Consider the following 126,186-nt stretch of genomic DNA (forward strand, 5'->3'; position numbering starts at 1 on the left):
TTTTTTTTATAAATTTATTTATTCATTTATTTATTTTTGTCTGTGTTGGGTCTTCGTTTCTGTGCGAGGGCTTTCTCTAGTTGTGTCAAGCGGGGGCCACTCTTCATCGCGGTGCGCGGGCCTCTGACTGTCGCGGCCTCTCTTGCTGCGGAGCACAGGCTCCAGACGCGCAGAGCTCAGTATTTGTAGCTCACGGGCCCAGCTGCTCCGTGGCACGTGGGATCTTCCCAGACCAGGGCTTGAACCCGTGTCCCCTGCCTTGGCAGGCAGACTCTCAACCACTGCGCCACCAGGGAAGCCCTAACTCACCCACTTTTTAAACAAATAATACACAAACTAGCTTGGATAAATTCAGTTGAACTAAGGAAATCATCAGCCTGAAACAAAGAGAATTGAAATGTTCAGTTTAGATGATGGTATTACTAACAGCTACATACAGTCATAAGAGTACCAAATTAGCACGGTATTTCTTTTTTTTTTTTTCTTTAACGTCTTTATTGGATTATAATTGCTTTACAATGGTGTGTTAGTTTCTGCTTTATAACAAAGTGAATCAGTTGTACATATACATATGTTCCCATATCTCTTCCCTCTTGCGTCTGCCTCCCACCCTCCCTCCCTATCCCACCCCTCTAGATGGTCACAAAGCACTGAGCTGCTCTCCCTATGCTATGCGGCTGCTTCCCACTAGCTCTCTACTTTACATTTGGTAGTATATGTAAGTCCATGCCACTCTCTCACTTTGTCCCAGCTTACCTTTCCCCCTCCCCGTGTCCTCAAGTGCATTGTCTACATCTGCGTCTTTATTCCTGTCCTGCCCCTAGGTTCTTCAGAACCACTTTTTATCATTGTATTTCTTAAATAGAAACTTAAATGACTAAAATTATTACATTTTTCTCTTCTGACTGATAATTCAATTAATTATTCCTATTTTGTGACCAAAAATTATGGGATTAGAATTAAGGCAAATGGTAAAATTATCAAAAAGGAAGCAGTAGCCACCTAGACACATGTTATGATTTTTTTAAATTAATAACAATAAGCCAAAATTATAGTTAGCAGCCCCGTCTTAGTAAATTCAAGAAAGAAATTACCCAGGAAGTAACTATATTATCAAACAGTAAATGGTATTAAGTTCTAAAATATTTTGCAGAGCTACTTAAATACAATCAGAGTTATATTTACAAAACATTACAGAGGCCCTTTCAATTTAGGAAATGAATATATTTGTGATAAGCCCTTTGAAGGTAATATTTCATATAATGAATTGATTCCCTTTATTTAAATTATTTGTTTAAATATGTATTTGTGAGAGAAAAAGAATTCACTCAGTGGACTCTGTTGAAAAATTTAATAAAGGAAGAAATTAAGTGGAGGACATACCAGTGATGATTTCACATAGAAATTATCATCTCCATCTGTAGTTTACCTGAAAATTTCAATAAAGTCTTACTGATTCTTTAAAACCACAAAAAAAAAACCCAATAAAACACCAATTTAGCTACTCTTGTGTACCATCACAATGGTAGAGTGTAGGTCAAAAATCTTAAATTTTCTTCTAGAAGATTCAATTTTATCTATGTCTTAGGTAACTCTTAGTCTAGTATATAAGCTGTTTTAGGCAGATCAGGGCATCCTGACCTGCTACAGGGAGTATCTCTCTTCAGGAATCAGCCAGTACTTATAAAGAGGTTCCTATTCAAGAGTATAAATAGTCCATTTGATCTTTTGTTTTTCACAAAGAATTCGCCATGAAAATTTTTATGCCCTTCTTATTACCTTGCAAAAATAATTTAAAATGTTAATTGTTAATTAACAATTTAAAATGTTAATGTCATTCCCTATTTTAGAGCACTACCTCTTTTAAATCTTTCTCCTGTAATTTAAACGTGTGCAATGTGTCTCTACTACAGCAATGGTATGCCTTATTTCATTCATCTATTGCTGGTAAAGTGCTTTCATAGGCAAAATTTCACACTCCAAAATTGCTTATCTTCTCATTGCCCTAGGTAGTTCTGTGGAAGCTTATTTTAAAATATGCTGCCAACCTCAATTAACTGGACCAGAACATTGTAAAACAAAGCATGTTGACCATCATCCAGTTCTACCAGGAAAAAGTCATTAGCCACTGTGGTCACTGACCTACAGTATACCCTGAAGGGTAATCAGGATGAAGACCTGGATGAGGCACTCTATGCTTTGGGAAAACACGATAAACAGGCCCTTAGGTAGGTATATATATTTCAGGAAAATGTTTTATGATCTCGGATTCTTGCATCTTCCCATACTTATAAAATTACGAAGATCATGAACAGAAATATATGTTTCTCATGACTAGAAGTAACCTTCTACTGAGATATAAGCTGGATTGCACTTACTCCTTGACTAAAATCACATGTATACTGGCCTCTCCTCCTGCCTCTTCAGGGCAGTTCCTCAGAGCTGTCTGAAAGGCTGTGTCCTAGGCCCTAATCCTCAGTGACGTCCCCAAATAAAACTGAAATTCACAGCTCTCACATTATGTGTGTGTGTGTGTGTATGTGTGTGTGTATGTGTGTGTGTGTGTGTGTGTGTGTGTGTGTGTGTGTTTTAATTTCAGTTGGCGGTTTTGGCTACCACAAAGGGAACCAGAGCAGACTTCTGTCCTTCACCTGAACTCTACAAGGATCCAAAGCCTTGGTACCAACAAGGACCCCTTGTGTCTATCCACCTCCTTGGCAAGTCCAGACTAATTGGGTGAGTCTTTCCTGATCTCAGATCTCCTGTCTTGGTGGATGATCCTAAGTTTTATGCAGTGGTAGTTAAAAAGGTACCTGACTGGGCTTCCCTGATGGCGCAGTGGTTGAGAGTCCGCCTGCCGATGCAGGGGACGCGGGTTCGTGCCCCGGTCCGGGAAGATCCCACATGCTGCGGAGCGGCTGGGCCCGTGAGCCATGGCCACTGAGCCTGTGCATCCGGAGCCTGTGCCCCGCAATGGGAGAGGCCACAACAGTGAGAGGTCCACGTACCGCAAAAAAAAAATAATAATAATAAAAAATAAAAATGTACCTGACTTCTCAGTTGGAATATACTGAGAAAGTGCTCAGTTGAAAGACCCTGGGAAGGTTTGAATTGGGTGATTAGGTAAGGAGCTGCCTTTCCTTGAATTAACTCCTTTAACAGAGTTTGTCAGAATAAAAGTGAAGATACCATTAGAGAGCCCTTAGCTCCAAAGATAAGGTACACAGCTCCTCCCAGCTGGTGATGCAGGTTATGGCTTTCTCAGGCTACTGAGAAATTTTGCAGGAGTGGTGAAGGCAAGTCCTCATCCTGTGTAGCAGTCCCATAGGGAAACCCACTCATTAATTTAAAAACTAACTCATGGACTAGCTACATGTAAAAGAATGAAATTAGAACACTTCCTAACCCCATACACAAAAATAAACTCAAAATGGATTAGAGACCTAAATGTAAGGCCAGACACTATAAAACTCTTAGAGGAAAACGTAGGTAGAACACTCTATGACATAAATCACAGCGAGATCCTATGGATATAAGTATACATATAGCTGAATCACAAATAACTCAATTTCATGTTATTTGAATGTGTTAGCAAAAGCTAACACAACATTGTAAAGCAATTATACTCCAATAAAGATGTTAGAAAAAATTAAGTAAAAAAATAATATTAAATGAATAAATGAATAAATAAATTAAATGAATAAATAAAAGAAAAACTCACTCATATGGAGCTGCACGTATGAGGATGAACCATCTAGTGCTCTGAGCACCCATGGCAGTTTCAGACTCTGGAGGGAGAAACCGAGACATGTAAAAGCACTGAGAGGACTCTAGAGTGATGCCTAGAGGAGTTGAGCCACATAGTTTTCAATAGTAATTTTATCCTGACAGACCACCTTTCAACTGGGAAATGAAGGCTCTAAATGAGAACAAAAAGGACCACTAGATAACCTCTAACTAACACCCCAACTGGATTTATGTACATAAGGAACTTATACTTGCTCATACTTACTTAATTTGGAGCTAAAGGAAACCCTTCTCTAAAATGGCCAACATGGAACTCTTTTTCATGTTCCAAAACCAGCTTTTGCATGCACAGTTAGAGAAAGCTAGCCTGATAAAGTATCTTTCCAAAATTTTGACCGAAAGGGAACAGAAGTTGTTCTAGGAGGAGCTTGTATTTCTCTCCCTGTGTCTTTGATATATAAATGTTCTACTAGGTCAGGGAACTCTTGTCTATATCATCTCCAATTCCTGAGGCTGGGGGGGAAAAAAGGGAACAGAGGCATATTTAAACTCAAACAAATAAACTTAACTTCCAAGTGTTATAAACTAATGAGTTGTATATTGTAATACCTGATTCATGACTAAGTTTTAAAATGAAGCTATGAGACATTAGTTGTGTCTGTCCATATGTCTGTGTGTACGTGGTAGATAGGACATGTCTTTACCTTTGGATGGTACTGCCAAAATTAATTTGTAAATGAGCCATATTTAACTGGCTTAAAGGAAATTAAGCACTTATGTATATTATAGAAACTGACCCAAATGAATTTCAGGTTCACATGATTTGGGAAATATGCAGTATTAAATTAATATTCAGTATTAAAGTTAGATTAAGCTTGTTGGTTTAATTAATACAGACATGTCTTTACAGTCATCAGCATTAAGTATAATACTATTGTTTAATCTAGATTTAATAAAAGTTAAGTAAGATCTTATTATCTATGTACAAAATTTGTCAGCAAGAAAAATAACTTGGTTTGATGAAATTTTTCATAAGTAAATTAAATGTAAATGAGATAAGAGTTTTTAGGCAAACTCCTCAAGCATAATGATGTTTTATGATATGTCTCCTTAAAAATTGTTTCTCCATATTTTTGGTAACTTGAAACTTTAAAGTTTTGCTAAATTATGGATGTTTCTTGAATATCTAGATCATTCCCAAATAAACTAAGATACTGAAACATTAATTCCTGAACATAGACTTCTTTTACAGAGAAATTAAAGATATTTGAACTATTAATAAGTATGGGGACTTCCCTCGTGGTCCAGTGGCAAAGAATCCTCCTTACAATACAGGGCATATAGGTTCTATCCCTGGTCAGGGAGCTAAGATCCCACATGCTGTGGGGCAACTAAGCCCTCACGCCACAACTACTGAGCTCACGCGTCTCAATAAGAGAGCCCACATACCATAAACTACAGAGCCCATGTGCTCTGGAACCCACACACCACAACTACAGAAGCCCACGTGCCCTGGAGCCTGTGTGCCACAACTAGAGAGAGAAAAACCTGCACGCCACAACTACAGAGAAGCCCGCGCCATAACGAAGATCCCGCATGCTGTAACTAAGACCTGACGCAGCCAAAAATAAATTAAATAAATAAATGTTTTTAAAACTAACATAAAAATAAATAAGTTTGGTGCCATACTGTAATATTTTCTATAAGGAAGCAAATGTTAAAAGAAAAAAAAGAACGCAAATGTTTTTAGAAATTATAAGTAGTATTTCTTAAGTTTGCCATTTTACAGAATACTAATGTAAAACATAGTTCATAATTGCTTCTTAATTTTCACTAGAAATTAAGGTTTTTAACGGTTGAGGATTTGAATTAAAATATGTAATTAAAACTAAAAATTAATAAGAAAAATATCTTTATATGTAAGGAAAAAAGAAGGTATAAGGAAAGTACATGCATTTTACCAAGGGAAAAGAGAATAATTTTGTCCTAAAGAGAGGGAGAAAAGGAAAGCATAGACAAAATTTGAAGGCAAAAAGAAGTTATAGGAGGTTTATGGAAAAGGAACTCTGAGGAAAGAGTTTTGCACATGCTCAGGACTAAGATTTGAACAAGTTTAATTGATAAATAAATTTTAATATTAAAGGTAAGATGGTGCAACATCAGAATTTGGTTTTCTCTCTGTTAAGAGGACAACCTTTTCTTGTAATACTGATCTGCTTTTGATAACAGATTGTAAGGTGTCTTTACCCTTTAAGCAATCTGTTATAACCATCTATATTTGCTTTTTGAAATCTTTTATTGTCACTTTGATTTAGTGAATAAGTATTGTTTCACAATGTCCTATGTTCCTATTTGACCAAGTGTTTTAAAACCTTTTGATGTCTTCAACAAATTTCCCCAAATCAAATTCTAAATGAGGTTATTTTGACCTCTAGCTAACTTTGGGATGCATCAGAGGGCCCCTGAAACATCTCAAAGAGAGATATTAAACTAATTAGTCTTATTTGGTATGTTAAATTACATGGGAAGCATTGTCAAATGAGCAGTGATAAACGTTTTTAGAGTATATTGTATGGGTAAATATCATTATTATTGATGTTCTAGAAATTACATGAAATTTCTAAAATATGAATATGTACTGGTGTAAAGTTATCGGTCATAATTCTAGTTATTATTTTAATAGTGAATGTCACAAAAATAACCCAAATTTCCTTGACAATTGCATTCTACACAGATCTTTAACCATGCCATTTTAAGTGTTGTGATTATGGAGTTATTATCTTACTCTAATGGTTTTGCAAAAAATGCTTCATCTTCAAGGAAGGACTTTTTGACACGTACAGGTTTCTGATAACTTTCAGATCATACCAGTGACCTAGGTAAGAAATTAAATAATTCTGACAGGAAACTTTATGGCTTCATAAAGCTGTTAACGAGAGATCTAGATCAACAAGTACGACTTTTTGTCTGGAACATTACTAGCTGTTAATCTTTGTTTTCCACATATAAGGAAACCTTTCCTGTTAAGCTAACTATGACTTACAGCAATTTGTTAAATTATGCCTTTGTAAGCAGAATTGAAACATTTATGTTTTCTCACTACATAATCCCTCAGAATTTGGAAACTCTTAATGAGTTTTCTTATTTTCATAGGAATATAGCTATTTGCATTAGTTTAATAGGAATATGAATCCTCATAACAAGACATAATTGGAAACATTTATTATATTACCAAGGCTTTGATTGGAATGTCAAATTTGAGAGAGACACATGTAGACTTAGATATAACCAGACAACCTTAAAGAACTAGGGTAACTTTATGGAGCCAATAAAGGCCCTTGGGGAGCAACCCAGTACCTTGCTTATAGGGTTCCCAACAAACTTACCAGGTGAATAAGGAAGGGCACTTTCTGGCAGCTTCAGGAAGCTCAAGATATTTTAGACCTGGAGAAGAGAAGAGTTCACCGAAATTTGTAGGTATTACAGGCAAATCTTATAGCAAGTCCTTGGCATGGCTTTCCTGGTCTTGAGAGGTCTTTTTAGAAATCAATCTGAATTCATCACTGAGCTCTAACAGTTTTCTGGTAGCATCTTTAGGATTTTCTGTGTATAGTATCATGTCATCTGCAAACAGTGACAATTTTACTTCTTCTTTTCCAATTTGGAAAAGTTTGAGAAGGATAAGTGTTAACTCTTGTCTAAATGTTTCATAGAATTTACCTGTGGAGCTATCTGCTCCTGGACTTTTGTTTCTAGGGAGTTGTTTTTTTGTTTTTTTTCCTGATTCAATTGCATTACTAATAATAGGTCTCTTCATATTTTCTTTCTTGCTGGTTCAGTCTTGGGAGGTTGCACATTTCTAAGAATTTGTCCATTTCTTCTAGGTTGGCCATTTTATTCACATACAGTTGTTCATAGTAGTCTCTTATGATCTTTTGTATTTCTGTGATGTTGGTTGTACTTTCTCCTTTTTCATTTCTGATTTTATTGATTTGGGGCCTCTCTCTTTCTTCTTGATCAGTCTGGCTAAAGGTTTATCAATTTTGTTTCTCTTTTAAGAGATCCTTTGACCTTTATCCTTCTTAGTCTCTTATAACAGAAGTAAAACTGTCACTGTTTGCAGATGACATGATACTATACCTAGAAAATCTTAAAGATGCCACCAAAAAAACTACAACTCATCCATGAATTTGATAAATTTGTAGGATACAAAATTAATATAAAGAAATCTGTTTCATTTATATACACTAACAATGAACTATCAGAAGGAGAAATTAAGGAAACAGTCCCATTTACCATCACATCAAAAAGGATAAAATATCTAGGAATAAACCTACCTAAGGTAATAAAAGACATGTACTTGGAAAACAATAAGACACAAATGAAAGAAATTGAAGATAACACAAACAGATGGAAAGATATATTGTGATCATGGATTGGAAAAATTAATATTGCTAAAATGACCATACTATCCAAGGCAATCTATAGATTCAATGCAATCCCTATCAAAATACCAAGGGCATTTTTTACAGAGCTAGAACAAATAATTTTAAAATTTATGTGGAAACACAAAAGACCCCATAGGCAAAACAATCTCAGGAAAGAAGAACAGAGCTGGAGGAATCACACTCCCTGACTTCAGACTACTACAAAGCTACAGTCATCAAAACAGTATGGTACTGGTGCAAAAACAGACACATAGATCGATGGAACAGGATAGAGAGCCCAGAAATAAACCCATGCACTTATGGTCAATTAATCTATGACAAAGGAGGCAAAAATATACACTGGAGAAGATTGTCTCTTCAGTAAGTGGTGCTGGGAAAACTGGACAGCTATATGTAAAAGAATGAAATTAGAACACTTTCTCACACCATATGCAAAAATAAAACAGATTAAATATCTAAATGTAAGACTGGAAACCACAAACTCCTAGAGGAAAACAAAGGCAGAACACTCTTTGACATAAATTGCAGCACTATTTTTTGGATCCATCTCCTAAGGCAAAGGGAAAAAAGCAAAAATAAACAAACAGGACCTAATTAAACTAAAAGCTTTTGCCCAACAAAGGAAACCATCGACAAAACAGAAAGACAACCTACTGAATGGGAGAAAATATTTGCAAATGATATAACCGATAAGGGGTTAATATCCAAAATATATAAACAGTTAATACAACTCAACATAAAAAAAAACCCAATTTAAAAATGGGCAGAAGACCTGAATAGACATTTTTCCAAAGAGGACATTCAGATGGCCTACAGGCACATGAAAAGATCCTCAACATTGTTGAGGATGCATCAATGCAAATTAAAATCACAGTGAGATATCACCTCACATCTGTCAGAATGGCTATCTTCAAAAAGAACATAAATAACAAATGTTGGCAAGGGTGTGGAGAAAAGGAAACCCTCATATACTGTTAATGGGAATGTAAGTTGGTGTAGCCAATACGGAAAATAATATGGAGGCTTCTCAAAAAACTAAAAATAGAACTACCATATGATCTAGGAATTCCACTCCTGGGTAGATATCTGAGAAAAACAAAAACACTAATTTGAAATGATCCATGCACCCCAGTGTTGATAGCAGCATTATTTACAATTGTCAAGATATGGAAACAACCTATGTGTCCATCAGCCGATAAATGGATAAAGAAGTAATATATATGTATACAATGGAATACTACTCAGCCATTTGCAACAACATGGATGGATTTGAAGGGTATTATGCTACGTGAAATAAGTCAGACATAGGAAGACAGTGTATGATATCACTTATATGTGGAATCTAAAAAATAAAATAAACCAGTGAATATAACAAAAAGAAACAAACGCACAGATATAGGAAACGAACTGGGGGTTACCAGTAGGGGGAGGGGCAAGATAGGGGTAGAGGATTAAGACATACAAAGTATTATGTATAAAATAAATAAGCCATAAGGATATATTCTACAGCACAGGAAATATAGCCAATATTTTATAATAACTATAAATGGACATAAGCTTTAAAATTTTTGAATCACTATGTTATACACCTGTATCTTATATAATATTGTTTTTCCGTACCATATTACAGAAAAACCCAAATGAACTTTTTCGCCAACCCAATATATCAGCTGTACTTAAGTTTTTTTTAAAGAGAATTTTGTCAGGAAATTTTTTAAAATGAGGTAACTTTCAGAAATCCCCTCCCAAGGATGGGATATGGTTACTAGAGGAATCAATCATGTAATTAGAGGGCCGTAACTTTGTCCCTACCCTCTCACCTCTGAGGAGGCAGAAGAAATGAGTTTGAATTGATATTTACTGGCAAAGATTTAATCAACCATGCCTCTATAATGAAGCCTCCATAAAAATGCAAAAGAGTGGGTTCACAGATCTTCTGGAATGCTGAGCACATAGAAGGTACTGGGCAGGTGGTTTGCCTGGACAGGCCATGGGGGCTTCATGTGCTGTTGCAGAGAATTGGAACCAGACAGTAAGTTAAAGCAGTAGAATAGATTTTATTCAAAAAACTATTGCATATGTCTTTGTCAATCCCAATCTCCCAATTTATCATACTACTATATATAAAATAGATAACTAATAAGGACCCACTCCATAGCACAGGAAACTCTACTCAATGCTATGTAATGACCTATATGGGAAAAGAATCTAAAAAAGAGTGGACATATGTATACGTATAACTGATTGACTTTGCTGTACAGCAGAAACTAACACAATATTGTAAATCAACTATGCTCCAACAAAAATTAATTTTAAATAAATAAATAAATAACAAAAAGTTAAAAAAAAACCAGAAACTATTTCAGTAGGAAAAGAGAGATTCCAGTATAGAGCTGGAATTAATTCCAAATAATATAACCAGAACAAGTGTAGATTTATAACCAAGGAGCAAGTTTGGGGACAGGCCATTGGTAGATGGAAAATTACTAAGAGGAGACATCAAGTCTGGGGTAGTCTGGCTGAAATGACTTAACAGGACTCTTGCTGAGGGCAAGCCAGGCTGATCAGATATCACCTGGCGGGGTGGCGGGGATGAGAAGTTTAATGGGATATTAAGGGTAGAGAATTCTTGCTAAACTGATTTAGCAGGATTCTTGCTAAAGCTGGATTCTGTAAGGAAGTACAGGGATGGGCCTTGATGGAGAAGCGTTTAGGGGAGCCTGACTAAAGTTTGGCCAGGTAAAGAACCTTTTAAACCCCTCCCCTGTACTTTGCCCTGTGCATCGCTTGCATCAGCATCTTCTTCTGTAGCCTTTGAAATATCTTTTGTAAAAATAGGCAGTGGTAAGTAAAGTGTTTCCCTGAGTTCTGTGGCCAGCCCATTCTAGGAAATAATTGAACCTGAGGAGCGGGTCATGGAAATCTCTGTGTTATAGCCAGTCAGAAGGTCAGAAGCCCGGGTGACAACCTGGCCTCGTGTTTGACATCTGACATGGGGTTAAGGAACAGTCCTGTGGGACTGAAGCCATAATCTATGGGATCTGATGCTAACTCCAGGTAGATAGTGTCAGAATTTGAGTTAAATTGTAAGACACCAGTTGGTGTCTGGAGAATCAGAGCATTGCTTGGTATGGGAGAAAAGTCCACACACATTTGGTGAACAGAAGGGCCAGAAGTGAAGTATTCCGTAGAGGCGGGATACAGGGATGTTTTTTCCCTATGGAGCAGTTGACTTCAGGAACAATGTAATCAGGACTTTTTAGCAACGATAGAAATGCAACTTAAACTAGCTTACTTAAAATAGAAATTTGTCGGCTCAAATAATTTAGAAGGACTTGTATTTCTGTTATCAGGCATGCCTTAATCCAGGTTCAGACAATATTATCAAGTTCTCTTCTCTTGGTTCTGCTTCTCTCTGGATGTTGGCCTTGTCTTCTCCATGTTGCAGAGATAATGGTTAATGGTGATCCCAGATTTATACCTTTCCACATTGTGCATCCATATGAAAGATAAACTTGCCCCACAAATTTTTAATTGGGATGGCTGTACTCCAACTCCAAAGCATGACCAAGGGAATTGCCCAAGTCTCAAGCACACGCCTGCCGCTGTTGGCAGAAAAAATAAAACCAACTACTGAAGGAGGGGAAAGGAAGAAAACCTTGCTATTCAGCCAAAAATGTTGGTATGAAAGGGACCGGAAAGCAAATTATAATCATCATAAAACTCACTGAAACGGCTGTGAATTTAGGAGTGTATGTAATAGACTTGTAATATTAGAAAGGCATAATTGGGCAGGGGTGAGATGCTAAAATTATTACAGGGTCTGGTCTGCTGGGGAGAATTAAGTCAAAACAAAATCAAGTGGACCGAGTATATAATTAGGTAGGCTGCAGGATAACCCTATGATCTGGACTCAAAAGTCAGGAGAGCCTCCAAGGGCCTCAAGCTTTCCTAGAAATTTAAGAAGAGTAATCCCCCCCACCTCCATTTTTTTCACATGTTTACATCTTTATCTAAAAGTCCAAAGGGTTTGTGAGATGTCTGGAGCTTCATGGGTTCTCTAGAGAGCTTCAGTAGAGTTGATGGCATTTGGAAGACCCCTGAAATTCCCTGGATGCTGGCCAACTTAGAAATGTAGACTAGGTAACTTCAATGCATGTTAACTGTGTGCTAGAACAATGTTTCTCAAAGTGTGGACGTCAACCAACAGCAGCAGCAACATCTGGGAACTTAATAGAACTGGAGATTCTTAGGCCCGGCCCCATGACTCCTGCAGCAGAAACTCTGGGGATGAGTCCCAGCATCTGTGTTTTAACAAACTCTCCAAGTAATTCTGATGCAACTGAAGTTTGAGAACCACTGATCCAGAGTAAAATGGAAATGAAGTTCACTAGCCAGACTCTTGAAACACCCTTTATGATGGCTCACATTATTGATCTGTCAGAAGATAATGGAGTTGCTCTTCAGAACAACTCCCAGAAGAGCTTTAGATAACTCTCAACTAAGTTCATGAAGAATTATCATGGCTTTAGTGTAGATTATACTGTTAGCTTGTCCTTTATTCCATAAATAAATAGACTCTATAATTATATGGAAACAAAATGTTTTGGTGGATTTTTTTCTTTTCCATCTATTCTGTATAAATAGGCTGTTGTTATTATCCAAATTAATAGTTGTAATACATTCTGATTTATATAATGCAATGTAAAATTGCCATAATTACATTTCATGAAAAACACAGCTTGTATGGCAATGCTAAAATGATCAACATAATGTGACATCCTGCATAACACAAATATAAGAATGCGCCCAAAAGTTAGATCTTGGAAAGTGTTAATCACGGTTTTAGATAATAGAATGTACACTAAACAATACAATTGTGATTACATAGTATTAACAGTAAATGACTTGAAAGTCACTTACACCTTGTTCTGATACAGAAGTGAAGGAAGAACACAGAGATGTTTAAGATGCAGGTGAGTAAACATTGAACAGCTTCAGTTGGTGGTCTCTCACAGTTAACATTTATAGAACACTTATAGGCGCCAGACATTATGCTAGGAGCTTGGACAAACACTAACTCATTGGAGCCTAAAAACTTTCCTATGCAGTAGGTTACTTTTACTAACTCATTCCACTTCATAGAAGAGGAAACAAGGCTTAGAAAAGTTAAATACAGTTTGCCTAAAGTTAGACAACTGGTAAATGAGAACTCATGGCTCAAACCCAGTGCTTCAGTACTTTGAAGCAGGTGTTCCTGGGTACCAAAATATGACAGTAAAACAACTCAGAAGAAAGGAGTAATCGTCATGACCTTGGATTAGATAATGATTTCTTAAATATGACACCAAAAGCACAACAACCAAAAAAAATAAATAAACTGGACTTTATAGAAATTAAAAATGTGCTTCAAAGAACATCATCAAGAAAGTGAAAAAACAACCCACTGAATGGGAGAAAATATTTTTAAATCATACATTGGATAAGAGACTTGTACCTTCCAAAGAAGATGTATAAATGGCCAAGAAACACATGAAAGATGTCCAATATCATTAGTCATCTGAGAAATCAAGGTCACAATGAAATACCTCCTCATATATACTAGAATGTCTAAAATCAAAAAGACAGAAAACAAGGGTTGGCAAGATGTAGAGAATTGGAACCCTCATATCCTACACTATTGGTGAGAATTTAAGATGGGGTAGTCACTTTGACAAATAGTCTGGCAGTTCCTTAAATGATTAAATGTAGAGTTATCAAATAACCTAGCAATTCCACCCTTAGGTATACACCTAAGAGAAATAAAACATATATCTACACAAAAACTTATACACAAATGTTCGTAACAGCATTATTCACAATAGCCAGAAGGTAGAAACACTCGAATGTCTATCAACGGATGAGTGGATTTAAAACTGTAGTATATCCACAGAATGGAATATTATTCAGATATATATCTTCATAAAAAGGAATCAAGTTCTGATTCCTACTACGACATGGAGGAACCTTGAAAACATTATGCTAAGTGAAAGAAGCCAGTCACACAAAAACACATATCATGTCGTTCCATTTATATGTAATGTTCAGAACAGGCAGATTTATAGAGATAGAAATTCGATCAGTGGTTGCTTAGGGCTGGAGTGCTAGGGGACAGGGTTTGTGTGGTGATGGTTGAAGGGTACAGTATTTCTTCTGAGAGTGAGAAAATGTTCTAAAGTGGATTCTGGTGATGGTTGCACAAGTTTGTGAATACATGTGTTTTTAATTGAATTATGCGCTTTAGATGGGTGAATTGAATGGGTATATCTCAATAAAGCTGTTACTGAAAACAAAAGAGTGAGAGTAGCGAATGATTAGAGTCCTTGGAAGGGTGATGGTTTAGGATAGCTGGTGGAGTAAATATGGTAGGAATTGGCCAACTATTTCTGTCAAGTGGTGAGACACTGATTAAAACCGGGTTGCGACCATGTGCAGGAGTATCAAGCCCGCAAGAACAGAGATCTTCAGCTCAGAGTCTGGAGTGAACAGGCTGAAGGACTTGCACACAGGGGCTGAAGGTCAGGGTGCAGACCTTGGTCACCATATGGTCTTCCTGGGGTTCTTTCTTATCTGACCATTCCTTCATGGTCTTCTTTCTTTCGCCATCCTTTTTCCATTGTCCATCCTTCAAATGTCTGTGTCCTCAGGTGCTCCACAAGCCAACCCTCTACTCTACTTGCTCTACATGCTGTCTCTTGGTGAGTGCACACTCTCTCATGTTTCAACTGCCATGTGTATTCTGCTGAACCCAAAAGACATGTTCACAGCTCAGACCTTGCCTGAGCATCAACCCCAGTTATTCAGCTGCCCACTAGACATTTCTACCTGATTGTCCCACACATGTCCCCAATTCAGCTCCAACATCACTCCTTCTCCATCTGGCTTATCATCCTCTCCTCCCTGTCTTGGAAAATGGAAAGAAAGCCTTTGATAGTCAGTTCAGTTTTGCATATGGTAGACTAGTGCTTTCCTAGGGCCCAATGAAATGAGAAGGTTTATAAATGCAAACAGAACAGGGGAGTGAAAGAGTCTCTTAAAAACTACCCCCTTGATCAAGTCACACCTTTTGTTGACAACTTTCAATTATTCTTTAGAGTGCAAAGATGAAAACCCAAATTCTACATGCTGTTACTCATAATTCAACTTTCTCTTAAATTTAATTAAAAAGAGTGTGTATTGAACATATGAGAACTTGTGATATAGATATAGAGCTTGACCTCAAGTGATTATGGTCTAGCAAAGGAGGCTCACGAGTGAACAAGAAATTTCCAAACAGTGTGATAATGTAAATGAAGATTAAGCAGAAGTTGCTATTCCGGCACGTAGGGCATCTTACCCAGTAATTTGGGGATAGGAAGGCGGAATGTGTTAGAAATGGCTTTCCTGAGGCCAGAAGAGTTCCTGAAACAGATAGGCTGAGCAGAAGTGTAGTGGAGAGAAGAGTATCCCAGGTGTGAACTTGGCCTACCTGTGGATCCATAAGGTTGGGTTCAGAGAGACGAGGACTGGAGAGGGAATCTGGTGAATGCAGACAGAGAGATTTGAGTGAGTAAGGTAGGAGCCACATTAAATGCGAAGTGAAGAAGTGGACACAAAAAAGGGGTAGAACATTTTCCCCATGAACTTGGCTGTCAAGAGGGAGAGAAAGATAAGGCAAGAGGCTGAAGGGGGTGTATGCTAGGGGGAGTGTTTAGAGTTGTTGTGTGTGTGTGTTTCCAAGATAAGAGAGATGTGAGCAAGTTTCAACGGTGAGGGGAAGAAGCCAGAGCCAGGACGAGTTGGAAGGAAATGCTGTGGAGCAAGATGTCTAATGTGGGAAAGACTGAGAAGTTGAACAGGGTGAAGGTGTTAGCCTCATTCTGTGGGATTAGAAGGAAGAAGCAAAGATGGGTGTGGAGGAGAGGTTGGCAGGAATTTGATGGGTTTCATTTTCAAAGTCAATGACAGGGCAAATAGGAGGGTAGATGGTTTGCAGAGTATAAAGAATGTTCGAAATAACCATAATGACTGTAAAAAGATTGAGTGAACAGCAAATGGACTGGTATTTTCCATGAATTTGGGACCAGCTCAACTAGGGGTAAATAAGAAAACTGCAAAGATAGGAGACTGGGATTTGAGCGTGGAACCTGCTATTCTGTGGTTTCAGAAGGAGGTGCATCCCAGGTGATGATAAGATCAGAACCTAGCCATGGGACTGAGTGGCTAATTGGGAAAATGACGTGAAGGTCATTTGAGGCAAGGGAGTCAATGAACTGAGAAGCCAATGAGTTGAATGGAGCATCAAAGTATGCGCTAAATTCCCCTAGTCAATGGCAAGTCTTATGGAGAAGAAGACCATGAAAGGAGGGCTAAAGTCTTCAGGGAATGATGGGGAGGAAGTAGAGCTATAAATGTGATGGTCAAGTGAGGAGGCTGCTACAACTGGATGGTGTGACCCTTAAAGATGCAGAATTTCTTCAAAAAATGGAAGATTGACCTGGAACCTATCTCCCTGCTTCCATTGTCTATCCTTCATATAGCAGTTGGGTTCTTTTTTTTTTTTTTAATGTATTTCTTATCTACATTATTCTATTTAAAACCCTCCCATGGCTTCCCACTTCCCCCTAACGCCAATATTTACACCCTGGCCTTCACTATCTGGCCTGCCTACCTTTCTCTTTGGCTTCATCTCTTACCACTTGACTGCTTGCTCCAGCCACGCTGGATTCTTCCTGTCCCCAGCATGACCAAACTTGTCCCTAACTCCAGGCCTTTGCACTTGCTTTTTCCTATGCCTGGAAAGCTCTTCCCCCAGGGCCTCCCTCATCTCCTTCTGATCTCTGCTTAACTGTCACCTTCCTCATCTCCTCCTGTGCCCTTTCCTATAGGAAGTCCCTATTCTCCACCTCTGCTTCATTTCCTACATTGCATTTATCACCATCTAACTTTACATATGTTTACTTTCTTTTCCCTAGCAACCATGTCCCAAGAATGGAAGCTACCTGGAGGCAGGATTTTTGGCCGCTGCTCACTGCTATATTCTATAGGAGGCATAGGTAAATTATTTTTGCATGAAGGCAGTAGCAGTAGCAGTGGGTTGTGAGAAAGACCTTGACCCTAACCATTTGGAGTTTGTGAGGAACTGCAGGGAAAGGTAGGGAGGGAAGTGCGGCTGCATGTTGAGGAGTTGTTGCCAGGCGATGACATTCCAGTGGGCACTCTGGGAAGTGTTGGTGGAGCAGTGGGCACAGGTCATTGGTAAGAAGCCCAGAGCCGTCTGGGGACACAAAGACAGTAAGTGTGGGTGATTGGAGGAACTTACCTCTCAGAAAGTCTCCAAAGGCAATGGCAGGGATGGGAGGTGTGATGACGTTTGCTGGCTTTAAATTTTCCAAAAAACTTAGAGCCGACATCGTTTGGATTGTACTTCTGGGTTGATGATACTTCTGAAGGAATCCACATGAGAGACAGTAGCAGTCACTGGGGTGTGGGAGGAACACAAGATTTGTTGAAAGGAATTGCCCATCCTGTGGACGAATGTGCTGCTATGTGCTCCCTGGTAGGCAGGGCACGGGTGGATCGTTAGATCCCGGTTACTACCAGGGCACTTTATCAAGAGTTCTCCACAGCAGCAGCCCTGAGGGTGAGAGGCTGGCCCTGAAATAACGTGAGGTCCTCTCAGACTTCGTGTTTACTGTCCTCACCTCATGTGCTCTTCCAGCATTTTCTTGCCTCCGTACCTATGCTCACACTGTTCCCCCGTCTGGCATGCCCTTCCCCTCCCCTAGAACTATTCCGAGTTTAGGCATTCTTTCAGATCCAGCTGTATCCTCGACAGAGGTTTCCTTTACAACCCCAGCTTGGAGGGATGGCTCCTTGCCTTGAACTCCTATCACAGTTATTGACTGTAGTATTCATTTAGCCAGGGCTTCCCTGGTGGTGCAGTGGTTGAGAGTCCACCTGCCGATGCAGGAGACACAGGTTCGTGCCCTGGTCCAGGAGGATCCCACATGCCGTGGAGTGGCTGGGCCCGTGAGCCATGGCCGCTGGGCCTGCACAAAAAAGAATTCATTTAGCCATTAATCACCTACTGCCTTGTTCAATGATTGCATTGAACTCTTACTTTTACCTTCTGGGTTGTATAACCTTTGTGTGTGATGGTGCCTTGCTGTCTCTCTAGCTTCCCTGTAGGCTTCATGAAGGCAGGGGCAGGCTTGGTTGTCTTTGGAGCTTCCACACTACCTGACATAGACCCTTACCCAGAGAAGGTATTCAGATCATATAAATTGATATAGTTTAATTTATTAATCATTAATATTCCATGCCGACACCCAGATATAGTTCTGTTTACCTTCTAATGATTATTTAACATAATGAGAGTACTGTCATATTTGTCTTTACCGTAAACATGCTGTATACTTTCCCTTTTCTATTCACAGATTCTTCTAAGCACTGAAACTGTAGGGTTCCCTGTTGAATAATTCGATCTTAATTTTTCAGCAGAGGCCAGAGAACTTGGTGGATTAAAGGACAGCTTCTGGAATCAGAAGGCTGGGTTTAGATACAAGCTCTGCCACTTCCTAGAAGGGTGAGTCTGAGTAAGTTATGTAACTCTTCCATACTCCTGTTTCTTCATCTGCAAAATGGGGATTATAGTAACATGCTTCTCATTGATTTGTTGTGGGGATTAATTGAATTATACCATGTGACATTCTTTGGGTGCATGATAAAGCCCTCAGTGCTTGCTAGCTGCTATTTCTGGGTGACTAGAAATTTCCAGATCTAAAGTATGAGCTTCTCACAACTCTTTTCACTCTGATCACTGAAGAACAGAGGGCAGACAGTGAGGCTACGGTGGTCTGCTGTCTACATCAGGAGAGCAGGCTGCAGGCTAAACTCTACCACTTAGTTTATGTGCTATTTTAGGCAAGACACTCAACTCTTTGGGGTGCTGTAAAGATCAGAGGGTAAACATCTGTGAAAGTACTTTGTAAACAGCATTCTTGCTTTACCCAAAGCAAGGAACTGTGGTTGAGAACAGAAAACAAATTTCATTGGTTTTGAAAATCTTACCCATAGAAAATTCACTTCAGGAAAAGAGTAACTCTTTGTCTCACTTTGATTGGATTATCTGACCATCTTATGTGGCTTTTTTTTTTTTTTTTTTAAACTCCTAGTGCTGTGGGAAGTCTTCCTGAGCCCAGGATGTGCTTCCTTTTCTCATTTGTAAATCTGGTTGGTCTACTAAACAAACAACCGCAGTCAGACACATTTTGTGGTTTAAAATCTGTTGCTGGGCTTTGACAAAGGAGCTCTGTAGGGATTGGTAATGCGATTAGGATAGTAACTGGCTGGGGGAGTGGGAACAACCAAACCAGACACACACCCCTCCCTACAGGGTTCCTGAAGAAATGTGTCAGGGGCAGGTTAAGAGCAAGGTCTCTGGCGGGAGTGGCCTGGGTTCGAACCCCAGCTTTACCACTTATCTTCTGGGCAGCCTTGCAAATTACTTCACCTCTGAGTGCTGCTGATTCCACATCTATAAAATGAGAATAGCTATAGTACGTACTTTATAGGGTTACCAGGGGATTAAATGAGTTGATACACATAAAGTGCTTATATGCAGCATAGAGAGTGCTAAATAAGTATTTACTATTAATATATGCATAAAGTCAACGCTAGCAAAGCCATGTCCTTAGGTACTAGATAAGCCTTCCCAAATGCCAGTGCACCCCTGGGAAGCTGTGCTGGGACGGATGGAGGACTCATTTTGTCTAGGCTAGAGGTTTAGAAGTAATATAGGCCTAATAGGTCTCTCCTCCTGTTTCCCCTTTTCTATAAGGCTACAGCCAAAGCTAGGAAAGGTGGATTCAGAACACACCAATCAGATAGAAAAAAATACAAAGCGTGAGTCCCAGTGCTGGTTGGGCCTGGGTCTTCCTAGTGTTAGAGGAGTCGTTCCCATAAAATTTGCCCCCTGGTGTATTTTGCCCAGGAAATACAGGAGAGGGATGGGGAGACAAGGGCAGACAGGAGGAGAAGGGAAGGGGGAGGGAGAGGGGAAGGAAAAGGAAAAGGGGAACGAGAGAAGTGGTTTAGAGAGACTAGGCCTCTCTCTGGAGTGGGAGACAAACCCCGGTCCCATCATTCTCTTCCACCTCTTAGAAAGAAATGTGGTAGCCGGAGAAAGATGGCTGGACCTTCTGATTAAGTTTAACTTGCCATCTCAAATTTGAAGTGTCCTCACGAGTTCTGTGAAAGGAAAAGAATCCAAAGAATGAAAGGTCAATGAGAGTCAGATGGACTGGGCCCTCTCTCAAGGAATAGCAGGCAGATCTCTCACTCTCACCTTTCTCATAAAAGAAAGTGTGTTCCAAGAGCCCGAAGGAGGGGACTTCAACTGCATGGTACCAGGTGGGAAAGTCAATTACGTTGTAATCCGATCAGCATTTCTCAAGCTTTGCTGTGCATCAGATGACCTGGTGATCTTGTTAAAATACAAGGGTAGGCCTGAGATTCTGCATTTCTAACAAGCTTCCAGGCGATGCCATTGCTGCTGGCTAAGGACTTCACTTAGAGCAGCAAGAGTCTTCTAGATGAATGGTGACCAGGAGTTGTGTGATGCCCAGGAACTCTTGCTACGTAACTACCCTCTAGATAATGTGGTCCATCTGAGTACACTTGGGCTAGGCCAACCTGCTTCTTGGAAGTGGGGTGACAAGAAATGTCCTAGTCCTTGCTTCTGACCTCAAACTTTGTGTGAGTGAAGCGGGGGCAAGGAGGACAAAGGTGTTTATCTTGGTCAGTCAGTTCTGTAAGGGAGTTTTCTAATCCGTTCACAGCAAGAATTGTTTGAAATAAACCTAATGTGAATATTAGAAACATTTCATGAACTGTTGGCTTATGCCTTAAATTGGGGGATGGGGAACAATGTCATTCATTATCTTCAGATAATGACAGATGATAACTCCAAATGGCATTTTTAAAACGTCTTCCTTATGACTACTCAAATCTTATTAGTCCTTCAATTTAGCTGTCATTAATTACACAACGTCTATATATCAGCGCTTTGTATACATTTTCATTTAGATTTTCCCAAACAGTATAGAGATCATCACCTCCATTTTACAGATGAAGGAATTAAGGCTCAGAGAGGTTAAGTCATTTGTCCAAGGTTACCCAGCTATGAAAACACAGAGGCCAGCTAGGAACCCAGGTGAATCTAATTTCACTTCTTCTCTCTTTCTACTCCCTCCATGCTGTCCCATACTTAGCAAAATGATTATTTTAAAACTTAGAAAAATTATTTATTATTTAAAAACAAATTCAAATCTCACATTTATTTGATATCAACTGACTCCCTTGCCATGGATTTATGACAAAGCTAATGAAACTTAAGTTTCAAAGATTCCTCATTTATAAAAATGCCTTCCTTAGAGATATGGGAACATATGTATATGTATAACTGATTCAATTTGTTATAAAGCAGAAACTAACACACCATTGTAAAGCAATTATACCCCAATAAAGATGTTTAAAAAAATGCCTTCCAAAGGCTTTCTGATTTTTATTCATAATTTTGTATTCTTTGTTTTTAAAAAGAGCTCCCCAAATCTGAAAACTGGGGGCTTCGCAAAATCTGGATCTGCTTCTGTTGCCGTCAGATACGTAAATCCTCTTTTCCAACATTCCCAGTGAGGAGTAGTTTAGCCTGTGCTTGAAAATCTCCAATTAAGAGGAGCTCACCACCCCACAGGGAGTTTGTTTCATTACAGATAGCTCTAATTCTTCAGAAGTTCTTTTTATACTGTGCCAAAATCTACCTCCTGACAGCATGCATTTATTGATTATAGTTCAGCCCTCTGAAGCCACATAAAGTAAACCTAATCCCTCTCCATCTAATGCGTCTGAAAGTATCTGAAGGCTGTTACAGGACCTTTTCCCAAATCATCCTCAGTGCTTACAACTGTTCCTCAGTTCTTCCATCCTGGCCCACCTTCTCCTCCAGTTGTTGATGTCCTTTCTTAAAGAGCATTGCACGTTTGGCTTGACTGACAGAGAGCAAAGCAACCCGCTTGCTCTCTTTCTTTGTTGAGGACGTTGCATTTATCTCTGTGGGAAATGATCGTTGCTATTATATTTGGCTCACTGTTGCAGCTTTTGCCCAGTTGTGTTGTGCTCATATTTTGCTTCCTGCCCCAGATGTCAGCGTCTGGAGAGATGCTTCCTATTCTTCATGTGGTGATGTCATTCACATCACACGATCTGTCAGGGGGTGGGTTTGGCAGGACTTAGCAAGAAGGCTTCCTGGCACATTGCAGACAAGTGCTACAGAAAGATAGCACACCTACAGCTGTCCTTGCATATAATACCGCCATGTCTGTACCCCTTGGCAGGTGTTACCTGCTCCATGATCACACTCTTAATCTAAGTTTTCTCAAGCCACTTATCATGCCTGGGGAGAAATTTTATAGGAAGAGCTCATTGAACAGCATAATTATGATGTTTTTCTTTTTTGTCACATTTGCTATTTATATTCTTTTCTACATGAATTCCTCTCAACCCTTTTGCTTTGTTCTTCTTCTTTTTTTTTTTTTTCCCCTAGTATTCCCTTTGTCCTGTCTAGAAGCTCATCATCTTCTCTGATGATGTAGGGATAGAGAAGCACCCCACGCCCATGCATCTTCCATGCTGAGGGAGCACATCCCCTTTGGAGGGAAGACAGACAGTGTGTTCCCTGCAGGTTTCAGCTTTGCTACTCTCTTTGCCCCACCTCTCCCCAGACTCATCTTCCACATCATCTTATGTCTACCAAAGAGTCCCTCACATCTTCCTTATGCCCTTTCCTTTTGTTGGGCAAACTCCTCATTCAATCTTTTAGGTAGAGAAGTTAGTAAACTTTGGAGTTCAGATTCTTTTGGAGATAAGTTGGAGGCTTTCTTCCCCATTAAATTTTAATTAAATTGCTTTCTGTAAGTTTCATAGCAAATTGCTGTAAGAAATTAAATACAGATTCTGAGACCCAAAAGGGCCACTGATGACCCCAGAAGCTATTATTTGCTCATGAAAAGCACCTTTCACTCCTTAGGTTGTTCACTACATGTTAGAACTAGAAGCCTAGCAAAATGAAGGCTTAATTTTCATGAAAGATAATAAAAACACTGTGAACCAAAGAGGAAATAAATCCAAATTAATTATTAAATACGTACCATGTAGATTACCTCATGTAACCTTCCTAAAATCCTATGAAGATTTTACATAAAGATGAGGAAACTCAGAGAGGTGAAGTAACTTGCCTGGGAGCTAAGTTGGGAACACTTGTTTGCCAGGTTCCAAAGCACACAGTGCTCATCCTACTTGACCTCACTCACTCTAGAATGGCTATCAGCCAAGCTGCATGAACTCCGTTATTGATCATCTTCATCAATTTGCATTTTTATAGCTCCACAAGAATCTGGGTAAGCAGGAAGAGTGGTGGCTTGACCAACAAGAAAGCAACCCTGAACAATTTAAAACATGTGCTGGGTTCCACATCCCTCCCCTCTTCTTTATACCATATCTTTATTTTTTTATTGAAGTATAGTTGATGTATAATATTATATAACTTACAGTTGTACAACATAGAGATTCACAATTTTAAAGTTTATACACCATTTATAGTTATTATAAAATATTTGCTATATTTCCCTTGTACAATATATTCTTTTTTTAACATCTTTATTGGAGTATAATTGCTTTACAATGGTGTGTTAGTTTCTGCTTTATAATAAAGTGAATCAGTTATACATACGTTCCCATATCTCTTGCGTCTCCCTCCCTCCCACCCTCCCTATCCCACCCCTCTAGGTGGTCACAAAGCACCGAGCTGATCTCCCTGTGCTATGAGGCTGCTTCCCACTAGCTATCTATTTTATGTTTGGTAGTGTATATATGTCCATTCCACTCTCTCGCTTTGTCACAGCTTACCGTGCCCCCTCCCCATATCCTCAAGTCCATTCTCTAGTAGGTTCTTCATGACCTTTTTTTTTTTTCCTTAGATTCCATATATATGTGTTAGCATGTGGTATTTGTTTTTCTCTTTCTGACTTACTTCACTCTGTATGACAGACTCTAGGTCCATCCACCTCACTACAAATAACTCCATTTCGACTTACTTCACTCTGTATGACAGTCTCTAGGTCCATCCACATCACTACAAATAACTCAGTTTCGTTCCTTTTTATGGCTGAATAATATTCCATTGTATATATGCGACAATGTAATCTTATAGCTCGTTTTATGCCTAATAGTTTGTACCTTTTAGTTCCCTACCCCTATCTTGCCCCTACCCCTTCCCTCTCCCCACTGGTATAGTTTATTTTATATATCTGTGAGCCTGTTTCTTTTTGTTCCTTTCACTAGTTTGTTTTATCTTTTAGATTCAGCACATAAGTGATATCATACAGTATTTGTCTTTCTCTGTCTGACTTATTTCACTTACCATAATGCCTTCCAAGTCCATCCATATTGCTGCAGGATGGCAAAATTTCACTATGTTTTATGGTGGAGCAGTATTCCACTTCTTCTTTATCCATACATCTGTTGTGGACACTTAGGTTGCTTTTATATCTTGGCAATTGTAAATAATGCTGCTGTGAACATCTTTTTGAATTAATGTTTTTGGTTTTGGTTTTTTTTTTTTTTTTGATATATACCCAGGAGTAGAATTGCTGGGTTATATGGTAGCTCTATTTTTAGTTTTTTTGAGAAACCTCCATACTGTTTTCCACAATGACTGCACCAATTTACAATCACAACAACAGTGTACGAAGGTTTCCTTTTCTCCACATCCTTGCCAACAGTTGTTATTTGTGTTCTTTTTGATGACAGCCATTCTAACAGATGTGAGGTGATATCTCATTGTGGTTTTAATATGCATTTCCCTGATGATTAACCATGTTGAGCATTTTTTCATGTACCTGTTGGCCATCTACATTTCCTCTTTGGAAAAATGTCTATTCAGGTCTTCTGCCCATTTTTTAATCGGTTTGTTGTTTTGATGTTGAGTTGTGTGTGCTGTTTATATATGTTGGATATTAAACCTTTATCAGTCATATAATTAGCAAATATTTTCTCCCATTCAGTAGGTTGTCTTTTCATGTTGTCGATGGTTTCCTTTGCTGTGCAAAAGCTTTTAAGTTTATTTACGTCCTATTTGTTTATTTTTGCTTTTATTTCCTTTACTTTAGGAGATGGATTAAAAAAATAGTGCTGCGATTTATGTCAAAGAGTGTTCTGCCTTTGTTTTCCTCTAGGAGTTTTATAGTGTCTGGTCTTACATTTATGTCTTTAATCCATTTTGAGTTTATATTCGTACATGGTGTTAGAGAATGTTCTACTTTCATTCTTTTACATTAGCTGTCCTGTTTTCCCAGCACCACTTATTGAAGAGACTGTCTTTTCTCCATTGTATATTCTTGCCTCCTTTGTCATAGATTAATTGACCATATGTGCATAGGCTTATTTCTGGCCTCTCTATCCTGTTCTATTGATCTGTGTGTCTGTTTTTGTGCCAGTACCATGCTGTTTTGAGGACTGTAGTTTTGTAGTATAGTCTGAAGTCAGGGAGTGTGATTCCTCCAGCTCTGTTCTTCCTTCTCAAGATTATTTTGGCTATTGATGTCTTTTGTGTTTCCATACAAATTTTAAAATTATTTGTTCTAGTTCTGTGAAAAATGCCCTTGGTATTTTGATAGGGATTGCACTGAATCTATAGATTGCCTTGGGTAGTATGGCTGTTTTAACAATATTAAGTCTTCCAATCCAAGAACTTGGTTTATACCATATCTTTAAACTTTGAATTCACTCTTAGATAAAATGGCCATTTGTTCTCCTGAACCCTGTTCGGCTAAAATACTTAGACTCAGGATTTGGTGTTATCACAAAACAGAGTAGCCTCAATAGATAATTGCTCTGATACTAGAAAGAAGGACTGAAACTAAAATCTAAAAGCTAAAATCTTTGGCATTGAGAGAAATTCTTAGATATCTAGTTTTGAGTTGATTCATTTAGTTATCTTAAGAGTGTTAGTATGAGTGTTTTAAATGTCCAAGGGAGTCTTTTGGACAGTTTGGAACAATAAATTTATAGATTTTTGGAATTTTAATTAACATTGACTTAATTAAACTCACAATTTTTTTTTCTCATGGCTTCATATCCAGTTTTCAAATCTTCTTGGTCAGTTTTTCACTCTAGAAGTATTTGAATAAAATAAGAAAATTACTTTTACCTGATCTTTGATTCATGCTCTATTAATCTCAAAATAAACATATGAAAAAGTTCTAAAAATCTCATATAGGAAATTAATTTAAATTCATTAAATATTTCAAACCATATTCTTAAATTTAATATAATTAAAATTTCTAAACATTTAAAATTCCTGAAATGGCAAATTACAGACCTAATATGCAAGTGACATTTACAAAATAGCTATTAGTTTTTGGAGTTAGGAAGAGCTTTGCTCTCTCTGAGAAATTGGCATTTTTCAACTTTCTAATAATGAGAAGTATAGAGCCAATCGTGTTTCTTTATTTGCTCTTGGGCTAGAAAGCTTGGAGTCAGAATTAAAACTCAGATGAAACATAATCTGTTGACACTGTTGGTGGTCATATTTGTTTTCCCCTTTTCATTTTTAAATTTAAATTTCACTATTTTATTACATATGATTCAGGTCCTTGTGAAAATTGTTATCAATTAAATAAGGAAATAGATCTGAATAATATTATTGCTACCTGCCCTCAGTATATTTGAGAGAATCTACAACCATCATTAAAAATCAATGCCTGCAGCTGCTAGGGAGAATAACTCTTTATAATATGTGGAGTGCTCCCTCAGATATACATGCCTCTACTCTCACTGCTGGTGAATTTGATAGTCTGTGTTTTATTTCAGACCATTCCAAATATCTTCCAAATTTGATAAGAAAAAAATTATTCCAGCAATTGTGCTGTGACAGGGTTATTTTATTTGTATAGATCATGTACTGTAACTCTAAAATTCATTGACTCAATAAATATGTATTGAATGCTTATCATGGTCCAAGCACTCTTCCAGGCATTTAGGATTATGGGTGTAAAGGGACAGGGGAGGGGTGGGGTGTGGAGGAGTAGGGTGTGGGTGGGGAGACAATAAACTAGTCCTATTCTAGTGGAGAAAACAATTCTACCTCTACAGTACAAAAGGTACCTTATTCCTGTATATAACGATATTTTAATGAACTCTGAAAAGCATTCATTTAGGTTGATATTATCCTTTATGAAATAGGGCTCAGGGTATATTATACAGAATACATGGAAAAATACCAAAGAGAATAGTTTGGAAAAAATATTTTAGCCATACAAATGACAAACAAAGGCTTAATATTATCATATACACTGAGCTCCTTGATTGATAAGAGAAAGGCAAACAGTACTATAGGAAATTAGAGGCAAGGGTAGGAGTGAGCAATTTGCTGCAGTAAAAATCACATGCCACTAAGCAAATGCAAAGAGGCTCAAGCTAGCAGTCAGATACATACACTCTTCACCCATCAGATGTGCAATAATTTACAAGGTCAGGAAAAATCAGTGCTGGTGAAATTATAGGGAAATGAGCTCTCATACGTACCAGGGAAATATGTGAAATAAAATTACTTTTTTGTACAGTAATCTTACTGTATGTATTAAAATTTTAAATATGCATGCACTTAGTGTCAGTAATCCCACTGTTTGAAATCTTTCCACTAAAATAAAAATGCTAACATAAAAGAATATATTTGCAAGTAACAGTATAAGTAAGTTTATTGCAAATTATTTATGGTAGGTTGAAAACATTACAAACTTGAGTGACTACTAATAGGGATAATTTTATGAATCAAATATATCCATACCATGGAGTAGTAAATTCTACAAAAGTAGTGATTTTAATTTATATTTTTTGACCTGGAGATATGGCCATTATATGTTACGGTTAAAAAAAGCAACTTTGCATAAATACATCTGTATGTTCAAGTATGTGTGCGTGTGTGTACCAAATTTTACATTAACAAATTAGAAAACACATTATAAATTTGTGTAAGCCAGACAAAAGTGAGAAAGTACTTGCCAATCAGTTTTTAGTAGTAAATTTAATGTTTGGAATAGAGGTAGGTTAAAAGAGAATTTTCAGTTATTTATATACCTCTGGTTTGGCTTGATGCAACTAATGTATGTTAGCAATAATATTAATAATAAAAATCATAGGTAGCATTTGATGAGAGTTTACCACATGCCAGAGACTACCCTAAGAACTTTTATTTTTTCTTTTTTTAAAAAATTCTTATTGCACTATAATTGCTTTACAGTGGTGTGTTAGTTCCTGCTGTATAACAAAGTGAATCAGCTATACATATACATATATCCCAATATCTCCTTCCTCTTGTGTCTCCCTCCCAATCTCCCTATCCCACCACTCTAGCTCATCACAAAGCACCGAGCTGATCTCCCTGTGCTATGTGGCTGCTTCCCACTAGCTATCTGTTTTACATGTAGTGTATATAAGTCCATGCCACTCTCTCACTTTGTCCCAGCATACCCTTCCCCCTCCCTGTATCCTTAAGTCCATTCCCTACGTCTGCATCTTTATTCCTGTCCTCACCCTACGTTCTTCAGAATGATTTTTTTTTTTTTTAGATTCCATATATATGTGTTAGCATACAGTATTTGTTTTTCTCTTTCTGACTTGCTTCACTCTGTATGACAGACTCTAGGTCCATCCACCTCACTACAAATAACTCAATGTCATTTCTTTTTATGACTGAGTAATATTCCATTGTACCTATGTGCCACATCTTCTTTATCCATTCATCTGTCAATGGACACTTAGGTTGGTTCCATGTCCTGGCTACTGTAAATAGAGCTGCAGTGAACATTGTGGTACATGACAATTTTTGAATTATGGTTTTCTTAGGGTATATGCCCAGTAGTGGGATTGCTGGGTCCTATGGTACTTCTATTTTTAGTTTTTTAAGGAACCTCCATACCACTCTCCATAGTGGCTGTATGAGTTTACATTCCCACCAACAGTGCAAGAGGGTTCCCTTTTCTCCACACCCTCTCCAGCATTTATTGTTTCTAGATGTTTTGATATGGCCATTCTAAACAGTGTGAGGTGATACCTCATTGTAGTTTTGATTTGCATTCCTCTAATGATTAGTGATGTTGAGCATCCTTTCATGTGTTTGTCGGCAATCTGTATATCTTCTTTGAAGAAATGTCTATTTAGGTCTTCTGCCCGTTTTTGGATTGGGTTGTTTGTTTTTTTGATATTGAGCTGCATGAGCTGCTTGTAAACTATAGAGATTAATCCTTAGTCAGTTGCTTCATTTGTAAGTATCTTCTCCCATTCTGAGGGTTGTCTTTTCATCTTGCTTATGGTTTCCTTAGCTATGCAAAAGCTTTTAAGTTTCAGTAGGTCCCATGTGCTTATTTTTGTTTTTATTTTCATTTCTCTAGGTGGTGGGTCAAAAAGGATCTTGCTGTGATTTATGTCATAGTGTGTTCTGCCTATGTTTTCCTCTGAGAGATTGATAGTGTCTGGCCTTACATTTAGGTCTTTAATCCACTTTGAGTTTATTTTTGTGTATGGTATTAGGGAGTGTTCTAATTTCATTCTTTTACATGTAGCTGTCCAGTTGTCCCAGCACCACTTATTGAAGTGGCTGTCTTTCTCCATTGTATAATCTTGCCTCCTTTATCAAAATAAGGTGATCATATGTGCATGGGTTTATCTCTGGGCTTTCTATCCTGTTACATTGATCTGTATTTCTGTTTTTGTGCCAGTACCATACTGTCTTGATTACTGAAGCTTTGTAGTATAGTCTGAAGTCAGGGAGAGTGTTTCCTCCAGCTCCGTTTTTCTTTCTAAAGACTGCTTTGGCTATTTGGGGTCTTTTGTGTTTCGATACAAATTGTGACATCTTTTGTTCTAGTTCTGTGAAAAATGCCAGTGGTAGATTGATAGGGATTGCATTAAATGTGTAGATTGCTTTGGGTAGTAGAGTCATTTTCCCAATGTTGATTCTTCCAATCCAAGAGCATGATATATCTCTCCATTTTTATGTATCATCTTTAATTTCTTTCATCAGTTGTCTTATAGTTTTCTGCATACAGATCTTTTGTCTCCTTATGTAGGTTAATTCCTAGGTATATTATTCTTTTTGTTGCAGTGGTAAATGGGAGTGTTTCCTTAATTTCTCTTTCACAGTTTTCATCATTAGTGTATAGGAATGCCAGAGACTTCTGTGCATTAATTTTGTACCCTGCTACGTTACCAAATTCATTGATTAGCTCTAGTAGTTTTCAGGTAACATCTTTAGGATTCTCTATTTATAGTATCATGTCATCTGCAAACAGTGACAGCTTTACTTCTTTTCCGATTTAGATTCCTTTTATTTCTTTTTTTTCTCTGATTGCTGTGGATAAAACTTCCAAAACTATGTTGAATAATAGTGTTGAGAGTGGAAAACTTTGTCTTGTTCCTGATCTTAGAGGAAATGGTTTCAGTGTTTCACCATTGAAAATGATGTTGGCTGTGGGTTTGTCATATTTGGCCTTTATTATGTTGAGGAAAGTTCCCTCTATGCCTACTTTCTGGAGGGCTTTTATCATAAATGGGTGTTAAATTTTGTTGAAAGCTTTTTCTGCATCTATTGAGATGATCATATGGTTTTTCACCTTCAATTTGTTAATATGGTTTATCACATTGATTGATTTGTGTGTATTGAAGAATTCTTGCATTTCTGGGATAATACACTTGATCATGGTGTATGATCCTTTTAACGTGCTGTTCGATTCTGTTTGCTAGTATCTTGTTGAGGATTTTTGCCTCTATATTCATCAGCGATATTGGTCTGTAATTTTCTTTTTTTGTAGTATCTTTGTCTGGTTTTGGTATCAGGGTGATGGTGGCCTCGCGGAATGAGTTTGGGAGTGTTCCTCCCACTGCTATATTTTGGAAGGGTTTGAGAAGGATAGCTCTTCTCAAAATGTTTGATAGAATTCGCCTGTGAAGCCGTCTGGTCCTGGGCTTGTGTTTGTTGGAAGATTTTTAATCACAGTCTCAATTTCAGTGCTTGTGATTGGTCTGTTTATATTTTCTATTTATTCCTGGTTCAGTCTCAGAAGGTTGTGCTCTTCTAAGAATTTGTCCATTTCTTCCAGGTTGTCCATTTTATTGGCATAAAGTTGCTTGTAGTAATCTTCCATGATCCGTTGTATTTCTGCAGTGTCAGTTGTTACTTCTCCTTTTTCATTTCTAATTCTATTGATTTGAGTCTTCTCCCTCTTTTTCTTGATGAGTCTGGCTAATGGTTTATCAATTTTGTTTATCTTCTCAAAGAACCAGCTTTTAGTGTTATTGATCTTTGCTATCGTTTCCATCATTTCTTTTTCATTTATTTCTGATCTGATCTTTATGGTTTCTTTCCTTCTGCTAACTTTGGGGGTTTTTTTGTTTTTCTTTCTCTAATTGCTTTAGGTATAAAGTTAGGTTGTTTATTTGAGATGTTTCTTGTTTCTTGAGGTAGGATTGTATTGCTATAAACTTCCTTCTTAGAGCTGCTTTTGCTGCATCCCATAGGTTTTGGGTCATCGTGTTTTCATTGTCATTTGTTTCTAGGTATTTTTTGATTTCCTCTTTGATTTCTCAGGTGATCTCTTTCTTATTTAGTAGTGTATTGTTTAGCCTCCATGTGTTTGTATTTTTTTACAGATTTTTTCCCCGTAATTGATGTCTAGTCTCAAAACGTTGTGGTCGGAAAAGATACTTGATACGATTTCAATTTTCTTAAATTTACCAAGGCTTGATTTGTGACCCTAGATATGATCTATCCTGGAGAATGTTCCATGAGCACTTGAGAAGATAGTGTATTCTGTTGTTTTTGAGTGGAATGTCCTGTAAATATCAATTAAGTCCATCTTGTTTAATGGACCATTTGAAGCTTGTGTTTCCTTGTTTATTTTTATTTTGGATTATCTGTCTATTGGTGAAAGTGGAGTGTTAAAGTCCCCTACTCTGATTGTATTACTGTTGATTTCCCCATTTTTTTTTTTTTTGCGGTACGTGGGCCTCTCACTTTTGTGGCCTCTCCCGTTGCGGGGCACAGTCTCCGGACATGCAGGCTCAGCGGCCATGGCTCAAGGGCCCAGCTGCTCTGTGGCATGTGGGATCTTCCCGGACTGGGGCATGAACCCGTGTCACCTGCATTGGCAGGCGGACTCTCAACCACTGCGCCACCAGGGAAGCCCCGATTTCCCGTTTTATGGCTCTTAGCATTTGCCTTATGTATTGAGGTGCTCCTATGTTGGGTGCATATATATTTAAAATTGTTATATCTTCTTGCATTGATCCCTTTATCATTATGTAGTGTCCTTCTTTGTCCCTTGTAATATTCTTTATTTTAAAGTCTATTTTGTCTGATATGAGAATTGCTACTCCAGCTTTGTCTTGATTTCCATTTGTATGCAATATCTTTTTCCATCCCCTTACTTTCAGTCTGTATGTGTCCTTAGGTCTGAAGTGGGTCTCTTGTAGACAGCATATATACAGGTCTTGCTTTTGTACCCTTTCAGCCAGTCTATGTCTTTTTGTGGGAGCATTTAATCCATTTATATTTAAGATAATTATCAATATGTATGTTCCTATTACCATTTTCTTAATTGTTTTGGCTTTGTTATTGTAGGTCTTTTCCTTCTCTTGTGTTTCCTGCCTAGAGAAGTTCCTTTAGCATTTGCTGTAAAACTGCTTTGGTGGTGCTGAATTCTCTTAGCTTTTGCTTGTCTGTAAAGTTTTTAATTTCTCCACTAAATCTGAATGAGATCCTTGCTGGGTAGAGTAGTCTTGTTTGTGGGTTTTCCCTTTCATCACTTTAAATATGTCCTGCCAGTCCCTTCTGGCTTGCAGAGTTTCTGCTGAAAGATCAGCTGTTAACCTTTTGGGGATTCCCTTGTACGTTATTTGTTGTTTTTCCCTTGTTGCTTTTAATAGTTTTTCTTTGTATTTAATTTTTGATAGTTTGATTAATATGTGTCTTGATGTGTTTTTCCTTGGATTTATCCTGTATGGGACTCTCTGCACTTCCTGGACTTGAATGACTATTTCCTTTTCCTGTTAGGGAAGTTTTCAACTATAATCTCTTCAAATATTTTCTCAGTTATTCTTTTTCTCTTCTTCTTCTGGAACCCCTATAATTTGAATGTTGGTGCATTTAATGTTGTCCCAGAGTTCTCTAAGACTGTCCTCAATTCTTTTCATTCTTTTTTGTGCTCTGCAGTAGTTATTTCCACTATTTTATCTTCCAGGTCACTTATCCGTTCTTCTGCCTCAGTTATTCTGCTACTGCTTCCTTCTAGAGAATTTTTAATTTCATTTATTGTGTTGTTCATCACTGTTTGTTTGCTCTTTAGTTCTTCTACGTCCTTGTTAAACGTTTCTTGTATTTTCTCCATTCTATTTCCAAGATTTTGGGTCATCTTTACCTGCATTACTCTGAATTCTTTTTCAGGTAGGCTGCCTATTTCCTCTTCAGTTGTTTGGTCTGGTGGGGTTTTCCCTTGCTCCTTCATCTGCTGTGTGCTTCTCTGTCATCTCATTTTGCTTAACTTTCTGTGTTTGGGGTCTCCTTTTTGCAGGCTGCACGTTCGTAATTCCCATTGTTTTTGGTGCCTACCCCTACCCCTAGTGGTTAAGGTTGATTCAGTGGGTTGTGTAGGCTTCCTGGTGGAGGGGACTAGTGCCTGTGTTCTGGTGGATGAGGCTGGGTCTTGTCTTTCTGGTGGGCAGGACCACTTCCGGTGGTGTGTTTTGGTATGTCTACGATCTTATTATGATTTAACGCAGCCTCTCTTCTAATTGGTGAGGTTGTGTTCCTGACTTGCTATTTGGTTGTCATAGGGTGTCCAGCAGTGTAGCTTGCTGGTTGTTGAGTGGAGCTGGGTCTTAGTGTTAAAATGGAGATATCTGAGAGAGTTTTCTCCATTTAATATTACGTGGAGCTGGGAGATCTCTGGTGGACCAGTGTCCTGAACTCGGCTCTCCCACCTCAGAGGCACAGGTCTGACACCCGGCCAGAGCACCAAAACCCTGTTAGCCATACGACTCAGAAGAAAAGGGAGGGAAAAAAGAAAAGAAAAAAGAAAGAAAGGAAGGAAGGAAGGTAGAAAATAAAAATATTAAATAAAAATTTATTAAAAATTTTAAAACTAAAAAAGTAATAAAAAAAAAGGAAAAAGAAAGAAAGAGGAGAGCAACCAGAGCAAAAAACAAATCCACCAATGATAACAAGCACTAAAAACTATGCTTAAAAAAAAACCCAGGGCTTCCCTCATGGCGCAGTGGTTGAGAGTCCGCCTGTCGATGCAGGGGACATGGGGGAAGATCCCACATGCCGCGGAGCGGCTGGGCCCGTGAGCCATGGCCGCTGAGCCTGCGCATCTGGAGCCTGTGCTCCGCAATAGGAGAGGCCACAACGGTGAGAGGCCCACGTACCGCAAAAACAAAACAAAACAAAACCAAAACACCAAAAAAACCCCACAGACAGGACCCTAGGACAAATGGTAAAAGCAAAGCTATACAGACAAAATCACACAAAGAAGCATACACATATGCACTCACAAAAAGAAAAAGGAAAAAAATATATATCTGTATTTAAAAAAAAAAGAGAGAGCGCAACCAAATCAATAAATCTACCAATGATAATAAACTCTAATTGCCAAACTAAGATAAACATAAAACCAGAAACCAGGCAGTCGCATACAGCAAACCCCAAGTCTACAGTTGCTTCCAAAGTCCACCGCCTCAATTTTGGGATGATTTTTCATTGTCTATTCAGGTATTCCATAGATTCAGGCTACATCAAGTTGATGGTGGAGATTTAATCTGCTGCTCCTGAGGCTGCTGGGATAGATTTCCCTTTCTCTTCTTTGTTCGCACAGCTCCTGGGGTTCAGCTTTGGATTTGGCCCCGCCTCTGCATGTAGGTCACCTGAGGGCGTCTGTTCCCGCCCAGGCAGGACGGGGTTAAAGGAGCAGCTGATTAGGGGGCTCTGGCTCACTCAGGCCGGGGGGATGGAGGGGTACGGAATGCGGGGCGAGCCTGCGGTGGCAGAGGCTGGAGTGACGTTACACCAGTGTGAGGCGTGCCATGTGTTCTCCCAGGGAAGTTGTCCCTGGATCACGGGACGCTGGCAGTGATGGGCTGCACAGGCTCCCAGGAGGGGAGGTGTGGAGAGTGACCTGTGGTTGCCCACAGGCTTCTTGGTGGCTGTAGCAGCAGCCTTAGCGTTTCATGCCTGTCTCTGGTGTCCGCACTGATGGCTGCAGCTCGCACCCATCTCTGGAGCTCGTTTAGGCGATGCTGTGAATCCCCTCTCCTCATGCACCCCAAAACAACAGTCTCTTGCCTCTTACACAGGTCCAGACTTTTCCCAGACTCCCTCCCGGTAACTGTGGCACACTAGCCCCCTTCAGGCTGTGTTCACGGAGCCAACCCCAGTCCTCTCCCTGGGATCTGACCTCCGAAGCCCGAGCCTCAGCTCCCAGCCCTCACCTGCCCCGGCAGGTGAGCAGACAAGTGTCTCAGGCTGGTGAGTGCTGGTCGGCAGTGATCCTCTGTGCGGGCATTTCTCTGCTTTGCTCTCTGCACCCCTGTTGCTGCGCTCTCCTCCGTGGCTCCGAAGCTTCCTCCCCCCCATCCCCCGTCTCCACCAGTGAAGCGGCTTCCTAGTGTGTGGAAACCTTTCCTCCTTCACAGCTCCCTCCCACTGGTGCAGGTCCTGTCCCTATCCTTTTGTCTCTGTTTATTGTTTTGTCTTTTGCCCTACCCATGTACATGGGAAGTTTCTTGCCTTTTGGGAAGTCTGAGGTCTTCTGCCAGCGTTCAGTAGGTATTCTGTAGGAGTTGTTCCACATGTAGATGTATTTCTGATCTATTTGTGGGGAGGATGGTGATCTCCACGTCTTATCCCTCTGCCATCTTGAAGGTCTCCCTGCTATCCTAAGAACTTTTAATCTCATTTGATTCTTGACAAAGAATGAGATGGTAATATTATCATCTTTGCCAATTTATAGATGAAGGAATGAGGTTCACAGGGGATAAAGTCACTTTTACAGGGCTGCACTTTTAGTAGCAGACCAAAATTTAAATCTAAGTGTTGGATTCCAGTTCTTATGCTCTTTAAACAAAAATCCAATGTGAGATTTCTTTACTAATAAAAAACATAATAAATTGAGCATATGGAATCAGCATGCTTTGGAAAGGTACAGCTGCAAACACACCAGGCATTTGTGCTCTATATTTAAAGATGTTTAATCACTAATTTACCTATAGTCTTAAGAAAATTAATTTGTCTCAACTTCTACACTGATCAAATATCTTTTGTTCTGTGGCCACAATGAGCCTCATAATATTCCTTTACTTACATAAATTGATTTAAATTTTGAATAGGTGTTTATACTATGTCCCATTAACTGCCAATCGCTATGAATTATTTTCTATGAATTAACAATAAATGTTACTGGGTTAAAATCATAAACTTTATCCATTTATAAATTGTGAATTATCAATAAATCTTCTGAAGTACATAAACAATCCATGAAAGACCTAAGTGCATATGAGGAACAGCAATGCTATCAACTCTTGCTGGAGAAATATAAGCAATCTGACAGTTTATCTTTGCTACTTGACAGTGTCGGTTACAAACATTATTTGTAACTCTTAAAAGGCCTACACATGTACAGTCACCTCTTTTACCTGTTTCAATATAAAATGCCTTATATCTGGGTCCCAATTACAATTAAATTTCTAAAACTTTCTCTGCTTTTTGAAAACAATTATTGTTGGTATTTAAGGAATTTATTTTTTTTAGTATAATTTAGTAAACTACCAGGGTTTTACTATGATAGGAATTATGCATGATCTCCTAGATATACAAATGAAACTACTGTCCTAAATGAAATATGTTCACTGAGCTTGTATCTAATTCCTGGTTGGCTATATTCTCAGTTAATACACTTTGGAACAGAGGTGGATGTTAAACTTTGATCTTTCTCTGTTTTGTGGCTTCTCCAGAACTTCTGTTTTCTGCTTCCTAAAGCCAAAATGAAGTCGTTTCACAATTATTTCAACAAGTAGCTTGCTGATGGAGACACTCAAAATTGGTCCCTTTTTCCATTCAAGTCACCTGTTATGTCTGGGCCTAGTTTCTTCTGTACTATTAAGTATTCTCTGGAACTGCTTCTATTACATTCATTCATAAACATTTAGTAAAGTCTTACTAAGTGTATCCTTAGCATTGTGGGGGATTAAAAGCCCTGGCCTTTTGCCCTCAAAGGGCTAAGGGCTTGCACTGGTGCAGGGGAGCGGGGGGTACGGGGGGGCATTTTGGTTTCGGTATGATTACCTGAGCTTTCAAGACTTGTTGACTGAATGAATGAATGGTCAATTGAAAAATGCCAGGTCCTAGAAAGTGGGGACCAGGAGATAGCTTATATCTGGAAGATACCTGTGAAAAATTCCAGCAGCATTCTTCCAAATGTAGACTGGGAGTTAATTTAGGTATGCAGAGCAATGCACAGGAAATCTACCTAGATTCTAGACTTGTTCTACAGTGTAATTAGAAATAAGAACTTTCTGCTCCACAAAGGTGGGAGGGAGAAAAAAAAATTCCAAAATTTGGGCTGCTCCTACCGTTTTTTTTTTTAAGGGCAGAGAGAGGGAAGAGTAGGAAGACGATTTTTTTTTGAAGATTTGTTTCAGTTAACATAATTCGTTGATATTCAACTAATACATATTGCTATGTCTCTAAAAGCTGTTACCGCTGAACAAATAACTAGTGTCCAAGTCCCCTCCCTACACCCAACATTGTTTCCTCACCCTCTGGAGCTCTCCTCAGCATCTACCAGGGCAATGCTGGGAGCCTCTAGGATACTGTTAAAGCATCGAGGCAGAGTTTGATCTGTCAGTGCTCAATGTTGTTGTTAAATAGTTTGAATAAAAATGCTCATTTCCTGTGTGTGTGTGTGTGTGTGTGTGTACGTATCAGGTAATGATATTAACTATATTTATTCCTGTGGGTTATGATTAAAAAAGTTTGAAAGCCACTGTTCTGTGGCCAATATGTGTGTAGGAAGGAATCCTCTGGGAAGAAACCACCCTTGAAGACTTGAGGCTGAGAATTTTATTGTATATTTACACTTACCTCTACGGCAAATACTGGCTTTCTACTTCCATGGTAATATCAACTTCTTAAATTAATTATGTTAGAAATAAGGTAAATTGGTTTAAAGAAAAACATTAAGTAAATCATAGTATAGATGGTATATAACTTAACTTAGGAAGGTAGGGTAAGAATGACTGTAATTTTGGAACTATCTTATCTAGCGAAACCTTCTATTAAATAGATAAAATGATGGTGCCTGAGAAGTGATTAATTTAGGTCACCTGCCCCAGGTTTCATCAACCAGGATAGACTGACTCTTAACACAGGGACTTGAAGTCTATACCACACCCAGACAACTTTGTCACAAACTATTTCACTATGGGCCCACTCATCCTTCCTAAAAATTATTTATTCTCCCCTAAGAGGGCTACATTACCTCTCCCTTTTCCCTACTAAGATGATTTTTAAGTCCGAATTCTAAGACACCTTAAGGAGTTATTCATTTTACTGTGGGTATCTCACATGTATACTTGAGGCATACATGTTAATAACATGGTTTTTTCTCTTGTTAATATTTGATTTACTGGGGGGAGGGGCATCTCAGCTAAAAACTCAAAAGGGTAGAGGAAAAATGATTTTTCCTCCCTCACACTATGTTTCACGAATTACCAGTATTACCACTTATCTATAGGGTGCAGAATATTTAGGACACTTTTTAGATCCACACTGAATGGATACACATTCTTTTTTTAACCCATGTTCAGAGCCAGTGACATTGCCCCTCTGAGGCAGGTTTTGTAAGATAAGAAAAACTACAAGGAATGCCCCAATTCATAAGACTGCAAAATGTCTTCCTTCATTCATCATAGTGAACTGGGGGGGAAAAAAAAAGGACTGGAGGATAGACAGTATATCTGTAAATGCAAGAAGCTCTTTTGAGCTTTCTATATTGTATATGATGGTGAAAAAGCAGGTTATTACGGATCTTAGGCTCATGTTTTAAGGGGTAGACAATACTATTTAATTCTTTATTCGAATTGCTTTGTCTTGTTGCACTGCTGGCTTTGTCATCAGCCAACGTTGCAATTACCTTAACAAGCAAAGGAAATGCCAGTCAAGTGCAGCACCTGGGACCTCCTCACCCTTGCAACATATAAGGCCTCTGGCATGAGAGAAAAACGCTCAAGGCTGTGTGTGGAGCCCCTGTAAAAAGGGAGCGGATGGCCGTGAGCCTCGGTGTGTAAGGGCGCCTAGTCCCCAAGGCCGGTGTTTACATTAGCAATTCACTTCCACCTTTGGTACGTTTAATCAGACGATTGTTATATTGTATGGCATCATCCTGACTTCAGGACTTCGGAGGAAAGCTGGGTCAGGAGATTGTTCAAGTGCTTTGTGCAGCCAGATGTGAATTCCACCTGCCCAGAAGCTTATGCTGAACTGTGATCAGGGCTGGCCCAAATGAAGCTGCGCTTTTCTTCCACTCGAGAATCTTACGAGACCCATACACTGAGAAGTCCGACAAGCATGCGGGCTATTCGGCAAAACCCAAAGCAACCTTAGAGGGCGGGGTCATTGCTCTGCTCCAACAGCCAGCCAGAGACAAAAAATAAAATGGAAGATCTTTCTCTGAGGGAAAGCAGGCCTCGGATCTGAAACACGGGGCCTGAGGGAGGGAGGTGAGCAAAGAAAGGAAAGGCAAAGGCGCCGCTCCAAGAAGCCGGGTTCATTCAAACCCGGAGGACAGCAAACCCCGCCTCCCCACGCCGCCACCCGCTCAATCGCCGAGCGCTCCGGGTGTGAGCTCGCCCTGCGGGGAGCGGCTTGGAGCAGAGGAGGCGGTGGTAGAGGTGGTTTGGGCAGCTCTGCGCGGCGGATAGGCCCAGGCAAACAACACCCATTCCCCCTCCCCCTCGCTCAGTTCAACTCCCACTCGGCCCGGGCCACGCCCTGCCGCCACCGCCCCCTCGGGCAGCTTTCCGTTCGGCAGCCAGGCCTCGGTCGGGGGCGGGAGGGAAGGCGGTGCCTTGGAGGGGCCGCTGCGGCCATAGCAAACTACAAGGGCCGACAGCCTTTGCGGCATCGCCCCGCCCTCTTTCTCCCACCACTCAGCGCGCGTCACCTAGGCGCTCAACCAATGGGGACCGAACCAGGGAAAAAGGGCGCCCGGGTCCGGATGCACCTCAGGAAAGCCATGCTCCCGGCGCGGGGGCAGCGGGCAGTTCACCGGGTTCGCCGAGTCGGCGGTGGCTCGCGCGCTGCCTCGTCCGCTCCTCTCGCTTCCCTTGAACGAGAGCCCTGCTTTTTTTTTTCGTGGCAATTCCAAGGGATGCTGGAGCCGGCTTTTGAGGGGAGGGCGCTGGGAAATGAGTAGGGGGCGGGATATCCTGAGACAACAAGTTTGGCTGTATGGAGGGCCTACCGGCAGCGCGCCTGAGCTAGAACACCGAGACAGCGAGCTCCGGGCTAGCCAAGGGAAGAAAAGAAAAGCTGCTGAAAGAATAACCCCGAGAAAGGGGGTGGAGAGGAGGCGGCCCCAGCGCCCCGGCCCCCGGCAGGTCGGCGGCCAATCCGCTGGGGGAAGGGGTGGAGAGTCGGCGGCTCCGGCAGAGAGAAGGTTTGTCCTGTTAATGCGGGATGAGCGGTACGTATTCTCCACCCCCCTCGGTCTCCTTCACCGCCTCCCTCCCTCCCTCCCTCCCCAGACCCTGCTCGGTTCTCCCCCCTCCCCCGGGGCCGCTGAGATGCTTTAAGGGGAGGAGGAGAGGGAGGGAGGGAATCAGGGGGAGGGAAGGAGGGTTGTGTTTTGTCTTAATGTCTGAGAGAGAACAACCTTCTGGGTGTTGCTCTGGAGCCGATGGGTCGGGTTTCAAACCACGTTTTGTGATATCCCCCTCCTCCCTTCCCTCCTTCTCCCCCACCCCTTGCCGGTGTGCGTGGATCGCGGGTTTATGGAGATTAATGTTCGGGGGGAGGGGGAGGAGAGGAGAGGGGGAAGGCGAATAATAATAATCCTAATAACCTGTTGTCGTGTATGGGGGTGTTTGTTGCAGATCAGAAGAAGGAGGAGGAGGAGGAGGCGGCGGCGGCGGCGGCAGCGGCGATGGCTACAGAAGGAGGGAAAACCTCTGAGCCAGAGAATAACAATAAAAAACCCAAAACCTCAGGCTCCCAGGTAAAAGCAAACATATAAAAAAAAAAATTCATCACGAAACATAAGGGGAAAGGGGAGTTATGCCCTTTAAATGCCCAGAAGTGAAGAACAGAATAAAAATGTTTTATCCACTCAAAGCATCTTTCTGAGAGTGAGGAAGTTAAATTATAAATTCATAAAGATTTCACATGTTTGGGATATCGCTGTTTAAAATTCCACCAGGAACGAACTCAGACTATAAGAAAAAGGTGTGTATTCTCCCAAGGGCATTTTGAGTTTAGGAAAATAACACTTCAAGAAAGTTTGTTAGAAATGTCCTTTTATTTAAACTTCATAGTGCGGGATCTGCTTCCTTATTCCTATATCTTACTGCTTTTGTTAATATTTATTTTGATTTTTGCCACTTCCTGAGTGAGTTCTGAAATGTAGAGCTGTCAAAATAAATAAATAAATAAATAAACCCCTCCCAGCTACTTGGCCTTCACTAAATCCGCCCACTTTTTTTTTCCCCCCTCTCCTTTACCATCCCATTTTGGGTAGGACTCTCAGCCCTCTCCTCTGGCTTTACTGGCAGCTACCTGCAGCAAAATAGGGACTCCTGGTGAAAATCAAGCAACTGGACAACAACAAATCATTATAGACCCAAGCCAAGGACTGGTGCAACTTCAAAATCAACCACAACAGCTAGAACTGGTAACAACACAACTTGCTGGAAACGCTTGGCAACTTGTTGCCTCCACTCCTCCCGCTTCAAAAGAAAATAACGTTTCTCAACCAGCTTCTAGTTCATCTAGTTCTTCCAGCAGTAATAACGGGAGTGCATCTCCCACAAAAACTAAATCAGGTAATTCCTCCTCCCCTGGTCAGTTTCAAGTCATACAAGTACAAAATCCAAGTGGTAGTGTACAGTACCAAGTGATTCCACAACTTCAAACAGTGGAAGGCCAGCAAATTCAAATCAATCCAACTAGTAGTTCATCTCTACAGGATTTGCAGGGTCAAATTCAGCTCATTTCTGCAGGTAATAATCAAGCTATACTCACAGCTGCTAACAGGACAGCTTCTGGGAATATTCTTGCTCAAAACCTGGCAAATCAGACAGTTCCAGTCCAAATTAGACCTGGTGTCTCAATACCACTGCAATTACAGACCCTTCCTGGTACTCAGGCTCAAGTTGTAACAACTCTACCAATTAACATTGGAGGAGTGACTTTAGCTTTGCCAGTGATAAACAGTGTGGCCACTGGAGGAGGGACTGGACAGGTCGGCCAGTCTGCTCCTACTACTGATGGCGGGACTTCCAATGGGAGTCAGTTAGTTCCCACACCCACCACCACTGCTTCTGCCAGTACTATGCCAGAATCGCCCTCCTCCTCCACTGCCTGCACCACCACTGCATCAGCATCTCTGAGCAGCAGTGACACGTTAGTGAGCTCAGCAGATACGGGCCAGTATGCAAGCACATCAGCCAGTAGTTCTGAACGCACCATCGAAGATTCTCAAACACCTGCTGCTACTGAGTCTGAAGCCCAGAGCTCCAGTCAGCTTCAGTCTAATGGAATACAGAATACACAGGATCAATCAAATTCCCTTCAGCAGGTGCAAATTGTAGGCCAGCCTATCTTGCAACAGATCCAGATCCAACAGCCTCAGCAACAGATAATTCAGGCTATTCCACCACAGTCATTTCAACTCCAGTCCGGGCAGACGATTCAGACCATCCAGCAGCAGCCTTTGCAGAATGTTCAACTTCAAGCAGTAAATCCGACTCAGGTGCTTATCAGGGCTCCAACTTTAACACCTTCAGGGCAAATCAGCTGGCAAACTGTACAGGTTCAGAATATTCAGAGTCTTTCAAATTTGCAAGTTCAGAATGCTGGGTTATCCCAACAATTAACCATCACCCCAGTGTCTTCAAGCGGTGGCACAACTCTTGCTCAGATTGCTCCCGTGGCTGTTGCTGGCGCCCCAATAACTTTGAATACTGCCCAGCTTGCATCAGTGCCTAATCTTCAGACAGTGAGTGTTGCCAACCTGGGTGCTGCGGGCGTTCAAGTGCAAGGAGTTCCAGTTACAATCACCAGTGTTGCAGGTAAGTCAACTGCAATCTTTTCTCTCTGGTTGTTAATAACGGTTATTGTTTTTCTTTGCTAACTCAGATTTGATGTAAACCTCTGAGGTAAACAGATAATCATAAGGAAACTAAAATACCCGGGAGTATTACACTCAGTACCGTGACTCTGTAATCATCAGTGTGACCAATTCACATTCATACTATTCAGCATTAGGTTTTATGTGTTAAATTCGTTGGAGAATTTTATAAAATTATTCTTCTGCGGAGCAAAACGTCCTGATTAGAATCATAATTTTTTGTAATTCAGAGACCAAATTTGTGTACACTTGAACTTTTCTGAAAGAACCCTAGTCAAAATGATGTTTATATCTTCTTTAAGGGAAAGTAGGTTTAAACCTGAAATAATACAGTTATGAGTCTGTTACAGTTTTAATGCTACTGTATGTTACTCCTCATGCTTCCGCATCTTGTTGCCCGTGCTTTTGCGTTTTATTACACGGTGTTGTTTTAAACTAGATATTGATACAGTTGAGAGAGATAATTTTGATAACTTTTATGTCTACTTTTATGTCTACTTTTCTGCTGAAACCAGGATTTGAGTGAATAGTCCTTCACAGAAGATTATATTTAAGTAAAATCTGTGATGGTTATGTTATTTATAGGTGTTTTTAGTGTGAAGTTGGTGGAAGGCAATTAAAAATATAGACAGTAAACTGTCAATAGTTTGAATTTGTTGTAGTAAGGTTGTTTTAAAATCAGTTATAAAGCAGTTATTTGTTAATGCATGTAAATAGATACTTCTGAAGCATTTGGAAAACCAGTCTTATTAAGTATTTTAATCATTTTGGACCAGTCTTTTTTTGTCTAATGCCTTTTGTTTTCTAGTAATTAAATACTTTTCATTTGATTATGAAAACCTAGTTGTGGTTTTGGTGTCTTTGATACTTTAAGACCTCTTTAGTTAAATTATTTCTGTTTTGATAATCTGAAATGAATAAGCATATCATTTTTGAATGACCTTTCTTGAAACAAGTTTCAGATAAATTATGCTAGGGTTCTTGTTTTACAGTTACTACCTAAAGTAGATGTATATATTTAAAATTTGGAAGTTGTCAGAGCTCTCTGATTAAGAAGAACAGAGGTAACATGTTCTATTTAGATACCCGTTGATTATAAACCAGAGGTATCCAACAGAATTTTCTGTGATGATGGAAATGATCTATATTTGTTCTATCCAGTATGTTAGCCACTAGCCACGTGTGGTTATTGAGCACTTAAATTGTGACTAATGCAACAGAGAAATTGAATTTTTAATTTTACTTGATTTTCTTTAATATTAATTTAAATAGCCACACGTGGCTAGTGGCTCCTGTATTGACAGACACAGTAACGTAGTCAAAGAGCGTTTTGAGCGTGGTACATTTTCCCCTAAGACTATTACAGCACAATTATATGTGTGTTTCTGTGGATTATAGTCCTTACCTTGCTTTGTTTCTACTCTTTTTCTAAACATTGATAATAAGTTAAGTATTTCAGAAAAATGTCTGTTTTGGGTGGGTTGAGTGGCGATTTGTATTGTCAAAGCAAAATTTATTTCATTTATATTTCATCTTGCCTTTTAAGCATTAGTTAGTGAATTATGATGAAGAGAATTGAATAATTTATAATTTAGGTTAGAAATAGTCAGTTTTTCTATTCTTTAATTGACATCAATTATGACCCAGAGTTTTTCCTTTGCCTGTTGTGAGGGTAAGCCGGTGTAACTTAGAGTATGATCTTCTGACCGCCTCAGATTCACTTGAATGATATATTATGGTAAATGCAGGATCCATTTTCTGGAACTGTAGTTTTTGGGGGGTGTGGTCAAGGAATCTTTCAAACAAACTGTCCTGGTGATTGTAAATCTCATTTAAGTTTGAGAACCAAGGATCAAGTTGTCCGCAATGAACTATAAGGCAAAATTCGGAAGTGATGGATTTCGAGCCTAGTTCGTAAGTGCCTCAGAGGGTGGATTTCTCTGACATTTATAGTTTTTATTCCACAAATATATATTGACTAGCTATGTGTTGAGCACTCCCAATAGGTGTGTTTAGTCCTGCATTTTCAGGGATAATTTTTTTATTTAAAGAGTTTATATGGTTTGGGGGGCACATGTGTATAAGGAAATTTGAACTTTATGTAGTTGGTTTTTTCCTGAAACCAAAGATTTTAAATTTTGTTGATGTTCTAATACATATGCTCTATCGTTTAAGAAGGTAGCCATGTTACAAAGACCAGAAATGTACCCCGATTTCAGCAACTCTGTGCAGTTAATCTGGGTATGGTTGTTTGCAGATTTTACTTTACTTCCTGGCATAATAGGTGTTTGACAAATGTTTGCTGGATTAAGGTATAAATGGTGATGGAGAAGATAGCAATTTGGAATTGGGAGCAGCACCCTGGAGTGGTTTTAATGAAGCTAAGGAATTAACTCTGTTTTCATTAATTTCTTTTGGTTTTGAGCTTTTAAGACACTGAGAGTGGTACACCAGGTACTTTACCGTCTCTGAAAGGGAGAGAGTGAGCAACAAGTGCCTGTATCCCTTTTATAAATGAGCCCTGGAAGTTGAGATTTTTTACTTTTTGTCCCCATTCACTTTTTAGTACTTTTTGATTATTTCCTGGTTCACCCCCAGGAGAATGGTATTGTTTGAGTTATGGGAAAATTTTTGCTCTGAATATTCATAACAACTATTACCAGGGCTTGAAAAAATTATCAGCTTTGACAGAATGTAATGGCTAGCTCAAGGACAAGGGGCTAAGAGTTCTCCACTGTCCATCCTCATATTACTTCAGGAAGTATAGGAAAGGTTCTGGATAATATGGACAGAAAAAGAAAAAAAAATCATACAAGGTAAATCAAATGAAACCAGTTTTTGAAGCTGGGACGCTTCATACTTGATTTTATGAAATAAGAATGTTAATGACATCCTACGGGGGAACCTCTTTCCTTGAGAATGTATTCAGCGTAATGTGTTTCTGTGGTTTGGTCTCAGCTCGAAATTCTATGTTCCAGGCTGAGCATCTAGCATTTAGTTAGTTAGAATTGTAGTAGGAACTGAATACATGTACTCCTGCTACATATTGTTTGTTTCCTTTTTGGGATTCAGAGTTTGAAATCCTATTTCAAGTTAAGAGCGAAGGTAATAACTAATCATGCTGCTGGCTTAAGAACGTCCTTTGTTTTAACTAAGTGAGGAGAGGGGATGATGTTTTCCTCAAAAAGAACTATCTGTTTTCACGATGTATTCTGGTAGCCAAAGTGCCGTAGTTAAAATGAACTTTAGGAGTTACTTCTCTTTAGTTAAAGGATTTCGAATATGTAGGGACCATTGGTTTCTAAATTTTAACTTGCATTGGCCAGCAGTTTGATTTATTTTTGGCCCTAATCACATATGGTAATAGATCATGTTTTTGCTTGGTGGATGGATATTTCTTTGTCAGTTTTAATGGAAATTAACATTCCTGTGCAAATTCTTACATAAAGGTAGTTCAGACTTGAGGAGATGTTGCTGGTTGTTCAAGAACTTTCTCTCTTACCTTCCTTTACTTCTTTGGGGATTAACAGAACCAGGAATGGGAGAGCCAGTTCTTCATTATTGGTGAAAATGGAGACCAAAGGAAATAGTTGACATTTTTATTTAATTTAAAAACCTAACTTAATCCGGTAGAATCAACCTCTTGCACCAAACTTTTTTCCAGAGCTACTAAAAGTAGAAAATTGACTAGAAGTTCAATACAAATATGGTTTTCCTTTGCCATATGTTGTATTAATTTGGATTTCTCTAGTAGGCATCTTAAAATAACATATACATATATGTTATACACATATGTATATGTACATATATAAACATATACACATCTGTTTTTGTGTATACATATGTCTCCTGTGTTTGGTTATTTCTTTTTTCAGAGAAGTCACATTTACTCCTGTAATTTTCTTCCAGTAAAATCTTCTACTAATCTTTGTTACAGATTGGAATTCATCATAAGGAACTTACATCTTGTGCCCTGTACAAGATTTGGGTTCTGATCTACCAAGTTGGTTTTACCCATTAGAAAATGTATAGCATGACCTTTAAGATTTGTTGATGATGACATAACAATATCATTGCGTAGTTTTAAGTTTTTCTTGGAAGGTAAGGTACTCATTGTAGAGCCACATTAATTTTTTAAAAGGGCATCTTTGTGAGGGATTTCAGGATAAGAGAGTGAAGGAAAACAGTGTTAATCATCTGCTTTTCAAATCTAAATCAAGGAATATATAACAAGTAATACTTAAGAAATATTGGAGCAGGCATAAAAGCAAGTTGAAGAGGAAGAAAGGAAGCTTGATTAAGAAAGAAGATAGGGAAAATTTGCTCTACATAGATCTTGCACAAATAACACAGATTTACAAAATGAGAGAATTTTAGTTTAAAAGGATCTTTGAGATTATTGCTCACTACTTGTAGCCTTTTGTTATTGCTGCTAAAGTCTGTAAAGGAATTTTGTGTTTTTACTGTTATAAGTGAAAGGAGAAATATGGGTCAGAGGTTCTGCAGTGCTACATTAGGTACTTGGGGATGACATAGTACGGATTGACAGTAAAAGAGGGAACCTGGCCTGATACCGGACCATATGCCTATGTATATGTGGGCTGTCCTGTACCCTTCTGATCTAGGTATGAGATAAGATTGTATGTTCCTAATGCTTGTCATTTTATTACCTAGTGAATGAGCAAACTGTGGCAGAGGAAACCTGTTACTTATATAAGTGTGTGTGGTGAGATAAAGACTTACTGAAATTGTAGTTAACTAAGGTAACTTAAAGATAATTGAGCATCCTTCCCCCTCCCTCATCCCTTAGTGGTAGTTCAGAACTAAAGAAACTGAAGCCAGGAAGGTTGAACGACGTGTACTTTGTGGCAAAGTGAGGACTAGAATCCTGGCTTCTGCTCCAGTTGTCTTTCTCATATTTCTGCCTTTGTTATCCAAATCTTTTGCTAGGTTATGAGTAAATGTAGCTGAGGTTTAGGGATCAGAGAGGGGAGAGTATCCAGCTTGAGTTGTCTTCTCCCAGGTAGACTGTGTCTGTTATTCCTGGATATTCAGCATTAATATATTGAATATAATATTGGTGGAAAACACAATTCTATCTGCCTCCTTGTTATTGAATTTAATGGTGAAATCTCAGTGGTATAATTTTGTCCTTTTTGAAAGAGAAAATTCAGAACTTGAAGAGATTAGTAAATTCTGTATGTAGGTAAGCAAGTTCTAGGGCTGTTGAGATACTGCATCTTTTCCCAAACAGTAGCTAGAAATGGATTTTTTAAAATGAGATTTGAGGAAGAAAACAAACATTTATTGTTTTCCTAGCGTGTGTTATGTGCTGAGCCAGGTATTTATGCTATCTCAGTATATCCTACAGTATCCTTGGGATTACTGTGCCTGTTTTACAGATAGCCTCACTGAGCTTTGCTTATATGTGGAATCTAAAAAAGGGTACAAACGAACTTACCTACAAAATAGAAATAGAGTTGCAGATGTAAAAAACAAACTTACGGTTACCAGGGGGTAAAGGGAAGCGGGGCAGAATAAATTGGGAGATTAGGATTGACATATACACACTACTATGTATAAAATAGATAACTAATAAGGACCTACTCTATAGCACAGGGAACTCTACTCAGTATTCTGTAATGGCCTATATGGGAAAAGAATCTAAAAATGAGTGGATATATGTATAACTGATTCACCTTGTTGTACACCTGAAACTAATACAGCATTGTAAATCAACTATATTCTAATAAATTTTTTTTTAAAAAAAGAAAAGAAAATTTGCCCTCCAGTAAGTGGTAGAGCCATGGTTTAAAGTCATCTCTGATTCCAAGGTGTTCACAAGACATACAGTAAAAGGATAAGTCTACAGATACAGGCTATTTTTCACCCTTTTGTATCTGATATATACTTGAATCCCTTAAAGGGTAAGCAGTTTTGAAAATTGAAATGCTGACTATGCAGTTAAGGTTTCTACTAGCCCTGACAATGTGGCATCGACAGACAATTATGATAGAAAGTAGTGAAAGAAACTAGTGTGGCTGCATGGAGACCTCCATGTTACACTCAGATTTCAAAATAGTGTATGTGGAAGATAGGAGTAGGGGCATAGGATGAAAACAAAAAGAAGCATGACATTTTAAGAATAATGTCAGTTAAACAGAAGCTCATAATAAAATCAGGCTTTTAAAATTCTTTCAAACAACTTATAAGGTTTTCAGTCAGAGAAAGAGATGCTCATTGTTTGAGCAAAATGGTGTAATATCAAGAAAAGGCAGAACTCCTCCACTCTGCTGCTGTTAACCAGCGAGGAAAATGCAGTTCCGGCTGAAATGACTAGAGCTGTAACTCACTCCAAGATATTTATTCAAGGTAAGTGAGGAGGTAGGGGACATTTAGTTGCTCTTCGGAAGTCAGGATGATCTAGACGAATGCTATCCTAAAGTCAGAGGAACTTTCCGGTTTCATTTCAGGCAATATCAGTAACTTAAAAATTATGCAGCATGGAAGAATTGAGTATGAATAAGCACCTCACTTTTTGAAAACATCCCACACTACAGACAAACGAGCTTGATAACCATCCAAGCAAAGTCCTTGAATGAATTATGGAGTAGTTGGCCTCTGAGCATTTAAAAGAATTCAGGGATCATTGGGAACCAGTATGGGTTCACTAAGGAACAAGGTTCATAAATTCTTTCTTTAGAGTTTCCAGATGAGTATACAAAATAACGGCAGTACAGTATATCTTGATTTCAGCCTTGATAGTCATGATTTCTTTAAAGGCTCATACCTGGTTGCTCTATTACGTGAAAAATGTTGATTGTCTACCTCAGTAGAGGTAGAGGTCTCTGGTGTTATGGCATAGGGTTCTATCCTTGATACAGTCCTGTTGAACATTTTTTTCAAATTTTATACTGAAGAGTGACCTATTTACTGAATTCAAAGATGAGACAAAGCCAGGAGATGTTGCTAACAATTATGATAGAGCATAGAATTGAGATGCCCAGTGATCTTAGTAGACCAGAATGCTGGGCCAGAATTAGCAACATAAATATAACAGGTAAGATCCTCTATTTAAAGTTGAGGGGTGGGGGGCAGGATTGTTCACCTACAAGATGGAAAACATGGTTTGGCAGCAGGACATGTGAAGATGATTTGGGATTTATTGGCTTAATATGAACTAAGAGTAGAGTAAAGCTCCTGTACTTTATGCTTGTCAGACCATTTCTGCAATACTGCGTACAATACTGGGTGTGGCACATTTTAAATGGGACAGTGACAAACTGGCGAGCATATCGAGAAGGCTTCCCAGGATGAAACGTGTGGAAAACATTTCACACTAGCAGTACTCAGAGAGAGGGGGGTTGTTATTAAAAGAAAATAAGAGAAAGTGTGACCGCTTCTTTGGATATGTGAAGAGCTATTTTTTGTTGTTTTTGTTTTTTAATAAAGTTCTGTTGTGTTTTGGCCCTGGGAAACCAATAAGTATATGTACACACACATGAGCTAATGCTGTGCGGTAATGGAATGGTTTGTTTCATGAAGTAGTGATCTTCCTGTTGTTAGATGCTGGGTGTCCATCTATCAGAGACACTAAAATACAGAATTTCCTGTGTTGTATAGAAGGTTTGATTAGATAATCTGTGAGTCTTCTAATTCTAAAATTTAGGATTCTATGAATATTTGAGTACGTAGTTCTATTCTGGGTACTTCCATCCAGCATATGGTGAGAGTTCCTTGTAAGTCGTGTTAAACTTACATGATTGACTAAGTAGGGATTTGGTGAGGGTGGAGGGGAGGTTTGAGGGTCACATTTACCATTTTTCTTATTACAAAGGCAGTATTATTGAGATAAATTCTATTAAGAAATAAATGCAATACTTTAATTCATAAATTAATAGATTTCTGTTCTTCGTTATTTGTTAGACTTACTGATTGTGCTCTTAGATGCTATTTTTCTATGTCATTTGCACTTCTATTAGGTGACTACCAAAGCATTAGTATTTTAAAAACACACTAAAGTGCCCAACATTGAATTTGTAGTTAGGATATTTTATCTCAGTAGCTCTTTAGCCATAGTCATATTTCTGATAATGACACTTTAGTATGAACAATGTGATTACTTTTTCTTCAGTAGACTTAGAGAGCCATTGGAAAATCCAGTATACTGATGGAGTTCAAACTGTGGGAAGCGCTCAGAGCTTCAAATTTGTTAATTTATCCTGTGGAGTAAACAAATCAAGTAGATCTTTCTTTTTGACTCAGAATATCTAGCACATAGGCGCTTTTAAAAAAATATTTGAGGCCCGAGACCCTTTTGAATAGAAAAAGTAATAATTCCCATATATGAAGTTCTTTTTGCCTTAGGTATGGTAATAAAGTTAGGAGTAGGGACTATCTGGGCTTGATCAGCTGTGTAGTTCAAGTAGTAGGTTTATTACTACTGCAGATGTATGTACTCTGAGAGGCTTCCTAGATCACAGGTATTTTGTGTTCTTTTAGGTGATCATCAGTCAGGTGCAACCAGAAGAGGAGACACAGGAGAGGCCCAGGAAAAAAAGTTTATTATACACACAGGTCCTAGAGAGACAGTCAGTGTGCACTGAGAGGGGAGGTGCACACATGGGAGGTGATGCCAAGGGATCTGGCTCAACCTAGCAGGTGGGGAGCAGAGAGCGCAAGAATCCATGGGCAGGTGCCTTTATTGAAGGATCAGTGTGTGAGGGGATTTCATTGGTTTGTTTAAATGCTGCTTGGTCACAGTCAGGGGAAGGTAGGAAGGGAACCTTGTGGCAGGAGCAACCCTTATCACACTGGTGCACCTGGTTGCCTGGGCTGGGTGCTTACAGCCTGCTTGTGGGGATGTTGAGGCAGCAGGGGAAAATAACGTTTTAAAATATATAATACAACAGGATTAGGAATTAGAACTCTTATATTTTTGTTAGGGTACTGCTCTCCATTAGCTATTCCATCCTGGGCAAACATATTATAATTGGAGCTTCAATCCTTTTTTCATTTGTAAAGTAGTGCTATTAATTCCTTCCCTTTTTGCCTCATAGAGCTGCAAAGATCAGATGAGATGATATGTATAAAAAGGCTTTGGATATTGTAAAGAAAACTATATTTGGAAGTTGGTAACCTGGTAAAAATCTCTACATGGCGACTCTCGCCCACTAGAAGAATGTGAAGTAGTAAAGTGGGAGAATGAGTAGTTTTCGATATGTATATTAGCTTGAGTTAAAGATCAGACGTAAAAGAGAGATCTGTATAAAAGGAATATCAGAAAGCTTTGGTGAAGTGCAGCTAAGGATATGGGGAGGGGTGTATCTACAGGTGGAAACGAAGCAGTGTGTTTCAGTATAGTTAAGACCTAAATGTCTGCTGCGTACTGTCTATGTAAGCTCTGAAAGTACTCGCCTGTCTAAAAAGGATACTTATGTTGGGGAGATAAGACTTACATACATGAATCAATTATATGGCTTGCTGCAATTGCATATGAGAGTTTATACTTAAGTGCTGGGTTTTGAGCTATGGAAAATGACTAGGAGAGCTCAAAGACAAGTGAGATCAGTGGTTTGCAGTAAACAGGGAGGGCTTTCTGAGGTGAAGATTGGTTTGGGAAGTGGGTATTTGAAACTTTGAGGGTAGGGAGGTGAAGAGAGGATGTCTTGAGCCAAGCAGTTGAACTTGGAATGAAAAGGGTAGAGCCCTTGCATGGAAGCTTATAGTTAACACAGGGAGCTGTGTTCTCTCATCTGGGTGCTCCATAGAGGCATAGTGGTCTCACAGATTAGCTCAGGGCATGCCCAGTGGACAGCCTGCCAGCCCTGCTTCAGCCAGAGAAGTTGTGTGTTTATTGGACTGTGTGCTTACATTTTGTTTGAAGAAGAGATTCTGCCAAAATAATAATAAGTTTGAAAAACATGAATAATAAGTTTGCAAATGATATTGTTAGAGCGTTTCTCTATAGATAAAAGTGTGGAGAAGTAAGAAATCAGGAGCCCAGTGGAAAGGATGTTGTTGGAATAATTTAGCCACAAATTCACAGTGGTCTTGAGAAAGGCTATGGCAGTGAAGTTGCTTAATACAAAAGACAGGTTGTTGAACCTCTCTTTAGTACACAGAATGGTGACATGAAATAAGTATTAAGGAATTAGGTAAAAACATCAGGTTTGCTGGTTCCTTTCCTCTGTATCAAGTATGGTAATAGACATTGAGAAACTGAAAATGAAGTGAGACAAATTTGCCTCTCTCACAGAATATATTACCTGTTGGGGAGACATAACCATATCTCTTTGCTTCTAAAACATACTTTTTTTTTTTTAACATCTTGGAAATTGAAATCCACCTTATAAGCAAAGGCATGTCATAGTTTAATTAGCAGAATATTTTTTCTTTCTTATGATCACTTGCATCTTAGACTTAATGGAATACGATGACTATATAATCGATTAAAGTACAACATGGCATTTGGTCTATAAAGGCTGTGAATGAGGTGTTATAGAAGCCCAAAGGAAGGAAAAACTTGTTCTGCTTGTAGAATTCTGGGGATATTTTCATGGAGAGGGTGATAACTGAGCTGGGCCTTAAAAGGATGACTAAAAAGTTTGCAAGGTTGGGATGAGGAGGGCTATTTCAGGTTATGTTGGATTTTACATGTCAGAAATTCAGTTAAGGAGTCTTCTGTAAACAATGCAAAATTCAGGCTTAGATCAAGGAATATTAGTATACATTAAAGTTGAATTGTAAACCTCCTGTAGGCAGGAGCTGTGTCTTACGTGTATGTTTTTTTCTATTTCACACATTGATGAACATTGCTCAATATAAATAATCCTGATGCTGAACTAGGGGAAGGCCCACAGGTGGAGAATGTTGATTGCATAGGAGAATGGGATGGGTAGATCCTTGGGATGGATTCAAGACAAATACTTGAAAAGGAATGAGAGTTTATGATTATAAAAGGAAAAATGAGTAGTAAAATTAAATAACAGAGGAACTTACATCTGATTGCTTCATACGTTTTGAGAGACAGTTGCTGTGAGAATCTTAGCAGTGGGGGAAGTTTTGAGGAGAAATCAAAGGTGTTTAAAGTCTCCAGGTTGTTTCTGTCTCTCAGAAGTTCTCATGTAGGTGCCTCATAATGTGGCCAGTCATAGAGGGTTTAGTACAGTTCTGTAATAATGAGTCAAGTCACCACAGCTTTTTGTTCACAGAAGCGGAGCTGCTTTTGCACAGAAGTATAGGAACCAGATAGTGATCTGTGCTGTGGTAAGTGGGTACCTGTGCCTGGTGTGGGGTTGGGGAGAGGGTGGAAAGTCCTTGTTGTAGTTGAGGGTGTCTAAACCAGGGACTTGAGGGAGAAGAGGGAAGAGGAAGACACTAGATGCATATGATGACGAGTACTAACTGGATTTATGTAAGGTAAATACACTTAAAGTGGTTTGTAAATCCTACGCATTTTCCCATATATTTAAATCTACATACGAACCAATTTGAGACACTGACATTTGACAGATATGTGTCATAAATAGGACAGACTATGATAATATGCTTGTTGAAGGAGTAATTTGATTGTTTCATAAATAATCAAATTGATTTGTTTTTTAGTTTTATAAAGTTAAGGCACATTGTATTTTTATTTCTAGAATTTCTCTCACCTTTTGTCCTCATTGGTAGGATGTCAGTACTTAAATTGATTTTAATGATAGGGCGGGTAATAGTTTTAGTAACCTCTTGATAGACTTTCATCCATTTCATGGACTCCCTGCTGGCTGACTGCATCCATAAATTCAGTCAGCAAATAGGTACCCAGCATCTGTATTGTGAGGCTTGATATGTTCCTTATGAGGTTGAATAACATGGGGCTGAACTCCCACTTCCATAATGTTCTAATAGGGAAAGAAGTCGTTCTGTTTTCTTTCATGAATGAAACAAGAAACAAGTGTGCTTTAACCCTTAATGTTTGTTTTATATTTAAGCTCACATTTACTGCATGTTTACAGTATGCCAGATACTGTATGCAGCACTTGGTATATTAACTCATTTACTCTTTAGAGCACCCTATAAAAGTTAAGTACTGTCAGGTGCAAAATGAGGCCTAGAGTGGTAAATAATTTGCTCAAGGCCACCTAATCCAAACACATTCTGTTTCTAGAACCCTGGCACCATTACCACTTACAGTCTCTCACCGTATACTCCCTATGTACTGCAGTGTGTTTCCTGTGACCAGTTGTGGAAACAATTCATTGTCTCTTATGTGTCAGACTTTGTGCTTAAGCATTATATATATGTTAACTCAGTTAATTTTGGCAGTCCTATGAAGAAGGTAGTGATGGTGACCTTAGTTTTTCGAACAGGAAACCAAGGCTGTCAGAGGTTAGTATCTTGACCAAGGGCATATAGCCACTATGTTAGGCAGCTAGTAAGTGAAAATATTTTGTAAGTCTGGTCTAGGTGAACAGGACTATCTTTACAGCTAAGCAATATGATTTTAAGTTACCTTACTGTAATTGTTGTAGTATGTTCAATAAGTTCTTTAGGTGAGCACTCTGACTCTTTATCGCCCTTTGGGACACAGGGCATATGTACCACAGAGAGAATTAGAATAAAAAAAGGTTTTATTACTTTGTGGTATCCTGTGTTGATAGGGAATTTGAGGCTAATAAGGATATTTCCTTTACTAAATATATGTGTACCATAAACCAATTTTGAATGAATTTTGAAAACCACATTCTAAGAATGTAAGGCACAGAGGAGTCTTATATTTTATTTTCATTAATATTTGTAAACTGTTAATATTAGAATTTAATATGTTAATTTGTCTTAAGCAATATTATTAAATCAGCATATATTGATAATTAATGTCTGTGCTATATTAATTTATACACACTGTTATTTAATTGTATTAATATAAAATGAATAAAATTATCAAGTATACCAAAAAATATATACTTCCTGAGGCCTGCATTTTCATCACTTGCTTCTTGATCAGGATGTGACATGTCAGTATAGATATAAACTTTCTACTATCTGAAGGAAATATCGCCACGAAATGACTTAAAGAAAATCCAAAGATCATAAAAATTATATGTATAGAATTTGTGTTCTTCAGATAATCCTGCATGTCATTTTTATGTAGCATTAACTCATTTGACAGGGATGGTGCTATAACTTTATTCATTTGACAGGGATGGTGCTATAACTTTATTATTGTTGTTTACTGGATAAATAAGAAACAAGATACATCAATATTTGAGTATCTGCCACTATATACCATACAATGTATACCATACATTGTAGAGTAGATATTTCTTCTCTACTCATGGGGCCTATACTTTGTTCTACGTGAGTTTTTTTTTTTTTTTTTTTTTTTTTTTTTTTTTGTGAGTTTTATTTTATATCACTGTTAGGTTATTGCTATTTTTAGTAGATGAGAAAAATCAAGGCCCAGAAAAGTTAAATAATTTGCCCAGTGTTACAGAATTAACACATGGGAATGTTGGGGAAAGAACCCAGATTCCACCTAGACTCAAAATTATTTTTGCTGTTTTATCCTAAGTCCTTGGGGCCAAGGAAGTTGCTTCCATGAAAAGTTTTTAAAGGTTTTTCTTTTTTTTCCCCCTCAATTTTAAAGTAACAAAATACCAAAGAGAGTTAAAGACCAATTTACATTTTCTAAGAGATTGATACACCAGAGTAAATTTATAATATATGAGGACGGAGTAAATTTAGTCTGTATTTTCAAAAGATGTGATTGAGTTCATTTTGTCTATCTGTAAGTTTGTGTGTGTGTACACGTTTACATATATACATTTACTCATTATAAACATATTGAGTAAAAAGTTAAGGGGATTATATTCTACATCTGTGGACCTATTCATCACCATCCTTGTTCTCCTAACCCTACCCTATAATTAAGGATACCAACCCATTTTGGGGTAATCCTAAAAAATTAGCACACCTCCTCACACTATACCCACACCCCAAGTCACAGAGAAAACTGGATTGTTGAAATCAAAGTATTCAGACAGCTCTCCCGTGCTTTTTAAAGGATCCTTTGGCAGCTATCTGAGCTGGCAATGATAACTATGTATAATTTGCAAACTGGAAGATAAACACGTTTCATTCTATGAGCAGTTTGTGATGAGCAGAGGTAACTGACGTATTTAAGAAAAGAGCTCTGTGCTGGTAACATGTCTCTTCCATTAAATAGTTGTGTTACCTTTGGGAATGGAGGTCTTGGTTTTTTTCCTTTTGTTACAATGAAATATTTGTGTTTGTATTTTGTAAAATGAAATATTTGAGGTAATTTTGTTTAGTGTTAAAAATTCTATAATTTTAAGCACAAATGTGTAGAAACCAAATTATGCTTATATTTTATTTCAAGCCCATTTGAGCCAAGAGGAAGACTCAGGAAAAATATCATTTAACAATATTTCTAGTGTTTAAATCGAATCGGTTACTTTTTGGAGTAAAACTGTGAAAGAGATATGTCAGTATTTCAAAAATGTCGGGTTTTGTTTTTGTTTTGGCAAACCTTTGAAGCCACATTTGGTATTGAATCTAATGCTGTTGCCTTTTAAAGAAGGTCATTCATCTAGGTTTGAGTCATTACTAAGGATTTGCAGAATTTTTTTAGAAAATGATTTGCCACCATCCTTTTAAACTAGACGTATGCCCAGCCATCAGCAACAGCGAAGATGAGGACCAGGGCCCTAAACACTTGGGCATTCAGATCGCCGTCTGGGACCTCATCTGACTACTCAGAATGCCCTTGCTGGTGGATATAGGCATTGAAGATCCCTGGTCAGAGACCAGCTGCCCTTTAAGCCAAGGGAGTATGCTTGCCTAGGCCTGAGCTTCTCTAGCCAAGAAGCAGCATCGATAGCCCTGTGAGAACAAACACTGCCGCAGTAGCCAGAGAACTCTCTTATGCAGTATTACCTTCTAACCTTTCCAAAAGCTAGTTCCTGATCTTCAGACCAGAGATTTTACTGTTGTCTTTGCTGCCTTCCTGTTTTCCAACTTTACAGTAACCATCTCAATCCTCCTAACTATTTTATTACCTTAGCACCTCATGACTTAGATTTCTAGTCAGCCTGCCCCATGGATGATAGTGTAAAATCTACAAATTTAGAAGTGGAAGAGTTAGGTGGATCTCTGTATCTCAGTTTCAAAGGAGAAACTGTCTTACTTCTTATTCTAGAAGGTGAAGAATATGACAGCTGATTTGTAGTCCAAAGAGGTCTCATAAGAGCAGTTGTATTTTCATCTGTTTAAACTTTAGAATTTTCTGCTTGGGGTATTAAAGCAGGGAGAACTCCATTTTCAGCTTCACAACTACTGGCAAAGGGGAGTTTAATCTAGATTCCAGCTGCTACCTCGGGAAGAAAGTACTTCTTTAAATGCTGGATTGTGCTGATGTCAAGATGATTCGTAGGGGGACTTCTATGAGGGATTTTTAAAAAATTAAATAATGATAAAACAGGATTTTTTTAAACAAATGAGTTTCAAAAGCAATTTTTAATATAATACTTGCTTGGATTTCATTTGGTAAAGTTAATTTTAATTTATAGAAACACTTTTAAAAGTATGTATTTAATTCCCTATGATTACTGAGAAACAAGATTTGTTTTGGGAATCATGTCTTAAAAAGGTTATGTGAGGTCTAGCACTCAACTGTTATACAGAAGTTTAAAAAAAACATAAAGAAAATTGTGCCTTCAAATATCCGTTAAAAGCACCCCTAGTAAAGGATTTACTTATTTATTTATGTTACTAAGAATCCTACATGCTTTTCAATATGTTAGCCCAGTTGTTATAGTAAAGGCAATCGAGCACTCAGTTCTCATTGGTTAGGAATAGCTATTTGTTTTTGCATAATAATACTGTAGGCTTAACTTAAAACGAAGGAGACATTGTGGTGCTGGTGAAATAGAGATGGACAGGAATCAAGACCTGCCCTCAGCCCCCTGGTCTGCCAGGTACTGTCTATGATGTGGGGATGGCCTTTAGTGTTCTTGAGCCTTAGTCGTAATCACCTGTAAAATGAAGATAACAAAATGCCTACTAAACTGGGTTTTTCTGAGGATTAAATGGAGTAGCATGTGGAAATGTTTTGTGAATAGCAAAGCACTGAATGGATGTAAACTATTATTATTATAAATTTACCCTTACTCTTTTTTTCTAAATTAATATGTGTATGTGTTTAGTATTTTGCAGTCTCATTTTCTATCACATGTTCATTTTGTTGCAACATACAGTGCCATTCTGGTAATGTATTAAACATTCAATAAATATCCAGTAGAAAGAACTGAGACTTCTCTGTTACTTAGCTTAATTGGGTGTGTTAACTATGGGTTTTATTTTCTGTTTTCTGATGCTTTGACATCTGGGGCCTCACTGACCCTGGAGGGACTGCCCTTTCCAGGGTTAACAAGTTCCTAGAGATAGTAAACAACTTCACCTTGAGTGTACTTTTGAAATGCAAACCACTCCAGAGCCCACCCCACAACCACATCCTTTATGGCCGTCATACTTCAGGCCACTATCTACCTGCTCTAATCACAGGACCAGGTACCAGACAACAAAGGACAGACCTCATGCTCCAGAGCCCTTTGAAATTATTCACACTGGCCAATCCTAAGCCTGTTTCCCCTGCCTCTGTTCCTCCTGCCTCGTGCCTTTTCCTTTTTGTGGAAACCACAATAAAGGATCCTGTCCACAATTCCTCTCCGGCCCTCTGCCTCCTGATCCACCCTGGTGCCCCCCAGTGTGGCCCGCTGGGGCATGGTAACTCTTACCCTCCTCTGGGTAACTGAATAACAAGCTGTCTTTTCATTGGCAATCTTCTCAGCTTACTAGACCTCAGATTTTCTGTTAATACATTATATTTTAAAACAGTGGACTGCTGATTTATTTTCTAATTTTTATGTCAAAGAGTCTTATTACAAAGAAATAGTACTTAATATTGCTAAGTTTAAAGTTTTCTTCAGGGGCTTCCCTGGTGGCGCAGTGGTTGGGAGTCTGCCTGCCGATGCAGGGGACGCGGGTTCGTGCCCCGGTCCGGGAAGATCCCACATGCCGTGGAGCGGCTAGGCCCGTGAGCCATGGCCGCTAAGCCTGCGCGTCCGGAGCCTGTGCTCCGCAACGGGAGAGGCCACAGCAGTGAGAGGCCCGCGTACCGCAAAAAAAAAAAAAAAAAAAAAAGTTTTCTTCAGAACTAACTAAAACAGAGATTCAGAATGGTATTGAGATATGTATGTTTGTGTGCAGGTGAATATATACATATGTTCATGTATATAAAAAAATTTTTTTAACCATATTGGAAGATGACAGAAATTCTCATCTGTAAGCTACCTTTACACACCATCTTTGGTTCAGCTCTTTCTGTTTATAGGTGAAAAAACTAAAGTTTGTTTATAAGTGAAAAACCCCAAAGTGGATATGTAGTTTACCCAAATCACATCTTTAGTTATTGGCAAAGTCAGGATAACCCAGGTCCAACTCCCTGAGGCTTAAATAGACATGCAAGTGTCATAAGCATCTTTATTAGGAAGAAAACTGTAGATAAGTTTTTCTTGCTTCTTCTCTTTCTCAAAGGAATAAGATCTTAAACTTAATTTTGTTTTCTCCTGTCCCAAGTGTCAGTATTTTGGTTGCTAAATAATTGTTCCAGTTGTTATAATTTTTTCATTTAGCAAAACTAAAATTTGATATAGTTATTAAATTTTATTTCATAAACTATTTTTAATTCTAGAATCCAGATATTTTATGTGCACAGTTCACCCATTTTGTATCTCAGCTCTTCATTTTTTTAATTTTTGATGTTAGATTTTCAAACTTAGAAACTTGTAGCAGCTTTTATGCTAGACACTTTGTTGTAAACATTTTTCCGTGTTTGTACTTTTATGGTAAATTTGACTGGGCCAAATAATCATTTTGTGAACTGAGATAATATGGGGAGAAGTTGTTGAGAGATCAGTGAATTATAGTGGACAAAAAAATGAGTTAGGAGTTTTCGTGGGTTTTCTCAGTGAGTTTTTAATTTTTTTGGTAGACATAATCTTAAGAGGTACATAATACAAGATGTGGGGTGAAATAGCTTTCTGCTGTGTTCTGTATTGCTGGGTCTTTATATAAATATTGGATCAAGTTTGGCTTTTCCACATTTGAAGAAATAGAAAGGGGAGGTGGCTTTTCTTAAATTTAATTTTTATTTTATATTATAGTTGATATACAATGTTGTGTTAGTTTAAGGTGTACAGCAAAGTGATTAGGATACATATATCCATTCTTTTTCAGATTTTTTTCCCATAAAAGTTATTACAGAATATTGAATAGAGTTCCCAGTACTACACAGTAGGTTCTTGTTGATTATCTATTTTATATATACTGGTGCATATATGTTAATCCCATACTCCTAATTTATCCCTCCCCCAGCCTTTCCCCTTTGGTAATCATAAGTTTGTTTTTGAAGTCTGTGAGTCTCTTTCTGTTTTGTAAATAAGTTCATTTGTATCACTGTTTTAGATTCCACATGTAAGTTATATCTTACGATATTTGTCTTTCTTTGTCTGACTTCACTTAGGATGATAATCTCTAGGTCCATCCATGTTGCTGCAAATGGCTACATTTCGTTCTTTTTTATGGCTGAGTAATATTCCATTGTATATATGTACCACATCTTCTTTATCCATTCCTCTGTTGATGGACATTTTGGTTGCTTCCATGTTTTGGCTATTGTAAATAGTGCTGCAGTGAACATTGGGGTGCATGTATTTTTTCAAATTGTGGTTTTCTCCAGGTATGTGCCCAGGAGTGGGATTGCTGGATCATACTGTAATACTCCGTATTCTCCTTTTACCTTTTTAAGGAACCTCCATACTGTTCTCCATAATGGTTGTACCAATTTACATGCCCACCAACAGTGTAGGAAGGTTCCCTTTTCTCCGCAACCTCTCCAGCATTTATTGTTTGTAGACCTTTTGATGATGGGCATCCTGGCTGATGTGAGGTGATACTTCATTGTAGTCTTAATTTGCATTTTCCTAGTAATTAGCATGTTGAGCATCTCTTCATGTGCTTTTTGGCCATCTGTATGTCTTCTTTGGAAAAATGTCTATTTATATCTTCTGCCCATTTTTAGATTGGGTTGTTTGTTTTTGCTTGTTTTTGGTATTGAGTGGCATGAGCTGTTTGTTTATTTTGGAGATTAATCGCCTGTTGTTCGCTTCTTTGCAAATATTTTCTCCCATTCTGTGAGTTGTCTTTTCATTTTGTTTATGGTTTCCTTTGCTGTGCAAAAGCTTTTAAGTTTAATTAGGTTCCATTTGTTTATTTTTGTTTTTATTTTCATTAGGAGGTGGATCCCAAAAGATAGTGCTGCAGTTTATGTCAGAGAGTGTTCTGCCTTTGTTTTCCATGTAGCTGTCCAGTTTTCCCAGCACCACTTACTGAAGAGACCGTCTTTTCTCTGTTGTATATTCTTGCCTCCTTTGTCGTAGATTAATTGACCATAGGTGCATGGGTTTATTTCTGGGCTTTCTATCCTGTGCCATTGATCTATATTTCTGTTTTTGTGCCAATACCATACTGCCTTGATTACTGTAGCTTTGTAGTATAGTCGGAAGTCAGGACGTACGATTCCTCCAGCTCTGTTTTTCTTTCTCAGGATTGCTTTTGCTATTTGGGGTCTTCTTTGTTTCCATACAAATTCTGAATTTTTTTGTTCTAGTTCTGTGAAAAATGCCACTGGTAATTTGTTAAGGATTGCATTGAATCTGTAGATTGCTTGTGGTAGTGTAGTCACTTTGACAATATTGATTCTTCCAATCCAAGAACATGGTATATCTTTATCTGTTTGTGTCATCTTCGATTTCTTTCATCAGTGTCTTATATTTTTCAGAGTACAGGTCTTTTGCCTCTTTAGGTAGGTTTACTCCTAGGATTTTATTCTTTTTGATGCAGTGGTAGATGGGATTGTTTCCTTAATTTCTCTTTCTAATCTTTCATTGTTATTGTAAAGAAATGCAAGAGATTTCTGTGTATTAATTTTGTATCCTGCAACCTTACCAGATTCATCGATGAGCTCTAGTAGTTTTCTGGTAGCATCTTAAGGATTAGAAAGGACAGTTGGCTTTAAATTGGTCCTCCACACAGATGCTAGTGATAGTTCTCCATTTCCTCAGAAAACTGAATAAAATGTGATATAATTACATTGGAAGGAGAAATTTAGGTTAAACTAAAGAAATATATTCTTAATAATGTAAGTAATTAAATAGGGCATAACTTATTGAGGGAGGATTTAAATCTCTACCCTTGAAAATCTTTTATATATTAACTACCTTTCGGATTGTTCTAGAATTGCATGTCAGCTGCTCACCAGGGATCCTCTAATTTTCTAAATAAGAGAAATTAAGTTTTTTGATCATAAATAAATAAGAGAAACTAAGTTTTTTGATCATAGAATAAATCTGGCTACTTCCTGCCAGATTTCCCATCTGCCAGCTCTTATACCTGGTCTGCTAGAGGCCCAGAGACACTCTTATTACAAAAGCATTCAGCTTTTGTAGTTGAAAATGAACAGCTATAAATGGGAGGTGAGTAATGGTCTGCTCTGCTTTTTCTAACAGTAGCCTGATTATCTTGGCTTCCTCCAGTCTGCAGAGACAGTGCCTTGCATATAGTTGGCGCTTAATAAATATGTGACTCAGGAGGTGCAGCTCTATTGAAAAAAAATTTGTATTTAAAATACTTGATTCCATTTTCCATAGTATGTGGTCATTTTTCAAAACTTGTCAGTTATTTTAAGGACTGATATTCATTTTAACTGTAGTAATAATAAGCATACAGAAACTTTGGATTTCACCTTTTAGAATGCTTTGCCTTTTTTGTTAATTGAATAAGATATGATCATCTTATTAATCCCATGGTAGCATGGAAATCTCTTTTTTTTTTTTTTTTTTTTTTTTTTTGGGGGGACACAGAGACTCTCAACCACTGCACCACCAGGGAAACCCAAAATCTCTATATTTTATATTACTATAAAATCTTCTGATTTTATTTAATGACATATTAGTTCTATATTGAGTTTGTGTATTATAACTGCTAATAAAAGTTACATTAGACAATTTTTTCTTGTGTTTTAGCGTTGTAGTTCCTTTTTGTACTGAAATGTTAGATACTCATTGGACAGCCATAGTTTAGATACTGTAAATCTGGCCAAATTTTACACCTTGTTGTTTTAGGATTTTAAAATCATTTATGGGCTTCCCTGGTGGCGCAGTGGTTGAGAGTCCGCCTGCCGATGCAGGGGACACGGGTTCGTGCCCCAGTCCGGGAAGATCCCACATGCCGCGGAGCGGCTGGGCCCGTGAGCCATGGCCGCTGAGCCTGCGTGTCCGGAGCCTGTTGCTTTGCAACAGGAGAGACCACAACACATACCGCAAAAACAAAAACAAAAAATAAAATAAAATAAAATCATTCGTAATTCTTTGTTTACTAATTAAAACTAAAATTTTTATGTGATACAGGTCTACTGGTGGCCTTTGAACTTAAGTTAGTAAGTTGTTAGGGTTTGTAAGAAATATAACTAAATGTAGTTTTATTTTATTTTCAGGCTATTCTCTAAGTTTATAGAGGATTTACTAGGTTGAGAAATAACACTTGCATGTTCCTTTCCTTTTCAAAATCATCAAGGGTAAGCAGGCAAGAGTCTTCCTTGAAAATGAATAGATCATCATCTGCCCAAGCTGATAAAGCACATTGAATTTTTCCGAGGAACAGCAAAATAGAAATAGAAAATAATAACTAAACTCCCTAATGTGACAAAGGGGATAGGGATATGAATGTGATCCACTGTATTTTTTAAATTAGTTCTTTTACTTTATATGATTCATTTCCCAGCTATTGCTATATATCATGGTTAAATGTATGTATGTAGAAATAATCTTGAGATACCTTAGCTGTGAGTAATTAATGAAATAAAATATTAATACAGGTGTATTGTAATTCATTCATGGTCTTTTGGTGCTTTATTGTGATTAAGAAATTAAAAGGACAAAATAAACTTAGGAGTTCTTAGAACTATTTAAGAGGAAATGTAGAGATCATTTGTTAAGAATTAGGCTTTGATTATAGTTTTACAGTGGAGTTCATTCATTTCCTTGTCTGCACACATCTTTAAATTATTTAAGTTAGTCTCTTCCATCAAATGCACAAACAGTTCTGTCTTCTAAGGTTTATTTCTGAAAATGAGATTTTAAATTAATCTGTGAATTTATGTAAGTGAATAGAACCTTTTCTTTGTCTATGTTCTAACCCCCCCCTCCCAAAATATGCCACATGTTATTTCTGTTCAAGAAAGTCAATATAATTTTAAAAATTCTCCCCCCCCACCCCCAAAGATGTGCTCATATTCATCTTAATTGGAACTGAAAAGAGGTGACTAGAACTGAATTCCCCACAACTGAAGATGGGTCTGGATTGCATGGTAGGGGATGTAGGATGGTTCTTATATGGTTAGAATGATTCCCTCTATGGTTTTAGAGAAAATCTGTGCCTGGTTCATGTACACTTGGAAGTAGCAAGCTAGTCTTTCCTGGTTGCTCAGTTTGCTGTTTAGAGATGAATCTTAAAATAGCCATCTATGGGGTTAGACTGATCTGTGACAGCCTAACAGTGTTGGCTCAGCCTCCCTTGGCCCTGAACTGCACAACTATTTTAAGCTGTGAGCCTAAGAACTGACAGGGCATACTGTACCCTGGTAGCACTGAGGGCCACTTCTGTGTTTCCAGGGCTGGACAGATCAGCTGTAAACTTCTGTGCAATTAAGACTAGCATTCTAATGTTTTAGGAATCCTCATACCAAACTACACAAGCTAGCTTGCCTTGATGTATCAGATTTCATTAAAATAAATACCATTGTGGGGGGAAAGAAAGATAATTAAAACAGAAACCCTATATTTTACCTGTTTATTTTGAGCACTGCTTGTTTGGGTGAACTGCCTATAAAAGAGAAAAATCCCGTCATTTGATGATCATTGTTTAAAGATTTTGCTGTTTTCATATACCAGTACACTATTTCCTGATTCCATGATTGCCTTTGCCAATTCTCTGCTGTCATGTCAGACTGCTTTCACCCCTATTATTTCCTATCATTGAGTTGTTAGTGTCCCTGGTTGCTGATTTGCTCTTTTTCTTATTACTTGTAACCTCTCAACTACATATCTTTTTTGTGATTAGTCCTTAAGTTCCTACTAAGTGTAGGCACAGAGCTAAATTCCTAGGACATAAAGATGGTATAAGACATAGTCCCGGCCTTCAAAAAAGGTTCTGTTCTATGAGGAGACAGAATATCCATTAAAATTAAAGACAGTACATAGAAATAATATAGTAAAAGCAAGCTGAATGATAAAAGGTAGTTATATTGAAATTAAAAGCAGGAAGATGCCACTGAGAGCCAGGATAGAAATGAAAGGCTTTATGATGCCTAGGAGGCTTGAACTGATTCTTGAAGGAAGGGGAAGCCCCCCCAAAAAGCATGAAGTAAGAAGGAACGCATTATTGGCCAAAGAAACAACAGGTACAAAAGAGAGGAAGCTGTAATGTGCTTTACATATTTAAGAAAGAATTGGTAGATCCTTTTAGTTAGAACCAGTCCCCTGTGGATACAGTACTGTGTAATCAAAGTGGAGACTTTGAGGGAAATGGTAGAAGATGCAGTTGGCAAGATTGGTAGAAGTTTGGTTATAGACTGAGAGTGTCAGACCAAAGGCAGGGCACACGTCACTGAAGGAGTGTGTGAATGTGTTAATTTTTGGAGGGATAGAGGAAGGGAAGTTTCATTTATGAAGTGGTATTTTAGTTTTATTATCTGGCAGACATAGGAGAAACAGGAAAGCCAATTTTGGGACCGTAGAGTTAGCTCAGATATCAGTGATGGGAAATCAGAACTTGGGTGTAAAGTGTGACTCAAGAGACTTTAAGAAAACAATTGACAGGATTTGATGCATGACTATAGAGAGGAAAGAATAAGGTAAAGGTAATCCTTAATAGTTTGAGCCCAGGTGGCCATGAGAATGATTGCACTGTTAAAAGAAACGACATTGAGAAAAGCAAAGTGGTGAACCTGAATTTTGATATTTTTGAAGTTTGAGTTAATAGTAAAACATTTCTTTGGAGATGTCCAGTTTGTATTTGGAGATTGTATCTGAGAAGAGGGATCAGAGTTGACGTTCCAGATTTGGAAGTCTTCTACATAGAGCTGGTAGTTGAAATTATGGCAGTATGTGAGATTGATGAGGGAGACAGTTTTGAGTTTGAAGTGCAGTAGAGTGACAACTAGCCTTAGGGTTACACTCAGTCTTCTGGGGACAAAGGAAGGGTTGAGTCTAGAGAAGTGAGAGCAGTCAGGGAGATAGGAGGAGGACAGGGTTGTATGTCGACAACTAAGAGGAATCTCAGAGTGTTAAACATTGAAAAGATGACTTGGAGAGTGAGTGTTGAGAAAAGTTCGTTGAATTTTGTGTTTGAAACTTGATGAGATCTGAGAACTGTGCTGTTCAATATGAAAGCCACAAGCCACATGTGACTATTTAAGGTAAAACTAATTAAAATTAAAAACTTATTTTCTCAGTTGGACTGCATTTCGATAGCTAATAGCCACATGTGGCTAGAGGCTGCCATATTGGAGAGCCCTGATACAGAATTTCTCCATTATTGCAGAAAGTTCTATAGGATAGTACTATGTTGTACAGCTTAGGGAATGTTGCAACAAAACTGTGAAAGCATTTAAATGGATGAATGAGTGGTGAAAATACGACCTAGCAAGTGTAGGATACACTTTGGATAAGTTTGATTAAAACAGGAAGACGACACTATATTGGGGGCTAGTAGAGAAAGGCTTCTTAGGATTGATTACGTTCATTCATTTGGTAAAAATTTATTGCAGTCCTATTAGTTGCTAAGTACTATGCTAGGTATGGAGACCACAATGCTAAAGAAGGCATTAAAGAGTACGTAAGGACTTCCCTGGTGGCGCAGTGGTTGAGAGTCCGCCTGCCGATGCAGGGGACACGGGTTCGTGCCCCGGTCGGGGGAGATCCCACGTGCCGCGGAGCGGCTGGGCCTGTGAGCCATGGCCGCTAAGCCTGCGCGTCCGGAGCCTGTGCTTCGCGACGGCAGAGGCCACAGCGGTGAGAGGCCCGCGTACCGCAAAAAAAAAAAAAATAAATAAATAAAGAGTACGTAAATATGTAAGTGGAGCAGGGATGTGGGCGGTTGGTTAGAAATCAGATTAGCTATGATGTAGTGTGATAATGCTTTAAATAGAAGTAACTGGCTTCTGTGGGGACATAAAAGTGCATAGTTGGCCCCGCCCTCCATATTTGCATGTTCCACATCCGTGGATTCAACCAACTGCAGAACATAGACAAAGGACAGGTAAACACTTCGGTGGTTGGTTGAATCCATGGATGCGGAACCTGTGGATATGGAGGGCTGACTATGGAACTTGAGCAGGTTTTGGTTAAACACAGAGCGTCCTGGAACCAGTCCCCTGAGGATACAGTACTGTGTAATCAAATGAGGGAATTTGTGAGGAAGGATTCTTAAGGAGGTGATACAGGATAGCTCAGATAGGATGGCAAGAAATTAGCCAGGTTGGCAGAGAAAGGATATTCCAGGCAAAAGGTCAGAGTCATGTCATGATGTGATCAGGGAACGACAGATAGTTTCATGTGTTCAGACCAAGAGTTTATATGCTCTAGTTGTGGTGGCAAGGGCCAGGTCATGGAGATTCTTCCCTTGTCATGATGAGAATTGAAAAGGTATCCTGAAAGCTATGAGGAGCCCTCGGGGAACCTTAAGAAGTGGAATATCATGGTCAAATTTTCATTTTAGGTTGCATAATATGGACTTGGATGGGAGGGGGCTAATCTGATTTCAAGGAGATTGGTTCAGTAGGAATACAGAACTAGTGGAGAGGGAAGGACTGGAGAGAGAGAAGAAATATGTTTTCTGAGGCAGTATTAGAAGATGAAATCAATTTGTTTTCTGAGGGGAATTACCACTGGATATGGTAGAAGTTCAAAGAGGCAAGGGACTATTAGCAAAAGATGCCAGATGAAGCCAGAAGAGGTTGCTGAATTGAGAGTGTGTTTGCAGTCAGATAACTAGAGAGCAGGATGAGGATGAGGGTGAAGTTCAGAAGTTTTGGGATTAGCAGTGATTTTAGCCAGAGTTTGTGGTTCTGTGCCTGAACCTTGGAATTAGACAGACCTTGATTCAAGTCTTGGTTTTACCACTTAAATCTCAGTTAAGTGTTTTTCTAGATATTAGTGTCCTCATCTGTAAAATGGCAATAATAGTGTTACTTTAGTGGAATAATATATGTAAAGTCTTTTGCACAGTGCTTAGAGCACAGAAAAGTTTTCACTAGGGCTAGCAACCATTTTTTCTTATTATAATTATTTTTCTTTTATTGAGCTCTTCCTTTCTATTGTCAGTGTTCTTTTTCAGGGACTCATCATCTGGAAGGTAAAATAGCTTCTTCTTAACTGGCTTCTCTGTCTCTAGCTTTGCTGTCACATACTTGACATTCCAGAGTTTTCCTAAAACCCAGATTTGATTGTGTACTCCTTTTCCCTTCGTCAGAGCCTTCATAGGTTTCCAGTTGCAGACTTTTCAAGTTATTAGTGCTTTTTTTTTAATTAAAAAAATTTTTTTTGGCTGTGTTGAGTCTTTGTTGCTGCACGTGGGCTTTCTCTAGTTGTGGTGAGCAGGGGCCACTCTTCGCTGTGGTGCGCGGGCTTCTCACTGCGGTGGCCTCCCCTGTTGAAAAGCACGGGCTCTAGGCTCCCAGACTTCAGCAGTTGTGGCTCGCGGGCTCTGGAGCGCAAGCTCAGCAGTGTGGCGCATGGCATTAGTTGCTCCACGCCATGTGGGATCTTCCCGCACCAGTGCTCAAGCCCGTGTCCACTGCATTGGCAGGAGGATTCTTAACCACTGTGCCACCAGGGAAGCCCTAAAGAAATATTTTGGGTTACGAAGTTAAGATATTTTTACTGATAGGATTATATAGTAAAGAAACTTCGGCGATTCCTAGTGTTTGTTTTCTTACAATCAGCATTCTCACTGCTTGCTTCTTAATTCTGCTTAGATGTCCCTTCTAAGTGTATTCATTCTGTAAAAAAAGATAGTTCTTCCTTTCACTTTCTTGAATTCAGGTATCAGATTAGTGAAGTTTAGGGTTCATTTTTAAAACGTTGCCCAAATCTGCTCTTCATGGTCGACATCTGCTTTTCATGAATAATGGCAACCAATTTAGGACTTAAAATGAGAGTGAAAAAGCTTAATTACCACCTGCCATGCCTCATCAATAGCAGATCCTAAGTGATTGGAGTTGCCTTTCCTTCCTAGTTCAAGGAGGTTCAAAAGAGCAACACCTTCAAGCATGAAAATTGGTTGGCAGGTTTTACTTAGGTATACCTCTGAGATACCTGCTCTTGAAATACAGCCTAGTGTCTTATTAGGTGTTGTTGAATTTCTGACCCATTTTAAGAGATGCACAGCTTGTAAACCAAGCTTGACCTGGTTGTGTGTGGAGTTTTGTTTTTTTCAATAAATGGTAATGAAAAGCAGAATCTTAAATTGATGCATAGGGCTGGTTTAGGCAGCTTTCCTATCTAATCTGTGTAAAGGTCATGTTAGAACACTGACAAAGTCATGTCCATAATGTAATATGGAGGATATAATGATGGGTCTTCTACAGGTCTTATTTGAAAATTATGAATAGAACTTCCACACTCCATTCACTTGATTGTTTGGCAATGTTGTATCTAAAATGTGACCTTGAATCCATTAATTTTCTGTTTAAGACCATTGATAACTCTCTATTGCCTCCAAAGCCCAAATTATATCCCTGGTTCCCAAGGAGATACCATAGCCACCTGGAAAAGAGTGCAGGGCTCTGGATTCAGGCTGAACAAGGTTCACACCCTGACTTTGTAACTTGATAGCAGCTGTACTTGATAGCAGCTGTATAACCTTGGGAAATTTACGTAACCTCTCAGAGCCTTCAGAGAGGGCATTAGGTGATAAAGGATAAAGTAGTTGATTATGTATTCTGGCCATTTAATACATTCAGTAAATGTGGGTGACTATTATATGGCAGCTATTCTCTGGTTGGGGAAGGGAGGGGTGGCCATGATATTTTAACAAGGATCCACCCCTCACACCCCCACCCCAGAAAGTCACTTGTTTAAGAAATTGAATAAGGACCTTCCTGATCTATCCCTCCAGCACTACCTTTAAGCCCCTCAGTTTCCTGGAACTGTAATCTCCAGCAATATGCTGTCTCAGAGTTATGCCTGTAAATATACCCATTCTCATTGCCTTCCTGTTTACCTTTATTCTTTCTACCTGGCAGTGGTTTTATCTCCTCCATGAAACCTTCATTGTTTCTCCTTTCCAGTAAATCATCTTCCTCTGTACTACTTAGGCATCTTATGTATGTTTTTGTTGTAGCACATATTATAATTATTTGTTTAAACTTGTCTTCCCCACACGTTCGAGTTTCAAGTCAGACTCTATTTATCTTTATTTCTCCAGCAGTGTTAAGCATGTAGCAGGTACTCAGGAAATGTTTGTCGAATGAATAAATCTCACTTGTACACTAAGTTCTCATGCAAAGATCTAAGACTTAGAGAAATCTGAACGGCTGTTATTAAGTATTTGTACTTAACCAGTTATGCAATTTCAGATGTATTGGAGTTAACATTGAGTGTTTATTGTACTCCAGACATTGTGCTAAGTGTATTACATGCGTTATCTCAGTTAATTCCTGCCACTCAAAGGAAGAAACTACAGAGATTTAGAACTCAAAGACAGATCTGCCTGACTTCAAAGCTCTGTTTAATCTATAGGTATTGCTAAACTGTCTGTTGTACCTACTCAGGGACTCAGTATAGGTTTACAACTTGTACATGACCCATGATAGGTCATGGAAATCATTTGCTAATATATAGTTCACCTTCACTTAAGAAGTACAGAGAAGCCTCAGTTATTTCTTAATGTTCTCAGGTTATAATTCATCTGTAGAAAAACACAGAGTTGACAGCTCTTCAATAAGTAAAGAAGTATTTTGGAATAAGCATAGTTTCAAACTCAAGGAATTATTCTATTTACTACCACTGTACTATGGAATCTATCCAAGTTATATATCTGTCAAAGTCTGTTCCCAAATGTATATTACTCTCTTTGTAAGGGCTTTAATTCAGAGTCATGTAGTTGCTTTTTTTTTTTTAATGGAGACGCATATAGTTTATCATTTTTCTAGGCATATAAATGTACCATGTTTTAATTTTCCATATATTTTATTTTGGTTGTTTATAATGAATAAATGAGGGCCATGAACATTAGTTGAGTTATGGAAGCTCAGTTTAAGTAGGGCTTCTTAACCTCAGCACTACTGACATTTTAGACCAAGTAATTCTTTGTTTTGAGGGCCTGTCCTGTACACTGTAAGATGTTTAAGAGCATCCCTGGCCTCTATCCACTAAATACCAGTAATACCTTCCAAGTTGTGAAAACCAAAAATGTCTCTAGATATTGCCAAATATCCCCTGGAAGACAAAAATACCTCCAGGTGAGAATCATTAGTTTAAAGAGACTTACAGCCAACAAGAGTAGAATTTTTAGTTAACTTTTTTTTTTTGAACAGCTTTATTGAGGTGTGATTCATATACCATATGATACAGCCATCTAAAGTTTACATTTAGTGGCTTTTAGTGTATTCACAGAATTGTGTATCCATCACCATGATACAATTTTAGGACATTTTCATAACCTCATAAAGAAACCCCAGGGACATTAGCAGTCACTTCCCATTTCTTCTTCCTACTCCCCCTGCCCCCCAGCCCTAGACATACCTGGTTATCTTTTTATGTTTAGGAATACACAGCCTTCTTGTCTGTTTTAAGTTAGATTATAAGGCAACCAAATCCTATTTCAGAGTATAGTTATTGAAAATTATTTGCATCAAAGTAAGGAGGCATATATTCTTTCCTTCAGAGGCCTTTGTATATAGACAGACTCCCAGTTAAATCTGTAGAGGAAATAAATAAACCAAAATAGGCTGATTTAAGAATCATTTTAATGTTTTCACAAGAGTAAGAAGTCCCTCTAGCCCTCCACAGCAAGTTTTATATTATGGAAGTCAACGGTTTTTGTTTTTCCTGTTCAAATCTAGTAGATAACCTTATATCCTAGACTATGTAAAAAACACAATTATGAAACATGTACTTAAAATAGTATTTTGAACCTGTGCTTCACTATTATTAAATAGATCATTTTCAGTGAATTGGTAGTTGGGTTAATTTTTTTACTGATAGATAGTTGGGGTTTCTTTTATTTTTCAAATGTATAGGCCTGTTTTACGTACACAGTAATGTTACCTGTCGTTCAAATCTTGTAAGTCATGTTTTTTTCCATAAGAATAAATAAGGACCAGTTGGATTATATTCTCTTATTTATAAAACAAAAATATTAACTGTCCTACTTCCCTCAAAGGGTTGGTGTGAAATGCTAAGAGGATCAAATCAGTCAAAGGAAATGGACAATAAGGTTGTATCTTCATCTTTTATTATTTCTACTTCTCCCCTCGTGTTCCCGTTGTATTTAAATGTTGTGAAGGCATCAGAGTTTTTTAAATGTCATTTATAGCTGACTTTGCAGGGCTTGACCAAGCCATATTTCCTTTGGTTTTAATATATGTGGTTAAAGCTTATACATCATAGAAAATATTTTAAACAAGACAAAGTGTCCTTAATAGAACTACACAAAAGAAAAGATCTAAGCCATAGTAGATGAATGGCAAAGGATTTGAACACACAATTCAGAAAAGGTATTCAGATGGCCAACACATATTTGAAGAACATGTTCAATTCTATTAGGAATCAGATAAACGCAGATAAAAGCAATAATAAAGTTCCATATTGGGTCTGTTAATTACCAGCAGGTTTTTGCCTTTTAAAATTAATCTTTAATATGCTAGTAATACATGGAAACATTTTCCTTTTTAAAAAACAGTGCAGGCTAACACTCCTGCTGACTGCCCTTCAGTCTCAGGCCCCCTTTAGAAGTAAGCACTGTTAATCTGTTTGTTACATCCCCTTTCAGACTTTCTTCAATTTATGTGTTAGGTGTGAAAATCATTGTAGGAAATATATAGTGTCTGTAGTATATATCATAACGTAAACATCAGTAACTTTGTTTCATTCAGCCATATATTTTAGAGGTTTATTTAGGTTAGTGCATAAAGATTTCTTTCATTCTTTTTATCTATTACGGAATATTCTTTTTTTTTTCCAATATACACTTTAAATTTATTTATTTATTTATTTTTGGCTGCTTTGGGTCTTCGTTGCTGCACGCGGTCTTTCTCTAGTTGCGGTGAGCGGGGTCTACTCTTTGTTATGGTGCATGGGCTTCTCATTGTGGTGGCTTCTCTTGTTGCGGAGCACAGGCTCTAGGCCCTTGGGCTTCAGTAGTTGCAGCATGTGGGCTCTAGAGCTCAGGCTCAGTAGTGGTGGCGCACGGGCTTAGTTGCTCCACAGCGTGTGGGATCTTCCTGGGCCAGGGCTCGAACCAGTGTCCCCTGCACTGGCAGGTGGATTCTTAACCACTGAGTCACCAGGGAAGCCCCAGGATATTCTTATTGTATAATAGTTCTGCAAATATGATTCTTCTGGAAACAATGTTAAGAATGAACTTATAGAGGACAGTGGTAGCGAGGAGACCAGTTAGGAGGCTATTGTTGTAATCAAGCAAGAGAAAATGGTAGGTCGGTAGGAGTACCGTTTTTGTGGGATAACCTGTCTGATTCTTAGACAGATTCCCTGTGAAAAATCTGTGTGGAAATGTTCCCTGGCAGATGACAAGAAGAGTCTGACACTCATGAGAGGTGTTTGAGCATAAGGTACAGATTTGGGAGCTACAGCTTACACATAGTAGTAAAAGTTATGAAAGTGTGTGAATAAACCAAGGAGCAAGTTAGAATGAGAAGTTGGAACTATGTGGGGGTGGCTAGAGAAGTGGGAGGAACAGCAGTGGTGAGTAGTACCAGAGAAGCCCAAGAAGGAGAGCATTTCAAGAAGAGGGTGGGATTAGCAGCTCCAGGTGCTCCAGAGGTGAAATAAGATCAAAGGGAAGAGTATGTTTGGGTTTACCATCAGAGAAATCGTTCGTTCTGTCATCATTTTAGCAGAATGATGGGTTGGACACCTAATTTCAGTAGTTTAAAGAGAGAATGGGAAGGACTTCCCTGGTGGCGCAGTGGTTAAGAATCCACTTGCCAATGCAGGGGACACGGGTTTGATCCCTGATATGGGAAGGATCCCACATGCTGCGGAGCAGCTAAGCCCGTGCGCCACAACTACTGAGCCTGCGCTCTGAGAAGGCTGAGCACCGCAACGAAGAGTAGCTCCTGCTCTCCACAGCTAGAGAAAGCTCATGCGCAGCACGAAGACCCAACGCAGCCGATAGATAGATAGATAGAAAGAAAGAAAGAATGGGAAATGAGGAGTAAAGGCAACCAGTGTAGGTAAATCTTTTAAGAATGTGACGTCAGTTTAGGTTTAAATGCTGATAGGGAAAGCTAACAGAGAGGAAGAGTTTCTGAGATTGTAGGGAGTTAGCTCCAACAGTCAAGTTTTAAGGACAGAGTAGTCAATGGTGTCACATGCAGCAGTGCAGTGCAGTCTTATTTATGTGCATTGAGAAAATGCACATTGAATTTGGCCTTTAGGAGGAAATCTGTGAGCCAGGAGCTGAGTCCCTGTGGTGGAAGTCCTTTGAATGCCAGACTTTGGTCAATGGGGAATGAATGAAAGTTATTGAGCACAGAAGTGATATGATCAAAACAGTATTAAAATGTGTTTTTCTTTTAAATTTTCCTTTATTAAGCTTATGTTATTGAGTGGCTCTGTTGTTTGGGCTCTGTTCCACATCTGGAGATACAGCAGTGAACATAACAGGCAGGATCTCTGTTACCATGGCACTGAACATTCAGAAGTGAGGCGAAGACAGAAAAAAATAAAAGGACAAGATAATTTAAGGCAAGTAAGACAAAACTTGGTGATGATACAGAAATGGACTAAGGGGAACTATGATGATGTGATCAGGAATGGCATTTCTAAAGAGGAGGATTTGAACTGAGATCAGACTGTTACTAACGAGTCAGCTGTGCAGAGATCTGGGTGCAAAGGCATCCTCGCCCGGACTAGAGAGTGTGTGCAAAGGCCCTAAGCAGGGAATGAGCCTGATTTGTTTGAGGACCAGAGGAAAAGGCAAGTGTGTTAGGAGTAGAGCGAGCAAGGGAGAGAGAGACTAATAAAAGATGAGGTCTGAGAGGTGGGTGGAGTTAAACTTGAGCAGGGCCTTAGAGGCCTTAGTAAGGAGTTTGGTGGCTTGTTCTTGATTGGTCACAGAAATGAAAGAAAAGTAGTATTGAGCTGTTGTTGAACTGTCTGGGACATCTAGGTTAAGAAGTCAAGAGAGTTGTCAGGCTTAAATATTTAAATTCAAATATGGTTTGCTTAGTATTATTCCTTGAAATAACTCCTCAAGTTGTTTAGGCATTCAACAAATAAACGTTTGTAGGGAGGCTTGAGAGTCTGTTGAAATGGTATGATCAGCCAGTGATCATGGATCTCTAGCAGTTCTTTGACATAATGAAGGGCATCTTAAATAAATATCATTGCAACCTGAAAGGAATGACCAACTGTTGTATAAACAGTAGCTGGAAAAATTACGGCCAGAAATATCTCATGACTTCAGGGGACATAAAGAATACTTGCCAACCTGAAATACCTGCATCTCCATAGGGACCAAGCTATAAAGACTTTGTATAGTGTTTAGTGCTGGCTTGGATAGAACTCCCATTTCCAAAAATGCTTTTTTCTCCCCAGTAAATAGGGAGTATGTGTATCACTGTGCTTCTAGATGCATAAGTAGTTTGCATAGTTTGCTTAGCCAAGGTCATCCTTAAGGAATCTGGTTTTACTGAGTATGTAGAACTTATGTGTGCCCGAAAGCTGCATTGAGGCATAATAATTATACTTTACATATTGCTTTACAGTTTACAAAGCCTTTACCCATTAGAAAATCAATTTGATCTTCATAAACAACTCTTTAAAGTAGGTGAGGGACAGGAATTTTAGGGAGGTCAGTATTATTAGAGGTGAGGAAAGTGAGGATCTCCAAGTGTACAGTCACTGAATGGGACGTGAACTCACAACTTCTCACTTTACTTTTCATTTCTTTACCTATCACACCTTGTTAATGCAAAGGTGAATGAAAATTTAAACTTTACTAGAAGAACTAAATTATGTGTCTGTACTAAAGCAGTGACAGAACACATTTTTTTTATTATTAATTTTTGGCTGTGTTGGGTCTTCGTTGCTGCGCGCAGGCTCTTCTCTAGTTGCGGCGAGTGTGGGCCACTCTACCTTGCTGTGCGCGGGCTTCTCATTGTGGTGGCTTCTCTTGTTGTGGAACACAGGCTCCAGGCACACAGCCTCAGTCTTTGTGGTTCGTGGGCTCTAGAGCGCAGACTCAGTAGTTGTGGCGCACGGGCTTAGTTGCTCTGCGGCATGTGGGATCTTCCCGGACCAGGGCTCGAACCCATGTCCCCTGCATTGGCAGGCGGATCCTTAACCACTGTGCCACCAGGGAAGCTCCACATATATTTTATTTGTAGTAAAGTTATTGGTACTACCAAAGGTTTCAGATTGCTCTGACTACACAGAGGAGGGTGAGATTGCCTTTGGCTGGCAGAGTCAAAGGTTTAATTTGTTTTGAAAATGTGTGCTATTTTCTCACTTGCTAATTTTTATTGTCTTTTCTTGGTTGCTTCTCATGTTTAAAGTACTACATATGCAGCTTTAAAATAAACCCTTTTATTTTATATGCAGTACTCACATGTTTGTTCTGCAACCGTATTTTATTCTTGTATTGCCATTCAACTCAGTGGAGACTAGTAATAATGATAGCTAACATGTAATGAACAATTCTTTGCTAGGCGCTGGTGGTGGTAAGGCGTTTGTAAAAATTAACGTATTTAATTCTTACATCAACTCTGAGGTGGGAGCATTCCTTCATAAATGGGTGTTTTCTGCCCCTTCACATACTTGCTATTCCCACACCTGAGAAAGTAGAACTATGTTGAGAGAAAGTATAATTATAAGGCATACTCATATGCACTCAGGATCAACTTAAGCCATGTAAATTTTGTCATATTATATATTGCTTATCATATTTTTCCCTAAGCCAACATAGCCAAGTTGGTATGTGTACTGACCTGAGAGGTGAAAACTAAGCTATATAACATGAGTGAATGAAGTAATAGTATCCTAAATGTGTGTTCTGTGATTTTAGTGACAGTATGTAATAATCATGCATGGTTTTGCATTTTAAAAAAACTGCTTAACTCAATGTGTAAAATAAAAGAAAAAGACTCATCAGTAAAGAGATGTTTGCTTAACTTAAAGTGTTTAGGAATGAGAAATGTCCATTATACTTAATCCTTTGTTTAGTTACTTTTTATTCCTGTATTTTCATGGAGTGAATGAGATGTTGCTTACTGTGGAAATGGTCATAATAATGCTTTTTATTTATATAACATCTTTCATCTGAGGATCTCAAAGAATGTCTCATGAATCGTCACAGCACTTCAGTGAGGTAGTAAGGTAGCAAGGATTATTAATCTTCATTTTACAGATGGAGAAATTAAGCCACAAGGGGGTTAAAATTTATGTATAGTCCCACCAACCAGATATAGAGGAAGCCTGAGCTGCTAAGGTTAGAATATTATATTTTAGGAGGATTGGCATAGTATAAAACTTAAATTAACCCCTTTGCTTTTGTACTTTACAGAGATAATCTGTTAGAACAAATATGGTAGCTTTAAAGTGTCCATATGGAAATTTTCTAAATCCTTTTTTTAGGAAGAGAAAACATTGTAATACTCTTTTCCCCTCTCATTTTTAGGTCAGCAGCAAGGACAAGATGGAGTGAAAGTCCAACAAGCTACAATAGCTCCTGTAACCGTAGCAGTTGGAGGAATTGCTAATGCAACTATAGGTGCTGTTAGTCCTGACCAACTCACACAAGTGCATTTGCAGCAAGGCCAGCAGGCTTCTGATCAAGAGGTGCAGCCTGGCAAGAGGCTTCGAAGAGTTGCCTGTTCCTGTCCTAATTGTAGGGAAGGAGAAGGAAGGTAAATGCTGTATTGCCACCCAACTCAGTGGAGACTAGTATAATAGCTAACATGTAATGAACAATTACATGTAATCAAGGCACGTAGGGTATTAGTTAAAATCAAGTCATTGGCTGAGTACTTCGATCATTAGAACATCACTAGCTTTATAGCCCAAGAGTTGAGATACAGTATTGTTATGAAGGGGATTAGATTGAGCTATTCTGGGAATGGGATTTCAGTGGTCCTCTACCATGTACCTTATACTTTCTTTTGTGGTTTTCTTTCTTCATTTATTTATGTAAAATTTTAAAACAACTTTATCGATGTAAAACTTACATACCATGTAATTCACTCATTTAAACTGTACATTTCAGTGGTTTTTAATATATTCACAGAGTTGTACATCCATCACCACAGTCAATTTTAGAACTTTTTTGTTCCCCTGAAAACAAATCCTGTATTATTTAGTTATCACTCCCTCTTCCCTCCCAGCTCTAGGCAACCACTAAACTAACTTCTGTGTATAGATTTGCCTATTCTAGACATTCATATAAATGGAATCACAAAATATGTGGGTTTTGTGACTGGTTTCATTCACTTAGCATGTTTTCAAAGTTGATCCATATTATAGCATGTGTCAGTTCTTCATTCTTTTTAATGAACAAAATATTCCATTGTATGGATATACAATATTTTACTTATCCATTCATCAGTTGTTGGACATTTGGAACTTTTTCCACCTGTTGGCTATTATGCTGCTACAAATATTCTTATACAAGTTTTTGGTTTTGATTTGCATTTCCCTGATGACTAATGATATAAAGTATGTTTTCATGTGCTTACTGTTGGCCATTTGTGTATCTCTTTTTTTTTAAATTAATTAATTTATTTTTGGCTGCGTTGGGTCTTTGTTGCTGTGCATGGGCTTTCTCTAGTTGTGACAAGTGGGGGCTACTCTTCATTGTGGTGCACGGGCTTCTCATTGCGGTGGCTTCTCTTGTTGTGGAGCACAGGGTCTAGGCACGTGGGCTTCAGTAGTTGTGGCATGTGGGCTCAGTAGTTGTAGCTCACGGGCTTAGTTGCTCTGCAGCATGTGGATCTTCCCAGACCAGCGATCGAATCCATGTCCCCTGCATTGGCAGGTGGATTCTTAACCACTGTGCCACCAGGGAAGTCCCTGTGTGTCTTCTTTAGACAATTGTCTATTAAGATCTTATGCCTATTTTAATTAGATTATTTGTCTTTTTATTATTGAATTATAATAGTTCTTCATATATTCTAGATACAGGTCCCTTATCAGATTTATGATTTGAAATATTTCTTCCCGGTCTCTGAGTTGTCTTTTCACTTTCTTGATAGTGTCCTTTGAAGCACAAACGTTTTTAATTGTGAAGTCCAGTCTTGTCTTTGGGTGCTTCTGCTTTTGGTGTCATACCTAAGAATCCATTGCCCAATCTGAGGTCACAAAGATTCCCACTTTTCTTATAAGAGGTTTATAGTTTTTGTTCTTACATTTAGGTCTTTGATCAATTTGGGGGTTAATTTTTGTGAGGTAAGGATTCATCCAATACCATTTGTTGAAAGACTGTCCCTTCCCCATTCTTTGGATGGTTTTGGCACCCTTGTCAAAAATCAGTTGATCATAGACAGATAGGTTTATGTCTAGACTCTTCAATTCTGTTTCATTGATCTGTATGTCTGTTTCTATGCCAATACCACACTGTCCTGATGACTTTGGCTTTGTGGTAACTTCTGACATTGGGGAGTATGAGTCTTCCAACTCACCCAACATGAAAGGGTTTTTGATTGTGTCAGGTGCTTTTCTTCATCTGTTAAGATGGTCATGTAGTTTTGTTTTTTATTCTGTCAATATAGTATATTACATTAATTGATTGTTAAATGTTAAAGTACTTTTGCATTCATGGGATAAATACAACTTGGTCATGCTATGTAATTTTTTTTATATGTTGATGGATTTGGATTTTTACTATTGTGTTGAGGATTTTTGTATCCATGTTCATGAGAGATATTGGTCTCTAGTTTTCTTATAATGCCTTTAGTTTGGGCAAAGGTATTACTGGCCTTGTAGGATGAATTAGGAAGTCTTCTCTCCAGTTTCATTTTTTGAAAGTTTGTGAAGAACTGGTATTAATTTTTAAAATGTTTTGTGAACCTGTGAAGGTCACTCGGCTTTTCCTGTGTGTATTTTTTTGACTATTAATTCAACCCCATTACTTGTTCTGAGTTCTGTCTTGTTTTTGAGTCAGCTTTGGTACTTTGTATCTTTCTAAGAATTTGTTCATCTTATAGTTTTTAAGTAATTGGTATACAATTGTTCTTGGTATTCCTTTATAATCCTTTTTATTTCTGTAAGGTTGGTAGTGATATCCCCTTTTTCATTTCTGATTCTAGTAATTTGAGTCTTCTTTTTTTTTTGTTAGTCTCCCTAATGGCTTGTTGGTTTTGTTGACCTTTAATCAGCCTTTGCTTCCATTGATTTTTCTCTATTGTTTTTGTATTCTCTAATTCATTAGTTCCTGCTCTATTCTTTATTATTGTCTTTCTTCTGCTTGCTTTATTTTAGATTTAATTTGCTCTGTTTTACTGTCTTAAGATGGAAGTTTACATTATTTAAGATCTTTATTTCCTTCCAGTTATATTGAGATATAATTGATGTACAGCACTGTATAAGTTTAAAGTGTACAGCATAATAATATGACTTAATACATCATGAAATGATTATCATAATAAGTTTAGTGAACATCTATCATCTTGTGTAGCTACAAAATTAGAGAAATAGAAAAAATATTTTTCCTTGTGATGAGGACTCTTAGGATTTAGCTCTCAACAATTTTCATATATAACATACAGCAGTGTTACTTATATTTATCATGTTGTAGATTACATTCCTAGTACTAACCTTAGAACTGGAAGTTTGTTATCTTCTGACTGCCTTCATCCATTTCCCCTCCTCTGGTAACCACAAATCTGATCTCTTTTTCTGTGAGTTGTTTGTTTTTGAGGTGTAACTGACCTATAACACTGTTAGTTCCTGTTACACAATATAGTGAATCACTATTTCTATACATTTCACAATGATCACAGTAAGTCTAGTTAGGATATTACCACTGTACAGAATTATTACATAGTTATTGACCCTATTCCCCACGCTGTACATTTCATCCCCTTGACTCATTTATTTTTTAACTGACAGTTTGTACCTCTCAATCTCCCTCACCTATTTTTTTTCCTCCCTCCACGCCCCTCTTCTCTGACAACCACCTGTTTGTTCTCTGTATCTATAACTCTATTTCTGTTTTGTTATGTTTGTTCATTTATTTTGTTGTTTAGATTCCACATATAAGTAAAATCATTCTGTATTTGTCTTTCTCTGTCTGACGTGTTTCACTTAGCATAATATCCTCTAGGTCCATCTGCGTTGTCAAAAATGGCAAGATTTCATTCTTTTTTTGTGGCTGAGTAATTTTCTATTATGTGTGTGTGTGTGTGTGTATATATATATATACACACACACACACACACATACCACATCTTCTTTATCCATTCATGTATTGATGGGCATTTAGGTGGCTTCCATATCTTGACTATTGTGAATAACGATGAAGTGAACATAAGGGTGCATGTATCTTTTCTAATTAGTGTTTTCACTTTCTTTGGATAAATACCCAGGAGTGGAATTCCTGGGTCTTATATTAGTTCTATTTTTAATTTTTTGAGGAGTATCCATACTGTTTGGTGTAGTGGTTGTACCAATTTACATTCCCAGCAACAGTGCATGAGGGCTTCCTTTTCTCCATATCCTTGCCAACGTTTGTTACTTGTTCTTTTTTGGATACTAGCCATTCTGACAGGTTTGAGGTAGGATCTTCTTAAATATAGATATTTACAGCTGTAAGTTTCCCTCTAAGCGTTACTTTATATGTATCCCCTAAGTTTTGGTATGTTGTGTTTTCATTTTCCTTCATCTCAAAGTCTTTTACGATTTCCCTTTTGATTTCTTCTTTGACCCATTGGTTATTTAGGAGTATATTGTTTAATTGCTAGGTATTTGTGAATTTCCCAGTTTCCTCCTATAAATGATTTCTAGTTTTCTTCCACTGTGGTCAGAAAGCTTTGTTATTTCTGTCCTTTTAAATTTACTGAGATTTGTTTCACAGCCTAGTATATGATCTGTCCTGGAGAACATTCCATGCGCTCTTGAGAAGAATGCTGTTGTTGCTGGAGTGTTCTGTGTATGTCTGTTAGATCTTGTTTATTTACAGTGTTACTCAAGTCTTCTGCTTCCTTGTTGATCTTCTACCTAGTTGTTTTGTGGAAAATCACTGAAGATAGTGTATTGAAATCTCCAACTATTATCATTGAATTGTCTATTTCTCCCTTCATTTCTGTCAGTTTTTACTTCTGTTTTGGCACTCTCTTTTTACTCTTGTTTAAATGCATGTATGTTTCCTGATGGATTGACCCATTTATCCTTATCAAATTTCTCTCTTTATTTCCAATAACATCTTTTGTTTTAATGTTTATTTTGCCTGGTATTAGTATAGCCACTCCAGCTTTCTTGTGGTTGTTTGCATGATACCATTTTCCATCTTTTTAATTTTCAATATCTTTGTATTTTTGTGTCTTTAAATGTAAAGTGTGTCAGCTATAGATGGTACATAGTTGGATCTCGTTTTGAATCTAATCTGACAAAACCTACCTTTTTATTAGTTTATATAATCCATTTACATTTGATGTTATTATCAGTATAATGAATTTATGTCTGCCATTTTTACCTTTTGTTTTCTATGTCTCATGTCTTTTTTTGCTCCCTTATCCCTCCCTTACTGCTTTCTTTTGAATTAAATTAATATTTTAATTTGTAATATAGCATTATAATTTCATTAATGATGTTTTCACTGTGATTATTTCTCTAGTGCTTGCTCTAGGCCTTACAATATATTAATTTATCATAATCAGTTTAAGATTTATGGTAACTTAGTTCCAGTGAGTTATAGAAATGTTACTCCTATATAGGTCTATTCCCTTGTGCTTCTTTTTATGGTATTACTGTTAAATACATAAGTGTTACAAACCCCACAATACGTTGTTTTAATTATTACTTTTATAAATTTATGTCTTTTAAATTTGTTCTGTTAACTTTATCATTTCTGGTTCTCTTTATTTATTCCCATGAATTTGAGTTACTATTTGGGGTCATTTCCTTATGGCTTTGCTCCCAGCCACCTCCTTTGTGGTGTTATTGGCAGATATGTTACATATGTTGCATTTCTCTAATGTTACAGTCTTGACAATGCATTTTATACATATTGTTTTATAAAATTGCTTTTTATTTTTTTATTAAACCACATCTTTGGCTGCTTTGGGTCTTTGTTGCTGCACACGGGCTTTTCCTAGTTGCGGCAAGTGGGGGCTACTCTTTGTGGTGGTGCACGGGCTTCTCATTGCAGTGGCTTCTCTTGTTGCAGAGCACGGGCTCTAGGCATGTGGGCTTCAGTAGTTGTGGCACGCAGACTCAGTAGTTGTGGCTCGTGGGCCCTAGAGCGCAAACTCAGTAGTTGTGGCACATGGGCTTAGTTGTTCTGTGGCATGTGGGGTCTTCCCAGACCAGGGATCGAACCCATGTCCCCTGCATTGGCAGGTGGATTCTTAACCACTGTGCCACCAGGGAAGCCCAAAATTGCTTTTTAAATCAGGTGAGAAGAAATATGCACTTACACTGTTCTTTATAATTACGTAATTACCTTTGCTAGTGTGCTTTTGTGTCTTTATATATATTTGAATTACTTGCTGGTTTCACTTGCTTTCAGCTTAAAGAACTTCCTTTAGTATTTCTTGCAAAGCAAGTCTACTAGCAACACATTCTCTTAGTTTTTGTTTATCTGGGAATATCTTTATTTCACCTTCATTTTTGAAAGATAGCTCTGCTGGATATAGGATTCTTGTTTGAGGTTTTTTTGTGAGCGTTTTTTGGTTTTTTTTGTTGGTTTTTGTTTTGTTTTTGAGTACTTGAATGTATTTCTACTGAGAAGTCAGCCTTTAATCCTACTGGGCTTTCCCTATAAGTGATGAGTCATGTTTCTTGCTGTTTTCAAGATTTTGTCCTTGTCTTTGGGTTTCAGGATTTTTAGTGTAAAGTGTCTATTTGTAGATCTCTACATTTATCGTATTTGGAGTTTGTTGAGCTTCCTGAAAGTGTAGGTTAATGTTTTTCATAAGTTTTCAGCTGTTATTTCTTTGAATATTTTTTCTGCTTCATCCCCCACTCCCCTTTTCCCTCTCGTCTCCTCTCTTCCTGGTATTCTCATTCATATGTTGGTGTTCCACATTTCTCTGACATTCTGTTTATTCTTCTTCTGTTTCTTTTTGGGTTGCATAATCTCTATTGAACTGTCTTCAGTTTCACTGTTTCTTCCTTCTCTTGAGTCCCTCTTGTGAATTTTTCATTTCAGTTGTACCTTTTATCTCAAGAGTTTCCAATTCTTTAAAAAATCATTTCTAGCTCTTTATTGATATTCTCTGTTTGATGTGATGTCATTATACCTTGCTTTACTTCTTTAATCATGACATCCTTTAGTTCTTTGAACGTATTCATAATGGCTGCTTTGAAGTCTTGTTAAATTTGTTTGCTCTCACAGGCAGTTTCTCTTGCCTGCTTTTTCTCTAGTGTATAGGTCGTTTTTTCCTTCTTTGTTTCTGGTTTTTGCACGTCTCATAATTTTTTGTTGGAAACTAGAGAAATAATATATTGTAGCAACTCCTAGTACTGCCTTCTGTCCTTCTCCCACCTCTGGCTTGTTACTGTTGTTTGCTTGTTTGTTTAGTGAGGAGCTGGATTATTTTAATGAAAATCCCTGCCCCCACTCCCCTGCCCCTCCCCAGTATGAAGCGTGTTGTTCCTTAGTGACCCTGGGATGACAGTGGTTTTGGTAGGGATTTTTTTGGCTCTTTCCCTGACCACACCCAGCTGTTAAGCTCCACTAATTGCCAGCTGATTGCTCTGTTGTTTTCAGTAATACCCTGAAGCATATATTGCTCCACAGACTGATCCAATCAGAGTTTTAAAAGGCAGAACTTAAGTCTGTGCTTGAGATTTATTCTGATCCTGTAGGACTCCTACCGGCTACCTCTTTCCTCAGTTCTTTCTGGCAACCTATCAGTCTATAGTTTAGCTTATGTCTCCAGTGAATCTATTAGTCTCCTCCCAGTTGCCTTTTGCAACAATCTCCACTGTCTTTAAGATCATCCTTAGGCTCAAACCTCTCCACACTTTGTTGCAAATGAAGTCAATTTCTTGGGAAGAGATTTGGAGCCTTCTGTTTTATGGTATACTCTCCCTCTGGCCAAAATCTCTGTGTCACGGCTCTTGAACTGGGGGTTGGGACAGTGACACATTTCTCCCTATGCATTCTGTGCTCTAGGAGCTGAGTACGTGGGGGCAGGAGGTCAGCAGTAGCCTCAAGTTTTATTGGCTGGTCACTCCAGGCTTGGAACCTCTGATTTATGAACTACAAATGAGCTGGGTCAAGGGTCATCTGGACCCCAGTGTTTTCATCATGCCTTATCCAAGGTCGAGCCTGTGTCTCAGGGGTTGGGATTGGGTGGAAGAAGGTTGTTCCCCATCTGTCAGCCACATTCACCTGAAACTTAGCCTCAGTAACAGGTAACTGCGGGTAGATTGAGAAATGCTGATGTCCTGCCTCTCTTGGGGAGATAACCCAGCAACTAGAAGGGTGGGAGAAGAGAGAACCCTGTTGTTGATTTCACAAGTCTGTAGTGTTTCTGTGTCAGGGGAGGTGGAAGGAGGAGGGAGACACAGAGTGAGTATTGGTTCAAATACAGCAGACTCTCATTCTTCTTACCAAGTTCTATTTGATTTTCATGAATAAATGCTTCTTTATTTGCTGTATACTCATAAGGCCATTTCCAGAGATTGTAAATGTTATTTGCTTTTTTTGTTATCATTTGCACTGGTTTCGCTGGGGAGTAGGTCCAGGGAGCTCTTCGTGCTGCTTTTGCTGGAAGTGAAACTCTGAACCTTACACTGTTAAATGAGGATTACCATTCTTTGGTATTTTAGAGGAGAGTTTTCAAGTGTCTTGAAACGTTTAAAGAGATTTTTTTCCCAGGGGAGGAACGTACTAGGAAATGAACATGTGAATTCCATGGCAGAACATACATTCTCTAAAATTAGTGTGTTTTCATACCACTTTTGAGTTTTACTACACAGTGCTGTTTTTTTCTGATTTTTAACTACAGTTGTGGCATCATGATTTAAAAAACTCATTTAGAAAAGCACCATTTAATTACCTTGATTCCCTTTTACTTTTCCTGAATTATAAGCTTGGTGTTTGGGAGTGTAATTAATGTTTGGTTTTTGTTTTTGTTTTTGTAGAGGCAGTAATGAACCAGGAAAAAAGAAACAACATATCTGTCATATTGAAGGATGCGGAAAAGTTTATGGCAAAACATCTCACCTACGAGCACATCTTCGCTGGCATACTGGAGAAAGACCTTTTATATGCAACTGGATGTTTTGTGGCAAAAGATTTACAAGGAGTGATGAGCTTCAGAGACATAGAAGAACCCATACAGGTTAGTTGATTTACTTTAGGACTTGTACTTATTACTTCTTTTCTCAGTGCTTAGATGAAAATTATAGTGATAGTTAGCTATCAAATTGGGAAATATGGAAATTAGAGAAAATTCATTTTAGTGATTATATGAAAGATGTTTAAGATCAAAATTCTTTACCTCATTTCTGAGATATATTTTATTCTACTTTTCGTAAGCTTTATCAGCATAATTACATGACTTGGAATTTATTCCATTTGCTTATCTTGCATTCTTAGCATGTTGAACTCACATATTACTTTTTGTCAGTATTTAAGTTGATGAGAAGAGAGTTGAATTATCATCTTATTGGTGACCTTGATTAGTTTTTGTTTTTTTACAATCCAGAAAATTGACTGAAGTATCAAGAAAAGTATAACAAACACCTACCTTAACTCTCACTCAGAATTGGTAGCTGTTAACATGCTGTATTATCTGTTATTTTTTAACAAAACAAATCATTATAAAGTTAACATCATCTTTGTCCTCCTGCCTCTCAAAGACAACAGCTACCATGAATTTCAAGTGTAAATTTTTAGTGTAGTTTTAATACTCTTACATATTTTCTTCATGGATATATATGTGAATATTGTTTTGTGTTTTCTATGAAATTTTATGTAACTGATATATTACAGTATCATAATTTTACTTACTATGTTTTGACATCTATCCAAGTTCATATATGTGTATGAATACATGTCTATTTCTCTTAACTGCTATGTAATGTTCTATCACATGACTCTACTACACTGTATTGATCCATTTCCCACACTATTTAGATGAGTTCAAGATTTTTGCTGTCACAAACTTTACTACTTTGAACATACAGTGAACATGTACAAGAAGTAGAATTATTGGATCTTAGAGAATGTGTATGTTTGATTTGCTAGATAACCACTAGAGTCTCTAAAGTGCCTGTTACCATCTCTACTTCACTAGTGTTGATTGAGAGTTTCCACTTGGCTGTATGTTCACTCAGTAGCATCAGGCTTTGAAAGTTCTTGTCAGTCTAAAATGGTTTCTATTTAATTTTTTAAATTAACATTTTTCCTGATTATAGTGAGATAAGCATCTTTTCCTATGTTTATTGGTCATTTATATTTTGTTTTCTGTTGATTCTTTTGATCTTTTTTGTTGTTGTTTTTCTTTTTCTTACTGATTATATATTACAATTTTCCCCAGTATGGCTATCTTTTTATCTTAGTGCTATCTTTTTTCATATGGAAGTTTTATATTTTTATTTAGTAAAATATAAGGATATGTAAATATATTCCTTTGCATTTTGCTTTTTTTTAAAATGAAATTTTCTCCTATCTCAAGGTCATAACGTTTTTAAAAACATTTTCTTCTAATTGGCTTTAAGGTTTTCTTTGTGTAAGTTTATTAGTCTAGAAAAAAATTTTTTTTGATGATGGACTAAAAACGGGATAAAATTTTGTTTTTCTTTCATGTGGAAAGCCATTTCTTGAATAGTCCAATTCTTTCTTCATTGATATGTAATGGAACTTCTCTCATATGTTGATGTCCCCTTTAAGAATGGCTCAATTTCTGAGTCCTTTGTTTTGTCTGTTTGTCACTTCCTACAGTAATACTATACTGTTTTAATTACCAGAAGCTTATATTAAGTCTTCATATCTGGTAGGGCAGTTTTCCTTGTTTTGGTATATAACACTGACCTTCTCTATTTAGAACATGTCTGGTATATATATTTGGGACTCAATGTTTAATTATTGAATACAGTAATAATTTGGGTAGATGTTTTTGAATTAGACATTAAACTTTAACTTGTATCAAGGTACATGTAGGACAAAAGGGGAAGTAGAACTGACTTTTATTGATCAACTACTGAATATCAGATGTTTCAAATATATCAGCTCATTTAATTCTAACAGAAGCACTGTAAGCTAGAAATTGGCTCCATTTTACAGATTAGAAAATAGTCTCAGAGAAGAAATAATGGTTGCTAAATCTATTTAAAGTGATAAATAAAAATTACTTAGTTTGATATGCACACAACTTAGTAACACAGAAGAGTCTTAGTGTAATGGCTCAATCACTGAGTTAACATTATATTAAAAATAAGAATTTTAATTAAAAAAAAGTTTTAAAAACTCTGTATGGTATTACATTTGGGTTTCTAATGCCACCTCACCTTTCATATTGGCAAATATGTTGTGATTAAAAATTAAGCCCACTGTGAGCCATGGCCACTGAGCCTGCGCGTCTGGAGCCTGTGCTTCGCAACGGGAGGGGCCACAACAGTGAGAGGCCCGTGTACCGCAAAAAAAAAAAAAAGCTGCAGCCTCTCTATCACTGGGGCTGCCACCCTGTGGCCATCTCAGTGCCTCAGTCCTCCCTCCTGTACCTCATCGTCCAAGGCCATCCTTCTTTAGGCAACTTTCCTGCCCACACGCTCTGCTCAGGACCTTTCCTGGGGACAGCTTACCGGGATGGGACAGGAAGACAGTATAGTAAACTGTCCAGAGGTAAGCCCTAGAGTAACCACTAAGAAAATAGAAAAAAAATATACAGTTAAAAAAAAAAAATTAAGCCCATAACAATATTGATGTCTGTTTTAGAAAAATACTGTGCTGTTTATGTCAGTATGAGTGGATGCAGTATTTCTGCCCTGGTTTAACAGTGGGGCAGATTAGTGAAGACAAGAAAATTTGGAACCTCTCACATTGTGATTTCATCATTTTGTTTGAGAAGCGATGAGTTTCTAAAGTTCCTTTCTGTTGCACATTCATACTCATACAGATAACACAAGGCAGATTTACTGAAGGATTTATATAAACTACTTCAAAAGATTAATGACTTGGAAGCATAATTTCTTTCTTCTTTTTTTTTTTTTTTTTTTTTTTTTTTTTTTGCGGTATGCGAGCCTCTCACTGCTGTGGCCTCTCCCGTTGCGGAGCACAGGCTCCGGACGTGCAGGCTCAGCGGCCATGGCTCACGGGCCCAGCCGCTCTGTGGCACGTGGGATCCTCCCGGACCTGGGCACGAACCCACGTCCCCTGCATCCGCAGGCGGAATCTCAACCACTGTGCCACCAGGGAAGCCCTCTTTCTTCTTTTTAAATGGTCCACACCATTATTGTCTTCTAATAACCTGAATAATTCAGAATTTAATATACTTGCAGCTTACTTTCAGTGTTTCAAACATCTTGAATACATCATACACGAAATTGTTTATTTAAACATGTTATTTTAAAGTGTTTGGCTTAACATCAGATACCTTTTACTTTTAAAGAAGTAGTACAAGTAACTTTCATTCTAAGTGTTTATTAAAGTTGTTGAAAAGAAAATGAAACAAGTCTTTTGAAATAAATAAGTATTGATTAAGCATTTAATATGTTAAGTTGAAAGCCTTGGCCATTCATGGCAGTAACTGTGTTTTCTTTAATGTCCAACCACTGCACTAAGTAGAAATTCAGTCATCATCCTACTGTGAGTGGACAAATGAGTTATTTTTATTCACTGTTGAAAATAGTGTAGATTTTTTTTTTTTGCTTTCTGTAAAATTAAAATTTTTTTTCAAAAGATACATGGATATGGTATTTAAAAATCAAATCATGTAGAAGAGCTTGGATTGTTAAGCAGACTCTTTGGCCCACCCCGCCTGCTCCCTGGAGAAAATCATGTTTAATCCTTTAACTATTTTTACATTTTTATTCATCCTGTGATGGCTGTGCATACCTGTATAATATGCTTACACTGTTATTTATTGATACAGCAATATTAGATACTGACTATTCTTGCATTAAGAGTTAAGAATTTACCTCACAGATGGCCAGTAGGCACATGAAAAGCTGCTCAGTGTTGCTAATCATCAGGGAAATGCAAGTCAAACCCACCTGTGAGAATGGCGATCATCAAAAAGAATACAAATAAAAAATGTTGGTGAGGATGCGGAGAAAAGGGAACCCTTGTACACTCTTGGTGGAACTGTAAATTGGTGCAGCTGCTCTGGAAGACTACATGGAGGTTTCTCAAAAAACTAGAAATAGAACTACCATATGACCAAGTAATTCCACTCCTGGATATGTGTTCGAAAAAAACCCCAAAACACTAATTTGAAAAGATACACACAGCCTAATGTTCATAGCAGCATGATTTACAGTTGCCTAGATATGGAAACAACCTAAGTGTCGATCAATACATGAAGTGAAATAAGTCAGATAGAGAAAGACAAATGCTGTATGATATCACTTATACGTGGAATCTAAAATATGCAACAAACTAGTGACTATAATTTTTTAAAAGTAGAGTCACAGATACAGAGAACGAACTAGTGGTTACCAGTAAGGAAAGGGAAGGGGGTAGGTACAATTTAGGGGTAGGGGATTAAGAGGTACAAACTATTAGGTATAAAATAAGCTACAGGGATATATTGTACAACATGAGGAATATAGCCAATATTTTATAACTATAAATGAAGTATAACCTTTAAAATTGTGAATCAGTATAGTGTACACCTGTAACTTATTCAGTATTATACATAAACATACTTCAAATTAAAAAAATGAACACTCAGTTGTAAACTGACAGAAATCAGTACTCCCCCCAAAATAATTTACCTGACTTTACACAATCAATGACATTGCATTTTTTCTTTAACTGTGTGCAGGCCAAATGTTGTCTCATGACTCACCACTCTGTGATACCGTATTACCATGTCTGTCCTTCAGTTTCCATCCCTTTCACCTTTTAACTTCTCTCACCTAAACTTTTACTATCTCTTCTCTTTCTCTTGATGTTACAATGCTTACATTTTCTTTAATAACCACTGCCTCCGTGTTTTTATAGCTTAGTTTTTAAAGTTGAAAATTAGTAAATAAATAATAATTACATTATGTAATGGACTGTGATTACCTGTCCTTTCCTGTGCAGTTTTTGTTTTTGTTTTTTTTTCCTGAAGTTTCAAATTGCCTTCTTCCCCTTCGCATTGGTTAACTTTATTACCTCCTTTTGTTATTTTAACTTTTCAAGAAAAGTATCAACTCCATCAGGTTTCTCCTTATTCCTGGAGGACTCCAACTTTCAAACACTGATTCCTGTCTAGGGCTGCTGCACAACTGTAATCCTGAGACTTTTCTTCCCTGCTCTAATGGTTTGGATCCAGTGTTCTCCAGATCTCACATCTTCAGCTTTCTCAGTTCATTCCCTTGGTTTCTGGAAAACATTATGAAATGCTTCCTACAAAAAGGCATACAGAAGTAAATTTGTTTGAACATGCCTTTATTTTACTTTTCCACTTCATTGATAATTTGGCTAATACAGAATTCTAGGTTGAAAATTATATTCACTTAAAACATTAATGGCACTGCTCTGTTGTCTTCTTACATCTGTTTTACTAATAAGAAGTTCATTGTTCTCTTCTCATATTTTTTTGTAGGTGACCTAATTTTACCCCTTCAGCTTTAAGGAACTTATTTATTTTATTTATTTATAACTTTTTTATTTTGAAGTAACTTTATACTTAGGAGTTGCAAAGATAATATAGAGAGTTCTCAAATACCCTTCACCCAGCTTCCTCTATAACTGATGTCTTCCATAGCACAATGTTAAGAAATTAACATTGGTACAATACTATCAGTTAAGGCTTCCCTACAAATATACTTTTTCTATTCCAAGATTCAGTCCAGAGTACCACATTGCATTTATTTGTCATGACTCTTTAGTCTCCTGCAGTCTATGAAATTTCCTCATTTTTTTTCCTGGTCTTTTCATACTTTGACACTTAAAGGTTAAACATCTTGTAGAATATTCCTCAATTTGGATTTGTCTGATATTTTCTCATGATTACATTGAGGTTATGAATTGTTGCTGGGAAGAATATCACAGACATTATTGTCCTTCTAATCGCATCATATCAGGGAGTACATGATGTTTTATTATTGGTGATGTTAACCTTGATGAATTAGTTAAGATAATGTTTGCCAGGTATCTCCACTGTGAAGTTTTTCTTTTTTCCTTTCCATGTTTTGTTTATTAGAAGCAAGTGACTAAGTCCATTCAATATTCAAGAGGAAGTGAATTAAGCTCCACCTCCTAGAGGGAGGAGTATCAAAGAATCTGTGGACTTAAATGAATACAACCACAGTAATTAGTAAATATTTTAGAGGAGATTTTTTGAGTCTGCACAAATGTCCTCTTTCTCTTTAAAGAAAATACTATTTTCACTTTTAGCATTCCTCATTGTATCCTTTCTTTTTTCCTGAATATCCATAATTATAATGGGTATTTTAATATATTTTCTGAGGAAATAAAAACCACAATATTTGTTAGCTGAGGAAAGCTGAGGAAAGCTGAGGAAAGAGTGGATAAAATCTCTCTCTGAAACAACTACAGAATCATTTCTTTCACCAAAACATGAACAGACTTTTAATCACGTACAATCAAACATAACTGAAAACAAAGAGGGATTATATTCAGCTACAAGTAACAGAAAGCACCCATACTTTTCCTGATATGAGGAAGGGGCTTATTCTCACATAGAAGGAGTGGGTCAAGGCAGCCACTGCACAGTGCAGCAAACTCTCATGTCCTTGTTTATCGCTGCACCATTGTGAATGTATGGTGAATCAGGAAAACATACTCACTAACAATGTTAACAGCATAAGGTGTTTCCTACACAAATTAGACATGATGAAGCTGTAAATCTACAGAAGGGTAATCTGACAATATTCCCAACCATGAAATTCTGAATTATTTTCCAACTGGACACAGGGTGCCTCACAGAAAAATTCAAACTCTGACAGATTTTTATGTAGAATTGTGAAGACATCAGAGGAAAACTACACTTCTGATAATAGGAATCAAACAGTTGTTGGTGGTTTTGAAGATACTCTTGAATACAAAGACCCAGAATCTGGAAAATAGGATGAAAGGTGGTGTCCTCAAACCTCCTATGTATCTGTCTCTCTCCCAGCGTGGTGGCTCCAAAATCTGAAGTATGCCTTCTCATCTGCCTTTAAATTGCACACAGGTGACGCTATTGGTGAATTCTAACATGGAACCACAAAAGGGATAGATTCTGGAAAATCTAGGTCCTAATATTACTCACAGGCACGATATCTCCAACGCTAGATTTTTTGTCCTATCACAAGTCTCTCTTCTTCAAAGTCTATTCACCAAATACCAGTCAGAAGGAATGAAGAAGCAAATGGAAAAACATAATTTACGTGAATGTACACCCTTTGACAACCTGGCCATACAGAAAAAATTATTCCAAGTATTTAATAGTAGAGAAAATGGAAAAAGGCTCCTATACTCACCACCCCCCAAAAAAGATCTTTCTGTAATAAAGGTACAGTATATATAATAGATTAAGGATATTCGAGAACTGCCACCCAAGGCCAGTAGGAAAATCCCAACAAATACCAAGCCTAATTGCATATTAGAACTACACTTTATGGGGATATATGCATATGTACAGCAGATTCACTTTGTCACGAAGCAGAAACCAACACACCACTTCAAAGCAACCGCACTCCAACAAAGATGTCAAAAAAAAAAAATACACTTCAATCACCCATAGGTCCAACAGACTTAAAAATGGAAAGAGAAAATATCATTATCTGATTAAAGGAAAAATTGCTACCTTTAACCGTATGAACTGTTATTAAAAGATGACTTCCAGAATTACCTCACCTAAATATTCATTTTTGAAGGTAACTAGTACAAATCCAATGTCAAGAAAGACACTTTCATAAAGATCCTTAGTAAACACACATATTTATAAATTTTTATAACAAGTCTTTTATATTGAAGATTTTCTGAAACATTATTCTTGGATTACTTTCCAACAAGTTACCTCATGTTACTGACATTTATATTGTTTCTCATGAGAGTTTTCACATATAAGTATGTGGGCCCACTGAAGTCTTTCCTAGGCTCTATAAAAACTAGATTTATTATCTAGTGAACCCTTTCATGCTTTTGCAAAGTAGAGAGATCAGAAAAGGTTTTCCCATATTCTTCATATTTACATGGTTTCTCTGTAGTATGCATGTGTCTCTGAATGCCTAAGACAAATGTAGGCTTTCCCACATTCTTACATTCATAAGGCTGCTCTCCAGCGTGAATTCCTTCATGCACTTGAACATAAGTGGAAGCAAAAGTTTTCCCACATATTGTACAGTCACAGGTTTTTTCTAGTATGAGTTCTTTCATGTTTTTGAAGAGAACTAGAAAAACGAAATGCTTTAGAACATATTTTACACACACACAGTTTCTTGCCAGTGTGAGTCCTTTCACATGTTTGAAGAAAACTGGGAATAATAAATGCTTTCCCACTTCTACACATTTATATGGTTTCTCTCCGGTGTGCAGGCTCATGTGTCTTTGAATGCCTGAGAGAGAAAAATGTAGGCTTTCCCACATTCCTTACATTTATAGGGTCTCTCTCCAGTGTGAATTATTTTCATGCACTTGAACATAAGTGGAACTGAAGGTTTTCCCACATATTTTACATTCATAGTTTTTCTCCAGTATGGTTTTTTTCATGTTTTTGAAGCTATCTGGGAATACTAAATACTTTATAACATGTTTTACACACATACAGTTTCTCTCTAGTGTGAGTTCTTTCATGTATGTGAAGAGAACTGGGATATTGAATGCTTTCCCACATTCTTCACATTTATATGGTTTCTCTCCAGTGTGCAGTCTCTTGTGCCTTCAAATGCCTGAGGGACAAACGAAGGCTTTCCCACATTCCTGACATTGATAGGGTTTCTGTCCAGTGTGAGCTCTTTCATGCACTTGAACGTAAGTGGAAGCGAAGGATTTCCCACATACTTTACATTCATAGGGTTTTTCTCCAGTATGGGTTCTTTGATGTTCTTGAAGCTATCTGGGAATACTAAATGCTTTACAATATGTTTTATACACATATGGTTTCTCTCCACTGTGACTCCTTTCATGTATTTGAAGAGAACTGGGGTTAATGAATGCTTCCTCACATTCCTTACATTCATAGGATTTTTCTCCGGTGTGATCTCTTTCGTGTTTTTGGAAACCTTTTGAGAACGTAAACCTTTATGCCATTGCTTATATTCATAGGGCTACTCTCCAGAGTGAACTCTTTCATGTGTTTGGAAACCTTGATGAATGATTACTGAAACTTTTTCCACATTGCTGGAATTCATACAGTTTCTCTCCTGTGTAAGTTCCTTGTGAGTGCCTCTGTAAGGAAGTGTAATATTTGTAAACTTTCCCACTTTCCTTACATTTATATGTATTATACAGCCCTGATCATGTTTTTTTAAAATCTTGAGGTTTGTGTTCAGTGTGACATTTCATGTGTCTATTAAGAGATGAACGATACATGAAGACTTTTCCACGTACACTGCATTCACATGGTTTTAATCCAGGAGTTTTCTTGTTCAGGTCGAGAGGTGGAGTAAGGTTGAAGTTTCTTGCACGTGGACTACTGTCTTTACGCTCAGAGAATCTCACTGTCATATGATTTCTTGGTTTTCCCCCCTGGTTTTTGTACTGCTCTTCAATGTCATCACCATCCCATTTTGTTCCTGCTGAGGCCAGCTTCCTGAAGGTTTCCTGCATCACATCTCTGTAGAGTTTCTTCTTTGTAGGATTCAGTAGAGCCCACTCCTCCAGGATGAAGTTCACAGCCACATCCTTAAAGGTCACTTAGTCCATATCCAGCTTTTTGGGGTCTCCCCGAGTCCCTCCTACATGTCCCACGACGAGTGCAGAAACGACTGGGACAGTTAAGGGCGGGGGACGCCTGATACCGTCTGTGGGATGTCAGAGTCCGTGGGGTGTTGGAGTCCGTGGCGACTTTCTTGCTGGTGTGGTGCATCGCCCCGCCCACCTGTATCTTGCCTGCAGATACAATGTGATGTTCTGTGTGATGTTACTGTGATGTACTAAAGGTCATTTTCTATTTCCCTCATGTTTGTACAATTTTTAATTGTGACTCTTATATAAGGAAGACCTATCTATACCTTCTTCCCCAATTATTTGTTTATTCAGACATTTATTTTTACCACTATGGTATGGATTCATGAGTATTTATTTATAGAGTTATGATCCAATCCCATCGTTACATGCAAATCTCAGATATGCCAGGTTCGGTTCCAGACCACCTCGATGAAGTGTGAATATCTCAGTAAAGCCAGTCACACGAATTTTTTGGTTTCCCAGTGCATGTAAAAGTTAGGTTTACACTATACTGTAGTCTGTTAAGTGTACAGTAGCATTACGTCTAAAAATATAATACATATACCTTAATTAAAAAATACTTTATTGAGCTTCCCTGGTGGCGCAGTGGTTGAGAGTCTGCCTGCCGATGCAGGGGACACGGGTTCCAGCCCTAGTCCGGGAAGATCCCACATGCCGTGGAGCAAGTAAGCCCGTGCGCCACAGCTACCAAGCCTGCGCTCTAGAGCCCGCGAGCCACAACTGCTGAGCCTGTGCTCTAGAGCCCGTGAGCCACAACTACTGAGCCCACGTGCCACAACCACTGAAGCCTACGCACCTAGAGCCTGTGCTTCACAACAAGAGAAGCCACTGCAATGAGAAGCCTGCGCACCCAACGAAGAGTAGCCCCTGCTCAACGCAACTAAAGAAAGCCCGCGTGCAGCAACGAAGACCCAACGTGACCAAAATAAATAAATAAATAAATTTATTTTTTAAAATGTCCAGGATACAATCCAAAATTACTCAACATACTCTGTATCTGACCATGATACAAGATAATCCACAAGTTAGAATTATTAGACAAAGACTTTAAAGCAGGTATTATAACCATCATCCATGGAGTAAAGGTAAGCATGCTTACAATAAAAGGAAAGGCAGAAGTTCTCAGCATCAAAATGTGGCAGAGTTGGACAGCCACATGCAAAAAAGAAACTTTGACCTGCATACCTCATATGTTTTATAAAAACTAACTCAAAATCACTCAGACCTAAATCTAAACCTAAAACTGTAAAACCTTTTAAATATAGGATAAAATCTTTGTGGCCTGAGGTTAGACCAGGGTTTTTAATACAACATCAGAAGTACAATCCATAAAAGAAAAATTGATAAACTGGATTTCATAAAAACTAAAAACTTTTGCTCTGTGAAAAATTCTGAAAACACCAGACACAGACTGGAAGAAAATATTTGAAAATCATACATCTGACAATGTACTTTTATCTAGAATATATAAAGAATTCTCAAACCTCAACAGTTATGTGAACAACAGTACACTTTTTAAAAATTGGCAAAGGATCTGGGCACTTCACTAAACATTATACATGTGGCAAATAAGCACATGAAAAGATGTTCAACATCGTCTTTTATTTGGGGGAATGCAAATTAGTACCACAACAAGATACCTGTATACACCTATTAGAATGGCTAAAATAAAAAACAAGGACACCAAAACCCTGACAGTTAGAAGTACCGGGGAGATTGCAGAGCAACTGGAACTTCCTTGCTGGTGGGAATGCAAAATGACACAGCACCTTTGGAAAACATTTTGGAATTTTGTTATAAAAGTTAAACATACACTTAACCATATGACCTTGCATCCACTCCCAAGTATTCACCCCACCTTTGAATATATATGGCAGATTTATTTATAATCACCCAAACTGGAAACACCCCAAGTGTCCTTCAGCTGGTGAATGGATGAAATATTGTGGTATATCCATACATTGGAGTACTCTTCCCCAACGTAGAGGAATGAATCATTAATACACACAACCACATGGATGAAATTCAGATGCATTATGCTAAGTGAAAGCATCCAGCATCACAAGGCTACCTGTTGAATGATTCCATTTGTATGATGTAATAGAAAAATCAAAACTATACAAAAGGCGAACAGATCAGTGTTTTCTAGTGTGTGATGGAGGAGGGAGTTTGACTGAAGAGACATCATGAAGGAGGTTTTGGAAGTGACAGCAGTTCTTCTACATTTGAATTTTGGAGATAGCTACATGACTTAATGCATTTATCAAAACTCATAGAACTATGTAGCAGAAAGAATGAATTTTACTGTATGTAAATTAATACATTTTCAGAAGTGTGAGACAACTCTTATCTTTGCGAAATTGCAGTCTAAAAAGGGAGAGAGATTTTCTAGTTTATTTTTATTTTAACAATCCAAAGAATTTCCTGCTCAGCCTCATGCCTATGCCTCAATGTCATGCAACATGTCTCTTTATCAAGGATGATAGGAGTTGGGCTTCCCTGGTGGTGCAGTGGTTGAGAGTCTGCCTGCTGATGCAGGGGACACGGGTTCGTGCCCCGGTCTGGGAATATCCCACATGCTGCGGAGCGGCTGGGCCTGTGAGCCATGGCCGCTGAGCCTGCGCGTCCGGAGCCTGTGCTCCACAACGGGAGAGGCCACAACAGTGAGAGGCCCGCGTAAGGCAAAAAAAAAAAAAAATGATAAGAGTTAGAGCCAGAGGGACTCCTGAAAATGATTTTGTGCAATTCCATCATTTTATAAATAAAGAGTAATGAGAAGCTTAGTTCCTTGAGCAAAGTTGAGTTATTTAGTAATGGGGAAGAATGAGCCATGGAAGCAGTAAACAAATTCAGACAGGCAGTAACAGTAGTAGTTAACGTATCTGATCCCCTTCAGTGTGCTGGGTTTCTAAATGCTTTTTTAAAATCCATTTTCTCATTTTATCCTTTGAGCAATAATATGAGGTAGGTATTTCTGTTATTCCCAGCTAAAAGTGAAGAAACTGAGAATGGGAGAGAGAAGTTGCCTAAAATTATATGACTGGGAGGTGGAGCAGAGTCTCCTGGACTAGAATCTAACTCATACAAGAAAGAAAGTATGATATGTCAGAACCTACAAGCAGTTCAGTGTTTGGGAACCATGATATTTGTGGCAATAGATAAAACAGAAAAGGTAGGCAGCGGTCAGTAGGATGTTATGTACTATTTGATTTTGTTTTTTTCTGCAGCCATAGTAAATGAGGAACCATTGAACGTTTTCAGCAGATAATTAGATGGTCACCTTTTCATTTTAGACCATTTAGTATTTGTATGGAGGATAAATTTATAGGGAATAATTTTGAGACCAATCAGCAAGGACAGTAAGGACTTTTGGTAAGATACCAACTAAAACAGAAGTTGTAAGGTATATTTGGGACCAGTTTAAGAGATGTTTGTGTAATAAAATTGACAGGACTTGGTGATTAATTAGATGTGAGAAAAGAGATGAAAGGTACCAATGATGACTACTACCAGTTGAAATGGAGAATACAGGAAAGCGATAGGTATAATGTAGAATTGTCTATCTCCCTTCAATTCTGTCAATTTTGCTTCTTATGGTTTGGGTCTCTGTTGTTAGGTACATATATGTTTCTAATTGTTATATCTTCTTGGTGGAGTGACACATTTATTATTATAAAGTATCCTTACTTGTCTCTAGTAGTAATTTTTATCTTATTGTTCTAGTATTAATATAGCCATTCCAACTCTATTTGCACAGTGTATCAGTTTTCTGTCCTTTTACTTTTAGCCTATTCATGTCTTTGAATTTAAAGTGAGCCTCTGCTAGAAAGCATATAGTTGTATCATGTTTTTTCTTAATCCAGTCTGTCAATTTCTGCCTTTTGATTGGAGTGTTTAATACATTCATGTTTAATGCAATTAATGCTAAGGGCTTCTGCCATTTTGGTATTTGTTTTCTGTTTGTCTTCATGTCTTTTATCTTTTTTGTTCCTGTGTTTCTCCATTACTGACATTTTGTGTTAAACAAATATTGCTCATGTGTTATTTTAATTACCTTGTAATTTCTTTTAATATATGTATGTATGTGTATGTATATATGTATGCATATATATATATACACACATACATATATATATGTATGTATGTATGTTTTTTTAAGTTATTTTCTTAGTGGTTGCCTGCTTTGGGGATTGCAGTTCACATCTTAAAACAGTCTAGTCTGGGGCTTCCCTGGTGGCGCAGTGGTTGAGAGTCCGCCTGCCGATGCAGGGGACGCGGGTTCGTGCCCCGGTCCGGGAAGAGCCCACATGCTATGGAGCGGCAAGGCCCGTGAGCCATGGCCGCTGAGCCTGCGCGTCCGGAGCCTGTGCTCCGCAACGGGAGAGGCCACAACAGTGGGAGGCCTGCGTACCGCAAAAAAAAAAAAACAAACAAAAAAAAACCAGTCTAGTCTGGATTAATACCAACTTTATTTCAATAGCACGCAAAAGCTTTTCTCCTACGTAGCTCTGCCTCCACTTCTGCTGTTTTTTTCACTAATTACATCTTTGTATATTGTACCCATCAACACAGATTTGTAATTACTGTTTTATTAAGTTGTGTTTTAAACTAGATACAGGAAAAATGAGTAAAAAATGCATTTACACTGTCTTTTATATTTATCTATGTAGTTACTTTACCTGGTGTTCTTTATTTCTTCATGTGTATTCCAGTTATCATTTAGTGTCTTTTCATTTCAGCCTGAAGGACTCCCTTTAGTATTTCTTATAGGTGCAGATGTGCTAGTGATAGATTCCTTCAGTTTTTATTAATCTGGGAACATCTTAATTTATCCTTATTTTTGAAAGATAATTTTTCTGTATATAGAATTCTTGATTGACAGGTTTTTCCCTTTTATCTCTTTGAATATATCATCCCGTTGCTTTCACACCTCCGTGATCTCTGATGAAAAAAATCAGCTTTTTTCTTAGTGATGATCCCTTGTAGATGATGATTCACTTCTATCTTGCTGCTTTCTAGATTCTGTCTTTGTTTTTCGCTTTAAACAGTTTGATTATTGTGTCTCAGTGTGAATTTCTTTTCACTTAACCTACTTGAAGTTAACTGAGCCTCTTCAATGTGTATATTAATGTTTTTCATCAAATTTGGGGAGTTTTCAGCCATCATTTCTTCAAATATTCTTTCTTTTAAAAACCTAGGACCAATAAATCTCTCCCTCTTTGCTGAGAGGCTTTGTGTGCATGTTGGGGCCCCCATCAACACTCAGCCAGACAGTTGACAATGCTACCATAGCCTTCACTTTCTGCTTTTGCAGAACCTCAAAGGATAGGCATAAGTGAGAGTTTGGTTCTTCTCAGCCCTTTCCTGAGTAGACTCACAGCCCTAAGCATGTATGTGGCCTTCTAGATTCCAAGGAGTATGTCAGCTTTTTCTTTTAAGCTTTTTGTTTAGTCTGTTTATTGTTTGGCCCAAGTATTATTCTTTGTTTTGGACATCCATGAAGTTAAAACACTTTCCTATAATTGTTTTAGACAAACACATGCCATTCTCTACCCCGGAAGAAGACTTTTTGCATTGGGTATTTCCAAGGAAGGTTAAATAGAAAAGTATTTTAAGTGGGGTCCTCCAAAGAAACAATGATGATTCTTTGGGAAAGAAGTTTTGAAAGGGCTCCAGCTCTGTTCTGTTCCCTCTGGTGACTACCAGGCTGCTGGGGAGTAGAAAGTGGAACTAGGCAAGTTAAAACACCACAAAACTTGCTCTTCTTACCAAGATTCAGACATTTTCTTTATTAAACACTCCCTGAGTTACTGGAACCCTTGATTAATTTCCAGAGTCTGAAAGGGTTGATTTGATTGTTTTTTCCCAGTTTCTGATTCCTTTCACAGAGGAGTGGATTTTTGGAGATCACCATGTTTACTAACATTACCTCTTTCATAGTTTGGGGGACTTTTCCCCTTTATTTCTGAGAATTATAAGGATCGGAAAGTTAATGAGTTCTGTTTGCGACATGTTGAATGATGCTTTCTATGGCACATCTTGGAGATGTTAAATTCATAGTTTAGGAATCTGGATCTTGATGTACCTATCCATTTATAGATGATAGTTAAAACCATTAGAGTAGATAAGATTGCCTTTTAAAAAAATGTTTAGGGCTTCCCTGGTGGCGCAGTGGCTGAGAGTCCACCTGCCGATGAAGGGGGCACGGGTTTGTGCCCTGGTCCGGGAAGATCCCACATGCCGCAGAGCGGCTGGGCCCGTGAGCCATGGCTGCTGAACCTGCGCGTCTGGAGCCTGTGCTCCGCAACAGGAGAGGCCATAACGGTGAGAGGCCCGCGTACCGCAAAAAAAAACACCAAAAAACAAACAAACAAAAAAAAGTGTTTATAATGAAATGACCAAAGGGCTTCTATATTTGAGTAGATAATTGCTGAAGGAAGAAGTGAAAAATTACTCATGATGCACATTTGATATCTACAAATTTATGGTCTCAAATCTCATCCAGTCTCTCAGACAGCCTATCAATCTTATTCTTTTTTTCAGCTTCCTCATTACCTTAGCAATTACCTAAACCTCCTTAAGTCTTCTTAATTCCCTTGTCACTCCCAGTTAACTTCCCCTTACTCTGTCTTCTACTTCAAGAAAATTTGAGCCATATAACTTCTCTCAAACTATCATTCCTCCCCCTTTTAATTTGCTTTTATCCACAGGTAATGATAGAGGAGAATTGAGTGCACTCATGAAAAGATTCATTTAGATATTCTAGGCTGAGCAGGTAAGGGAGAGTGTCCAGGAGGGACTGATAGGTCCCTCCTGATAGACATTGGAGGGATCCAGGGACTACAGGTTTCTCAGTTTGAATAATGAGGTTTTTTAGAACAAATCAAAATATGATTTCTGTAGAGTGAGTTATATATAGAAGTCTGGTAAGAAATTGTACATATGCTACAAATGGACGTTTAGTTGAAAGTTATTCATTGAGCAAAGGGTGTGTTTTTTACTTAGCTGTAACAAATGCCAGACATTTAAAAATGTCCCTGTAGTGGGTTGAATTGTGCCTCCCAGAAAGATACGTTTAAGTCCTAATCCCCAGTATCTGTGAATGTGACCTTCTTGGGAAATAGTTATTTGCAGACGAGATGAATTAAGATAAAGTCATACTATGCCTAGTGTCTAGGATTTAGGACCTAGTGCACCCTAAATCCAATGACTGGCATCCATGTAAGGAAGGGAGAAGACACAGAGACACAGGGGAAAAGGCCATGTGAAGACAGAGGCAAAGATTGGAGAGCTGCACCTACAAGCCGATGAATGCCAAGGATTGCCAGAAGTCACCAGCAGCTAGGATGAGGCCAGGGAGTATTCTTCTCTAGAGCCTTTGATGGGCGCATTGTGCTACTGACACCTTGATTTGGGGCATCTAGCTCCATAACTGTGAGAGAGAGAATATCTGTTGTTTTTAAGCCACCCCGTTTGTGATTTTTTGTTTTTGCTTTTTTATAGTAGCCCTTGGAAACTAATATAGCCCCTCAGTTCACTCCTGAAATTATTTTAATTGATAAATATGCAGGTATGTTATCAAATGACAAACTTAGAAATAACATCAGTAATCTATAAAGTATGTTTTATATATTACATTAGCTTAAGTTTGAGGGTAACACTTTGAAAATGAGATTGTAGGCAGAACTATGGCAGCTAGATAATTGGCTCTTGATGGGTACCTCAAATACATAAAGCTTAAAAGATCTGATTTAGTTCCATTTATCCTTTCAAGTCTATGATTCCATTTGAAAATCTCAGCAAATTTTTTTTCTGAGAGAAATTACTGTTAACATCGTGTTAGGAAATAATCTACATAATTTCTAAATATGAATCTTCTACTTAAATCCTTTTAAAATACTACCACATTTTAATAGTTGTGTAATACAGCTTGACATTTTATTAATAATATAGGTGAAATAAGCAATTTTTTTCCTATATTCAGTGTATTAAACCAAAATCATTTTGCTTACATCCTTGAGATATTCTTAGAGAAATAAAATTTGGAATTTCTTCTTGATATGCTTTTGATACTTGTGATGCAGATATTTCACAGATCTTGATCCATGTAACAGATCAACTGTAATTTTTTTTAATTAGGCTTTACCTTTTTCAAGACTATATCTTATATGATTATCAGTTCTCTATTGCTCCTACAGCAAACTACCACAAATTTAACAGCTTAAAATAACACACATTTTTATATCACTGTTTGTTTAAGTCTGAAGTCCTAGTAGGCTCAGCCGGGGTCCTCTGCTTAGCCTCTCACAAAGGTGAGATCAGGGTGTTGGCTGGGCTGTGTTCCCACCCGAAGGCTCTGGGAGAGCATCTGCTTCCAGACTTACGCTATCAGCCAGATTCAGCGTTTGCTGTTGTAGGGCGTAGGTCCCTGTGTTCTTGCTGCCTGTCAGCAGGTGGGCAGTGGGGCTGGCATTTGCTCCTGGAGCTGACCCACGTTCCTTCTCACACTTTCCACGTGGCACCCCTCCAGCAACAGCGGGTCAAGTTCCTCTCACACTTCTGATTTCTCTGATTTTTCTTGCTGCGTCTCTCTGATTCCAGCTGAAGAAAGCAGTCTCCTTTTAAGAACTTATGTGATTAGATTGGGCCCACGCAGATAATTCAGAACACTCTCCCTTTGTTAACCTTTATAAACTTAGTTACATCCCTTTTGCCATGTAATAAAACATATTCACAAGTTCCAGGGATTAGGGCACAGACATCTTTGTGGGGGATTGGGGCATTTTGCCCACCGTAAGTAACTAATATCAACAGTTTTGATAATTAGTTGCATTAATTATAAAAAGTATTAACCCTACTAAAAATAATTATAAAAATAATTAAAATAATTATAAATACAGAAAAGATATTATAGTGTATTTAGTTAGTATAAGAACCCTGTACCTCCCTGTATCCATATATTATAAAGTATAATGATAATGTTTGCTAAGAGGTAAGAAATTCAGAAATTGTCTTACACCATAGAAAACACACTTCTTTGTGGAAAAGGTTAATAAACTGAAATGTCATTCCCCTAATGACAGTTGAATTGTACAACATAATTTACTTATTTTGAGATTTTATCCAACTTTCATTGCTTGAAATCAATTGGATACCCACACCTCTTAGGAGTAGACTAGAAAGTCCACACACAAACCATGTCCCCATCATTTCTCATTTATCTTACAGTTTGCTGCTAAGTAGGTGGGGACTTGAATTTCTTTCTCATTTGGTACCAGTAGCTCCATGTGGTTACAAATGACTCTCTCAAGATAACGGAAGCTTCTTAAAATCAGAGACTCTGACTTGTTCAGATTTGTATCACCAGTGCCTGGCACATTACAGATGTTCCACAAATATTTGTTGAAAAACGACTGAACTCATGAATATTACAGCTAACAAATGTTTATTAAACAGCCAGTGTGTACAAGTTGATCACCCATTGATTCAGTGTTTACTGAATGATCTCGTGCCTTCAAGCCGTCACTACCTGATTTCTTTCTGATTATTCTTGGCCACTGTTGCTGTAAAAGAACAGAGGTCTCTACTACAGGTGATTTAGTACAAAAAGCCTGAACTAGAAACCAGATGCCTTGAATTCTGCTCTGATATTAATAAATTGTATGTTTCCTAAGCAAATTAATTAATTTCTGAGCCCCAACTTACTCATCTATAAAATGAAAATGTAAAATAAGATCCTTAAAATTTCTTCCAGCTTTTAAATTTTTACACTTAGAATTTTTCTTTTGAAGTAAAATGGGAAACTTGAAAGATAAAAGAGTTCAAGATTGATCCTAAACATAAACCCTCATTTAATTGTTTTTAGCCCTTGTCTGGCTGTTAGCATTCATAAGATGCAAGTCATTTTACCTTAAACCTCAACTGCCTTTATTTTTAATGTCTTTAAGAATTTTGTCTCAACCATTTATTTATCCTTTCATTTAATTTTTCAAGACTGAAAGAGGAAGAAAATTTCAGTGAGATACCTCAAATGCAATTTTTTAAAATAAAACAAACATAAAGAATAGGGGATAATATCTGACATGGACACTATAGATTTTCTATTAGTAAGTCAAAAGCAGGGCCAGGTAAAAGAAGCCAGCTGAATTGAATTTTCTTATTATCCAAGTTCTACTATCAGACTGGGAAAAAATATTGCTTCTTTCCCTTAAGTAACAACAATTTTAAGGGAAGGACTAAAGCTAATAGTTTATCCATTATGAACGTGACGATATACCAGTTAACCAAATTTTTATGTGCCCCACCCATTATATGCAAAATGAAAGGACTTTTTTCTGAAATACAGAAGTAGTTAGTTCCAGTAGAACTATCTTATAACTTAGAGGGAGAATATATAAGGATCACTCCGTGTACCAGAACCTAATAGTCTTAATTCTGTGAGACCTAAAAATTCTGTTAAATTTGAAATGTAGTGTTTGCCCCACTCTTATTTTTGCCTTGTGAAGAAACTCAGTACACTACAAAATTATTAACTGATTTTATTTGAAGTAGTTCTAAGATATTTCCTGCCTCTAGGCATTATATTCAAAACCTAGACAATAGTTTTTAAGGAAGGGCGGATACGAGCCTTGAACATTATGTATTGTTATACCTGGAAGAGATTTTTGAGATCATCTGTTAGAAACCCTCTTATTTTGTAGATAAGGAAACTGAGGAAACAGCTTTTATTTTCAGTTCTTAGCAGAATCATGACTTTAAAGTCATGTACTACACTGTGTGTTTGATGGCATTTTAAAATAAAAACATGAAGTATTTTGCAACTACTCAAAAGTATAGTATGACCAGAAGAGAAATTATTTTAAATTATTATTTAATTTAGATAAAGTTAATTACTATTCATTTATTATTTTTCTGTTTAGGTGAAAAGAGATTTGAATGTCCGGAATGTTCTAAAAGATTTATGCGGAGTGATCATCTCTCCAAACATGTCAAAACGCACCAGAATAAGAAAGGTGGTGGGACAGCTCTTGCCATTGTTACCTCCGGAGAACTGGACTCATCTGTAACAGAGGTGCTTGGCTCCCCAAGAATTGTCACAGTTGCAGCCATTTCTCAAGATTCAAACCCAGCAACTCCCAATGTTTCAACCAACATGGAAGAATTCTGAAAAGTTATTTATAACAGAGACCTCTAGTGCTGCACTTAAGTTTACACACATTTGAAAATCTGGAAATGGGCTGGTCAGGTGAATTACAAAGTAGGAAATCATGTTTTCATTCTTGGCTTCTTTAAGTATTCCAAGATTTTGGGTCAGCACATGAAGTGTTGAATTTTTAAAAATATAAAAAGCAAACTGATGTACTGGAAACAGGTAGAAAAGTATTTCCTCCATATTATACGTTGTAGTTATTTGGAGATCTATCACATAATCTTTAAACTGAATCTTCCCCTCTCTTAACATCATGTGTTAACATGTTTAAAAAGACAGACCTCAGTAGTTTGTAGGCTGGACCTTAATTGGACTTGTTTTCTTTGAAAGTACTTTGTTATAAATTCAGTCAGTAATAATTTATGTGGACTTATTTTTTTTTGCAGTAGCACAGAAAACAAATAGTTAACTGATGATAGAGATAATACTTTATTTCCTTAGCTTGATTTTTGAAAAATCAACTGAAAATAGTTTTGGCCGTCTTTTCTAAATATTAGAAATTTTTCAACAGTTGAATTAGGTAAGTTCCAAAAAAGTAATCTGAGAGGCATCTCAGATCTTTATTACCACTACATTGTAGTAGTGCGTATGCAGACAATCAGTGAAGTCCAAGTACTTTCTCCATTTGGAGACACAAGAGGAACTTAGAGCTAAACCTTAGGTTAAATTTTAGATTGAAACCTTAGGAAAATACTGGGGGGAAAACAAAACTCATAATAGCTTCAGAAAAATAAAATGAGGCAATTTAACAGGTAAGGTTTTGAAGTTAGGATTGATTATATTCCTAACCCTAGGTTGAACCACAAAGTTCATTTTAAATGTTTATATTGGAAATATTTGCATAGAGTTTAAATCGTTCTGTAGTTTCATATTCTGTAAATATGAATTATGTTGACAATGTGCAAAATTCTTTATGCTTTGACTTGGTAGCCAAAGAAAGAATTATCACACTTTTTTTAAGGCCAGCAGAAAATTATCTTTTAACTACTTTACAATTTCTGTTTTCCTCTTTACTAAAAATTAGCGAATCCCATTTTATTTCTAGCACTGTGTTAGAGGCTGATTAAGAATTTATAACACAGTAATTTCTTTATGTTATGCCAATACCTGAATTTTCCCTAAGAAGACAGCCTAACAAATATATAACAGATGTGATACTATGAAACAAAAATTATTTTTTAAAAATCAGAATAATTTCAGTCAATTAAGTGACTAAAGAAAAATGTATTTCATTGTTTATACAAGGGTCTTAATAGGAAAGATGGCCAAAAGTTTCATATAAAAAAAATTGGGAGTATACCAGTAGCTTAAATATTAGTAAGATATTTAATAGTTTAAAAATATATTTACAAAGAATTATAATGGAATTGGAATTCACCATTTGAAAACTAAAGTTTTTAACTGCTCGGTTTATTAACACCATTAGTTTGGGGACTGTTTGAATATAGGTGTATGTTTTCTTGTGCATTCCCTATTATTTCAGGAAAAGTACTACTCATGCGAATTCTCTTCCGAAATTGTGATGTTTCTTGTATTTTTGATGAAGGAGAAATACTGTAATGATCACTGTTTACACTATGTACACTTTAGGCCAGCCCTTTGTAGCGTTATATAAAACTGAAGGTCTTTTGTGCTTTCAGTTTGTATAAAAAAGCTTTGAGATTAAAGGAAAAAAAAATTTTTACACTGTGGTTATAAATTTCAAGTTTCTTAAAGCTTTTGTAGACTTGTAACAAAGTCTTTAAATTTTAGTTGGATTTTGTAAATTGTTTTGTATATTTTATTTAACGTACTCTTAACAACTGATGTATCTGGCTTTAAAACATCAGAATCAGTTTGTTGCTTTGTTTGGTACAGAGGAGCATTTGGTAGTATTAATTTTAATTTTATTATATAGGAGCTGAAACATCAAATATATATTTTATCTATCATTATGCTACACAATCAGTGCTATAAATTTTTTTATGCAAAGAAACTTTCGTAATGTTTGAATCATGTTTCCTCAGAGTGACACTTTTTGTTGTTGTTAATACCGAGTATGAGCTCTCTGCACCATTATTCCATGAACCAATTTTAATGCATACCTATGTATGCTCCTCAGAAATCGAAGTTATTTTTTAATCAACAATGAGGCCTATTATAAATTTAACAAACTGAATTTGGATAGCTTTATAGCATATAAAATATATTAATTTGTGTTAGCAGGTGCACATTTCACCACTGAAATTAGAAATCTTTTGACAGTCTGTTCTGCATACCATTCTGAATCCACTCTTCTGTCTTATAAGAATCGTAAATTTCAGTGTCCTTTATTTGACTCAGTGGGATATAGCTGTTATAAGTAATAGGGCACAGATGTGCAGTAGAGTCTTGTTTAATGACATTTCACTGTTCATTCCCTTTGCCACTGTTATAAAACTTTTCTTTATTGTAATTATCAGTGCAAAGCTATGTATTTATCATGGTAGAACTCCAGTGTTAGAATAGTTTTTTCTTACAGTATACTTTCTTTGGTTAGGTTTGTGTATGTGTTGCTGATTACATTAGAACTTGATGTTAAGTCATTATTTATCACACTCTCATGAGAGCAGTAATCAAAGTGTGTAATCTAGGAGAAAAAGTTAATTTGTCAAACTTAGATAAGCATGATGTTTAGGTCCTATTTTTCAATTTTATAACTGTTTTATTGCAACAATATTTGTATTTAAGTCTTCATTTTAATGCCTTGTGGTGTTTTTTTATGCATGTCACTAAGTTGTCATCCCACATAAATTGATGTGCAGCATAGGGTATTAAATCTACATAATGATTTTAAAACAAAAATAGTTGATGGTAAAATGTAAATGTTTTGCAAAAATTCCTTATAAAAAGTTTTGTAGTAACATTTCACTTGTAAATTTTTTTTTGTAAAAAAAAAGAAAAAAAAAAAAAAAGATGAGTCCAGAAAAAAACCTGTTTCCCATATCCTAGAATTTAGACAATTATTCTGCCAGCAAAGCCTCTGGGGCTGTAATTGACATTTTTACAGTGCTGATTTGTATAAAATTTGTTTTTTGTGGATTTGGAAATAAAATCATGTACAAGTTGTTGCCTGCAATAACAATTGCAAGTAACCTATTAAAAATTCCCTTGAGTTTAACATGTTTCTTCATTTAATTATGTATGCTATAAAACAGCAATAAATTGTTTGAACTATCAACCTTTTTATAATGATGAACACTGGAAAGTAAATGCTTCTCACTAGAAAACATATTGGCAACTCTTCATAATTCCTGGTATTAAGATCCGGTCACCATTTCTCTGAACATACCGCCAAAGAACACCAGTTCAAATTTCATGTTAATTTGTAGCCATTGCTCTAGACATGTATGGAAATTAAAATTTGATTTAGGGACATTTCTTACTTAAATATTTTTAAACAGTAAATGTTAGGAAATTGTAGGAAGACCTAAAAACGAAAACATAATTAAGATGTTATTTAAGCTTACAGAAACACTAAGAAGCAATGTATGCCATGTATATAGACGCCACAGTCTATAAGCAGAAGCTATTGTCTTTTCCTCTTGGGAGAGCCCTGCAAATCTCATGCAGAACCTTAATGGACATAATGAATACATTACTATAACAACTTTAGTTAACAGATTTCCAAACCCAGGACAGATTAGATACGGCCAAGTGAGGGGCAGGGGATGTTAGGCAGCAGGGAAGTACATTGATCTACTAACAGAAGATGCCAAAAATTCTTTTTAAATCTGTAGCGACCAATAGTGTTTGGGTAGATCACGTTGTATAGTAAAACCCTAAGGTAAAGACATGGCTAGTGTAATAATATGTGTTCATTAACAATTCCTGAATCAAGAAACAGTTAAATTTATTCTACTCTGCCAAACAAAACTAGTAAGGAATAAATTTTTCAAAAGATTTGTATCAAACTAAAAATGTAAACTTCAGTTATCTGAAAAATTCACATTTGGAAGCATCAGAATGATATTGTATAAAAGGGATAATGCAAGTAGTAAACTTTTTCTATATTTTTTTATTTTTTATGTGGTAGTACCAGTTTGATTCTTGGACTTCTAGGAACTTCATACTCGGAACCAGGAACCAGGCGCCAAGAGTGAGTCAAAGAAAATACCAAAAAAATAATGCTTTTTACTTTATCATAGATTTTTTTTTAAACTGGATTATATTTGCTTTACACTGCTATGTCAGTTTCTGCTGTACAGCAAAGTGAATCAGCTGTACATATATGTATATCCCCTCTTTTTTGGATTTCCTTCCCATTTAGGTCACCACAGAGCACCAAGTAGAGTTCCCTGTGCTATACAGTAGGTTTTCATTAATTATCTGTTTTATACGTAATAGTGTATATATGTCAATCCCAATCTCCCAATTCATCCCACCTCCTGCCCTTTGCCCTTGGTATCCATATGTTTGTTCTCTACATCTGTGTCTCTGTTAATGCTTTGCAGATAAGATGATCTTTACCATTTTTCCAGAGTCCACATATATGTGTTAATATACGAGATTTGTTTTTCTCTTTCTGACTTCACTCTGTATGACAGTCTAGGTACATCAACATCTCTGCAAATGACACAATTTCGTTCCTTTTATGGCTGAGTAATATTCCATTGTATGTATGTACCACATCTTCTTTATCCATTCCTCTGTTGATGGACATTTAGGTTGCTTCCATGTCCTGGTTATTGTAAATAGTGCTGCAGTGAACATTGCGGGTGCATGTATCTTTTTGAATTATGGTTTTCTCTGGGTATATGACAAGTAGTGGGATTGCTGGGTCATATGGTAGTACTATTTTTAGTTTCTTAATGAACCTCTATACTGTTCTGCATAGTGGCTGTATGAATTTACATTCCCACAAACAGTGTAAGAGGGTTCCCTTTTCTCCACACCCTCTCCAGCATTTATTGTTTGCAGATTTTTTGAAGATTACCATTCTGACTAGTGTGAGGTGATACCTCATTATAGTTTTGATTTGCATTATTAGAAATAGTGATGGTGAGCATCTTTTCACTTGTTTGTTGGCCAACTATATGTCTTCTTTGGAGAAATGTCTATTTAGGTCTTCTGCCCATTTTTTGATTGGGTTGTTTGTTTTTTTGATACTGAGCTACATGAGCTGTTTGTATATTTTGGAGATTAATCCTTTGTCAGTTGCTTCATTTGCAAATATTTTCTCCCATTCTGAGGGTTGTCTTTTCATCTTGTTTACGGTTTCCTTTGCTGTGCAAAAGCTTTTAAGTTTCATTAGGTTCCACTCGTTTATTTTTGTTTTTATTTTCATTACTCTAGGAGGTGGGTCAAAAAAGACCTTGCTGCAGTTTATGTCAGAATATCATAGATAGTTGACATAAAAACACTGGTGTAATAAGTTAGGAAAGTTGAAGCAGTGCTCAGCACAACACTAAATATAGTAAGGTATAGTTCACGATGCTGTTCATGATAAAGTCAAGATATCAAGAAAAAAAGATGGCATAGCTTGCTTAAAGAGTGCAGACTTCAATACATCTGAATTACATATTACTGTATTTACTGCCCAAGCAATAATGTTTGATTCACACACAACCAACTTGTAATTTTGTAGCAGGATTTTTAAGGCACGTATTCCCTTCTTCTAAGAGTTGCTGATTCGTGTATGTCTTAGGCTGTGTTCTTCTTTGTAGCAGGTGGCAATGAAATAATTTATTTTTGGGTACCTGAGAGTGATTTCAAGTACAAATAGTAAGAAAGAAACACAGAGCAAGGGAGGAAGAAAGATGGTACAAACCTTCGTTTTTGTCTAAGGTAATAGTTTGGCAACTGCTAGGACAATTTCTCCTGGAGGAAAATGTTCCAGTTAATAGGGTTTCTAGATTACAGAATTTTAATAATCAAGTTTTCATGTATAAAAAGAAAGAAATCAGTATGCTATTTATAGTACTTTAGCCAAGAAAAGCAAGTTATGTATGCATATACATATATATAACAGCTCTTTACAATAAGGATTTGATTTTAGCAAATGAGTTAGCAAATTACATATTTTGTATTAGACTGTACTGACATAAAATCTATTCTCTTTAAATAGAAAAGGTATTTTCCTGATAAATCATGCATCACTATGCTGCCCACAGTTAAGTACAGATACTCAAGCCTTAAGTACATTGTACATTCTCTTACGAAGTCAACCAGGAAAATTGGGTGATAGTCAAGCGGAATTTTCACATGAGCTTATGATATTTGAAATGTTCCATAAAAACAATATTTTTACCACAGTAAAATTTTTTTCAAGGAAACAGTAGCTGTGTTTCCAGTTAACAGTAATCCCTTTGCATAATTGTGGCACTGTTTAAAATTTTTGTTCAGTGGAAACGTAATCCACAGGGTTTTGTGTTTCCTATATGTATTTTAATAAAATTAAGTACATGTATATAGATAAAATATATGCTATGTGTAACATATTAGCTATATATCACTATAACATTAGGATTGGATTAGGAAGTTCAAACTTCAGCATAAAACTATTTTGTTTTTAAAGCTGCTGAAAGAAAGACTGCAAGAAATACAGATAGGCCTAAAAATACACACATAACCTAAAATTCTGTATAAAAGATTTGTACCAGTAGTTTCCATAAAACTACATTTTTATCTAGCCCTTCTACTTCTGGAAATTAATTTGCTTCAGGACTTAATGATAGCGATGACTAATAGGCTTGTATTTTGAGTCTCCACTCATTGGACAAATACTGAGGGTCTATTTGGTACCAGGCACTAGTCCATGTGTCAGACCAAGAAGAAGACAAAAAACCCTATCCCCTGCCCTCACAGAGTTCACACATAGATTTGAAAGTGGTAAGGGCAACGGGGACAAGTAGGCTAAACGTGAAGAGTGCTGGGGCTGCGATTGTAATTAGGGGGGTCAGGAAGCCTCCCTGAACTGATGTTTGAGTAAAACTGGAAGTGAGGAAGCAAACCTTGCCTATCAGTATCTGAGAGGAAGCTGGGGGAAGAGGAATCAGCAAAAGGGATGAGCCCTACGCCTGACTGGACCACAGCTAACGCGCATTAGTCTAGAGGGGCCAAAAACGAGGAGAGCAGGAGAGAGGTAAGAGGTGGCGGTGCATCCTTGCCATGGAGATAAAGGCCTGCTCATAACGCAGAGGGTTCAGCACCCTGGTAAAAGCAAAGCCGTGTGACACAGAGATCACCAACTGGGAGGCTGAGGAGTGTGGGCTTGATTCCTGGTTCTGCCACTTCCTACACAACCTTGGGCAAATTATCTAACTACCACTTCTGCATCCTCTTTTTCTCATTTCCAAAATGGAAATAATACCTTGTAGGTGTCTTAAGAGGATCAAATAAGGTAACTCTCAAGCCTCTGACACAATAGTATTTAATAGATAGAAGTTATTGTTATCATAACTCAACCCAAAAGGGGGCAGGGAGGATGCAGTAGTCCCCAGTTGGACCAATCTTGAAATGCTTTGGGTACCAATATGTTGAAAAGTCAATGCTCAATATCCCATTTTAAAAAAGAGAAATTTCAGTGAGAATTTCTTGATTCAACTCTACCTTTTTTCTCAAACTACCTATGAGTTAGTTTCTATCTCAGATTTATATGATGGTCATCTTTTCCCAATGCTAAGCAAAATTAAAGTTTCAAGCCTTAGTTACTTTCTAATTTTTTTAAATTAATTTTATTCATTTAGTTTTGGCTGTGTTGGGTCTTCGTTGCTGTGTGTGGGCTTTCTCTGGTTGTGGCGAGCAGGGGTTACTCTTCGTTGTGGTGTGCAGGCTTCTCATTGCGGTGGCTTCCCCTGTTGCAGAGCACAGGCTCTAGGCACGCAGGCTTCAGTAGTTGTGGCACGCGGGCTTTAGTAGTTGTGGCTCGTGGGCTCTAGAGCGCAGGCTCAGTAGTTGTGGCGCACAGGCTTAAGTTGCTCTGCGGCATGTGGGATCTTTCCGGACCAGGGCTTGAACCCGTGTGCCCTGCATTGGCAGGTGGATTCTTAACCACTGCGCCACCAGAGAAGCCCAGTTATTTTCTGATTTTAAAATGTTAATTTCAACTACTTGCCTACCTAAGTGATAGCAGACAACCAAACGAGTGAACTAAGAAGCAAACCAAGTGGTGAAAAACAGAAACATCGCCCATCTGCTGTTCAAAAACTTTTATTTTGTTGTTAACGTGTGGAAAACTTTCTATATCTAAAATCATCCCCTGTGTTTAGAGATACACTTAAATAAACAAAATGAACCTGAGCTTACAAGGCAAAAGTACTCCTATGTTTTCAGTTCCCTGTTAAATTGCAACCATGAAAAAAAAACAATGTGCATTTTGGTGTCCAAACCTTTTCTTATCCTAGACAACTTCCTCTCAGACTTGGTTCAGAAAAGAATAGGATGCTCTGCATTTATGAGCTCTAAGCAGTCTTCACTTAGCTTTTCAGATTCTTTGCGGAATAAGATAAGATATAAACAAATAAATTGTCCAGACTGGCTTCGTGCCCTGCCAGGCTCAGAGGCACCTCCGCTAGCTGCTGCCCTCCACTTCCAGCACCTCTTCCATGTCACTACCTTAACTGGGCTTCAGATCCTGTTCTTAACTCTGACTTGCCTCTTTCATTCCCAAGCTAACCTGTAGAGATGCTTTTTCCAATCAGCCAGTCCATTTAGCACATATTGTGTGCTACCAGATTCAGGCGTAAGGGATGCTGTTCCTCTTTTCTGTATTAATCCTGCCTCCTTCCATCTCTCCCTTGGCTAGATTTCTAGAGCACCTCGAGATCCCCTTCCCCGACTCCTAGGATGGGCTGGCCAGCACTTGCAGAGATGGGAGTACAGTAAGCCCACATCCACAGGGAGCAGCCAAGGCTCAGATCATGTTGGGCCACAGGTTAAGATGAACAAGTCTCGAGTCAGAATCAGAGAGCCAAGAAGTCAGACCCTGGGAGCTAAGATCAGACAAAAGCAAATTACAGGGAAGAGGAGGAAATTAAACTTGAGCAGTTGTCTCCCACACTCATTCGTCTTTGAAGCATACCTTTCTAGACGGTTGGCTTGACTCAAATTGTGTTATTTATTATCTTGCTATGAAATGTGGTTTAATAAATATTTTACTGAGAGCAGTATTATTTTTGAGATGTGGAAGCCATAATAAGGTTATATTTTCTGCTGGTAAAATTGTTCCTAGCTTGTATAATTTTATGTTGGAATTAAATACATCAGTAATTCATGGTTCTAAAGGGCATCATGGTTTTGAAATGTTTGGTCACCCTAACATGTTTGGAAAACCACTGTTGAGGAAAATAGTACAAAGGCAAAGGGCAAGCTAACTGAAAAAAGATTCCAACTCAATTCAGCAATGTTGTAAATGGTTACGACTTTAACTGTGTTATGTCTTTGAAGCTTTTATGTTAGCTTATTCTTTGTCAAATATATATATGTATGTGAAATATGTGTGTGTGTGTGCATGTTTGGTGAAGCATCATATACATTTCTAATTGCTGTTTGTAAGTCAGAATTAAATTATAAGTTACTATGGTTTTGTATTATAGTCGCTTCCTCTCATTTTCTATAATTATATGGACAGAAAGGTAGTATTGTTAGAAAATTATACCGTATTCTAATGATGATATATAACCTTTAATTCTCATTTTTATGGAATAAATCATGACTAGAACAGGGTTATGGGTCCTATGAAAAGAACCTCAGTTCTTCATTTATTTTCTTGTTTGTTTTGTTTTTCAAAATCCAGGGGATGTCAATTTGTATTAAAAGTCTGTAAGCAGTGATCATTTTTTTTTTTCTTTTTTTGTGGTACGCGGGCCTCTCACCGCCGCGGCCTCTCCCGTTGCGGAGCACAGGCTCCGGACGCGCAGGCTCAGGGGCCATGGCTCACGCCCCCAGCCACTCCGCGGCATGTGGGATCTTCCCGGACCGGGGCACGAACCCGCGTCCCCTGCATCGGCAGGCGGACTCTCAACCACTGCGCCACCAGGGAAGCCCGCAGTGATCATTTTTTAACATATAGAAATATTGAATCAGTATCTTGGGCACACAGAACTAACATAGTGTTGTAGGTCAATTATGCTTCAAAAAAATACATCAAACAAACTAATAAAACAAAAGAAGGAAAAAAAAAGAGTCTAGTAAGTATGTCCACCAATTCCATAAGTAACTAGGAGTACTTTTATTCTTATGTCCAATTGTAAATCCAGACTTTGACATAAATAGGAAAGATAAAAGGGTGAACCTTCCTAAAAAATTTTACTGACCATTTTGTAGATCTAAGATTTATTGTTCTGTATTTTTAGGAAAAGTGTTACCTTGTTTACAAAATGTTTTTAAAATATTAATTTTCTTTTAAATAGTATCCTTATTCAAATCCATGATCTTAACAAATTCTTTAAAGAATTAATGCGATGAGAAAAGAGGTAATAATCACCAGAGAATATATTCAAATAAAATATTTGTCTTCAGTTTATACATTTTGTTCTAATAGAAATATTAATCAGATTTATGATTTAAGTATTTATGCCTCTTACTAAATATGTCTTTTAACTCTGGCATTGTTCAGAATACTCTCAAAGTAATTATGATCTCTAAAAAAAATAACTCTGTTTTATTTTATTTTTTGTAGGTGAGCTATAACTTGGCCTAAAATACATCAGGCTTGTGAATCCAGAGGACATTGCTTTGTTCTCAAGAATCTACAGCACCCAATCAAAATTTAGACATATTTAGCTATCAGAGTAAGAGTTACCCTGTTCCAAGTTCAGTTCATTCCCTGTAAACAAAAGAATATAATTATTGTTCCTGATTATTACAGATAGAGATAACAGTCAAAAATTTTAATAACAGACACAGCACAGCACCCATCAATCAGAAGGGATTGATTGGAGGGAGGTCCCAGAGCCCCTCCCTATTTCTCCATCCTATACTCCACACCCCCATCCATCCCTCCACCCCCACCCCCCTGGCATTACTCTTTCAGTTGCTAGATCTTGGGGAGGTCATGGGGTGGTAGTAGGGGGATTGGGAACCAGAGTGGCTATTTAGTTTCCAGTATGGCATTATCTCAGCATTTTAATAACCGGTGTGGCTATACTGGCATCCTAGCTGAATGTGAACAGTGGACAGGTAGGTTTATACTCCAAAGTGTGCCATGAAGAGTATTAATGATGTAGCATTTCTTAAAAGAATGCTCCACTGTTACCTCCAGGAATTTCTTCTGTGCTGATAATGTTCCCTTTTGCAAGTCTTGTTGCAGATGTATGGGCAGTAATAACGACCACAGACATGCCTCTTGGCAGACCACAAAAGTAAGACAGACCCCAATTGCAGAGATGTTAAAATGTGAAAAAAGGTGCATCACAGAATCAATGAACTACACTTCAAGATATGTTTATTTCCTTTCTGCTTCCATCAATCCCCTGTCTTCCCCAACACCCTGAGCTTGCCGACTGTAGTTTTGTTGACCATTTCAGGATCAAACTACTGAGATTCACAGGAGATTACTTTATTTGCATTGTCTGTTTACATGGGGAGTTACGGGTTTGGATGGCCACAGGAAAAGAACTGTTAGTGCGTACTGAAAGGATGTTTTATTAATTCTAACCTTTCCCAGCCCAAGTAACCTTGTTGTGTGTCACAGAGAATGCCCTCTCTTTAAGGAGCTGGAATTGCTGGGAAAGCTTTGGGGACTTCTTGGTGCTGGTAGAATTTGGGCATTCAATTAGGGTATTCTAATCCTTGGAGATTTGGGGATATTACAAATTATATGTGATATTCTATATCCTGGAACAATTCGTATTAGGAATATAAATATATATTTATATTAGGGATTCATATTAGGAACATAAATATATATTTAGGGAGAAAAGCAAGAATGCAAACAGTGCTTACTGGTTTAGGAAGAAAGCTTAGCAGCTTTACAATGGGTACATCAGCAATGTAAATAGAAAAGAGAAAGGCAGATTTACCTGATATAAACACACTGCTCTCCTCCTCAAATCTCCCTCCACTAACTAAGTAGCACCTATGAAAGGGCTTTGTAAACTGTTGAGCACTAGACAAATGTGTGCGCTGCCTCCACGGGGGGAGGGATCACGAATCCTCATTTAATTTCTACCTGTGCCCAACTCTGAGCACTTTCTCTAAGCTTTCTCCTCATTTCTGATTTCAAAGAAAGGTTTAACAAGCAGGAACAGAAATAATAATGTGTTTAATACGATGTAGGAGATATTCAGAAATAATTGTGTTTGTACTCCCTACAACTTAACTCACATATTCTTTTGTAGAATTTATTTAATCTCTAAATCCTCTTCCTTCTCTGGAACTAGTGCTCCAGAAATAAAACTTCTTTTCTGTTCTCTTAATTAATTAAATTAATTCATCTCTTTTTACACATTTATTTTTCTCTTCTCCCTTCAGAGGCTCTAACGCTTTCCTTGACTAAAACTTTTTGGGTTACAGAATTCCTTCCCTTGTTGGCATTTTATTTTGAAGTGCTTATTTCAATTCAACAAATATTCGAACGGTAGTATTGCTGGAGGGTCTGTGTTAGATGCTGCAGGGGGTAAAATAAATAAATGGCACAGTCCCTGACAGCACCTGCCTTCAAAGGGCTTTGTTGCTAATAAGGAAAAATAAGAAGGCTGCACAAATAACTATAATGCAAGGTAGAGTGCATCATACAGGTACAGGAAGAGATTACACTTTAGACTGGTGAGGATTTCCTCTCCAGAGTCCTGTGATCCTTGTTGCTTGCTTCTGTCAGTCATTACAAGTACACCTCAGAATTGTCTCTCTAAATGTTACAAAATTATTCTTTCCTGCAAATCTGTTGGTTTTCTATTACATTTCCCCCTCTATCTCCTAAATTCATGCTTAGACTCTGCAAAGATGCTTTAGGTTGTTTTTTGTTATTATTGTTTGTTGTTTGTTTTGTTTTTTTTTAATCAAAACCAGCAGTGGTAAGAAACTGTAGCTTAACTATTGTTGTGTATCTGCTTTGAATGGCCTTGACCTTATGAGTTGACATTGCTGCCTTTGATTTCCATGTCCCTTCACTTGGTATACAACCCTTCTCTGCCCCCACTCTTGACCATGGCACATATCTGATGGCCTCAACAGCGGCACCTCATTATATTTGTCCTTTACCCACTTGTTTCTGTCTTGATATCTCTGGAAATCCAGACAGTAAAATTCCTCAAATCACATAGTTTTCTCAGTTTTACCCTGTTTTCCTTTTTCTCCTTCCAAAATCTCAAGTTGACCTTAATCCAGGCTTCTCCAAGAATAAAGTTCTTTTAATGTTTAGCCACACTTAGGGGGGAAAAAAAGTAATAAAGTCTTCATAATTCTTGGGAAATTGTGTTAGTGTAAAGAGATACTTCCCATGATGTTATACGTTTATGGGGAATCTGAGAAAAAAACACATCCATACCTTTCTTGGTTGACTACCAAATGGACAGTTTTTACCCTTTTTCTTCACTAGCAGAACCCACATTTTGCTCAGGCTCCTCCTACTGGGCATATCCTTAAAAGGAAGCTGGAGTTAGATCTTGATCTCATTTCCCTTGACAAACCCAAGTTTAGATATGGACATGAGATGGAATACTGGCCAATCAGATGAAAAGGAACATCTTCTGGAGGGCTTCAGAAAGTTTTCTTTACACAAAAATGAAGATGCTGTTTTCTTGCTTCTGGACTTTGTCACCTGCAAGGAATGCTAGAAAACATGATTGCCACTTAGCATCCATGATAGGAGAATAACTGACCGGTTGGAGACCACAGAAAAGGGAGATGAAAAACAGTCTCATCCCAGAGTCCTTGTGTTAACCAACCCCTGGCTCTTCTACAACCAGACTTCTTGGGTGAGATTATAAATGTTCTTATTGTAGGCCACTATTACTTGGGTTTTCTGTTAATTGCAGTTAACTGCAGATTTTTGTTCATTACAGATATGAATTACTTCTGAAATACACAATTTTTTTAAAAAGCCCAAAACAGAAGTCAAGATTATATTGTCCTATAGGACATTAAGGAGTATTGTATCTAACTTAGCGACCTTATTTCAATAGTCTTTCTCCACTGCCTCTGAATCTCTTTCTCTGATTCTCCTGGAACCAACTTCACCATTTTGTTGATATCTTCATTAATGAGTTGAAGACATCTTTGACATGTCTTCATTCTATATTTTGAGTTACTATGTGACTTTTTGAAAATTGTACTTAAATAGTAACACTATGATTTAAATTTTTCTGCTGAATTTTAAAGTGGTTTTTTACTTCAATTTAGTTCAACTCTTATTTACAGAATTCCTGTGTCTCTGGGGTAGGAGATGCAAAGGTAGAATATAGGCGTGAGAGGAGAGACTAAGAAGCATTGTAAGGTGTTCACAAGTGATTTCCAGGCTTGCTTAGTAGCCACTGGGTGCCCCAAGGATTGCTTTGGACTATGCAAAACAGCCTTCCAGGAGCCTGTGTTCATTATAAAGGCTTTCCAGGAGCCTGTGTTCATTCACGCGTCTGATGATATAACTAGAAAATCTTATAGGTGGTTATCAGACACAATTGACATCCTAAAAAGAAAAACTGTTAAGGCACCAAATCTTGCTGGATACAACCTATTTATCAATAATCAGTTATTATAATAGATTATTGAGGGCAACACTCCTTCATAGTTCCTATGGGAAACAAGGGGTTTGAAGTTTTTACTTTGAAATAAACAAATGGAAAGGACTAAAAAAAACTTTAGTTTGAGGACTGCCCCTCAAAATTCTGGCTACTTCAGTCTCAACAAATGTCATTAATAGACCATACTGAAATCCATTTCAACATCACGGAGACTGTTACTAATCTGGAACTTTTCCCCCTTGAGCTTTTACTCTTGGATTGAATAATAATTCTATATATTTTCAGAGCACTTTGCTGTTTACAGAGACGTCATGCATTCTTTCATTACGTGTATTAACATCCCAGTAACTGGCAGGTGAGGTTCAGAATCAGGATTTTGAATACCTAGATCTTGGATTGCCACAACTAGGAAAGCTGAATTGCAGTGTTGGCTCTTTTCTGGAAACATTCTAACAGCTATGGGCAAGGTAAATTAAAAGCCCTCGGCGCAAGTCCTGAATCCCGGTTCCACCATCTCCTTGTTGCTTAGTCACTTTGTGACTTAGTTTCTTTGCTCATTAAATAAGCTGACCAGTCGAAGCCCTGCCTTTCTAGGTATTAAATAAAATAATCAAGGGGATGGACTTAGCACGGAGCTCAGCACAACCCAGCACTGCTCAAAAGACAGCAGTTAATCAATACTGGGTTGCCATTCTCCCTTCCCGGGAGCCCCAAGATGTCCAGTGTGCCAGGGCGTCAGAGGCCAGCGGAGGAGGCCACCGAGGGGCTCACGCCGGTCGAGGGCACGCTCCTCCCCTCCAGAAAGCTGCTCCACTCGGCTCTCACTCCGCCCACAGAGGGCCGGGGCGGGGACGTCGTTCCCCTGGAAACGGGACGCGGCGGCTCAAGGCTCGCCAGAGCCCTGGCGAGTTGCGCTCGCAGTGCGCGCAGACGCTGGCTGCCAAGTGGGAGCAGGTGTGGGACTAGCGGCCGCGCTCCCGGTGATCGCTGGAGGAGGTGGGCGCCTCTCGGAGCGCGAGTGTGGAGGTGGCCTCGCCTACCCGGGGCTGGACAGGGGCGCGCGCGTGGAGCCGGCCAGCCCCGCGTCCCCTCGGACGTGCTGGATGGCAGCCCAGGCGGCAGCCCGGGAGGCGGGAGGCTTCCGGGAAGTCCCGACCCTTTGCCTAGCCCCGGACGCCGGCCCGGAGGCGGTGGGCCTGGTGGAGTATGAAGAGGAGGACGAAGACGAGGAGGTGGCGGCGGCCAGGAGAGCGCGGAGTTTCGCCCAGGACGCGCGGGTGCGCTTCGTCGGCGGCCGTCTGGAGCAGATGCTGGGGCTCCCGGAGGAGAAATGGAGCCAGCATTTGGAGAGCGAGGACAAGCGGCAGGTCCTGGGGGAGTTTCTGGAGAGCCCCAGCCCCGCCTGCCTTGTGTTCAGCGTCGACGCCGTGGAGCGGCTCGCGGCGTCCCAACAGGTAAGGGGCGACGGGCGAGGGAACCAGGTCACGCCTCCCGCCCAGCCTGACGGACACTTGAGCGGGACAGGCCAGTTGTGCTTCCTTGGGTTCTTTCGGGGCACATATGCGGGCGCTTTAAAAAACTTCAATCAAGTGCCTGCCGAGAGTCCGCAGAATCCCCCACGTGTGCCCACTCTGCTGTTAAGTGGTTGTTGGTTAGTTTTCTAGAAGGTCAGCCTTTGGGCCTGCTTCACCCGGATAAAGCAGGAAAAAGCAGCGCGTCCTTCAGCTGCCTGGGCGTGAGGTGCGAGGTGAGTTCTGTTTGCCAGATAACTTTAAATCGCTCTTGTGTCACTCCGGAGCCAAATGTGGTGTTTGGCGGAGCCCAAATAGCTTGTCATGGCTCAGTCTGCCTGTCAAGCACACTTCATCCCAATGAATAATACTTAGGACTCCTTTTAAAAAAGAATTGCCCGGGAATCTGCGCTCAGGACAGTTCTCTCTCCCTCTCCCTCCCCACTCCCTTTTCTCTTCCTTTTTTTTTTTTTTTTTTTTTTTTTCTTTTTCTTTTTT

At 38.1% G+C, this 126,186-nt stretch overlaps 2 protein-coding genes across 2 annotated transcripts in view; both read left to right on the forward strand.

The window, feature by feature from the left end:
- The first annotated feature begins 41,018 nt into the window (after positions 1-41,018).
- Positions 41,019-112,677, forward strand: SP4 (Sp4 transcription factor). Its single transcript, XM_024738460.1, has 6 exons — positions 41,019-41,065; positions 41,475-41,596; positions 42,116-43,667; positions 79,775-80,003; positions 88,402-88,601; positions 109,249-112,677. Exons 1-6 carry the CDS (start codon positions 41,059-41,061, stop codon positions 109,494-109,496), a joined length of 2,358 nt encoding a protein of 785 aa, XP_024594228.1. The 5' UTR covers positions 41,019-41,058; the 3' UTR covers positions 109,497-112,677.
- Positions 112,678-125,280: 12,603 nt separating this feature from the next.
- DNAH11 (dynein axonemal heavy chain 11) overlaps positions 125,281-126,186 on the forward strand; it is a 307,654-nt gene continuing 306,748 nt past the window's right edge. The window contains 1 exon segment of the mRNA XM_024738428.1: positions 125,281-125,631. Within this exon segment, the coding sequence (XP_024594196.1) occupies positions 125,281-125,631 (351 nt within the window).

This window comes from Neophocaena asiaeorientalis, unplaced genomic scaffold, assembly GCF_003031525.2.
Source record: "Neophocaena asiaeorientalis asiaeorientalis breed wild unplaced genomic scaffold, Neophocaena_asiaeorientalis_V1.1 scaffold89, whole genome shotgun sequence".
Lineage (NCBI taxonomy): Eukaryota > Metazoa > Chordata > Mammalia > Artiodactyla > Phocoenidae > Neophocaena > Neophocaena asiaeorientalis.

What these genes read in the sequence shown, in the direction of transcription:
- SP4 (XM_024738460.1), top strand. An exon ending in CCAAAACCTCAGGCTCCCAG is followed by an intron (nt 41,597 to 42,115) that starts GTAAAAGCAAAC and finishes CATTTTGGGTAG; the next exon opens with GACTCTCAGCCCTCTCCTCT. An exon ending in TACAATCACCAGTGTTGCAG is followed by an intron (nt 43,668 to 79,774) that starts GTAAGTCAACTG and finishes TCTCATTTTTAG; the next exon opens with GTCAGCAGCAAGGACAAGAT.